This window comes from Pyrgilauda ruficollis, unplaced genomic scaffold (assembly GCF_017590135.1).
Source record: "Pyrgilauda ruficollis isolate IOZ18807 unplaced genomic scaffold, ASM1759013v1 scaffold305, whole genome shotgun sequence".
Classification (NCBI taxonomy): Eukaryota; Metazoa; Chordata; class Aves; order Passeriformes; family Passeridae; genus Pyrgilauda; species Pyrgilauda ruficollis.
The window spans coordinates 227-144,405 of NW_024524434.1; the positions used below are offsets into that span (position 1 = coordinate 227).

Below are 144,179 nucleotides of genomic sequence, written 5' to 3' on the forward strand. Positions count from 1 at the left end.
AAAAGCAGGAAAGACCTTGGCTCTGTGTAAGCACTGCTAAGCAATAACAAAAACATCTCTATTATCATCACTGTATTCAGCATAAATCTAAAACATAGTCCTATACCAGACACTGTGAAAAAAGTTAAGTCTATCCCAGCCAAAGCAGCACACAAGACATGTGCTTTCACACTCATGTTAAAATAAACTAGAGACAGGAAAGTGCTATGTTTGTAATGATATAAAGTGTATGCAGAGAAGTGAAATATATGTTCCAAATTATACTCTTCCAATGGAGTTAGCAACAGGACCACAGCAGGATGATGTTGGCCCTGCCTCTGCCCCTCTCTACTCCAGCTTTGAATCTGCTAAGAAACTTGCAAACTTCTTAGCCAGCATCAAAATGCCCATGGTCACCACCTATACATTCTCCCAAAACAGGCATTTTTCTTCTGTTTTTCCATTGTATTGTGCAATGTGGCCTGTATCTTGCTGCCCCAGGAACTGCCACGATCATCCTGGCATCTTGGGTCAGGGGACCCAGGGTGTCTTTATCAGACTCAGAGGACTAGCCTCTTTGCATGGGGAAGACCTTGCTTGGGGATTTCTTGGTGACCTCCTAAGACTGGGGCATAGTCCTCTTGCATGTTCTAACTTGCTACTATACCTGTATGTTTTTAAGGTTAGGGGAACTACCTCCTAGTAGGTAGTACTTTATTATTACTGCTAATATTGCACTAATTTAACAGTGTAAAATCTGTAGATAGCGGTCTTGCAACAGTGTCACAAAAAAAAAAAAAAAAAAAAAAAAAAAAAGATGGAATCTACACATTTCAGGAATATCAGAGGAAAGGCAACTCTGTTCCCTTTCTTCCCTCCCCTAGCTTGGTCAGTGCTGCATCCATTCCTTGGCTTTTCCAGGTTTCCCAGTCTAACAGCTATAGAGAAAGTCACTCATTTCTGTCCATTCAAGCCCAAATACATGCTATATAATTATGACAATTGGTTCCTCCCAGTCTAAATCTATGTAATCTTTCTTGTGGACACTTTATTTCACCTATGCTCTTTTATCCCATTATGAGGCCTTGTCTTCTTCACACTGTCTGTGTTTAAAGGGGGATCTTGCAGCGATTTCCGAGCTAATTGTGCAATTACTGACTCCTCCGATATGACTTGCCTGTTTCCCTGGGTTTGACAAGATGAACAATCGATTCTGAATAAATAGGTATTTCAGTCTTCTTATTCAAATCCTACAGGAATTACAACTAGATTAATTTTTCAAGTTGTGCATATACACACTTCATACATTATAAATTATATACATATATATCAGGTGATGAAGTCTACAGTAATTTTATATATTTAAGCCCTTAATATTTAAAGGAAAAATGTATTCCTACAGGCAACAAAATGTCTAGAATAGGATTGACTTAATACATGTTTTCTCTCCAGATATATGTTTTTTTATGTAGCAGAGTGATGAGCTGCAAGTTAGCACATCCTAGTTCAAAATGATGCATAATTTCCTTGACAGAGACCATTTTCTTGGCTCTAAACAAGGTCAGATTTCATGAAGAGTTACAAGGCTTTTCTCAGCCCACAGTCTTTTCATACAGTTTCCCAAAATTCCATTTAGAAGACAGCTCAAGGTGTAATGCTTCAAAGGATGCTACAACTCACATAAGGACTTTCCTTTTCTTTACAGCATAAGCTTTATTTCTATAAGGCAAAACTGGCTGATGTTGAGAGCTTATGTCTAAAGAAAAGCTGTAGAGATGTTGCTGTAGAGATGTAGACAGTTTTTCTAAAATCAATCAGCATTTCTTAATCAGTTAGCTTGCAGCACACAGTCTCTAGATAAGTGTGATCAAAGTCCATATAGCAGGCACAACCTAACTTGTTTTCCTGGGATCCACCACAGTAGTATGTATCACTGAATGACAGTTAAATTTAAGAAAAAAATATTCTAAAGCCTGGCTCTTGTTCCTGTTTTGTGGTCACCAAAAGATGCCATTTCCCCACCAGTTGCTTCTCTGCTTCAAACCTGGGTGAAAAGTTTCCCTTGATTCTTAGTTGGAAAGAACTAAATTGCTATTTTATGTGTACTTTACTTCCTCAGGCTATTCTGAGAGGTACTGTCCAACTATATTGCACTGTGTGACAGTATACAACAGTATGGAAACACTGAGGCATGATTTAAAAAAAAAAATCCACAGAGATTACATATTCCCAAATATTGTGAAAATTGTGATTTTTAGTAAGCAGTAAATCTAATACAAGTTTTTACACTTAGTTGAACAAAATTCTACAAAGAGAATGAAGTTATGCTGGTTAGTATTTCAGCATGCCAGGGTGTATCATAATTTGAGTCAATATTCAAATTTGAAGCTGTAACTTAGCTATTATAGTTTACAGAAAGATTAGCAGTTTTCTATTGATTTGTAAGATCATTATGTTGGCTAGCTTCCTTGATACATAAAAGAGATTTGCTCTCTTTATTGAGAAATAATTGGTCAGAATCAGTTTGTTTCAGACAGAGCAAAGATTCTAATTTTGCCCATGTCCTCTGAGGGTCCTCATTCAGCAGACATACTAAAGAATATGAGATTTAACAGTCACCAGACAGTTAATTAAAAATAGAATGTGAAGCGCCTAGTTTTAGCATAATAACATGCTATTTGGAGTAGTCCAGGAAGATTCCAAGTATTTATTGCCTAAAGGGATTCAACTATGCTATTTGCCGTGTCCCAAAACAACATCCTTAATGAGTATGCAAGAAACAACTCCCCACCCTTTCTACTGAAAATGTAATACTCAGTGAGAGAACTTGCTCTTCCAAGGAGTGCATATCAGTGTTACTGCTCAGTGATGAGGGCTCTCACTGGGCAGAGGAGCTCCTAGCATTGAGTTGAGCATAATTTCTCTTTGGAAGAAAAGCAATGTAATTGAATTATGCAGGGGTTTTTCTGCCAAGTACTCTATGTCAGCAGAATAATAAAACACAGTTAAAGCAAAGTAATATTAAAGCAAAAATAAAATTAACTTCTATTTTGTCATCTTAGTGTTTTTACCTGCCACTCATATGAAAAAGTATTGTTCTTTAAGCAACTCTTTATGGTTTTTTATTATGATTCTCTGTTCTCCTCACTTATTTGGCATTACGAAACTAGTTTCACAATTCATTTAAATCTTGGCAATGATTAACCTACAGTGCTTATGTTGCAAGTCAGCTCAATTGTGTATGCTAGCAGATGCCATTGGGGGGATGGAGAGGGCATTCATTTTGTCAGAGAACAACTTCAAGAGATACAAGTGTTTTAAATACTTCCATTATGTTTTCCCTCCCTCAATTTTCCCTCCCTCAGAGTAGTGGTTCTGCAACGATGAAGAGGAACAGGTGTATGTGAAAGTCATGTTTGTGAAAGCAAATTTTTTTTTCTACTTCAGCCTGTAGAGAGGTTTGCACTGCAGTCTGTTGTAGTCAGTAAAAGTGGTTTATTTTGTCACTTCTGTAACTAATAAAATTTGCTCCAGCTGGCACAGACTCTGCAAGTAAGAAAAATGGACTATGCATATTCTAAGGGTGCATCTCCACAGTTTTGGCATCTTCTCCACACAACAACCTCTCAGCTCAAGGAGCAAGTGAAATGGTATGTCAAGTGGACAGAGAGGGAAAGGATAGAAAAGTTAATTCTGCAAGTGAAGTTGAACAATGCAACAAGAATGAACAGAAATTAGAGCTCACAGAGTTCTAAGACAGCAGTGCTGTTATAGGCACCATAACACAGGCTTAGCCTTTTTCACCTCTTAGTGAGAAATTACTTTCATTCTGTTTTATTGTCAGGAAAGATATAACCTGTTTTTATTAATATTCTATTAGTGTTTCCTATATTGCATGGCAAACTACAGGAGCTAGGCTTCATGACCTCCCCATACCACACAATACTGACACAGTGCAGCAAAAGTAGAAAAGAGAGAGCAGAAGTAGAGGGTGGAGGCAACAGATATTTTACCAAGCTTTCTAGTTTCCTTCTATTTTTCTTCTTTGTTAAAAAGCAAATTCTGTTGCACCTAGTTGGTCTGGGCTAGTGGTTGCATTTTTACTAAATCAGAAAGAAGTAGTGTGTGAAGAACCTTTGGAGGTCATTTAGTGCAGCCTCTTACATTAAGGGCGAACTTCAAGGGTAGAGCAAGTTATTCAGGGCCTCATTCAGAAGAACATCAAGGAACACTCAGGCCTGTCTGCTCCCTTTGGGAAAGGAGCCAAACCACATTAACAAAAGCTAGAACAGTAGGAGATTCTCCAGCCACTGGTTCCACAGTGCCCAAGTGAGACAAGCAGGCCAGCCTCTGGATAACAAAGCTCATGATGAAGCAGAGCTGTAATGGAACTTAAGGCAAGTACAGCCATACCACAGATCACACAGAGACAGAAGGCCCAAGCCTAAATTTAAAGGGAGTTCCTAGATCCAGGGACAGAGAATGTGAAGGTAGAAGTGTCTTAGGTGAGGATGGTCAGCACAATTTTGGCCAATTAGTACATTTAGGGTCTTTGAGAACATATCACTAAGACAGAGAAGGATAGAAACAATACCTTTCTTTGCTAGGTTTCTTCTTAAATGAGGATACTAAATGACATAAGATCACTCTCCAAATAGAGGAAATTCAGCTCTGCTGGATGGAACAAATCAATCTGAAGTTGCAAAAAAATTTTGCCTACTGTGGCCCTTTCAAGGATCCTGCTGGACAATTAAGCAACATCATAGGGCATTCCTGGAGTTAAAATACATAATGTGGTTTCTTTGCATCTATTTTTTCTGTGACTTCTAGTCATTGACTGCTGGTACTGGTCCTTGAGACAATCTTTATCCCTTACTTTTTGGAGAGTTTGTCAGCTTGTCTGCCAGATATCTTGCACTTGGAAACTTCTGTTGACCACTGTAAGTTACTGTCTAGAAAGGCAGAATGCCTATTCCAGGTGCCAGTGTCAGAGAGGCCCGTGTACACACCTTTTTGCTTTGTTGTTTATCCATCTCATATTTACAACAAAATAGACTATTCAGGCTTTCATAAAGTAAATGGAAGCCACAAATTTAAGAAAGGAAGCTATCTGTCACAGTACAAATAGTCTACCCAACCTCATGGACTAAAAAGCACCACAAACTATCATCATGTAAACTTATTACAGGCCCAGCTCAGCCTGAGGATTTCTACAAAGCTCAGCCATGAGTTTTTCCCTTTAGCAAACCAATACAACTCTTGAGTTTCACTCTTTTTACAGAAGCCACAGGAGTTTACTGAAAGGGGAAATTGTCATGCAAAGGCTGCCCATGAGCCAACAGCATTACTCTGCTAGCAACTCAAGTACAACCAAGTATGTGCATTTAATGAAAAGTGGCTCATTAAAGGATTACAAAGAAAATCTCAATCTTGTTAGAAACCTGTGTGGTGATATCCACACATGCTCTGATGTATCATTCCTCAGTAAACATGTTATATTGTAAATATATGTGCCACCCAACCCTGCCTAGATTCCTCAGCCTTTGGTTAGCAAAGATTTATATATCTGCTGAATGCAGGAATAGTTGTTGAATCCAGTTGTGTTCCCAGCCTTTTATAAGTAAAAAATACTTGCCACTAATTTTGCAAATATTGTTCAATAACTATACATACACATGATTTTGTGATGGTATCATAACATTATTCATATTGTAGTGGATACAACATCCTAAATAACCCATTAAAGGATCCTCCAGTGTTCTCTTGTCAATGTATTTATTATTTATCAAGGAGTCAACCATGCTGCTTCATGTTATTATTTCAGTAGCATTCCACCTTCATACCACTTTGTGCTTGTCTATCAGCATGCTCTAATCCTGGAAGACTGAACAAATTTCTTTAATAATGGAGTAGTTACACAGTTTTTCTGGAGCTGCTGCTGGGTATTCCATGTTCACAAAGCAGTGTGAATATACCACTATGCTCTTGTTCAACCTGCCTAAAAAATAACAGTTCACTACTTGAATTGACTGGGTTGGCAATGACTAATTTCATGAGGTTTTCATAGAATTCTATTTCCATGTGCTCCGAATGCAAGACAGACACGCAATCTGATACTTTGCTTCAGGTGTGTCTTAATAATCATAGATATGAAAATGCACTGCAGCATCTCTGCATGCCCTAGGCATGAACACTTGGGCAATCGACACTCTCTAGCTCTCACAAAGTTAGGCCATTGCAATGTGTTAAGATGAACTGTGTTCTAGAAGACAGAAATAACAGACTGTAAGGAATCCAGAATTGGGAGGTTATGATGCCCCTCTTTTCTCATTGACAAGGCACAAGTAGGTAACAAACTAAGTCTTAAAACAATATCACTTGGCATGGTGCACAGGACTCTGAAAAACACTTGTTAGACAGGAAATAAAAACCACAATGCATCTTGCTTGCATTTTCATAGTAAAAAACATTAATTCCTGAAGAGTCAGGAAGATCTGGCAAAGGTCAAACTGGAAAGGTATCAGACTCAGTTTGGGTTACACTGTATCTTTTTTGGAGTTACTGCTTCCCAAGATGAATTTTCACCTCTTGTAGTCCTGAACCTCAGATGTATTTATGATTGCATTATAAAGCCTTTATCTCTTCAATTCATATTACAAACATTTTCTGCCATTACTTACTGCAATCATTTGTGAACCACAGACTTTACTAGGAAATCTAAATGGCTGATGAAAAATAGGTCTGAGGAAATCCTAATCCTAATCTTCCTTGCTCCCTGACTTTTATGTTTTTTCTGCTTCTGCTAACAGCTTGACATCTTTCAGAAACCAGTTTTGAAATACATGGGAAGTATGTGCAGTTAACTCCATAGAAATTTCCAACAAATTTTCTGTTGGTACCAAATCAAATGCCTTGGCTATTTCTTATGTGGACTGTAACACTTTAACTGTTCAGACACATTATCCTGTCCCCAAAATATACAGATCATGATCATCTTTCCTCAAAACAAAGTTATCATTAAGCCAGTTAGCTCAACTTTCCTCAGCCACTCTTTTTCTTCTTTTTAAGTATTGATGACTCAATATTGACAAGAACAGTCACTCCCTCTTTTGGAATTTTCCCTATTTCCCAAGATTTCCAAAGACTCTGAGGTTTCTAAAAATGTAACATTCCTGAGTCCAAGAAGTCAATGGCTAGTTTATTTTCAGTTTCACATGCCTAAACTGCATGAGTCCCGATGACGTGAAAATTTGTAATATTAGTAATTTTTTTCACTCATATAGACTGTTAAGCATTCTTCTTTCCTGCTTTGCTATTTCTGACTTTACATTTATCTGTGACAATAAATATATTTTTTCTTTCTAGTGATTTACTTCTAATATCTTGATAACATCAAAGACAGTACAGGTTTTTTAAGGTATTTGTGTCTTAGTGACGTCAGTAACTTCCTTAGACAGATGTCTTAATCTGTTCCTTAAACAGATTTTAAATCATAACCTTATTGTTAGCATTAATTTTTTCCTTTTATTATTCTTGTATAAACTAGTTTCCTATCCAGATCTTCATGTGTTCCAGTTTTTAGTTTCTTTTTGGGCCGTATTGTAGAATGTTCATCAAAATCCATTTTTGTTAACAAGAGGAATGACTTCTAAAGGTCCATCTGGATATTTCTGTTTGAATTGGGGCTGTCCTGCTGCATTCCTATCTTTCCAAACAGAAAGATGGTAATGGTGCAGAGCTCTGTGTTTTCAGTTAAAATGAACTTTAACATTAAAAGTGCCCCAAAACATCCTTACCTCTGCAGATAACATTAATATTGGAGTTCTGCTGTCATTAGCAATGAAATTATTCCAATTGCTTTTTTAAGCTTGGAAAAAGGCTGAGGGAGGATGAAGAAACTCATTTTTCATGCAGTCTTTATTCTTGTTACTGTAGTGACACCATGATTTGAATGGGAAGCCCATTATCACATATCAAAATGTTACAATGCATCTCTCCATGCCCTTTTCTTTCTGCCCAACTGTAAAAAATGACCAGATAATATTGGCTTTCACATTTGTGTATTAGCTTATGCATGTTGTTAGTGATTATAAATATTTAGAAATAGTATCAATTATAAATCTTTTTAGTTGCTTATTAATATAATCCATCTGTTAATATAATCCATCAGTTTAATTATGCACTGTGTTGCTCATAGAAATAGTAGTGTAACAAATATAATATCTATGTATCACTTATGGAAATAGTAGTGTGGTGAATATATTGTGTTATAGACCTTAGTAAAACATAAGATGTAAAAAAAAAAGGCTTTTTTATAACTAAAAACAATGTAAGGCTATCCACTTAGACCAATGTGTTAAGTGATAAGATAACCATGACACAAACCAGAGCACAGGAGGACAATTAGTGAATACCATGTTAAACTTAAGGAGAACATACTAAATCCTTATCAGAGGATGTGAAACAGCAGGATGGAGACACAAGAAGAAATAAAATATATTGGCCTGACACATAGGATGTCATGCAGATAAGCTGGAGTGTGAAGAAGTCAAACAAAGGAGTTCCCATCAGAAAGTTCATAAGAATGTTTGAATAACACATGAAATACATGAATATGCATGTATCTCAGCAATGTAACAGTATAAAGACAACATTGTCTGTATACACTGGTATGTTCTTTGGCTGTTGGCTAGGAGCACCCCAGTGCTGGAAATATTGTCCTTTTTTATCCTATTATTATTAAACTTAAAAATTCTAAGCAGTGAATTCTGGTTTTTACAATTTGGAGGTTTCACCGAGATATACCTCAAGTCTCCATGGCTTGGGGGTCCCTTAAAATTACAGTGGCCTGCCTGCTGCTATGAGAGACTGCAGGTCAACTCTCAGTTGGTAGAATAAAAAGAACAAAAAGAGAAAGGGGAGTAAAACTCTCTAAGAAATCACGGCAACTCCTAAACCAGTGCATGAAGAACCTAGATGGGTGAGTATGTCGCAAAAAGGAGATTGTGAAAAATCTGGAAGTCTGGGTACGCGTGCATGAGATGCGGACAGGGCAGTCCCCAATCTGCCACGTGAGTGCGGAATTTTTTAACTGCCTTTCTGTCTCCCTACGAGGGGCCCAGGCTGTAACGAGACAATGCGAATGTCGGCTGAGTGGGAACCCAGAATAAGGGAAACTTCAGCCACTTTGGGGGTTAAATGGGGATTAAGGGATTGAAAGGAGAGGGATTGCCTGTAATTTCGACTACAGAAAGCTTAATTCTGAGGTAGTGCTGCACGCGACCCATGTCTGACAGCCTATAGGAATCTAGGTTATAACGGGAGGTTAGGATAGTTAAAAGGTTAACATAGAGTCTTCAAAGGCGAGGGGCAGGGCCTAGGCCCCAGTATCCTTGAGACATGACTGATTTGGCTGATTTGGAGTGTTTAGCTGTTAAGTAGAGAAACATTGCCTGAGAGATTGAGAAATTGATTAGGTTTGCTTGACAACAAGGCTTTTGAGAACCTTGTAGCAGGACCTTTGAAGTTTGTTTATGTGTTGGGGTTTTTATAGATAAGTATTAAGTTAGGGAAATCTTAGAAGGGTTTAAGATGATTTTTAAGAAAAGGGCATTGTGTAACTAATAAGCATTGGTACAGGAATATCAGAACCTAACTCAACAAGTAGAATACTTTATTATGGTGTAAATATGTGTGAGATGTATGTCTATGTCCCTCATTTTGTGTGACTCACTGGAAAAAGGCAGAGCGCTTGTTGCATTGTTTTATAATAAAATTTTTGTGTCGTATGAGTGCAGTTTTTTGTTTCAGTTGTGGACCTGGGTGTGAGCCTTGGGTCTTGTGTGAGTGTAAAACCTGTCATAAGACGTGGTATTGTACTGCCTCTCGCAGGAGTGCCTGGTTTCTAGGAGTGCTGTAGGGCAGAATTGAGAAGCAGATTTCAGGCAATAAATGTCTTCATTTCTGTAGGACATGAAGAAGTGGGTAGCCCAAGGATAGGAGAAGCCTGGAGTGAAGCAGAAGTGAGTCATGACAGGCAGAGATCATTAAAATAGTGTGTGGAAGACAGTATTTAGTTCCCAGGATTTGGACTAAATCCGAGGAGAATTGGAAAAAAAACCTGTAAAGACTGTGTAGTGAGATTCACTTGGAAGCTAAGAAAGAAGAAAGGCCACCAGGGTGGTGCGGGAGGTACTGGGACAAATGAATAAGAATGGGATACAAAGCAAGCAAAAGAAAGCACCCATGAATATACCTCCCCATAGTCCCCTTGGTATAAATTTGGCACAGTGGGAGCAGAACCCTGACACAAAGAATAACAACAAGATCAAAATGATACATTATTATATTATTTAGTGGACTAAAGAAGAAATAAGATCAGACCACTTATTCTGGCCCCTACATAGGTCTTTTGAAAGGGAAATATGCCAAGCCTTAAATACTTATGTAAATGACAAGAAAGCTGTCAGTCAAGGAGAAAAGGATTATGCTGCTTACTTGAGGAAGGTACTCTCTGGGAGAAGTGAAGGTGTTTAAATTAGAAGAAGACAAAAAGAGGGACCCCTTAGACTGTCTTCCCCCCCCCGCAGCACCTAATGCACCCCCTCAGCTCCCTGATGGGCCTAGTCAGAATACCTGGGGAAGAGCTGCTCAGCAGAAGGAATTAAAAAGGGAAGACCAAGCAGCATCACTATACCCACTCTGGGAAGTTCCAATGGGAGGAGCACAAGGGGGGGTTGAGTTTATCACTGTCCCACTCAATTCCTCCAAAGTAAGAGCATTCAAAAAGGAATTGTGAGGTCTAGTTGAAGACCCTATTGGATTAGCAGAACAAGTAGACCAGTTTTTAGGACTTAATATTTATACTTGGGAAAAAATGCAATCTATACTAAAACTTTTGTTTACATTTGAAGAAAGAGATGATTCAAGCTGCTGGTATGTGAATATGGGAGAGGGAACATGTAAACGCGCCCCCTGGGGAGGATAAAATGCCACTACAGCACAGGATGTGGGACCATAATACAATATGTAATTTAGGATAATTCATGCTTATATAGAATATGATAGAAATATGCATGATATAAGTTATAATGTTTGTAAGAAATATCCATAAAAACTTACAAGTCCACACGCTGGAGCCGAGGGATTACTTCATACCACGAGACTGCCTCACGCCATTGCGAAACCGCAGATAGCAGCTGTGAAACCACAGTTAGCAGTGAGGAGAAGCCTAATTTGCAATTGAAAGTGCGTGGCTCTGGAGGAGATGAGCCCTTACTCAATAACAACCCGAACAATGAATACTCGACAAGTACCGGAGATCAACATAGCCAGAGCCATCAGGAACATGCACCCCAGTGCCAGCTTCCCATGCCCAACACCAGCATTCATTGTTCTCCAGGAACTGCATTGTCCAGCCCAATGCAGAGAAAGACAACATGAATATGTGTAACCATCAAAAGAACAAGAGAGACTCTGCCTTGGGCTAAATAAAGTGTATAAAAACTGCCTGGACCTGAAAGCTTTCGTGAACAGAGGGGGATCCGGTGCGGTAGAGACTGGATCAGTGTTCACCCAGTGCTGACCCCAGGCTCAGTGCTGTTGCTTTTCATTGTGGCTATCGGAGACCGTACCTCGGTCACGAAATGAAATCTATCTTTATTAATTATTAATTTGGCTTGATTAATCATTACCTATAACAATAACGACCCCAGGGGAAGGCAAACATGGAAGAATACAGAGCATTCATCAGGGGAATTAGGGAAACAGCTCCCCATAATCAGAACGCCCACACAGCGTTTGCAGAGCAACAAAAAAAAGGATGAAACTCCAACTGAACGTCTGGAGAGGTTAAAAAGGAATATGAGGCAGTACTCAAGAATGGATACTGATGCAGGACAAATACTGCTAAAAGTGACCTTTGACACATATGCCTGGCCGGATATAAGAAAGAAGCTAGAAGGATTAGAGATTGGCAAGACAGAGGGTTGAATGACCTGCTAAAAGAAGCCCAAAAGGTATATATATGAAGAGATGAAGAAAAAGAAAAGGCAAAGGCTAAGCTAATGACAGCTGCTATTGCTGAAGGAAACCACCAGACAAAGACTCACTCCTGTAGGATGGTGAGGCCCCAGTCAGACCACAGCAAGGGGGGCTGGGAGGAAATTAAGGGAAATAGAGCTCCCTTGGAGAGATGCCCTATGTTAGAAATATGGTTAGTAATTCGTGGAAATAAATGATGTATAAAATATATGTGTATAAAGTAAGCTACAGGTACACAAAAGGGTGGGGGGGGGGGGGGGGGGGGAAATCCCTTCCTCAGGATGGAAAAGACCGAAGCAGGATGGCGAAATCACGGCAGATGGACACCATGACATTTGCATTTGAAGGGAACCTTGGCTACATGGGAGATGGGCATTCACGAAGGCATGTGTCCAGTGACACCCAGGAGATGATGGCCCGGACGAAATACACATCTGAGATAACCAGGGTCATCAGCACCTGCAGACTGAATGCCCGATTCTGGGAATGGGGGAAGCACATTGTTCAATTCCCGGATGAAAGCTTTGTGCAGCTTGGGCCGAAGAAAAGTCCAAACATGAATATGAAGGCTTCGAAAAGGAAACAAAGGAACTCTGCCGCGGGCAAAAAAAAACGTATAAGAACCATGGCCTGGGAACAGTTGGGGTGGACGAGGGGGATTTGGTGCGATAGAGGCCAAATTCACGTCCACCCGTATCACCGACCGGGGGTGGTACACTGGCCGATTTATTGGTGGCTGTCGGGACTGTATTACGGTCGCGAAATAAATTTTATTTTAATTTTTTAAATTAAAATTGGCTATTTTTCATTTTTCATTTATAACACCCTAGAAGGGAAGAAGGGGAATTTAATTATCAGGGCCCAATCTGCCATTTTTGCAAGAAAATTGGACACTTAGGACGAAACTACCCACAGAGAGAAAAGGATCTGAAAATTTTCAAGGAGGTTCAAGAAACAGATGAATAGGGGAGTCAGGGGCTGTATCTCCTGGGGGCAAAATACCAACAGGAGCCCTTGATAACTTTAAAAGTAGGCCCCAAGACGAGGAATTTGAGTTTTTAGTGGATATAGGGGCAGAGAGGACATGTGTGTGTAAAATCCCAACAGGGTGTGAGAAAAGCGAAGGTACAGTTCAAGTAGTAGAGAGAAGGATTTAGAGCACCAGTCATAAATCATGTGGTATTTGAAGGAACCAACAAGATAGGAATGAGAGATGTTTTATTTGTACCAGCTACAGGATTTAATCTGCTGGGAAGGGACTTGCAACTACAGTTAGGCATAGGGGTCCTTCCGGGGGGGATAAAATGGTAGTTAAACTCCTCAGGTTAAAAGAGGAGGATGAAAAGCAAATTGAAGTAGTTTGGGTCAAACCTGGAAATAAGGGCAAGTTAAACATAACTCCTATAGTAATATAACCCCAACAAAGCATACAGCAATATCCACTCTCTCTCAAAAGAAGAAAAGGGTTGAAAACTGTAAATCATGAATTTAAAGATGAAACTCTGGAGCCGTACATGTCTCCCACAATACCCCCATATTACCAGTAAAAAAATCGAACAGGACATACAGGATCATCCAAGATCTGAGAGAAGTAAACAAAAGAAATATAGAATGATATCCAGTAGTACCAAATCCCTATACACTGTTAAGTAGAATTCCTCCATCACACCAGTGGTTCAGTGTGATAGATCTCAAAGATGCCTTTTGGGCTTGTTCCTTCACAGAGGAAAGCAGAAATGTATTTGCTTTCGCATGGGAAAATCCCAATACAGGGAGAAAGCAACAATTAGATGGACTAAATTGTCCCAAGGATTTACTGAATCCCCTAATTTATTTGGATGAGCCCTGGAAGAGGTACTGTAATCTTTCTTCATAATACTGGAGGTAGAACTTATATATTATGTTGATGACTTACTTCTCTCAGGGGAGAATGAGGAAAAGGTCTGAGAATCCACCATATCATTACTAAACTTTTTGGGGAGCCAGGGGCTTTGGGTATCAAAAGAAAAGCTGCAATTTATAGATAATGAAGTAAAATACTTAAGGCATATAATAAGCCAGGGAAGCTATCTTATTAAATCCTGAAAGGATCACAGGAATGACTTCACTTCCCCAACCAAAAAGTAAAAACGAAATCAGGAAACTGTTGGGGTTGTTAGGATATTGTAAAATGTAGATTGAAGGATACACTCAAGCTGTTAAATTCCTGTATGAAATACTGGTAAAGAAAGAGATTACATGGGAAAAGTTGAGCAGAGATTTGAAAGTTTAAAACAGAAGTTAATTAGTGTCCCTGCTTTAAGTCTTCCTGCACTAGATAAGCCTTTCTACCTATTTGTAGATGTGGAAAATAGGGTAGCCCATAGAGTTCTAGCCCAAGAATGCAGGGGGTCCAAGAGACCAATAGTATATCTGTCAAAATTGTTAGACCCTGTAGTAGAGGGTGGCTAACCTCTATCGAGGCAGTAGCCTCCACTGTCCTATTGGAAGAAGAAAGTGGACTTTTGTGCACACCCCCCATGCAGCTAGAAATATTCTGAACAGAAAGATGAAAAGTGGCTCACTGATTCTTGAGTGCTAAAATATGAAGCAATTTTTTTTATAGACAAAGATGACCTAGAACTAATTACAGATAAGCACCTCAATCCTGCCCAGTTTTTTAATGAGGAATCAGTAGAAGAACTAGTGCATGATTGCTTAGAAGTGACTAACTACCAGAACAAATTGAGAGAGGATTTGACAGAACACCCTCAGCATGGGGGGAAACAATTTTAAATTGACAGATCCTCGAGGGTGATTCAGGGGAAGTGAATGTTAGGATAGCTATAGTAGATGAAGGATTAGTGACCACAGAAAAGAGAAGGCTACCCCCCAGTTGGTCAGCTCAAGCATGTGAATTGTAAGCCTTGAAATGAGCCCTTGAGATATTGACATAAGGGAGGGGGACTGTATATACTGACTCCAAGTACATCTTCAGGGTGGTGCATACATTTGGGAAAATATCGGAAGAGGATTGTTAAATTCTAAAGGGAAAGAACCAATTCATGAAAGACTCATCTCAGATGTTTTAGAAGCCTTACAGTTGCCAGAGGAAATTGCTATTTTGCATATTTGGGGTATCAGAAAGGGACCACTTTAGAATTAAGAGATTTAGCAGATTTAGAACCTAAAAATGCAGCCGAGGCCAGGGGAAGACAAAGTGATGATGGTACTGACCCCTACTGGAGAAATTCAGGATGTACCAGTATTCAGTAAAACTGAAGAAGAGGCTCTGCTTAGAATAGGAGCAAAAAAGAACACTGAAGGGAAGTGGGTGTTATCTGATGGGAGGCAGCTTTTAAAGAAACCATTGGCCAGGAAAATATTAGAAAGCATGCATGATAAAACTCACTGGGGTACCCAAGCACTGAGTGATCAGTCCTTGAGAAACTGGCGCTACATGGGAATTTATAGAATAGCTAAACAAATAACTGAAAAATGTGTGATATGCCAGAAGGTAAACAGAAAAGTCATGAGGAAAACTTGCCAAGGAGGGCAAGAATTAGCCTTACGACCCTTTCAAAGCATTTGAGTAGATTTCACTAAACTCCCTCAGGTGAAACGGTGGGAATTTTTATTGGTAATAGTAGATCATTTAACCCATTGGGTAGAGGTGGTGCCAGTAGTTAAAGCTACTGCCAATGTGGTATGCAAAATTCTTCTGGAATTAATAATTCCCCAGTATGGAATGGTAAATCACATTGACTCAGACAAAGGGACACATTTTACCTCAACAATACTACAATAAAGTGGGAATACACTTTAGGTATAAAGTGGGAATTACATACCCCATGGCATCCACATAGTTCAGGGCAGGTTGAAAGGATGAATCAAACTCTCACAGAACTCTAACAAATCTTATGATTGAAGCCCAAATGTCATGGATCAAGTGCCTACCCCTGGCCTTGTTAGAGTTAGAACACAGAGTTAGAGTCAGAAGAGTTAGAACACAGTCTAGATCAGACTTAAAAGTTTCATCTTATGAAATGATGTTTGGTCTACGCTTTTTGACTTCCCCCAATAGCATGGCCACTTATGAGGAAGGGGAGGATTGTGTCAAGAAATATGTCCTGTCCACAGCACAAACTTTAGAGGAACTCTGGGAAAAGGGAAGAATCCTTCAAACTGCTACCCTAGATTTCAAAATTCATAGCGTTATTCCTGGGGACTGAGTAATGGTGAAATCATGGAAAGACCAACCTCTAACCTCCAACTGGGAAGGCCCTTTTCAGGTGCTGCTAACCACCGAATTAACTGTATGAACTGCAGAATGAGGATGACTCACGCTAGTAGGATAAAAGGACCAGTAAGGGAACTCTGTGACTAGAAAGTCACCACAGAAGGACTGAAAATTACTTTAAAACGGAATGCACAAGCTCAATGTGGCAAGTAAACCATGAGCAACCCTGCATCAGTCCAGACTGGGAGGGAGTTCCCCGTGAGCTTTATAGATTCTTTTGTATTCCCAAAGGCCAGAATCTTTCCAAACTCAGGGGCAGTGGTTTGCTACTTCCCCAGTCGGGGATATCAGGTATATACAAACAAACACCGGATCCATAGGCAAGGCTAGAGTTTTCGCTTTTGCCTGTGACATGCAGAAATAACAACTATTAGCCTTCTCTGCTGAGACGCCTCCCAGATTTTTTTCCTGATCACATACCCTGCTTAAAGCACGCTGGAATGGCACTCGAGTACAATGTCAGTGTGAAAACTGTGGCCAGCTCTGGCACTGTAGCTCACCCAGGCAGCAAGCATGTTACAAAATTTGTCAAGATAAAGGGAAAAGTTCCAACACTAATTGAGGGCAGGTACTAATTCTAACACTTTCTTGTGGAGTTGAGTGGATGATCCCTGATATTCACAAGCTATTAGAAGCTGAGTGGGAGGCTGTAGTAAATAAAAAACAGAGACCATATTTTGAATGCAGGCAACTACTCTGTACAATGGGAAGATAATATGACCCTCTTCCGAGAGTGAACTTAATAAGGGCTTACTATTTAAGGAGCTACAGAGAATCACAATATGAGAAAAGCAGTGACATAGGTAATTTTGGGATAAGGAAACCAGAATGCAAGACCAGATTAACCACTATACTTGCCACCACTCACGTCCACATACTGTGGGCAGCAACCTCATCAGGCATGGCAGGTGGGGGTACACATTATACTGGACTTCTGTTACTCCTTATTAGTCATGTCACATTTGGGAATCCAGATTATCCCTGCCGCAAATGCTACAGACCACTATATAATGGGAAACCCCAAGGTTCTTACTTTAGCTTTCATACCTTCATTAGCCACCACTGCTATAACTCCTCTCGGGTAGACACCTGCATACAAAATGACCGAACGTATAAAGTTACCAAAACTGTAGGGTCAAAAGAGGGTGTCCACAAGGAGACAAATGGATTTGTTTCCCCATGAGTCAAACCTGAGAATGGAAAAAGGAATGAGATTTGATACAAGATTTAATATAGGAACGAATAAGGATAAACAAACAAAGAAAACAGACACAGCAACCCACCACTCCGAAGCCAATTCCATGTGGAGGTTTATATGTAAAACTCAGACAAAAACTGGAAAATGAAATAGAAGTATCAAAGTTAGGGGAAAACTTCTTTGTAAATCTGGGAAAAGGATCAGCAGGGAGCTAAATGTGACCAGACGCTGGGTTTGTGGGGGAATATCTGAAGAATGGCCATGGAAGTGTAGTAGCCTAGGCCCAGCTGAATTTCGCAAATGGAACTGAACCAAAATAAAAGGGGAAAATCGGACAGAGGGGTGGATATTAAGTTCAGAAATAACTGGAGAGGAGTGCTTCTGACCTATTGGAAGAGAATTTTCAGACAATGTAGGACAGACCTCTTGTAAAAGATATAAAGTTTATAATGGAACTTTCACATGGTGGATCACTGGACCAATATCCCAATATTGGACCCAGGAGAGGAAAAAGAATTGCAAATATGAAAAGGGAATTAAACTTTTCTGGTGCAATGACTCTGAGAAAAATCCCTATTATGGGATCCCTGAAATATCTAAATTTTGGGAAAATATGAATAACCAAAGGAACAAATACTGGAAAGCACTGGATGGCTTATTTTGGATATGTGGGAAAAGGGCTTATTCAGAACTTCCTCTCCTATGGAAAGGAAGTTGGACTCTGGGAATTATACAACCAGGATTTTTTTCTGTTGCCAAGCCAAGATAGAGATGATCTGGGAATACTGGTCTACGATGCCTTAAAAAGAAAGAAGTGCGAACTAATTGGAGAAATTGCAGGATGCCAAAAGTGGGGTGGTGAAGAGTGGCCACCTGAACAGATAATACAGACATATGGTCCAGCTACCTTGTCACAAGATGGGAGTTGGAGACATCAGATCACAATTTATATGTTGAATCGCATCATAAGACTACAAGCAGTTGTAGAAATCATATCTAATGAAACAGCAGGGGCCATAGGTTTAGTAGTCAAACAGCAAAGGCAAACCAGAGCTGCAGTGCATCAAAATTTGTTAGCACTAGACTATTCTGTTAGCAGAAAAGGAAGGGGTTTAACACATCTGATTGCTGTCTACAAATTGATGATAATGGGGATGCAGTTTTGGATATAGCCACAAACATTCAGAAAATAGCCATTGTGTGTGATTCCCAAAAATGGGAATCTATAATGAATAAAGGATGGCTGGAAGATTTTTTTTGGAATGTTCTAGTGGAAGAGAGAAGGACTTGTAGTGCTATGCAGAATAACAGGTCTAATCTTTATTCCATGTTTGATCCCATGCTTTGTTCAATTAATCACTTATGTAGTCTAAAACATGCAAATAATGACAGTACCCACCCATCCAAAGTCGGGAACCACAGGACAAAAGCAGAAAATTATGTTATTGAGAAAAGAAAAAGATGATGAAAACAAGGCATTTAAGATCTATGAAAAGTATTAGTATGCCAAAAGTGCAGAAGTGCAAAAGTTCTAGCTCAAGACAAGCACAGTAACAAAAACAAAGAAGAGGGATTGTGAATTCTGTTTTTCAGGGAATTCTGTTTTTCAGTGAATTCTAATTCAGTAAATTCTGTTTTTCACACCAATCATCTCCACACCTGCCAGCTCACTGCCACCTTTGATGGCCAGAATAATTTTGCCTACCCCCTTCTCTGAAGGCCTTTATGCTGTGGGACAGACTGTAGTGTTACATATACATCTTCCATCCCAATGAAGTATAGGAGCCACAAAACTACCAGTCCTCTCCCAAAAGACACATATACAGACTCAATGAATAGCCTTTCTGATGTATTCTAGCACTTTGCTAGAAGAACAAGAAACAAGAAAAATGCCCTTGGCTTCTAAATCTGGTTTCTCTATTTTTGGAGTGGAGATGCTACAACCTCCTTTGAGATGGAAGTTGGAGGTAACCAAGAGCTATATCTCATCACTAGTGCTACATAATAAATATTTAATTTGATATACTGCTCATCCACTGACTCTTTGAATCTGCTTCACTGCTGGTCAGAGTTTAAATGCTGACTCTGGACCTTCACCCGTCTACTGCAAACCATGGCTGCTGCATAGGAGAGCAGATTTCTGGGAGCCTCTTTATGTCCTGCTAGTCCAAAGGCACACAGTGACCTTTCTCCACTTGTCCAAAAAGTGATCATAAATCCCCTGCTTAGGCCTTCTGGATACTATCATCCCTTCAGTGATCTGGAGGATTAAGGTCCTACAGCCTGCCTCTGGTTTCGTTTGGAAGGCAGTTTTTGTCTGGTGGGATCAGAGGAGCAGCAGCCTGGCGGTCTCAGCGCTACAAGGGTAACTGTAAGCCAAGGTTCGAGGAAGAGGGGATGCCCCAGACACCAAGCCCCTCCCCTCCCGAAGCCCGGAGTTACGGCCGCAGCGCCGTCAGTCAAACGGTGAGGGGGAAGTGGCGCGGTGCCGGCCACCGCCCCCCCGCTGCGTGAGGAAATGGCTCTCACGTGAGGGAGGCGGCAGCGCCCGGCTCACCCTGCCCGCTGCCCTAGGAGGAGGCGCGAGTGGGTCTGGGGCCGTCTGCAGCATGCCGACGAGCTTCACCGTGGTGCCGGTGGAGGCGCAGGGCGAGGAGCGGCAGCGGGATGGGCAGCGGCGAGAGGAGGAAGATGACGGTGACGAGAGGGACCGGGGCACTGGTGAGAGAGTTGTGAAGCGCCGGTGATCAACGCGTAAAGAGAGCGTCGGCTCTTTGCGTGCGGAGAAGCGGGTCTGTGGCGGGCCGACGGAGAGTCCCCGAATACTGCGGAGGGGCCGCATCGCCTCTCTGCAGCGACCGATGCCGGGCTACCTGTCCAGGTGTAGAAGTGCGCTTCGGGCAAGGGCGAAAGTCTGGCGCCCGGGGTGGCTGAGAGCCTGTTTCTCTTTGTTTCCATTAGTCAGCGCCGCTGGCCGAAAGGAGGAAGTACTCATGGACGGCTGTAGCCGGGGGAGCGGAGCAGCCCGCGCTCGGGCGCGGCGCCTGCCTGGGGCGGTGTGGGGCGGTCAGTCCGCCTCCCGTCTGCGACAGGAAGCGGGCGGAAGCAGCGCTGCCACGGCGGTTTAACAAACGGGGAAAATATGTAGAATCAATCATTTAGGTTGGAAGAGACCTTGAAGATCAGATCATCAAATCCAACCATTAGGCTGTCTTAAAAGCTAACTGCTGTTGGAGCACACTAGAGAGAGGGCTAAGAGGCAAGATTTGGACTGTGGAGAAGAGCACAATTTTACCTGCCTTGCTCCAGGTGTTTGTCCAGCCATGTGCTTTTGCATCAGATATAGCGTCTAGGGTTAAGTAGGTGTTTGCTACGAGATGCCGTCGTGTTCGGAGCCCTGCTTCTTGCTAGGCCTCGTTCCTGAAGCCTCCTGGGGGAGTAGAATCAAACCGGAGGTGGAGCTCGGGCATCGTGAGTGAGGGTCTGCTCAGGACAGCCCCTTCTGCAGGGACAGTAGTATTTCTCTGCCAGCGTTGCTGGGGAAATGAGTGATTCTTCACTTGCATGACAAGGCACTGCTGGGAAAGCAGTAATTCTTGTGGCTCTTAACACTTCCTCTTTCCCAAGCGTGTTGCAGCAGCAATACCAAGTATGGTGTGTGAATCACTGCTACCACTTTGAGAGCTAGTTCACATCTTGCACTTTATTCTGAATGCTCTGTTACAATTGATACTTCTGTAAAGGTTTGGGTGGGGGGATTAATTTTGTTAGATGATAACAGGTGAATAAATGGGGGATTGTAAAAGGCATCTTATTTTTGTGGTACAGGTGACATAAATAAGACTAATTCTGTGTGATGTGGGCTATGAATGTAAAGAGATAAAAACAGGTATTTGACAAACTTAATATATTTACATTATTTTAGGAAGCTAATGTAGTAAAACACCAAGCTGACACAGCTGGGTTATTTTCTTCCAAAGCTTTCTACTCTAAAATCTTACTTACCCATTAAAGATATATAATACATATAGTTGCCTTTCCCTTAGTATATTCAAACGATCATTAGATATTCTAATAACTGCCTCTTCTTTTTCTAAACTAAATGCAATTGAAAAACCAAAAGCTGTGACAGCTCAACAGTTTGTTTCTGTGATATCTGTTTGTACTAGATGGATGACTAGTAGTACAGCATTAATCTGGACAAATTTTCTTTTGGTAGAAGAGCTAGTCAGAGAGGCATGGTGTATGGTGTTTACTCAGATGGCATGTCAAAATACTGAATATACATACAGGCAAAGTTAGACAGGATTTGTTAGACTGCATGTATATATGAAGCATCTGAAAGGCTTGGAACATTTTTAAATCTTAGGAAGGTGAGAGGAAGAGTGGAGCTGCTACTTTCACAGTGGTTTATCATAACCCTAAAGGCCAGAGATTAAAAAAAAAAAAATTATATGATTAGGTAGTGTTTTGGGGACTAGTAGTTACAGTTGCAAGATCTATTTAAATACTGTTACAGATCAATACTGTATCAGTCAACTGGATAAATTTATGTATGACTCTTCCTGTGTGTTTGTAAAATTAGAAGTAGAGAAGAAAACACTGAAAAGGGAAGGCATTGATTTGTATATAATTTATAGGTGAAGAGCTCTGACTTCATGAAGAGATTAAATGCTACTCTCTGACAGAGTTTTGGGAAGTGAAAGATGTGTTGCTTTGGGTATTGTATGAAATTGTTAAGTTAATGCTATATAATCAAATAATTGTTCTTGAGTTATTCTTCTGAAAACTAAAGAATTCTGAAATGTTTGTACTGCTAAACGCTGCTATAGCTAAGCCCATCTAAAAGCCTGCTGCTCAGAGAAGGACTCCTTGCCCTTCTCACTGCTCCAGCCTTGAGAAAAAGGCTAAGAAGTAAATGATTTCTTTCCTTGTCTTCCTCTGTGTCTGGGTTTGCTTCCTTTTTCCTGCGCTTGACCATCAGGTGCTTCACTGGTCTGGTTCAGCATGCTAAACTGTGAGTAAACCAAACTGCTGCAGAGGTAAAAATGCTTCCTGTGGTTTTGGGTTGAGGTGAGTATTGCAAAAATTGAGAATGGCTAGGGTTGTGTCAAGGTGACAGGTAGGTAAAGCTGAGACCAGAGATGAGCATAAAAAAAATGAGAATAGGAACTTCCCATTTGACTTAGCCTATATAGTTTAGCATGTTATTTTGTTCCAGTTGTTTAGAAATCTAGCATGTTATCAGTTTTGATTGAATTGTCTGTCTTAAAAACCAAGTAGTTTTTCCTTGACTGCACGAGTAAATTTTTTTTTTTAAAAAAACCCAACCTACCAAATACATGAAAACCTGACAAACTTGTCCCATCAAACTCAGTGCTAATTTTTTGAGGGAATCAGCTGTATGCTGTTTAGTCATTAGATCAACAGTAAAGTAGTTTTGATTTTTATTAGCAAGGCACTTATCAATTAGTGCACAATTTTGTGCATTTATCCCCTTTAACACATTCTTACCTGATAATCATCTGTGTGGTAAAGGAGTAACCTGGGATGTTCTTTTTCTATGATCTGCGCTCCTTAATAATCTGAAATTCCATAGCTTCGTATTTTCTGACTATATTATACTTTGATGTATGTGAAATGAGTAGAAGACATTTGTGACACCCTATGGGGCTGGACTGTAGCACTAGTCACAGTAGTACTTCAGAAAAGGCAGAATGTTAAGTTAACGTGGTTAAGGGTGCAGCCTGCTGACTCAAAATATTCACGAAGCAGCAGAAAGATGTGCCTGTGTCTTTTAATGTGTTTTTAATATATTACAAAGAAAGGGTAGTCAGGAGATAGTAAATGGTTGAAGAGGAGAAGGAAATATGAATACATAGACAGTAAGGCATGAAGTTTTATAAGAAATTCTGGGCTTGATTTATTTTGGCTGTCTTGTTTGTTTTCTTTACACATAGTTGCAGTGACTGTCTAGATAGACCTGTAAAATTTTTGTAAAGTTGATCAGCTTTTTGTTCCTTAGCAGCTTTGTGTATCAGGTGTTTCAAGACATCACTAGTATTTTTAGCATTCCATTGTATTATTTATCTTGCCACAGCAGTTTCTTATTTAGAAACTAATGTGAGAACTAACTCCTGCAAATTCTTTTAAAATCAAAGACCCTCAAATACAAGGAATAGCAATAACAAACCTGGTCATCTACGAAGAAGCGATCATATAACTAATGAAGCATGGATACTGTGAATTTCTGTAAATGTTATTTATTGGAAAACGAGGGAATAGTCAACAGTTATGTGTGTGTGTGTATATGTGCAATGGAGGAAGATAGTTAATCTCACTGAGAAGTCTAGTGTATTTTCAGTCAACCCTTCAACCTTAACAGCCACACTTGACCATGCTTGCAGCATAGATGTTATGATCAGAGAAAAGTAGATTTTAGATGTTATTCAAAGATTTGATCCTGGGAACTAGTCTGTTCCTATCACTGGCATCCGTTTAACACTTTTTATTAGTTTAAGGCTGGTATAAAATGTGTAATGCATAAACTAGAAAACAGTGACATATTTAATTTGAAAGAGAATGAATAAATCATGCTGCCAGTCTAAAAATAAACCTTTAATATTTAAAAATATTTGTTTTTAATAAGAGCTTAAAAAATTACTAGAACTATATTTTAAAATGTTTATCTGCTACATCTTAAGTAAAATAAATGCCAACTCTTTCTACATAAAATCAATGTTTAAAAACTAACTGACTTGCTTAAGGTCTGCTAATACGTACTTTTGGTGTGTAAAAGAAGGTTTTTAATAGTTGATAGGTCTTTGGAATAGGTTAATACTACTTGTTGCTAATCTCTACTGATCTGTTTAGTGGATGTATTTTAAAGTGAATTTATTTGATAGAAATAGAAATTTTAAAGTACTTATTAGATGTGGAGATATGGGATGTTTCAGTGACTTGAACCTTCCCATATCACTAAGCAGGGTGTTTATTGCTGACAAAAATCCTTCAGCTTAATTCTCTTCAGAGAGTTCTGTGACTGTCATGTAGTTCATGTCATGTGCATGCCTCATGCTGCCTGAAGCCTTAATGACTTGTTGCAGAATTAATCCAGTGCTAGTAAGAAACAGCATTTGAAGTCTTACGCTAAGCTGGGAGGAAGGAACTGTCAGTTTCCTGTTTCAATTCTTGATACCTGAAGAATCATCAGAGGAGACTGATTTAATTTTCCTTAATTGTGAGTGACCAAGATTATGAAGAAAACGGGCCAAATCTAAGTGAGTCTCTTTACAAGACAATACCATGGTTCTAATATTCTTACTGCAATAGGAGCTTCCTGTACTTTCAGCCATATTTTAAAGAATTTATAAAGAGCTTTTGCAGTGTTTTCATTAGAAGTAAGTTGTGCTTGATGATAATAGTAGCCTAAGTAAAGAAAAATCTAAGATTTAACAATGTTGATAATATAGGTGATGGATGTAAGATTAGAATCATCCATTACGTAAAGAGGTTTATTTACAAGAGGTTTAAATACACTTTGTTCTGCATATCACTATAACATATGAATTGTGCTAATCATTAATAAAAATACTGCAAGAAATTTGTGATGTAGTAAATATATTCAGACATTAAATTACTAAAAAGAACCCAATAACATGAAACTTTGAGTTACGTTGCACTGAATTCTTAAACCAATGTGTCACAAAAATTGAGGCAAAGTGTGTTCAAACAAGTTTATGGATGCCTTTTTCATAATTTGCGTTATAGCAAGATAGTGGCTTTTAAAAGTTTGACTGTATTGCAGAACTCCAAGGTGGCTTTTAAAAACTTGACTATGTTTTAGAGCTCTAAGGAGTGCTCCAGTATGTGGATTTAGATTAGAAGTGTTAGGACATTTAATTTATAAGATTCTATGACTTCTCTTTAGTTGCCTGCCAATCAAAAACTTGAACATACAGGAAGGAAATATGCATGATAGAGAAGACAGAATTACAGGTTTTGCCACGGGCAGCTTTCTTGGATGCGATAGTCATATATATCAGTTTTATTGACTTTTAAACTTTATGTAGTTTTACCTTAAAAAGTTACAGTAACATTAAATGTTTGCTGTCTCTTGTGCAAACAGGATCTCATTTTCATATTCTCAGTTTGCACTGGCTTGTTCTTAATGTGACCAAATACTTTCTGAAGGAAAATATTACCATTGTTTTTATTTAAAACTGTTACGTTTCACCTGTGTATGGCTAACCAGAAGCTACCTCAAGGTACATGGACTGTGATTAAGAGTTGCCCTTTGCAAACTGTGAAGAATTAGGACTTTTCTGTTAAGGATTATTCCCCAACTGCAATTCTGCTTTAGATAACAACATATAAATTAGCAATGTCTAATGGGAATCAAAGCTTTTCTAGTTTAACACATGTGCTTGTTTGGAAAACAGTTATACATTGTCATAGCTGAGTTACTGTATTTGAGGTCATGTTGTTGAAAAGTTTATGTAATTCTCACTCCTTTGAACAACACCTGTATTCTTTTCCCATATAAAAGCTATCTACTTTTATTTTTTCAGATAGATGTTAAACTCTTACAGCATATCAGGAGAAAAAGGTGTTTGATTTTTTGGACAAAACATGTTTGAATACAAAGGTAAACAGGACCATTAGGAGCATTACTTGGATAGGAATCATCATGCCATATATAATGTGGGACAGTGAGGAAGCAGTGAATCTGGAAAGGATTTAGGGGTCAGACTGGAATAGAATATCATGAGCTTGGTTTAATGCTGTGGTAAAGAGGGCTAGCCTGATCCTTGGGGTAGAGGTGACAATTATACTTCTGTAAATAGCATTGACTGAGACTGGTGTTAGAACGTTGTATTTGATTTTCAAAGTTTGATTTTTTTTTTTTTTTTTTTGGTTTTGTGTAACTTAAAACCTGTACAGAATATTTCCACAAAAATAATTTAAAAGTTAGAAAAATGTTTTAGGAACTTTTTTGATTTTTCAAGAGATAGGTTGAGATGATTTGAATAAGTATTGTTACCTTCACAGAGAGAAAATACTGTGAGTGGTTAAATTTGGAAGCAGTTACTAGGATGTTATCCCTAGAAATTTGAAAGAAGCAAATTTAAATAGAAATATGGAACAATTTGAGATTTTTTCAGTATTAAAAACCCTTAAGCTTTACCTAAATTAATAGGGTTTTTTTCTTATTTCAGTTCTGAAAACATCAAAAGATGCACTGCTTAAATTTCAATATGATTTTCTTAAAGTTATAGAGCTTAGTGATCAAATTAAATTTCTGAGTCTGCAGAAAGATGGGAAATTAAATTAGATTAGATAGTCAAATATTTTTGTTCTAATCTATTGAACAGGCATCACAGTGCAAATTTAGGATCACTTAAATGATCGTTTCCTTGTCTACCTCTAGCCTTTCACTATAACAAGACAGCCTAAACATACATTTTTCATACTCTGCTACTTGTGATTCAGGAATGGGGAAGGAAGCAGAGGTGGAATTGTCATGAATGCTAAGTTGTTTCTGTTTGAGTAATTGCTCATTCCTACACTGATTGTCTCTGGTGACAGCATATGCATTTATGTTCAATAGTTCAATTCCTGTGAGGAGCAGCATGATATGGGGCTGCAGAGGGGTGAGTAATAAGTGTAAGAGGGGAATTGCAAAATTGTTACAGTTTGAAGGGACTTTTGGAGATCATGTAGTCCAACCCCTGAATAAGACGGCCACCTTATTGGCAAAGGTGGCGTCTGCATGTTTAAGATCTACTGTTGGGTTCTGGTTTAGACTGTATAAAAGGGGCCAGTTTGCATCAGCTTAGAAATTTTTACCTGTTAATATACGTTAAAAGTAATCTATCTGTTGGTGTTTGTGAGGATCACAACTCTGAAACTTCTGAAGAATATGAATTTGCATATCATGCTGCCTTTTGTGTCTGTGACTAGCGCTGAATTGTGACGTGCAAAAATTTTTATCTAAGTTTTGTTTGGTGTGTGGAAGTGTTAATAAAAAATGATCTGATGACATTGTCAGAAAATTTAAGGCCAGAACAGGTCTAGTGTAGTTTGTGATAATTTGTGTGGGTTACACTGCATTGGCATTTGGGGGACTGGTGTGTATGGGCATGCACATTGTGATGATCTGCATCAACACACTGAATATTACCTTGAGACATATCTCCTACATTCTCTTCTTGTAGCTGTATGTCTTGTTTAGAAAAGAAAATGTCATTGCAGCTAATTTCCATTCAGATATAATCACTCATCACAGTTCTTGAGTATCTGTAGAAATCAAGAGTAGGGTTTTTTGCATGTCCCATCAACACAGCAAACACCACATAGGCTTTTAGGAAAGGTACATTAGTGTGAGAGAGAAGTGCTCACTTAAAAAATTTTAAAAGGTTTATTAAACCTTAACAAAAGTACAACAGAAGGACTAAATAAGGAAGAAGTTGCAGCGCTGGGAACTGCCTTCATGGCTGCCTGCGTGGCCGGTACATCTTCAAGGTGGATGCTCAGTCTTTCATACCCCTGGCAGAGTGTTGCATCAGCCAATTCTGGCCCCTCCCAAAGTCTCTCAGTCACCTCTTCTTTGCCATTTATTGGTGGATACTGCTTTCTTGTAACTTGATTGGAGAGTCAAGTGTTGTTGTGCCATGCCCTCTTAGCAACAAGCTTTTCTATTCTCAACTGCCCCATGTAAGGGGTACATGTGCATGCCTTCTTTCTACCTGTCTTAGACCAGGCTGTCTGATGGCAACAATACAGAGTGGGGGGAAAAGGGAACTATGGGGAGAACAGAGGACATCTAAACTACGTTAACATAACTATACATTAATAAAGCTTCTCTTAATTTTCACACAATATTAATCTCTTAATTGCGAGAGCCAATCATGTCATTATCCATAACAATTAGTTATGGCTTTAGTTTGTCTACTGGTCCAGCAGTAAGCAGAGAATTGTGCTAGGTTATATGAACATTCTGTATCAGATTAAAAATTGTAATAATAGTTTTTAAAGTAGGTACAAGGGTAGAAACATAATTTTTAAAACTTAGGCTTTGATGACTTAGTTGAGTGACATATGGAGTATGATGTCAACAGGCAAATTTTTTCTGTGTCAGAAGACACATGAAACATACCATAAACAAACCCAAAGAAGGTTTTTTTTTTTTTTTTTTTTTTTTTTGTTAGTGAATTTTGCCTTTTTTGTGGTCCAAAATGAAATACTAGTCTAGATTTAAGATTTTTGCCTGTAAACCCTCACAAACAGTTACTTTCAGAAATCAAGCAACAGAAAGTATAGATTTTTGGAGAAAACTAGATTTCAGAAGAAAAGCAGCTTAATGATATGTCTGAAACTACATTAGAAGTTCTATTTTTTGTTTCACTCAGCTGACACTTGAGAAGTGTCTAAACAGACACAATTTCAAAGAGACCTAAGCAAAAGGTGATTTGCTTGTCAAGCATTGAAATGGGCTGCCCAAGGAAGTGGCTGAGTCACTGTCCCTGGTAGTGTTTAAAATATGTGTAGGTGTGGTGCTTAGGGACATTGTTTAGTGGTGAATTTGGCAGTGTTAAGTTCGTGATTGGTCTCAAGGCTACCTACACAATTCTGTGATTTGACTATCTTAAAGCTTCTTCATAGAGTTCAAGGGGGTAGGTTAAACCATAGGTGGCTTAAGACTTACTAGTGAAATGAAGTACTTATTCCTTTTGTGTTCCATGTTACCTTAGTCTAAGTAACTGAAATAGCTTTTTCTGTTGTCCACTTGATGCATGAGGGGCAAGATTTACAGCATTTGTGAAAAGTGTTAATCCTGTCTTAATTATTTCTGATTTTCTAATGAATCATTTATTTTCTATTGAATCTTCTTTTGAAGAAAGGATGAGGTAAAGACTGAGATAGTTTGTTTGGTTAATTTCACTACAGATGTTGTCTGTGTGTTGAGATTCTGAAACTAGTTCTTTCTGCTGAATGGTGTAATACATGTCAATTTGACTTATATGTTAATAAGCTTCAGTGTATATCTAGACATATTAAATAAGCATAATTCAAAAGGTGATGGTTTTAAATTTGAAATAAAGGTGATTTTGTTGACAGCAGTGATGAAAACTCAAAGGTTCATAGGTGATTTTATGAATATATTAACAAAAAGAGGACCAAGGAAAATCTATCCTTTATTGGATGTGAAGGGTAATATTGTAACAAAGGATGAGGAAATCTGAGCTGCCTTTTCTGCCTCAGTCTACAACAGAAAGACCAGTTATCCTCATGGTAACCAGCCCTTGGAGCTGGTAGTGAGAGATGGGGAGCAGAACTGATGCCCTATAATCTAGAAAAATGTAGTCAGTAATCCATTGAGCCACTTAGACAGTCACAAGTGTATGGGGCTGGATGGAACCCACTAGAGTGTACTGGGGGAGCTGGCAAACGAGCTTGCCAAGTCGTTCTCTATCATTATTGTTAGTCCTGATAAACTGGGAAGGTTCCAGACAACTGGAGGTTAGCCACTGTGGTACATGTATGAGGTTCAGGAAGGCAAAGTGCCAGGTCATGCACAACAGCCCCATGCAACTTTGCAGGCTGGAAGAAGAGTGGCTTGAAAGTGGCTCATCAAAATAGGACTTCAGAGTGCAGGTCAACAGCTGATTGAATATGAGCCAGTGGTGTGCCCAGGTGGACAAGAAGACCAATGGCATCCTGGCCTCTATTGAAAATAGCATGGCCAGCAGGACTAGGGAAGTGATTGTTGCTCTGTACTTGGCACTGTTAAGGCCACACCTTGAGTTTTGTGTCCAGTTTGGGCCCCTCTCTTTAAGAAAGATATTGAGATGTCGAGTGTGTCCAGAGAAGGGCAATAAAACTGGTGAAAGGTCTGGAGCACAAGTCTGATGACAAGTGGCTGAGGGAGATGGGGTCATTCAGCCTGAAGAAAAGGAAGCTCTGGAGGTACCTTATCACTCTATAATTACCTGGAAGGAGTTGTCGTAGGGTAGGAGTTGGCCTCTTCTCCCAGGCAATTGGCAATATGGCTAGAGGAAATGGACTCAAACTGCATCAGGGGAGGCTCAGGTTGGACATGACGAATAATTTTTTTACTGAAAAGGTGGTTAAACATTGGAATGGACTGCCCAGGGAGGTGGTAGAGCCACCATCCTTGGGGGTGTTCAAGAAATGACTGCATGTCGCACTTAGTGCTATATTAAGTTGGCATGGTAGTGTTCAGTCAAAGTTTGGACCTTATGTTAGGGCTCTTTTCCAACCTTAATGCTTTTATGATTCTATGGTCCTAATGATTTTATGATAATTGTAGAAGTAGTCAACAAACTGCAGATGACAGAGTACTTGTCAGTTTGCTTATTTGGTCACTTTTTCAGTGTTGATTCTCTTTCAAGTCAAGCTAAAATAATATTTGACATGATCAGCATTACCTATCAAATTGCAAACATACACAAATACAAAAAGAGAACTGTGTTAGAGAAACAGGAGTTTATTGCAGTCTGTCACTACCAGACTATTTTGAAGACTATCATCATAAAGCTTTAAAATAGGCAGAATATTGGTTGTAAGCACTGAAATAGGTTTCCTGTTATTCAGTTCCTAAGTTCTGCATTTTCCCATTTGAAGCCTATTAGGTGCGTTTAACAAGACATGTTTGTTAGAGATACTGTGCTGTTTTTTGTAATGGAGTAAAACCAAGTAACTCTGTTCAGAAATAGAAATATATAAAGGACAACTTCACAATTCTCCTACCTACAGTTTAAAATACTGTGTAGTGCTGATATACTGATTTTTATGCCCAGAAATGGTTAGCCAAAACTCTAGTCTTCAACTTCAGAATTATGAATACTGAGTAACATTTTTTTTTTTTGCTACCCTTTTGGTGTTTAGATTAGTCTAGTGATACCCACTGAAGGATTAACTCCAGTGACATTATCCTCTATATGAATGCAAAACAATAATTGAAATTTCCCAGCTCACTTTTTGAAAAGTAATCCTTTCTGAAGGGATTGGAAGTACCCTGAAAGGAGTACTAATATTTAGTTAATAATTACAGGTACTGGATGTGAGATAGTCAATAGAAGTGTGGTCTCAGCAAGACTGAAATCAAGCAACCTTATTTTTATTTTAACTTGGGAACGTACCTTTTAATGAATGGCTTATAAAAACTTCAGCAGAAATAATGGGGTGATTTCAGGAATGGAGCTAAAAGAAAAACAGTGTTCCAAAAATCTTGGAAAGAAAATGCAATGTCTTAAGCAAGAAATCCTAGTGCTCATATGCTTTAGCAAGATGGTAAGAGAAATCAGGATGTATTTGTTCTAGGGCAGAGTTGTTTTTTTGTTGTCTGTGAAAAAGCTAATTGAATCTTTCTCTTAAGTACAGTGGAGCCCATTAAAGTGGAGCCCATAAATGCCAATTTCTCAGATAATCTTGTGCAAAACCAGCATGTTTCATATACTGTGAAACATCTCAAGGTGTTAGTTCATGAGGGAGATGCTTTTGTGTTGACAGTGTCCTTCTGCTAACCTTGCATTAGCCTTTGTTGGAAGAGGGGCACCTAACCAGGCTGTAGGACTTGAAGTAATGGGAGACCAAATATAAACTGTAGAGAAACAGAAAAATGAAAGTTGGAGGATGTGGATAGAAGAAGATATATTAGATGTGTGAATTCATCATAATTTCTTCTCTGGACTGAGGAACTAATTTTAAGGACAGTTGCTGTCTTCTGTGTCTCTTATGATGGTATGTGGTTTTTATGTCATGATACCAATAACTGTAGTGATATTGTGGAGAGTGGTAGGAAATTAGTGGTGGGAAATCCGCAGTCACTCTTAGGTTTGAGGGACTGAGATATATTTCTGTCTGGTTTACAAGCAAGATAATATGTTGTGCTGAGACTAGTGTACACATTTGCCAGAGCTTCTGGGATTTCATGTAGGGAGCAGAGGGAGGAGACAAGGGCAAAAGAGTACAGCTTGTTCTCCAACTGTTCCTTAATTCTGCAGTGAAGAGACTGTAGGTGCTAATGCTGTAATCTGTGCATATAAGAACAAAAGAGCACACAGGCAAAGTGGTGCAGGCAAGGACTTGAGATTATTTGGAAATGCCAGTGTTGTGACAGTATCGGCATGTAACAGTTTTTGTAGTTTGTGGGCTGAAAAGCAGTGAAAATAATGCTGTATTTTTTGAGAGGTGTGCCAGAGCTACAGGTTAATGCAATTTATATTTCAGTAAGGAATAGATTAAGTATAACATGTCATGAAAGGGTCTCCAAAACCTTTACAAAGTAATTCCTTTTGAATTGTATTTAATAAATTCCTGCCTCAACTAGTGGAGATTGAGGGACTCAGTAAAGTAATAAAAAGGTTAGCTGGAGGGTTATTTTATTCTATACTCAAAACCTTTATATGTAGTGCAATTATCAGGTGTTTTCAGGGAAATTAGAAAGGGTAGGGGAGAAATCAGTATGTGTTAAAGAGTAATACTTAAGAGATGGAACACTATACCAAGATTAGACTGCTAAACTTAATCTTAAATGTTTAACATCCAAATGTCTTAGATGAAAACTGGGTTTGCAGCAACCTATGGTGTTATTTAGAACCAGCTCTTACCAGAGTCTTCTGACTATTCCTTTTATAGTATAATGTATCATCTTTTTTCCCCTCTTATATATAATTGTGTTACTTTTCCACTAGGGGATGGGATTGCCAGGGAAAGTAGTCCATTTATTAACTGGGCAGAATTGGGCAGAGGAAACATGTATGAAGGAAAGAATATGGCTCTCTTTGAGGTAAGTTAAATACTCCAAAAACATATTTTACCTTTAATGGAGATGAGCAATCACTTGTTTTCTTTCTGTCTTAAAATTTAGTGGGGGGGAAAATGAGTTTTAATAACTTTTTCATAGTTTGGTTCCTGCTAACATTCCATTTCAGTGGATTTGAATGGTATGTAAGCAAGAACAGTAAATATTGGTATGCATTAATGTGAAGATATGAAATAAGTCTTTGTGCATTTAAATTTTTTGGGCTAGGATCTAGACATTGTTAGACAAAGCTACTGGAAGTTAAATCTATTTTTTAAAGAAAGCAGTATTCAGTTTTAAAAGGATTAGCAAAATAATTTGTTCAACAGGGGTATTACAGACTTTTTGTTAAGCAGCAATGCTATAAAACAAATTTACAAGCCATGACTTAGTAATATTGTCCAACTACAATGCAGAGCACACCATAGCAATTTCTAGTGTAAATATCTACTTCATAATGGACGTTTCATACCTTTTTAATCGACTGAATTATTATAATCAAATTACTGAAGAAAGTGCATTAATTGAGTACTTTTAAGGGCCACTTTTGCAATTAAGTAATATTTCTAGTAAAAACCTTAGTTGCTCTGCTCTAACAGCATCAACTAGTCTTGCTCTGATGCTTGCTGTTAACAAAAACAAGGTGCTTCCAATATTGTTTACTTACCTTACTGTTGCATTCTTCTCACTATTTTCTTGTTGTTCTTTTACATTTCCCTCTTCTTCCTTCCAAGTATCTTTGCACAGATGGCATGGTCTTTCATCTCAACTGTGCATGACCCAAATAATGTATATTTACTATTTTTCACTGTTTTAGAGAAAATTTTGCTAAGGATCAAAGTAATGTTGATCATTAATTGTCTTTTTATCATGTTTGCAATATCTTAGTATTTTTGACAGGAATGATGCTTTTAAAGTTCTGTCATTGAATTTTTCTCCTTCAAGCTCTGTTCCATAAAGCCATTTCCAAAACTTTATGTGGTTCAAATTAGTTGCTGTATTCCTCAGTGATGATAATTTGGCCATAGCTGTTTTTTGTCCCAAATCTGTTATTTTGAAATATGGCTTACATTAAATCGACTGATATAAAACCATTATTTTTATGTATCTCAAGTTATAGATATTGCTGTTAACAGTATCATGTTGAAAGCCTTCTAGCGACTTTGTCACTGCTGGTGTTTTTGTGGCGAAATTTTTTGATACTATGTATGTTTCACAGTAAGTTTCCTATAATCTTGTTTTTCTCGTGTTTTCAGATGTGAGAGTTGTATAAACCATTAAAAAGAAGTTTTACTATTATAAGCATTATCATTACCTGATCTCCCAGGCAGAGATACTTACTTCTTGTCTGTGTTTGTTGCCCTGATCTCTTGTCTTCTTTCCAGTGTTCAATTTTTTGTATTTAATTGAATTCTCTTGGATCCATTTTTCTTGGAATTCTTGTGTTGTATATTCTTCTGGATTGTATGATTTGTTTTAGCATGCTTTTGTTTTGTAGCAGTAAAGAAAGATGGGCTGATGTCTGTGTCAGGTGCTATTACATATGTGCCATTATATGTCATATGCATACGTGTGGGTATTTTCAACAAGTTAACACTTTGGAAGTAATATGCCTGGTGTAAGATAAAATATGTAAGCCTGCAGCACTAGACTTCAGAGAGGTACTTAAGTACTTTAGTGCTTGAGAAATCATTTCAAGTCGCTTTCTAAACACAAGCAAGATGCTGGAAAAACACCCTAATGACTCAACCCTACCAGTACAATCCACTAAAGACTGTACTCTGATAAAAATAGATTTTTAAAATTACAGTGGAATTTCTCTAGGTTTTCCTTATATTTGAGCTGCATATTGTAAGGTAGTTTAAAAATATGAAAGAAATGGTGCAACATAGCATGTAGAGTTAAACTTCTAGAAATAGTAGAACTTTCTTGTTGTTTGAAAGCTGAATGGTATTCTGTCATGCTAATTTTTTTATTTGGCTGAATCAGGACTGACCTGCTGAGTATGTTTGAAGCAGTATCAAAAAATGATGACTTAAAAAGAAAATTTATTTAATAAATGCAGTATTCTTCAAAACCCAACAGGAAGAAATGGATAGTAACCCTATGGTGTCATCTCTTCTGAATAAACTAGCAAACTACACTAATCTAACTCAAGGAGTGGTGGAACATGAAGCAGATGAAGACAGCAAACGAAAGGAAGTCAAGGTATTTAGATTTCTAATAATTTATCAAGATAAAGCTAGCTATAAGAGGTGCATTTTTCAACCTGAAAAGAGAATATGTGGACACCTAAAGACAGGAGTGAGGTTTGTAATACCATGTTTAGAACTGAAGCATTTGCAGCAGGACTTGTGTTAATTTGATGTTCTTGTTAGCATGTTTTAGCAAAACTGTGCTATAAAACCCTAGGTAAAACATATTCAAAGCTAGGATCTGAAACATGGAGTATATCCAGTTTTTCTTCCTTTCTTTCCTTCTTCCTTATGAACTTCTGCAAGCATCAGTACTTGTTACCTACCTCTAGTGAGCATACAGTAGGACTTTTTGCAGGTTTATTAATATATTTTAACTGCCTAGGTTTTTACGTAGTTATATTAAGGCAAATTTGCAATGAAACAGGTCACTCTTTTAATTCGATAAGCATATTTGCACCTCTTAACATGGTAGTAGTTTTTTTGAGTGGCTGTCTTGGTTTTGTGTGTTGGAGTAAGTATTTTTAAAACTTAATGGATGCATTCCAAGAAAACGCTTTGTTGCAAACATCAAAAATATTATATGTAGGGGAGGGGAAGTCATATGCTCTGTTTGACACATTGCTCAACACACTTGCTAGAAGTGAACTGAATCCATCAAGGGTTGTCTGTCTACTGGATACCCAAAATGTGTAGAAGTGGAATGTATGCAATAGTTGGAGTCTGCAGTGGCATGTTGGATTGATCCCTCTGTTAGCAGAGGCTGATTTTGAAGGAGAAAGCTTGGATTAAAGCGTATGACCTGACAGAGTATAAGAACGTATAGGCAAAGGAGGAATGATGAGCTGCATGGTGACTGAAATGAAGAAAGTTAAGGCAGATGCTGGGAAGGGACAGTGCTTGGAGTCACCTGTCTTTGTGTAGGAGAAGGGGTCCTGCTACTGAATTTATATGCCAAGCTATGAAGAAAAGAGGAGAAGTACGTGAGAATGAGAAAAAGGAAAATGAGCACAGAGCAGAAAAGACAGAGATGAAAATACATTTGAAAATAAGCTTAGGACAGCAACTCATTTGACTGGAAGGAAGCTTTTGAGTGGAAGTTTGTACCAGGACAGTGGGCAAGGGTCAGGGATAAAGTCCAGCTGTTTGTTTAACTTTTTGCTTATCCTGCATTTGTTAATGAGTGTGTTTTCTTTCTGTTTTAGCTGTGCTTGATCTATGTTTGTTTCATCTCATCTGAAGGTAAACTTCAGACGTGAGAAAAGTAACACTGATCTTCTCACGCTTTCCTTACTGTGAACCCTGTTGTCTGTTCAGCTGCTGTGTCAAGGTTTTTGTCAATGCAGCACCGCCTTACTACCTCTGTAGCTGACTGTGAACAAATGAACATCATGTCCTCACTTGCACTTGATCTTGTTTGTGCTCCATGTGGTGGCCTGATAAAACAATTTTTATGTATGTTTTTTATGTATGTATGTTTATGTATATCTTAATTTCATTTTTGAAATTGTGATAGTTAAGTAGTAGCCTGTCAGAGTAGCATTTTTAATAGTGTGATGAGACAGTGGAGTTGATGCTGCATATGGATATCGCCCAAGATGCTAAAAATAAAAAATACAGTCTAAATGGCATTCTATGGTTTCTTATAAATACTTGGAAATGTAGTGTTTTCTAATAATTTTGATAACTTCTAAAGCATCAATGCTTGCTTATTTATTTAAATCAATTGCCATTTTTCACAGCCCAAGTTTATTACAGTGATTTAAGACTATCTTGTATAACTGGAAAGCTACTGTGTATAACTGTTGATTTTAACTAGAGTATTTCAAAGCCTGATTTCTCTCCGTAAGTGTAGAAGACTGAAACTTTAGTGATGAAGCCTGAATGCTTTTGTGTGTGTCTTGACCTGTGGTGATCACTAGCAAATAAAAAGTACACATATACTATGTTGTGACAGGTTTTACAATTTTTGAAAAAAAGAAATTGTAGTCAGCTCTGCATTACTTCACGCTCTGTCTTAATACCTGGTCTGTCTTTTTTTAAAACTGAAATTATTATTGAATGTAATTTTTTGTGCCAGCTTTGTGGCAATTTGTGATCAACTTTTTTCAGAATATAAATGATATTTTGATTATGGCAGTAATTTATCTTTAACCTCTAACTTTAGACTGTAACTGGTATTTCAGAAAAAGTTTGTAAAGTGTTATGATCAACAGATAAAGGGCCATCCTATCCTTACCAAGGTGTCATCCTAATTCCTGTGGAACAAGAGAGCTTGTTATCACAATAGTTTTCTCTCTTTTCAGGAATTTTTCTTTATAAATAGCATGTGAATATTTGCAAAGTTGAACACTCCTAATCTACCATTCAATTTCACTTGGCATTTGTTCATGGAGTATTGTATTTGTTTTGGTTTAGGGCAAGTTTGGGAGATAACTCCTAAAGGGGCTTCTCTACGAAAGCAGACTCAATTGCCTCTCTCCCCCAACTGGTTCGGGAGAAAATATTTCCTTGGAGAAAAAGTGGAAAGAAACCTTGTGATAAGTGTTTATGGATTTAGATTTATTAGTGCAAAGGAATTTATGTTCTCACTTTGTTTCCAGGGTCCACGAATGGGCACTTTTATTGGCGTATATCTTCCCTGTTTGCAAAACATTTTGGGAGTTATCCTTTTCCTGCGTTTAACATGGATTGTAGGAACAGCTGGAGTTCTTGAGTCTTTCATCATTGTGTTCATGTGTTGCGCTTGTGTAAGTTAACCTTATTTTATTTCTTTTTTAAACTGTTGTCCAAATCCTCTGTTGAAAGAGTACTGACACCTTCTAATGTATTAGTATCAGGGAAAAAAATAACCATGTTTAATCATGCTGGTAAAATTGTACTGATATTTAACCAATATGGTTGAATTGAGAAAAATGGGTTATATATATAAGCAGTGAGTGTCATGTGTCAGTCTAACCCATATGAACATTATTTTGAGTTGATCAAGGTAAGCTTTTGTTTGAAGTATTATATGAGTTTTATTAAATCAGCCTTTAGCAAATATTTCATTATTTCCTTTGAGATCTGAACTGTTCTGCTTTTTCCAACTTCAGAACAAGCTGAGTAATAAACTACAAATCAAATCCCACAGCATTACATCCATAAAGTAATTTTTTAGAATATGAGAGCACTACTAGATGTTGTCATAATAACTTTACAATTAGTTTTCACTACTTTTTAAATTGAAATATTGAACATACTATTTTAAGTATATGCAATGGTCCGTATTCTTCCAGTTAATTTTTAAAGACTGTGTCAAGTATAAGTTAACTAAATCTTCTGCTGAAAAGTTGAGTACTTGAGTTGCATGAATATCCCAAATTAAACATCTTGGGGAGGAAAAAAATCTAGTTCCATTTGATTACTGTTTTGCCTAATCTTTAAAAAAAACACCTCCAAAACTCTGGTATTTTAAATTTCCTCTATTTCATCTTTCCACAGACTATTCTAACTGCAATTTCAATGAGTGCTATAGCAACAAATGGTGTAGTTCCAGGTAATGAAGAATTTTATCTTACATGGCAAATTCTTAAATAATGGAAGCTTAAATCTGTGATAAGAAATTCTTATAATTCTCAAATATCAGAAGTAATGCCTTTGTATCAAATGCATTTTTTTCTTTTAATTGATTTTATAAATAATTTTTTAATGTGAGATACAGTATTTAAGACTGGGTCTTCTGGGAATTACAATCTGCAGCACATCTTTGTCATCAGTCATTTGATCCTGTTTTAATCAAAGATAAGATGTTATAAATGGAATTAATAGAGACTGGTCTTCACACAAAGCAAATTTCTTTACAAATAAGGGTACTACTTTTCTCTCTCCTGAATTTTTCTACATTCCAGCTAAACACTGGAGTTAGTTATGTTGTTTTCTGCAAGAATAGTAACTGGTGTCATGGCAAAAATATTTTTCTGTATAAACACTCTAGGTTCTGCCCATCTCCTTAAATCTTGAGGATAGATTGATAAATTGATTCGGCTTCATAAAGTAAGAGGATTTTTTTTTTTTTAGTGGCAAAATGAGTTAGCTCTTGAAGCTCTTAACCTTTTCAGTTTCTCGGGACAATAACTGATAGTTCTGGTGCTCAGATATTGATATGAACTCTGAACTTAAACTGAAGTTGTTGGGCTATAATAAAAGTAAAAGCTATAATTTGTGTAGGATGTAGAATAATTACATTATAATTTTATTTCATGGATACAGTACCATATATGAAATAAAAAATCAAGAGACAATTTTGTTTAAAATACTTGTGTTTTATAATAAAATTGAGTTATTCAAATCAGTGCACAGATAACTAAAATGTTCTGCTCTATTCCCCCTCCTATTTTTAAAGTTCATCTTAATGGTTTTGTTTAACATCTTTCACAGACTATGAAGGCTGCAGTTCTTACATGAGATAGGTCTTAATTTTCACTTTTTTAGTTGTTGGTGCCAGGTTCTTAGAGAAATGATGCTTGTCCTGGAATACATGGAGAAGGCAGAAAGCACAGATAAGAACCTAGGACTGAAGGAGACCTGAGCAGCAGGATCCTTTATTTTGCCTTTATATGCAAGAGCATTTATTATATTTAGTAAAAGGATTGGTGATGCATCATAATATCTTAGTTTTTCTTTCATTCATATTGAAAACACTGAAGACTGTGGAACAAGCTGCCCAGGTGAATGGTGGAATCACCATTCTTGGAAGTGTTCAAAAAACAAGGAGGTGTGGTGCTTAGGGACAGGGTGTAGTGGTGGACCTGATAGTGTTAGGTCAATGATAGGACTTAATGATCTTGGAGGTCTTTTCCAACTTTAATGACTCTATGAAAAACAGCTTTAGACTCTGCACATTGATATATGTTATTTAAAATTGCACATATCATTCTTCTCTGTCTCTTTCTTCCCACAAGCAGGACAAAAAGAATGAATTTAAGAGTAGATGGAGAGGGAACCAGAGAGACAAGTTTGCCTTGGGGGAGTTGGTTGACAGTCTAAAAGAAAGAGATGAGTTTGAATTTAGGGCCTTATTAAAAGGCAAATAGTGCAATGGAAATAGGATGGTGGTGGTGTAGTTTATGACTTAAAGAAAGATGATGCATACATATGAGAAATAAGAGTGAGAAGAATTGAAGAACTCAGGGTAAAAGTGAATTTCATATAAGTGGACAAGAAAAAGCAATCTCTACCCAACATCTTTAAACAGTACTAAAAAAAAAGTGATCTGAAGTGAAAGTGGCAATGGCTTAGTATACAGAAAATAGAAAGAATCAGTAGAAAATAATCTATTTGTCCATGCCTCATAAAACAATTATTTTGGAAATTTATTGTTTGATGGGGAACAGCTTAAGGTTAGAAGCTAAAAATTCATTCATATCTATTTATACATGTATATCCTTTTCTAATTTACTTCTGTTTAGCTTGTGGAATTTTCCCCCTTCTTTCTTTGGTCTTCGCTTTCTGTTCCACACATAATGCACATGGGGATATTAATCTTGAAATGTACATTCTAGCTATCTAGATGGTATAGACATTGATTACAGGCTTGTCATGAGCATGTCAGTGGAGACACATGCAGTGGTTATCTTGATTATGTTGACTGAATGATTCAAATTTTTGTTCTCTACTGCCATCCTTAATCTGAAGTCCTGGAGGTGTTTTGTGTTTCTTGTTTGTTTGTTTTGTTTGTTTTTTGTTTGTTTTTTTGTTTTGTTTTGTTAAATTCACAGCTGGAGGCTCTTACTACATGATTTCAAGATCTCTAGGGCCAGAGTTTGGTGGAGCAGTGGGACTTTGTTTCTACTTGGGCACAACCTTTGCAGGAGCAATGTACATTCTTGGTACGATTGAAATTTTATTGGTAAGTACTAGTCTCTATTAAGACTAAATGTATTTGGGCTTTTTCAGGATATTGCTGATGAATTTTCTTAATGGTCTAAAATGCATTCTAGTTTGGTGATCGTTAATGTTTTGATACTACATTTTCAGGATGTTGATATTTATTTTTACTCTACTTGTGACTATTTGAGGAAGTTAAATTCTTATCAGTAATACAAAAATAAATTAAATGCTATTTGATGTGTGTTTATTTTATACAATGTGGGAACCAAGCAGAAATCTTCTCTTTCCAAATAGTTGGAAAGCATTACCAGGGTAACTCACTGCTGCTCAATGAAAAGTTGTGGAGAACATGAAGGGCATCTCTGTGATGAGGCAATAATAATCTATCACACTTCCTCATTTCCGAACTACTGGCTTTGAATTTTCATATATTTGCAAAGATGCTGTGGAAGTCTGCCTGTGTGGCAGTGGCCTGGCTACTATGGCTTTGCTTCATCCAGGAGGGGCCAATAATTGGTCATCAAATCAGAAACTGAAGATATGCACTATGCACAGGAGATACTTAAGAATTCTTTCTTGTTACTTACCATGATCCATGTAATCAAATCCAGGCTTTTTTACATTTAAATTAGAGATAGTATTCACTAATGCTTGCTTGTGTGACCTCATCTGGCTTGTTGTCTGATCTATGGTAGTAACACAAGCATATGTTGAATTGTGGATCGAATTTGGTGCACTGTTCTCTCTATTAGAGGGTCATGTTGGGCTTGTGTTGCTAATACAAATGCACGGGATCCAGCTACAGAATCTGAAGTAAAATGCTGCCCAGGACATCTGTCAAAGACCTCAGAATAGACCCCTGACATAGCCACAAGGCATGAGTATTGCTTTTTTTTTCCTTCACTGGGGCATGGATTATTTGGAGAATCAGAAATCCTTCATCTGTCTGTGGTTTTCCCTGGCTAAGGCTTTGAACAGCAGGGCAATAAAATCCACAAGAAAATTTTCTGGAGTACCTCCACAGAGAGCCTGAAACTTCTGCAATGTCACAGTGTAGGATTTCCCAACAATATATACTTTATCTGTAATAATTTTTTAGTTTGCTTTCTTTTTCTTCCATGATAATGTGACAATTTCCATATCTTCTAGCATTCTAGTAAATAGTAATTTACTAAACTTTAATCTAAGAAAATTCTAGTAAATAATTGTCTATGTCTATTTTTGGATTTTGCTTATGAATGCATCACGGTAGCCTCCTGTTCAAAGTTTCTTCCTGCCTTTAGAAATTATATTATTGAAAAATAGTCTTTGAGCAGTTTTTTTTTAAGGATTGGAGTTGCCTCAAGCCCTGGTAGCTAAGCAGAGAGGGATGTTTTTAGGGTGCTAGAAGAAGGCATATAGATATTGTTGTGTAGTGTACTACACCAATGTCTCAGAACTACAGATCAGTTTGTCTTCTCGCACACATTTATCAACATAAGTGCTATTAACAGTTTCTAACTTCTTTTCAGGTACAACACACCAAAATTTAAGAAAGAGAGATCTGTAACAGAATCTTGTTTGAAATTGCAATAGTTTGAAATGTCTGGTTTAGCACATGACTAAGCTTCTTCACAATACTCTTAAATTGTGCTGTTGCAACTTTAGATTAAAATTTTATGAAGTATTATATAGGGTCTATAATACTGAAAGCATTTTTAGTTTATTATACTTTTGTTTGATTCTTCATATTTTGTTTCAATCAATGGAAGTCCCGTTTATGGTTTTGTTTTTTTCTTTTATTTTTGTCGTGTTCTACTTCCTTCCACCACCATTTTCCCATTTGGCAGACACATGAATTTGAGGAGTGGAAGCTCTTTAACAGGAGATAAGAAGCTGGAGCAGAAGCTGTATCCTATTCTTAAACCTTGTTATTCTTCACCCTCACCCTTTTCCTTCCTTTATCTCTACAATTTCTTGATGCCCAAATTATATGGCTAAACTAATTTTTGAAAGGAAAACGTATAGGAGGTTAGATTTTATAGTTCAAGTAAATGATTTAATAAAATGTTCACTATTACATGTATGATAGTTCACCATATCTCTTACAGACCTATATTTCTCCAAGTGCTGCTATATTTAAAGTGGCAGATGTTGGTGAAGAAACAGAGGCTATGCTGAACAACATGAGAGTCTATGGAACATGTATTGTCATTCTGATGGCCATAGTAGTTTTTGTGGGAGTAAAGTATGTCAACAAACTTGCACTGGTCTTCCTTGCCTGTGTGATTCTTTCCATCATTGCCATATATGCTGGAGTTATTAAGACTGCTTTTGACCCACCTGACTTTCCGTAAGTGCAATATTGAAGTAGTGTAGGTTATTTAAAAGAAAAAAAAGTGTGGGGAGGGAATAGCTACTGTAACCATTTCATGTTTTAAGCTAAGTTTCAAAATACAAACACTTTGGTTTCAGTGGTAGGTTTATGTAGTTTAAATACCAATGTGGTCATTTGTTATTCTGAGTTACATATCTGAATATTTCTCCCATTTTTTTATAAGATATGGTAACTCTAGAAAATGTTCTTTGGTGCTTAAAATTTGGCTGTTATTTCATCCACACCCAAGGAGCAAGAAGGTGCATTTTGCTGATAGTAAATGTAACTGCTTTATCTAAAGATTTAAACTAAAACCTATAGAATAAAGTAAAAAGGTCAAGAAACCATTGTAAATATTAGCCATAGTTATAAAAACCCCATAAATTTAAACTTTGTGTTATGAAGAAATTTTAGAAACTTCCATTTATCCCTACTTAAAAATGATACATTGAAGTGTTTAAATTCACTTGTGTTTGTGAAGGCTTTCCCATTAATAAAATGTTGCTTGCTATGCATGACAGATTGCTTCTCAAGGTTCTTTATGTGCTAAATTCCTAGCTCAATAGGAGTTACTTTACTCCAGTTATTAGCTGCGTTTTACTTTACCCAGTTATATGAGTTGCGTTTTTGCATATTTTTCTGTTGAAAGAGGAAACAAAATTATAGTGCTTAAGATATGATCAGAATAGTCTGATAACTTCGATCTTGTGTGGCACTTCATAGTGAGAGTTATCCTTTGCTGTATGATTGTTATAAATTCAATATTACTTTGAAGTGTTGGTAATTACATTACAAATTGACCATTAGAGTAGTACTTGTGGATTGTTCTGTAACATTATTTTACATGTAATATGTAAAATGTTGACATATTTCTGAATAAAACTTAAGTTTCTTACAGTAACTTCCAGTGGGGAAACAGTAATATCTTTTTGTCACCTGTATAGATAAAAGAGAGTTTATGTGGATATGTAGCATAGGTGAGACTCATTACCAAGTTCCTGGAGACTTTATATGTGGCTACTACTGTAATATTATTGTATTGTAGGGGAAAATATAAAAAGAGTTTATTTTCCACTAATTATAATGGTTTACAACTGCCTCAAAATGAGAAACTCAAGTATGATTTTATGTAATGGTAAGACTGATCTGATGGTGGTAGTTTAAAAAACTCAAATAAAACAGCTTCTACTTAGCTGGTTAGTTAGGTTGGTATACTAACCTCCATTAAGTTTGTCCATTGTGTAGGTGGTAAAATAGTTTACCTCAAGATCTCCCAGTTGAATCAAACTGAAAGAAGTTTCCATTGCTTGTATCATTTGACCCTGCTGCTATTGAGTCATCAAATCAGTAGCAATTAAAAAGAAAAATAAGCAAGGCAAGTGACAAGATGATCTCTTTAGGAACAGTTTTCTGTTAAATCTGCTCAAATTCCATGAGATGCAATACCTTGAAGCTGCACTGGTGTATCTGCCTAACCCTCATGTTATATTTGAAGTTCCTTCTTTTGTCTTTAAAGATCTATATAATTCCATTTTTAAGCAAGCCTGGAATCTTAAACACCTTTTGTATAGTTTAACAACGGAATATATCTAGATCCTTAATGTTCTCTGCTGGTAGGAATTTGCTTTTGACAGCTGTTCAGACTTTTCTAATTCTCTTTCATTCCCGAAAAAAAACTTTGCTTCCCAATACATGATTCTTTAATTTGTATTCCCATCACTGTTGTTAAATTTTGCTGTTTAACCTTCCTGCCTTATTTCCTACCTTTTGGACTGTAATGTTTTTAAGGATCATCTAAAGTTTTCAGTTGCTTGACAAGGAAGAGAATGGTTTACTTGCTTAATCTTACTTTTATATTTTTTTCATCAGACTCATCTTTTAATTAAGTTTATAAAGTATTACTTAATTTTACTTCTTTCTTGTAGGACTGAATGCATCATAATTGCTGTTATTCAGTAGTCAAGCTGCTTAAATTGATTGTACTTTCTGAAGAACAAATCAGAAGGCAAAATAGCTGCCAATACCATAAAGAAGAAATATTTCATCCATATTTTAAAGACTATTGATGATAGTTTTAGATGTAGAAACTATACACTGTTTTAGTAGATGTTGTATAGGCCTTAAGGTAGACAGTGTAAGTAACACGTTTCTGAAGAAGTCTAATGGACAAAAAATGGCTTAATTCACAGCCTTGTATTGAAGGAACACTGATTTTATTTTTCTTGTTTGTAGTATCTGTCTCCTTGGAAACCGTACATTGTCAAAACGCAGCTTTGATGTCTGTGCCAAATTTACTGAAAGCAATAATGAAACAAAGACTACACCTTTGTGGCGCCTGTTCTGTGATAGTTCTTTGCTTAATGCTACATGTGATGACTACTTTAGTCTCAATAATGTAACAGAAATTCAAGGAATTCCAGGAATAATGAGTGGAGTTCTAACTGGTAAGTTGGAAAGCACAGTGATTTAGAAGTTTTTGGATGTTATTAATTTGGCCAATGGCTGGTCAGTAATACAGTGGTCTAGTCTGTCACTGTTTCTTTACCCCTACTCTGTGTGAAAGATTGCTACCTTGAGCATGCTTCTTCCTATAAAAGAACCTGGTTTTAGAATCTTAGTATCAAGTGCTTTAATTTGGGAGTAATTGGAGTTTTATAGGTACTCTTTCAAAAGCCATTGTTCAATCAAAAAGGTGATAAAGTGCTCATGACAGCTTTTTTTTTTTTTGTTAAATGTGTATGCCAAACATTTCAATAAGCCATTCATTAATATATTTTCAAACTCTCCTGAGAGAGAACTTGTTTCCAGTTCACAGGTGGTGCAATGAGAATGAAGTTCTGTGGATTGTCCAGTGTACAAGTTAGTGGTTGAATTAGAGAAGAGCAGTCTTCAAAGTGTATAGATCTTATTCTCTTTACAGATCTGTATGGTTGTAGCAGCTTGGAATTCAGATTGCATCAAGTCACAGGATTCATCTTAAATGTGTGATAATTCGTGTTGTACATATGCAAATAATGTTTCTGGAAATGAAATGGATACTCTGGTACCTCTCCTTTGCATTCCCTTAAAATAGTTTGATTTATATAAATATGCTACATAGGGACCCTAGACAGTCATTGCTGCCACAGTACTCCAGTTTAAAATATCACATATAAAATGTACAAATACATTAAAAGATACTAAATGAAACATAGGCTTCTCTGAATCTAAATTTGTGGTTTTTTAAAAAAAAATTCTCAATGAAAAATTAAATTACTTGTTTGTTACAAGAAATGTAATTTAGAGTTTGTTCTCTCAGTTTTAAGATTTAACATATGCATATCTACAATTTTTCGTGAATAATTTTGCACTTCCTGCCCCAGCTCACAAGTTAGCTGCAAGTTACAATTTTTTGCTACCCTGTAAGATTTAAGAGGTTTCAGGCTGAGTACTATTTTTTTTTTCTTGTTCCATTCACTGTTTAATGTTTCATTCAACAAGCAATCCTGTATAAAAGTATATTTTGCTAATTTATTCTCACATAATGTTAAGATCTCTAAAGACCAAGAGTCTGCTGAAAGCTCATTGTGAGCGACATGCTTTCCAGTATTCACTGTTCTTTGCTTACCTGTAGTGAATTTCATCAATTCCTTTATGTTTACTCACGGAATCTGATATGTTTGGTTTTGTTTTTTTTAAAGTTCCTTGAAGTTGTTTTTCCTTCCACAACTTTGAATTAACTGAGAATTGCCAGCAGGCTCTCATCTTGGTGCTAGCTCCTATTTTTGGGCTGTTTGAGTGTACTGGATAGCACTGGTTACATCCTGATGGTCATTCTTGTAGAAGTTTCCTGGTGGCTCTTTGGCATTATAAAGCTGTATTTCCATTTACTTTTACCTGTTGTTTTCTTTCTTTGAACTGTTTTTTTTTTTAATCCATGTGAGGAGATTTCCTCTTATCCAATGTCTCGTTTAGATTCCTTGGGTGAGGAATATTTTAATAACATGGGCAATATAGATGGACTGATCCAAGTGGATTGCCTTCATTTATGTTTCACTTAAGGAATTTGAATACTTCTGACGATTTTCTTTTGCAGAAGCTGAGTTGAGGCTTCCCCAGTTTTTCAAAACTAAAGAAAAACTGTGAATAACTACTAAGTTTTGTCAGAAATAAAAAATAACTTCCCTGTTTATTGGCTCTATCAACTGCTACTGTTGCTTTTGACTGTTCCTGTAGAGATGCTACTAATGAGTTCTTAGTTTCTGTGTCTCCCTGAAACACTTTTAAATTAAAGAAATGGCTTTCCATTTTCCTTGGGTATCAATACTATTTCACGTCAACCTCACGTATTTCAGTGTTCTTGGAGATTTCAGGCTGCTTTTCCTGCTTTTGAAAATATGTGCTCTGCTTCTGTTCACTGATTAACATTTTTCTGAACAAGAGCTTCTCCATAACAATGCATTTCACTATCCTAGTTACATCTAATGCTAAAACTAGGTGTCTTACTTGCTGAGTATGAGCACACATTCTGATACCTAGCTTCAGCTCTCATGGCAAAGATTTCTCAAGGAGAGTTTTCTTCCACTTGATGAATCTTCTGCCTTGTGTGAAGACTTTGGAGCTGCAGGCTCTGCGCATTAAAGTTTCCTGAGCTGTGACTGGGAATATTCAGATGCCATGACTGGGTGTCTCAGGAAGTGTGCTAAATCCTCACACCATTTATTGGGCACTCATATAAAGTATTCATCTCTTATATACCTTCTATGAGTGTTGTCCTAAGAATAATAAATCATTCTGCAAGTTGCTGGCTAAATAGGCCTATAACCCTAACAGAAATTATACAGTTCTGCTACTTGCTTTATCAACATTGTTCTGATGGTGATAGCATGTTGGTCTGATACACTGTACCTGTTCTTGTGTATGTACCCTAAATGTTAGCTGCTAGAGGAGCCTTAGTAATCAAGGAATGGTCCTAGAAGGGCCAAATGTCTGGACTTTTCAGAAAAGTTATTCTTTTTTCTCACCCTAACTTTCAAGTCCACTTGGATTATCACTTTTGGGAAAATGAGCATAGGAAAGCTCTGTGTGACAAGTTATGAAATAGGAAAGTGATTTCTATTCAACAAAATATCTAAGCTGATTTTACCCATGTGCTGGCATGCACAGCTCCACAGTTAAGTTGTATGTATTGCAGTGCTTAGGTCATTGTCACTTCTGTGTCATACTGAATAAAGGACACAAGCTGTTGAGTGCTTATTAAGAATTTAAGTGCTTTTGATTGGCAATTCAAACTGATTTTTGGATTTTCTTCTTATGTTTCACAGGGGGTAGATAGATCCTAATTTGGAGATCTAGTCTTATGTTACATCACTCATCAAATCTCTGCTAAAATTCCTGAAATTTAAAGTTCTCTTGTTTCATTAACTTCTTATGGCTTCTGTCTTATCTCTAGATCAGTCTGTTACTCCTCTTCATTTGATTGTAGTAATACACATAGCATTCCTTAGCAAATAATAATTAATTTTAATCTTTGCTCTTCTTTCTCTTCTGCTTCTCATGCATACTTCCATACATGCTTACTGACTGTAAGATTTTAAAAAAAAAAATCTGGGTGTGAGTACCCTCTCTTTGGCCACTTATGGTTCACAGTCCATCTTCTGTTGTGCTCAAGGTTACTTTTTGCTATTATAAAGACTTAGAATACTGTACTTGAATTCCCTAGAGTTGTTCAGGATGCCTGAAAATTGGCTATTCAATGATCCTGGCAGTCCATGGGAATTTTTATTTCCTTACTGTAAAATCCTTTGCCTTCTTGACAGGCCAGAAGAGTATCTACTTTGTTTTCTCACATATGATAGGACAACTTGTCTCATTTTCAAATAAGCATCAGTGTGGTCTGTTCTCACAATCTTATCAAGGTACACATCCAGTGTTTTCCACAAATTTAAGCTATCAAAATTTACTCTTTGATCTATCACTCTTCAAACAAATCTATTTAGTTTGCTGGGGAATTTGAGCCCTATTCTGCTGGGGTTTTTTTGCTTATCAGTGATCTTCTGGAGTCTGGTTATCAAGCTTTTGTCACCATATGGAAATATTTTGCCATTAACAGCTGAATCCTAAACTGTTATGCAGGATTATTCTGTACAGGAGGTGTCAAAGAACTCAAATTACTGTTAAGTAGCATTTCTTTTTCATACTGCTCCTCAAAATACAAGAACAAGAAGTATTAGTATATACTAAGATTCCTTGAACCTGGAGATAAGTTTCCTTATTTTTTCACAATAGAACATCTGTGTGCCTGTGGAATGTAAGTGTACATTCTAAAAATATGTTAGAATTTAATTCTATATTTTGCTTTAGAGAAAGAGAAGATTTTGCAGGACACATCTCACACTCTACTGTATTTTTACTAGCATGGACTGGAGTGCCCATGATATTAATCATACTGGGAAATGTCATGATTTTTGTGTAAGAAAAAGGCATCTGATTCTTAGGATTATTGCATTCTCACTAGTTGATATCCTGAAACAGAGAGATGACACCGATTTTGTTTTTTCCCCCACCTTGCAGATAATCTCTGGAATGCCTATTCAGAAAAAGGATCAATAGTTGAGAAAAAAGATCAGGCATCAGTTGCTGGATCAGAAGAATCAAAAATGGGTGGAATTCCTTATGTTTTTACAGACATCACAACCTACTTCACAATGCTTGTAGGGATTTATTTCCCATCTGTGACAGGTAGGCACAACTATTTTTCTTGCATGAGGATGTGTACTTATATCTGGGAAAAAAAATTTCATGTGCAATTTTTTCATTTTCACCAATCTTATAGGTGACTTATGCTTTTGCAAATTTCTGTGTCTGAGGTTATGTACCTAAAACCTTCTGGTGCTAGGAAGACAGGTCATGGCTGATGACTTTTGGAGGTTATAGGACTTAAACAAGAAATCTGTTTAAGGGCCATTTCTATGTCTGCAAACAAAGCAAAACCCTCATGTGTTACTAAATGTTTATTCAAAATAAGGAGCCTTTATAACACTTCAATCTTCAAAGGCTTGAGAGAAAAGTTTAATATTAAAATGATTCTTCCAGTGTCCAAGCTGCCTGGTTAACTGCCTGAGATTTGTTTGCATGTCCAATATTTTGCCACATTAACTGTGTAGTCTTTTTTGTCAAGCCTAGACTAGTTGTATTTAATTTTCCTCAGCTCGTGCTTGAATAAAAAAAAAACAGACATGTTTTTCTTCTAAAGTCCCAGCTGAAGTAATTGTAATATCAAGTAACAGAATAGAACTCCAATAAGAAGTTGCAGCACTGTTTGCTAGTTTATTATGAAGTGGAATTATCCCTTTGTATTCACTGTTTGAACCCCACTGCTCCCATTTCTTTACTTCAGACTCTTACCAACATTTCATCACATCTGAACCCATATTATTGTTTTATTCCATGGAGTTTGACAATGTTTTTGCACTGGAACATCTTGACATTAGCTTCCATATTTTTGCTTCCAGTGGTCAGGTCAATTCTAGAAGAGATGGCAGAATTAGTTATTGTATAAGTTTCTTTCCCTCCTTTCACTGTATATGCTACAAAATAATTCTGTTCTCATTTTAGATTCACATGCATGCATACATGTGATTTTTCTAACCATTCTTTTTCTTGCCTGCTCCTTTCTTTTTTGCTTCTGAGGTTTTATTTGTTAGTTTATTGACTTGCTTACTTATATTTGCTTGTTATTATCATGGTCTGTTTAGTAGAAAGTTAGTGCATTAAGTCATACTGGCTAAAATTGCTAAGTCCCTATTAATTTATACATCCATCCCTAGTAGCAAAATTGCTACTCCTTGTATTTCTTCATTTCAAGAACGATTCTGAGGTAATGCTTGAAAAATATTTGTTTTAATCTGTCTTTTTACTGACCTTTATAGGATTTGCTTGCTCAAGTAGGTAGTAACACAGATTTCTGAATCAAATGAAGGTATAAATTGAGAATTTGTGCAGGATTATAATATGCTTCTGTAGCCTGTTTCATTCTCCAATCTTCGAGTTAAATTTGGCTTAAAATTAGATGTTCTTGTTTTCTTAGTTACTACCATGGAGTTATTATTTATTGTTTTTATGACATAAATTTTGTCTCCTTTTAAGGTATTATGGCAGGTTCAAATAGATCTGGAGATCTAAAGGATGCTCAGAAATCTATTCCTACGGGAACAATTTTGGCTATTTCAACTACATCTTTTATTTGTATCCTTTATACTGTGACTTTTTTCTTAGTCTACGTTTTCTTGATTCTGTAGGTATAACAGGTTTTTCACTGGAAAATCATTAGCGTTTCCTGAGTAGGAAATGAATGAAATCTAGACTGAAAAGAAATATTTTATATTTGTCTAAAATACCAGTATTATTTTTTATATATATAGATATATAATTAAAATATTAATTTTATATATATATAAAATTAATATTTTAATTATATATCTATATATATAAACTATGTCAAATTTTATTAACAAATATAGATATATTCTACTAGTGCTTCAAATTCCAATATGTAATTGATTGTTTTAATCAAGTGATCTGAAGGTTTTTAGCATTAGGCTTCATTTGGCAGATTGTTGTCATACTCAGTATAACTAGATCTTAAACCAAACAACCAGTAATAGTAGTTGTTGGTCCTTCAAAACCTAGAGTACACAAGTACTTGCTTATTTGTATGAGAAAATGCCCGTTATATTGCATGATATATGAGCTGGCTACTTCCAATACTTCACAAATCACTGTGAAATACAGTAATAAAGAACATAAACTAAAAAATCATAGCAGGGAAGAACTAAAAAAAACCAAACGAAAAAGCAGCCAGGAAACACACACACATGCTGCATTGTCATGGACATTTTCATTTCATACGTCGGTGAAAAAAGGTTGGGTTTCCTCTATGTGATTTTTTAGAGAGTAATCTTCCTTCAGTCTCGGTAACAGATCTCTCCTGTATAGTGTTATTTGGCGCCTGTATAGAAGGTGTAATATTAAGAGATAAGTAAGTAATATTCAGCTTCTAATATTACATGCAGTATATGTAATCATATGTTATATTAATAGGATTTATTAATGGCTCTTGTGTGAAATATCTATGTGGTATAAATTTATTTTGCTTAGTTTAAAACTGGAGGGAAAGTGTGTCTGTTAAACTGAGATTGCTGCAAAAACTGGTCAGGTTATTAGACTGTATGCCTTCAAGAAGCAGAATCAGAATCTAAGATAAATGTTTGAAGTTGAACCACCCTAATGAAATGTTCTTGATGAAGAAAATCCTAATTAGTATTTGCAGAGCTGATGGATGGGGATAAGGGGATATTTTTTTGAGAGAAGTAACAGGTTTTTGAGGAGCAAATTTAAAAATATGACAGTTACATGACAAGGGGAGTTTGTAAGACGACTGCCATGCACCATCAGACCCACTATTTTCACTAGACATATGGCTGGTTTTTGTTTTAAAATCTCAGTTGTATATCAGGAGTCATGTCTATTTTCAACCATGTAATTGCCTGACAAATTTAAGGCATAATATGAAGAATGAAGGGAATAAATGTGATGGACATGAGTATGAAGAGAATCTCCATATTTTGATCAATTTCTCCATTAGGAGAAGCTGGTTAACATGAAACTGTTGTCAGGTTTCACAGTTGTTTTCTTGCTGGTGTCTGGTTCTCTTTTCTACTGAGGCTCATGTTTGCTTATGGTGATAAAACAGTGTCATTGGGGTATTGTTTAAAAGGTGGTGAAGTTGATGCTGAGACAACTTATTTCATAAGACTAGAAGAAAAACCATAAGTTAAAAGCTGGATTCTAATCAAACTAATACAAGAAGCAGCAGGGGATCCATGAAAGGCTTTTGACACTCTCTCACAGCATTCTCATAGGCAAACTCAAGAACTGTGGACAGTGAGGTGGATTGAGAAGCGGCTGACTGGCAAATCCCTGAGGGTCATGATCAGTGGCAGAGTCTAGTTGGACACCTGTAACTAGTGGTGCCCCCTAGGGTTCTGTATTGGACCAGTGGTATGCCCTTTTGGCCAAGACCAGTGTAATCCTGTGGGAATAAATCATGCACACTCCATTTTCTTCATGCTGAAAAAGCCATTTCTTTGTTCACATAACTCCTTTTTATACAGTGTAACAGACCTCGTGTGTGACTCCAATTGGTTAGTCGTATTGCCGGCCAGGGATCTATGTACAAATCACAAATGGGATGGGACTGCTAAGGAACGTGTCTCAAGCTGTTTTATATTCCAGCATCAGTCTTGTTACATGGTTATGACAATGGGAAAATGCCAGCAGTTCACATCCCAGACTAAAAACTTAATGTTACAACTTACTTTAAAAGTTTTTTGACCAATCACACAAAGCAAAAGCATATTGACAGTAGTTCTATCCAACCACTATAAGCACACATACCTTCGGTTAAAACAATGCTTGCTTATTTCAAATGCAATACCTGTTTGTAAGTCTTAAAACACAATGCACAGAGCTCCATTACTAAGCTTAGAACTTCCTAATATCTTGCTAGGTATACTTTCCTACAGCTTAGGGAGTTACTCTATCCAACTGTTAATACACAGACCATTGTTCTATTTGTCCGTATGTTTCTACTTCTCAAATGATTTTTCTGTCGACAAATCTTATGCTTAGCTCTAATCACAGTTCTGCTGTCTCTGAGGCCTGTCTTTTGCAGCTTTCCCAAATCCCTCTGATTTTAAGGATTCCCACAAGTAGCCTTCTTGCCAATTACTTTATTGGTTAGTAACAAGTTGTTATCCTGTATTGACTGGTCACTGAAACCCCCAGTGTGTACATGCAGGAAACTCTGCTTTTGAGAGATAGTTTCCATTTTTCTATCTAACGGTGTAAAAACAGTTTATACAGGTGCTAGCTGTTTTTTGCAGAGGAATAGATTGTTATGTTAACAAACTACTCACACCAGGATTGCTTTCACATGGGAATTTGTAAAGTGCTACCTTGACAAGGCCAGCCACTGATTCCAGGAGAGCAGTCCTGATGTTATGAGGCATTCCTTTTATGATTTTTCTACCTTACTGCAACATAATCCTGGTTTGTGTTAGGAGGAACAGCACTGCCAGTAGGTCCAGGGAGATCATTCTGCCCCTCTACTCAGCCCTGGTGAGACTGCATTTGGTCTGCTGTGTCCATTTCTGGGCTCCTTAGTACATGAGGGACATGGAGCTTCTGGAGGTCCAGTGGAGGGGTATGAAGATGATAAAGGGATTGGAGCATCCTTCTTATGAGGAAAAGCTGAGGGAACTGGGCCTGTTCAGCCTTAAGAAGAGACAACTAAGAGAGGACCTCATCAATGTATTTAAGTAACTAAAGGAGGGGTCCTAAGAAGATGGACCTGGGCTCTTGTTAGTGGTGCCAACCAACAGTACAAGAAGCAATGGGCAGAAACTGATGCACAGGAAGTTCCACATGAATATGAGGAAGAACTTCTTTACTGTACAAGTGATTGTGCACTGGAACAGATTGCCCAGAGAGGTTTTGGAGTTTCCGCCACTGGAGATATTCAGGAAATGTCTGGACACAATCCTGTGCATGGTACTCTGTTTGACCAAGGAGGTTGGATCAGATGACCCACTGTGGTTCCTTCCAACATTACTCATTCTGTGATTTTTACTTTGAAGTGATATTGCTGCATCAGTGAAAATATCTGTTAATTTTTTCTTCATCATAAATATAAAAGCCAAATCAAACTGCCTAGGAAATAGTAAATGAATTCTGAAATAAGAAATTAAAGCAGAGCTAAACTTATATTTTTGAAATTTACAAGGCAAGGGGGGTGTGAGGGAATTTTGTAAGCTCTTAACTATCGTTAGAGCAGATTTCATTGTAGCAAGAACCTCGAGTCCATGAACTTTCATTTACATTGCTGCCAGTTCTTATTTGGCTGAAATTCAGCTGAACAGTAAAGTGTGTGGATTTTCAGTCTGGTCTAAAAACTGGGTTCTGAGGCTTTTTTCATTATGATGGTCATATCTGCAATGGGAAAAAGTAAGTTGTACATTCTTCTGTTTCTTGCATCTCTTGAAGTTACTCCTATCCTGTGTTATTTGAAAAATAGGCATTAGAATTTGAATTAAGAATAAATATACAGTTATAGAAATCTTGCTATAGAAGCACAATATGGGTTTTATCCTATAATTTTGAGAAGTGTGATCTACCTTTTTTTTTTTCATCTGCTGAAAATAGTACGTAGTTGTACATCCCAGCTTGGGCATAAGCAAGCATTTGAACACTGGCGTTTTATATTCACTTCATTGCTGTGTTTCTTGACCCTATTTTAAAAGAAGGTCTGAAAAGACAAAAAAACATTTAATTTTCCTTAGTTTTTCTCTTCTCTTATTTCTGTAGACTTTTCCTTTTATTTAGAAAAAACTGAACACATTAGGAAAAAATAATGGTGGTATCACAGTAGAGATAGCCTTAAAATTAATTTTGGCTTCTTACTAACAACAGTAAGATGAACTATAAGAACCTTACTTGCTTTTAAAACAAAACTGCCAGTTTGAAGGAGGGGGTAGGGTGAAATAACTTATTTGTAGTTTATTCAAGTCATGCCTAAATTAACATAAAGTTAGGTATCTTGAAAAAAAAGTGGAGGTGGTATTGGATGGGACACTGAGGAATGTAATGAAACATCTCTTCCTGACTTCTACCCACTTGTTTCCTCTAGTAAATTAAAAATTGCATCAGGTTGCACAACAGCCAGAAGATGTGCAAAACTCAAAATGGCTGTGTCTGGTAATTTTTCTATTTGCTTACTTTATGTCAGTGTCACATTTTTAAAAGGAAAGGCTAATACTTTTTGTGAATCTCCTGCTTATGCCCCAGGGTATACTTGTATATATAGTGGAACAGATTTCCGCAAATTAGTTCCTAGCTCTCACAGAGATCTGTAAGATACAAATGTACATACTCCTGCTATTGTTTTAATGCAGAAACATTTGCCAAGATATCTGATAATTGCTGCATATGTGCTTAGAGGCAGCACTTAATGTGATTATAATGTCTTCTTTAAAACAGCACAATAAAGAGAGATTGCTTGGTTGGGAAATCCTATAGTGCATACTGTAACACAGTGTTTATTGTCAAAAAGTTTTATTGTCCAGAAAGATTGAAATGTGGGTGTTGAAGCTATAGTAAAAGTTATTTTAATGCTTACCGATTCTTTTTTTGTTTTGTTTTAATTATTTTTGTTTCCCTTTTCTATCCTAAGATTTGGAGAAGCAGTTAATGGAAATCTGGTGGTTGGTACACTGGCCTGGCCTTCTCCATGGGTTATTGTGATTGGTTCATTCTTTTCAACATGTGGTGCTGGTCTCCAGAGTCTCACTGGTGCACCCCGGCTATTGCAGGCCATTGCAAGAGATGGCATTGTACCGTTTATTCAAGTGAGATTTTTATTTTCCACGTTCTTACAGTATTTTGAAAAAAAAAAAAAAAATTGACGCATTATTTCTGCTGTTCCTGTAGAATGTGAAGAAAAGATTTGGAGCTCAGTTCTATTTGTGTACAATAACAGATCAGGCTATTGCAGGACAAAGTTTGAGCTTCAATATTTTTGTGCAGTGCAATTTAATTATATTTGATTTTGCACATAAAAGTTAGTGGTTCCAAACTGAGAATATAGTATTCTATAAATGGAAATAAATGAACTAAGAAGCAACTCATAACTGAACTTCTAGACTCTAGGCTGTTTTTACTACTTGCATTTGTGAACAGAGTTATTTAATCTCACTATGGAACTGCATAAAACTTCTCATATTACAGAGATGAAATTCTAATTTTTATTCATTTTTGTAAGGTCAATTAAGTCAGTAAAAATGTAACAATAGAATTCTATCCCATGACTCCAAATATGAGATTTGTTCCAAGATCTCTGTGCATGTTTTAAGAAGAAATAAATCGGATTTTTCTCAAAGTAAGGGAGCTGGCAAACAGAAGAGAGAATTCTTGTTAGGCTCCTTCTGCAAAAAGTAGAAAACTACACTTGAGTTAAAAATAAGTAAATAAAACTCCGAAAGATTATACTGTCTGGAGAGTAAAGCTGCGATCTGCATGATGAAGTCTGGAGTTTGAAAGCTTACCTCAAGACTTGCAAGACTATCTGTAACAGGAAATAAATACACTAAGTATGCTAAGGTGGAGGGACTGAGTAGTGGTGGAGTTTGACTTGTCAATGGAAAGGGGCTATAATGCAGTAAGTTGTCAGTTCTGGGTAGTATAGAGAAAAAGAAACAAGAAAGATTTACTTTTGCCTGAAGCAAAAATTTGGTAGAGAGAAGGTGACATGATTACACGTCCTGAGAGTTAGACTTGAAAGGAATGAAGAATCAAAAGGAAAGATTTGTGGTTCGGGAAGTGAGAGAAAGAGAATTGAAGCAGTATATTTAGAGAGGGATTTAACACTTGAGGATGCACTTGCTGTTTCGGAGAGATATGGTCACTGCATGAACAATCAAGGAAATACAAGGACATTATTATAGAAGCAAGACTATGACATATTTAAGAAAAAACCCAAAAGACTTGAGACATGAGTAGAAAAAAAAAGGGGATTTTAATACAATAGTAGGAAAATTGATGGAGGACAGGAAGCTAAAAGAAGAGGTGTCGTAGGTTAAGAAAGAAGTGAGTTTTTTGGGAGGTTGTGGTCAAACCAATCAGTGCTTAGATTTGAATATTGGCACCTAGTTTAGCCACTGAAAATCTAGACCGCCCCTGAGAACACAGGGGGTTAAAAGAGCAGAGAACTTCCAGGAACTCTCTTAGTCCTGGTCAGTGAAAAAGGTCAGCCCTCCCCTGCCCAGCTGGGGCTGGGCGGGGGAGGGGAAGCCATGTGGCCGGGTGAGGTAGGCTGGAGCCTTGGGCAGAGGAGGGGGGTGAAAGCTTTGCAAGATAGAAGGGTAGAAGAGCCCTGAGCGGCACTGGGCCCCCGCTATTCCCCGTGAGAGAGATAAGAGAGAGAGAGCGCCAGTGCCTGTGCTACATTAAGATTTAATATCGTGCTGGCAGCACGGTTGGCCAGAAGTGGGCGATGCGGTGCTGAGAACTCGCCGCCATGGGAATTCTGGGCAGACAGAGGTGAAGATTTTAACCCCTTTCTAAAATAATAAAAACCTTACAAATACTGATCCTCCTGAATCTGAATGAGGAGAGAGAGAAATGAAGCCGGAGGAAATGGGCAAGTGTAATGAAATTTAGTGCAAGTAAAAATGTCTGCAGAGGTGAAAAGAATCCTAAGTGAGAAGAGATGATGGAGTGGCCTCGAGCTGGACTCTTCTTATACAGCCATGGACAGACCCATGTTTTTCCTGTGACACAGAGACTGCATTTAGGGGGAGGCAATGCCTTGAAGTCAAGAGAGTGTGGTGAAGCAGTGGCGTGAACAGAGATGGCTGAGGAGGGTGTGGAATGCCCTCTGTCTTCAGTGAAGAAACAAATCTCTGTTCATGAGGCATCTCGGCCCCAGGGGGTAAATTTGGGGAGGACTGGTGTCCCAAAACTAAAAGACTGCTACCTTTTTAGAACTGGGCAGGGCATCCTTAGAAGAACCCTAAAAGCAGTCCTGGTCCATGTTCAGTGGTGAGAGCACTGGACATGGAGGGAAGAAGTTACAAAGGCAGATGTTCTCTGGGCAGTGCCACAAGTGACATGGAAACACAAAAAGTTTCAATTGTGTTTCTAAGGGAAGCCTATGGTGTAAGGGGAGGACTCCTCTCTCCCTGATAAACTTAAGAGTTGACTATTTAAAGAGTAGTGATAGACTGAAAATTGATTATCTGAGAGGTAGTAACAGAGTAGAAATCTGAAATGTTATTTCATGCTGTAGAGGAAATGGAGACAAGAAGAAGAATGTATTTAAAAAGTTTTCATTTTTAGTTCTGTGTCTGTTCCTTTTAAAATATTATAGTTAATAAAGTTTTTTTCTTTATTCCTAAGTTAGACCCTGCTTTGCTCTGTTCCTAATCACATCTCACAACAACCACTAAAAAAAGTATATTTTCATAAAAGCACTGGCATTGTGCCAGCCTCAAACCATGACAAGAGGACAGCATGGAGAATGAATGAGGTCTTAATTTCTGTATTTGAATGGAGGAATATGGAGGAGAATAAATATCACTGGAACCTCAGGCATTTTGCCATCTATCACCAGTATGACTGTATAGAATTCTCCACAAAGGAAATTACCACATGCAAAATGTTTTTTGGTAGGGCTCTGTGCAGAATCATAGTCTAATTTCTCTTTAAGGGTCAATATTATGTTGGTAAGTACTGAATTGGCACCTATTTTCTATATTACAAAAAGTACTGGCCTAAACTATATTAGCCTTTTACTAGGCATAAATCTTTAATGCATAAGGTTTTTAATTTTCTTAAGAATATTTCAATAAGAGCTGCCATAGGACTTCACTGTTATGTAGTCATTGCTTATTTTAGTAAGCATATTTCATATTGAAAATGTGTGTATTGTAATTTTAATTTTGACTTTTCATAGGATAGATTGCATAATTTTCCTTTGTAACTAATAACTGCTTTTAGTTCGAGTTAGAAATAAGTTAGTTCATGATTTGCACCATAGCTTTATTACTGTATAATAAACAGTTTTCCCAAATCTTACTGTGAATTTGAATTGAACTAGATATTTGGTCATGGAAAAGCAAATGGAGAACCAACTTGGGCTCTGCTCCTCACTGTTGGTATTTGTGAAATAGGAATTTTGATAGCCTCATTGGACAGTGTAGCACCGATTCTTTCAATGTAAGTATGGGTGTGATGTTTTATGTTCTTAAATTAAATAGCATTTTCTTTTAAAATTAACTAGGTAATTATTTTTCTTTTTTAAATAATACATGTTAGACTTTGTTTTCTATCAAATTATATTCCTATTTTATCCTGGAGATAATATGAAACAACAAAGTCTTTTGGCTGAACTAAATTCTAGGCACAAAGAAGTTTTTCCATGACAGAAGTCTGGAATGCTAATAAAAATATGTCCAACTTTTAAAAAACTTGGATTTTAAAGTAATAATTACTGTTATTTTAGGTCAAGTGCACCTAAAGAGACAGACAAAATTCAGTCTTTTAGAATATGAATATAATTTTTTATTTTGTCCAGAACATGATACCATCTGAGCTACTATAGAAAAAGAAAAAAAATTAACTCTGTCCCAGCCAAAAATGATACACTATGATTGTCAGTTATTTGCCACGTTTGTCTCCAAAATACATGTTTGAGGCTCTATATTGTGATAATACTATATTTTGAAGCCTAATATTCTGTAAGCAATCTTAATGTGTGTCTTGTGTTGTCTTGGCCACTGTGAACATAGCATACAGAAAACTGTATGCTAGTATACAGGAAACTGGACACCTTCCTTCCCTTTTCTGGATTGTGTTTATATTTTAATGCACATCTGTCTAGTACATTTCTCATTAGAAAATGCTCTTCCTTTCTTAACAGGTTTTTCCTTATGTGCTATATGTTTGTAAATCTGGCTTGTGCAGTTCAGACGCTTTTGCGAACTCCCAACTGGAGACCTCGTTTCAAGTATTACCACTGGTAGGGAATATTTCTTCATTCAGAAGAGTTAAAACTAACTATAGAGCCCTAAATTGTTAATTTTATTGCAATAATAAAGCAAAATCTCCTTTCTGACTTAAATGAGTTAAGATTCATGTACTCAATAAGAGCATAATTTGTTTTTATGTTTTTAGAATAGCGCCATACTAATAACAGTGATCATGAAAACATGTGGCTAATACAGATGGTTTGGAAAAGAGTTGCAGGATGACATTTTTTTCTGCTTAGAAGCCAAGAGATCTTCTGTAGGAAAATGAGGATGAAAAACCATGAAATCTGCCTTGTATATACTTAAGAAGAACTGGTAAAAGTGTTCAGGAAGGTTAGGACAATTTTCATTTTGGTTATGCAAAAAAAACCCTAAAACTTCTCAGAAAAAAAGTCTCATTCAGTATACATCATTTGGTTCACTTATTATGTGATGACTGGTTTTAAAATATGCTTTGGACATTGCATTTGATAACTGAAGTAAACCCTTTAAAAAGTGAGTAGTAACACAGAAAGTGAAAGTGTGGTTTTTTGATTTAATCTTTTTTTGATGGGTTAAGAGTTTAAACATCTCAAACTACGATTGGGAAACTTCTTGATTTTTTTCTAACTGTATGTGAAAAGTACATAACTTAATTAAAAATTATTCTATTGAGAAATTTTACTGCTGAAATAGCCTTAAATACTAGAGCATTTAGTAGATAAGCCAGCGTGATTCTAGGATGTAAGAGTTACTTATGATTATTCGTTTTAAAGAGTTGAGTGAAAACGAAATGTTGCAGTTTTAGCTTTGAAAAAACTTGTTGAATCTGCTCTGTAGTTGCATACTAGTTTGACAACTAACCCTCCAAATATATACATTTGGCAACAATTCATTTTTATATTTTTCTCAGAGACATCAGTGAGCAGCTGACTCACTGTGTGTACTTCTAGCCAAAGCAGGTGTTGGAATGTTCAGCAAGAATTGGGATGACATTTTCTTTTCTGAGTGAAAGTAGAGTATTAGATTAATTCAGGCATGAAAGAGCAGCTGTTGTTCTTTTATACAAACTACAAGACTGATGTCAGAACTTGTAGAAAGCATTCCCTTAGTTTAAAATTGAACTCAGTGCACTATACCAAACTAAAGGTACCAAACCAAAGTTAATTATATTTACACCCCATCAATATAGTCAAAGTTAGCTCTAATTTGGAAATTGGGTGAAAACTAATTTGGGAGGTTGTATATGACTAAAAGTATACACAAAACTGTCCATTTTGAGATAATCTAAATTTGATAAATGTAGGCAAACAAGGCATATAGGCTTAAGTTTGGAAATGCTTTTGTAATTTTTTCAGTTTACATTCATTCTTTTTTGTAATATTTAGAAGATTGTTTTCTGAATTCTATTGACTTGTGTTATTGGCCAAGAGACAGACCACAACAGAAGTGAAGAATAGAATTGATGAGTCAAATTGAATTTAAACTAACCAACTATTTTTGCTGGAAGTAACAAAGTTGTTTTTTACCGCTTGAATTTTTTAGCTTAAATTCAAATCAACAGTAGTATGTGATAATGTGTTTTGAAACTGAGCTTACTTGGAGGTACTGAAGTTTCAATACTGTATATACTACAAATGTAGTAAATCTGTTGTTCTATCTAATTTAGATGCATTATTTATGTCACACAAAGGGTCTGAATGCAATTTTTTCATATAAGCTAAAATTGGAACAATGTATTTTTTATTTTATAATAGTTAAAAAATAGCCTTTGAAGGTGAAAGGCCTTTCTGGAAGTTAACTTAAATATAAGAAATTAACTTTGTAGAATATTTGCATGCCTATTTAAAAAATGGAAAAAATGATTTCTTTTAGGACTCTTTCATTCCTGGGGATGAGTTTATGTCTTGCCTTGATGTTCATTTGCTCTTGGTACTATGCTCTGATTGGCATGCTAATGGCAGGGTGTATATACAAATACATAGAATATAGAGGGTAAGACCATATATCTTATTTATTCTATATTTAATATCTTTACCATTCAGCAAAAAGCTCTTTTGTGTAAAATAGATACAATTGAAGTAATAAAGCTCAGAGTATTCTTTGAAACAAGGTAAGATCCAGTCTCTCTTAAGTGTTGTAAGTTTTCTGATTTGAATTTCTCTCGAAGATCTGTTACATAGTTTTCATCAGCAAGAACTGACAGAAATAAGAACAAGTAAGTCTGGGAAACTCTCGCTGGAGAAGAGATGATGGTGTAAACTTTTGGTACTTCAGGAACATTACCGTTCAATATCAAGCAGCAACTATTAAAAAATGTAAATTATTATTACCTTGTGCAGAAGTTCAAACTCATATTTTTGTGTATGTGGATTTGATTATTTTCTAGAATTAATCTTTAAATTGCACCATACTTTGCACTGTAGGCATTTGTTAAAAGAGATAGTCATGCCTGTAGGACATGGTGAGCAACTATGAGTCTTAAAGTGCATGCTGTGTTCATAAAAAAACTCCAAAAAAAAACCAAACAAAAAAAACCCCACCAAAAACAAACAAACCAGCAAAGACCCCAACTAAACAACATATAGAAACACTACAGGTAATTGTGCAGGTAATTATGATCACTAAAGGTGCATGCTGTCCCTTTCTAAGGATAGATACCCTATGCTGAAAGAAAATAGTAATATCTTGGAGCAGGAAATTGAAGCTAGGCCACTGTTTTGATGAGTGATTAAGAAAAGCTCTTAAGTGGATCAGTTGGTATAAACTGTTCCACCCTGTGGATCCTCCATCTTTTAATATCTCCATTTCCAGATTAGATGCTTTCCTGGATTATAACATCTCCATTTACTGGGCTAATGATAAGGAAATTAATTTCCTGATTTTAGTGAGGAAGTCAGATCAGATGGTAACAGTTCTGCATTCATGTGTATATATATATTTATATATACATAGGTTCATACATAAAATTATGCATAATTTCAAATTTATATATAAGTTCTACTAATGTTGGCACATGCGAGGACATTTGCTTTGTTGAAGGAGATGCTTTAATAGAGGTAGCTTAGTTCAGAGGAAATTAATGAGTGAAAATCAGAGGGAGGGAGGGTGGACCCCTTGCTATTATAGAATCTATTTTCCTGACCACTTTCAATCATCAATATTCTATATTGGAATTAAAAGGACTGGAAAATGTAGGGAGACTGAAAACGGTCAGGAAAATGGATGGAGCTTTAGGCTTTTTGGGAGAGAAGCTGGGAAGGAAAGAAAGTGGAGAAGCTTATAGTGGTGGTGTTGAGGGTGAGACAGGTTATACTAATCTATGTGAAGTCAAGTTTCACTTACTAATTTTGCTGCTTTACAATAATTCCTTTTAAGTATCCTTCTCTTATTTATTCTAGTGCTAAAAAGCAACTTAAGTAGCTCTCACGATTACAAAAATGCTTCTGAAGTATGAACAAAATAGACCATAGTAAATATTTATAAATGTGGAAAAAATTACCTTGAAGAGGTCTGGAACTGCTTCACCTTGGTTAGTCTTCAATCTTGATTTAAGTCTACAAGACAAGGTTTTTTCATGCATTCATGCAAAAAGAAAGTGATAATTTTTATATCCATTTATCCCCCACATGAGAAAAAGTACTTGATTTGTATAAATAAATGGGACCCTATTAATTGAACTCTTTTGTATCCTGAAGAGCGGAAAAAGAATGGGGCGATGGAATCCGAGGACTGTCTCTTAATGCAGCTCGCTATGCTTTGCTTCGTGTTGAAGATGGTCCTCCTCACACCAAGAATTGGAGGTAGAGTCCTATGTTTTCCAGAGTTACTTAATTCTTGAAATACAGAAATATATTGGAATACTGCTGGTAAAGCAGTGAAGTAAAGATAAAGTGAGATTCACCTTTAAAATAATGTTTTAACTTTGGCATGGCAATGATGTCATTGCAATACTACTATTTTACTGAAACTAAATGTGACTTGTGGTCATCAACTTTGTGGCAAACTAACTTGAACTTAAATCCATATAATGTTGACATGATTTTCAAAAGTGCAGAAGATTGTAATGTTTGATTATTTATAGATTTTTCAGATTCAAAGAAACAGTTACCCTTGAATCTCACTTTGTCTACAGAAGAAACACTGCAATTCCATAAGTGCGATTTTTTTTGTTTGTGTATATGTTCCCTCTGAAATACATTGTACAAATGTACAGAGGACCCTTTTTTTGTTTAAATTCTTTTTTGTGGTAGTCTTTTTATATAGCTTTATTCAATAGTAGCACTTTCTAAATTGCTTAGATGCCATTAAAACAAAATCTCGCATTTTACTGTAATGGAGTTAGATCTCCACTACTATTTTTGCAGTATGTTTTTTTCACTTGTTAAATTTAATTTTCCTCAAAGCCAACTTTAAAAGTTACTTAACATTTAAAAATGAAGGATGTTTTCATATTGTCACTTCTGATTAATGTAGTGTGATACTTTCATTCTAGTCACTGCTCAGTGATAAGTATCATGGGGTGCATGCACATGCAGTGTTCCATTGTCCTTCAGTATAATGGCATTACTTTACCATTTTTCCTGGGGCTGATGAACTTGGTATCTCAGAGATACCAATGTAATGTAGCATTGACAATCCTATTAAATATTTGACTGCTTCAGTTCCAAATGAGGTATCTTTCTATTGTGTCAGTATATTTGCTAGAACTGAATGATCTTGTTACATCTTAAACTATGCTAATTTTGAGGTAGGAAGTATGATCCAACTTGTCATCAGTCTTTTGAAATTGTAGCAATGACAGGAAAAGTATAAAATGTTGATTTGGGAAAAGTAAGTAGATTGAATATTGATTAAGGAAATAAGAGTGCATCCTCATCTAGTATGCAGTTGAAACTGAACTTTGGGTACTCTTGGTATGATTAAGGGGTTGACTGTCCTTTTTGTAAGGACCTACGCAGGTAGAGGAGTGGGTCATTTGAGAACATTGTGGATAACTGCAAGTTATCCTTCTATCCTTACCTGAATATGCCTGTGCCTGGTACAGGCATATTCAGAGCAGTGATACAAGACCAGGAAGCTGCTTTGGTAAAAAGAATCTGTGGTTCCCAGTAGCTAGTAATCCAGCAGTGTGTCTTGGCAATGGCATGCTGGACAGGAGGACAAATAGTACATTGAGAAGTAAATATATTGGGAGATATTTATTTTTGTTTAGCACTCATTAGAATACATTTTAAAATATTTCTTCCATGTTTATGTACCATGATGTAGGAATGACAAACTCGAGTAGATACGACCGCAGATGATGGTTGGAGCACAGGGGCATCTCTCCTGTAGGGAGGGGCTGAGTGGCTATGCTTATTCAGCTTGTGGGAGGCTGAAGAGGAGCCTACAAGTTGTTGTAACTAACTTATAAACATGTGAAACCTAAAAGAAGGTTACTAAGAAGATGGAGTCAGATTTCTTACAGCAGATTAGGATAGGAGAATAAGAGAACATGATAAAATAAATAAGTACTGAAGAGGTGACCCAGAGGTTTGTTTCTAGAGGTTTTCCGAATCTAACTGAATGCAGCAGTAAACAACGTTCAGTGTTTAGTCATTTCAAGCAGCAGGTTGCACCAGATGACACTGGAAGAGTGATTTTATAATTTTCTAGGGGAAACTGGTGTTTAAAGGAGCTTTTCAAAATGACATTATGATGATTTATGTATTCTGTACATGAACTTTTGTTTGTAATTGCAAATTATGGCTTATCTACTTAGGAGTTGGCTTTTTTTAAATTGAATTAAGCAATTAATCTGCATTTTATTAAATTTTCATTTTAATTTTCCAGTTCTTCCTAATGAATATGTGTGTGTGCACTAAACTTCTTTTCCCTTTGTTTGGCAGACCTCAACTTCTGGTCTTGTTAAACTTGGATAATGAGCAGACAGTCAAACACCCTAGGTTGCTTTCTTTTACCTCTCAGTTGAAGGCTGGTAAAGGACTGACTATTGTGGGTTCTGTGCTTCAGGAAATCTACTTAGATAAATGTACAAAAACTCAGAAAGCTGAAGAGGTATGTAAAAGAGAGAAAGAGAGCTTGCAAATACTTTTAGTTTACATTAGTATTTAAATGTTGAATCTGGATAGCTCATATATTTAATGAGAACAGACTGTTGTAAAGTGTTGAATAAAACATCTGTTTTTGCTTTCAGCACTATCAGTGATTATATAAAAAGAATGGATTGGTGTATGTAGCAAAATGTTCTATAAAATGTTCTAATAGGATGAGGCAACACTGATACTTTCTAGCTTTTTCTTTAATATTGAGAGTCCTGGGCTTACAATCAAATTACATAAAAAAAAAAAAAAAAATTAACACCCCCCCTGCCAAAAAAAAAACAAACCAAGAAACCAAACCCCCCCTACAAAAAACCCCCCAAACAACAACAACAAAAAAAACAGAACAAAAAAAAACCACAAAAAAACCACAAAGAAAAAAAAACCAAAACCCCACACCAAAACCCAGCAAGCTTTAACAAATTACCTTATAAAGAAAACAGCATATATTTGACAAAAAAATTAACATTTAACTAACAAATGCAAATATTTGGCATAATATCATCCTCATGATGTGATTTTCTAAATACTTCTAGAAATACATATGAGAATTAGCAGTACTCTTTGCCAGAAAACTGTGAACTGGATCCTTCTTGGGATCCTTTATTTTATTTTTCTATTTATACCATATCTCCAGAAAAAGTAGGATAGGTGGGAAAAAACAGTAAGTTGTCATATAATTTAAAATTATATCCAACTATACCTACAAACACAAGTAAATTTAGTTTCAATTCAATTTCTTTAATAATAATACTTGTATTTAGTTGCCTATGCAAACTCTCCTAGTCCTATCTTTATAGAGTAGGGAAACATTTGGAGAAAGTATAATGTTTCCTGTACTTTACTGAAATATCCAAAAGCTGGTTTTGATTGCCATTATATCTTCCATATTGGTTAATTTCTGCAGTGTTGCTCAAAAGAGTACCAATTGATATGTCTACTATTTTGATCCAAGTAGCCTTCGAAACTGTGTAAAAACCCCTGTGATTTTTTCAGACCTGGTATCTCTTAAATAGACGTGCACTTAAAATCTAGAAATGGACTAGCTAACATAGCTAACTGCCCATTTCCTCACAGTTTTCCTTTTTCTTCCTCTTGCAATTCAGGCTTATCCATAGTGGTTTCTAAAATAACAAAGTATAAAGATAGATGACCTATTTCGTATCACATGAAAATATTCTAAGAGACCGATTACCTTGAAAACAAGTTGAAAAGTCCAACCATGCTATATTGTGGAAGTAGTTGTTACTAAGCTGTTGCTATCAACATGTATGAGTAGAAAACAAGATGAAGAATACAAAATTAGGCCTATGAAATAAAGCAGGAAAAAACCTTTAAACAGAAATCGTTTACCCACAAGAATTTGAAATGTTATTTGTAGACAGCCTAACTTAGCTGTTTTTCTGAGAGATGGAAAATGAATGAGTTTAAGGGAGGCCTAATCCATGGGTTTTCTGGAAAGTCAGACCTTATGTTAAGATTTAGGCAACTTTTGAAATGGAAATGAAGATGAATTGTAAAAGTTACGGCATCTGGAGGCCTCATTAGTTCTGGAGAAATTAAACTAGAAAGTGTTTGCAGGAGACCTGTAGAAAATAATTTTTTTTTTTCTGTCTGTCATTAAAAATAACCCATCTATTTGAACTGATAAACTCTCACAGATATTATTTGTACAGACATACTTGTTATCTTTGCTAGCAAATTCTCTGAAGACTTGTCTCTGTTACATGGATTTTCTGATGAGAAGCAACAATGAGACAGTGCCTGGCACTCTGTAATTTAATCTGTTCCTGATGATTTCTGACAAATTTTGTTTTTTTGTAAAATACAAAACATTTATGTATTAGTTCTTCCTTCTGAAACATGTTGATCTCTCCCACAAGTCACTGATGATGATGGGGGGTTTTAAAGTTATTTAATCAAAAAATAATAATTGCCAAAGCTCATGTTCCCTGGTCAAGCTTGATACTGGTTTGAATGCTTCTTTTAAATTACCTGGTTATGTGTCTTCATGATTGTCAGTGTTTAAAAAGAGAAGAGTTATTCTGAAATTAAAGGGGTGTGGGATATTTAATCTGGTCAGTTTATCTTGTCATTAATTGGACAGTGCTTCCAATTTTCTCCTGCACATCTGTTTTTCCATGTTGGGAGCTGATAAATAATCAGCTTCTTAATGTCAAAGGTATTTAAGGAAATTTGATAGCCTCTTCTTTTTAAGTACGTGGCATCACTCTTCCAAACTCTTCCAATTCCAAAAGAAATGACTGATCATTCCAACCATATGTTGCTTTGTCAGTCACTGGTTTTGACTTTACCTGAAGCAGTGTTACTTCATGTAGCTTTATCTACTCGTGTCTTATTCATTGTATTTTGGAAGTAAAAGGCTGAATAATTAAAATAATGAAAAAACTGTGTGGTGTCTTTTGGGGTGGATGCAATTTGGGTTCTAGTTTTCATAGAATCATGTTCACTCTTTTGGAATTAGTGATTTCTTCATGTTGGTTATACATTGTTGTTAAAGCTTTGCTATTATTTAATGCTGTTACTCCTTCTGAATTTAATTGTCAGTGTTGATGGTTTGTATTTCCTTATGTGTAATTTTCCTATTGCAGAATGTTAAGGCCTTAATGGGTGTAGAAAAGACTAAAGGATTTTGCCAGATTGTGGTATCTCCTAACTTGAGAGATGGAATATCCTATTTGATTCAGTCAGCTGGTCTAGGAGGGATGAAGCACAACACAGTCCTGATGGCATGGCCACAGTCTTGGAAGCAGACAGAAAATCGTTTCTCATGGAAAAATTTTGTTGGTATGTGTTTATTGACTTTCTCATTTGCATTTCTAATTCAACTGTGTGACTAATGTATTTGCTGTGTGGAGGAAATGTGCTACTGAACATCTGGTGGACAATTGAATCTGTATCTGATTTAATCTGGAGTGGGTTTTCTCAGCCCTCTTCAACCACAGGTTTGCGTTTTCTTCTTCTAAGCAGGTTGGTCACTAAAATCAGTGTCATGGTTTAGGAATGTTGCTTGGCAATTTAGTGCTCCCTATGAGACTTTCCAAATCACATTGCTGCTTGCTGTCCCCCTTCTTCTTCTCCCACCCCCCTTGGGCTGGGTTGGAGAGAGAAATTGGAGGCACAAAAGGTAAAGATCACTGTCATGGTTTAATCACATATTGAGATAAGAAAAATTTACTGGAAACAACAATGATATAAGAAAATGAGCAGTAAGCAACAGTGTTAATAACAGAAAGTATACAAAAGAGAGTGATTCTCATGCAAAAATGTCCACTACAGAGCTTGACCCAACCATAGCCATGCCACTCCAACCACTCCCTCTGGCTCAGAACTGGTGCCACTTGGCCATTCCTTCTGGCTTTGAACCTACCCATGCTTATTCCACCAGAAGAAACCCTTTCTCCTTGGGAGAGACTGCCTTAGCCCTGCCCCTGGCAATGACGTAAGGTGGTATGGAATAACCTCTGGGTCCTAGCCATGCCTGGCTGTTGCAAAAATTAACCGTGTCCTGGCCAGAAGCAAAACATTATCCACCCTATATTTTATACCATTTATGTTGTGCCCAGATCCTACCCGTTCCTATATATATATATGTGTGTGTGTGTGTGTGTATATATATATATATATGTATGTATGTGTGTATGTATATCTATGTGTATATATATACATATAAAAAAACAAGTATCATTTCCACAGTCGATATCCACTGCTCCAAGATGTCTCTTGAGTCCATTTAGTCCATGACTGCAGGTTTTAAGTGTTTTCCAGAGCAGGAGGGCTGGTTGCAAGATGGATCAGGAGCTCAAAACTGATGCATCTGTCGTAGTCCATGCTCACTGTCCATGGTTAAGTCCACTTCTCCATCACAAGCCCATCGGTATGTTGCATCTCTTTTCCGATGACCTAAGATATCATTGGCCCACTGAGCCAGAAATAATTCAGCCTATGTTACCACCTGAGAGACTTCATTCTTGGCTGCCCAATGCACCTGTCCATTGTTGCAATGTTCTTCAATAGCCTGACTTTTGGGTATGTGTGCATCTACATGGCATGCTTTTACAGCCAACTTCTCCACCCAAGCAGCAATGTCTTGCCACAATTCAGCAGCCCAGTTGCTTTACCTCTGTGCTGCCAATAGGTCTTTTTCAGTAGTTGTAGCCATCCCCACAGAACACTGGCTACCATACATGAATCAGTGTACAGCTAGAGCATTGACCATTTTGTTCAGTGATACTTAAAGCCAGCTGGATGCCATTTAGCTCCGCAACGTGATTTGATCCACCTTGTCCCTCAATAGCTTCTGTGACTCACCGCATAGGAGTCCATACAGCAGCCTTCCATTTTCCATGTATCCCTACAATATGACAGGAACTATCAGTAAAGACAGCATAACACTTTTCTTTTTTAGGTAGCTGATTATACTTTTCATTTTGCAGGTAGCTGATTATATGGTGGGGCCTCCTCAGCATGTATCACCTTTTCCTCCTCTGATTTTAGTACAAAATTTTCACTTTTGGTCTGGTTTGTCATGACTTCCAAGATGCCTGTGTAATCAGGGTTTCCTGTTCAAGCTCACTGTGTGATCAGCATGACCCATTTACTTCACATAACATCGGTGGCATGATGTGTGGAAGGGATTTTCCTTTGAACATTCAGCCCAGCAGTGGCAGTCGTGATGCCAGGAGGAGCTGTGCTTTGGTGCTAATCACTTCTGAAGATGCTTGAAGCTCTTTATAATATGCAGTTATAATGCCAGTAGCACTTTTTCAGTAGGGGTGTAACAGGCATCAGATCCTTTGTATGCTAGATTCCTGAACCCTAGGAATCATTGTTGAGTCTCTGCAGGTACTGGGTTTTTTTTGCCAGAAACTCCAGGAAGAACTAATCTTCCCAGGTGCGGTACAGAATACATTTTTCACATCTTGTGCTGTCCTGATTTGCCAAGGGCTACTGCATGAACATTCTTTTGTTTCATTTGTTCAAAAGCCTTTTGTTGTTCAGGACTGCACTTAAAATCATTCTTCTTCTGAGTCATATAATAGAGAGAACTTATGATTTGCCTGTGTTCTGGAATATGCATCTTCCAAAAACCCACACTTCCTAGGAAAGCCTGTGCTTCCTTTCTGCTGGTTGGTGAGAATGTAGCTGCTGTTTTGTTGACCACATCCATGGCAATCAGATGATGTCCCTGTTGCCATTTTATTCCTAAAATTTGAATTCCCTGGGAAGGTCCCTTGACCTTACTTTGCTTTATGACAAAACTGGCCTCCAAGATGATTTGGGTTATCTTCTCGCCTTTCTCAAAAATGTCTGCCGCGTTGCCCCACAAGATGATGTAATCAATGTATTCCAAGTGTTCTGGAGCTTCACCCTTTTCCAGTGCAACCTTGCTTTCTTATAGGAGCAACTCTGTTCTATACTGGCAGAGCATGGAATATCTCCTTTCTAACTTGCTTGAGCTTTTCAAATCTGTCTGCAGTCTTGGACAGCCAAGGCATAGGTCATTAGGAAGGGAAAAAGATGATCTTCATATTGTTGTAGTCAGTTGCCTGAAGCATTGTTTGTTCTCCTTTCATTGGCATCAGTCCCAATGAGTTGGCATACAATGATGGCACACGCTGTACAAATTTCTCCCATGTGGATTGTGTACAATGGACTCATCTGGATCTACAGAGGACTGTTTGTTATTTGAATCCCTATAGATTACCTTCAGCACAGCTAATTCTCACATGTACTGGATACCTTTCTCCATGGTGTTCCACCTGTGTGGGTGCAGTACTAGGTCATCCTTGAGAAAATACCTTTCCTTCATGCTTGACAGGACTTGGCTCCAGAGGCTGTGAGTTTCTGTTTTCTTCCCCATCCCCTTGCCAATGCTGACATCCCAGGTCAGGGATCTCTTCGCTACCATCTAGTTTCCTATCACGGGCAGCAATATCCCAGCATCAGAGCAGCTAAGCCAGTAGGGGCTCACCCGACTGGTGGCTGAAATTTTTTTTGCATATCTCGCAGCTCACCTGGAGATAGGGATTGGGTGATTATCTCTGACCCTGTCTGTTCCTTCTGTTGTGAGGTCTCTCCTTCCTTTTCATCCTTCACTAAGTGAACTGATTTTGTCTTTGATTACTTTTTCCATATAGGGGTGACTGCTACTGGCACAGGTTGTTCCTCTGGTTCAGCTGCAGTTTGAGTGGACACAGTGCCTGTCAGTCTGCCTTCCTCCTCTTCCCTCTGAGACTGCTGTCTAGTATTATGGAATGTCCAGTAAATAGTGGCCAAGGCCCAGAATGTTGCAAAACTTCACACCTCCCTGGAATTGCCACAGCATTTTTCTGTCAAGTATTCTGTCACTTTACCATGGTCCTGCAGTTGTTCAGGAGTGAAGTTCCAAACCACTGGAGCAGAATAATCCTTCAAAAGGTGGCCCATTTTCTGCCACTTGCCATGTTACTCATGATTATACACCCTTGGGACAGATCTCTGAACAAACTCCTAAGAAAACCGTCACTCTAAATGTGGTGTAGACTGAGGAGACCTGGTAGACTTAGCACAAAGAATATGATTTCCTTAACATCCAAATGGAATTCAGAATTCTTTGAATGTAACAGGCTGAAGGGGGTGTAAAAGGCCAGGAAAAGGGGATGAAAATCTGGGGAAAATTATCCTCCCCCATTTCCCCCACAGAGCGTGTATGGTTAGTAAACATGCAACGGTAGTACTCAAGATAAGAGTAGGAGAACAACAGTCAATATATATCCCAAATGATTGTCGTTGTATTTGATGTTATCATGTCATAAACTCACATCCCTCAGTATATCATTGTCATGGTTTGACCCGGAAGTAAGGTTTTTGGGAAGTTATGGTCAAAGCAAAGAAATCCTGATCCCTCTTATATATCATATAATATAATATCATGAGGAGCACATACAGGAATATATGCAAGATTAGGAACCACTCCCATTTGAACAGACCAAGCAACATTGCGACCAGTGGCTCCATACCTAAACCAAAAAATGATTAGATCAAATTTTTTTCCGATCTGCTCTGTGCAGTCTGTTGTTATCTCAACCCATTGTACTTCACCTCAGACACCAAATAAAGATTGTTGTGGCTTAGGGGTCGTACTCCCTAATGTAGTGTTCCCACTGACACACTCCATGCTGCTGCTTGCTCAATTTTCCTTTTCCCCTGAGGCTGGTTTGAGAGGAGAATTGGAGGCACAAAAGGTAAAGATCACAGGTGAAGAACAATTTACTGGAAACAGCAACAATATTAATAGCAAAAAGTGTACAAAAGAGAGAATGATGCATATGCAAAAATGCTCACCTTGAAGCTGCACCTGATCGCAGCTGTGCCACCTCAACCTCTCCCTCAGTCTTGGAACTGGTGTCACCCAACCACTCCCTCCAGCTCAGAACCAGCATCATTCTTACTGGACCAGAAGGAACCCCTTCTCTTTGTAAGATACTCCCCGCACTTTCAGCAATGGCATTAAGTAGTGTAGAGTAGCCTCTGTGTCCTAGCCACACCCCTCTTTGCTATTGCAACAATTAGCCTTGTCCCAGCTGGAACCAAGACGTGGGATATTCCTCTTTTGCGAAGACACCTTGGATATTCCTCTTTTGCCTCAGCAGAATCTGGGAGGGTTTAATCTTTTGAATTTAAAACAAAAGCAAAATCTGTGTATGAAAGCTATGAGGTCTTGATTAAATATCTTGTTTTCCCTTACAGATACTGTACGAGAAACAACTTCAGCTCAACAAGCACTTTTGGTGGCTAAAAACATTGACTTATTTCCAACAAATCAAGAACGTTTTACTGAAGGAAATATAGATGTGTGGTGGATTGTTCATGATGGTGGTATGCTGATGTTGCTGCCTTTTCTCCTTCGACAGCACAAGGCAAGGACAACAGAAAATGGCTGGGATTTAATTTTCTAGCACTAAATGGTTCTAAACGTGTCTAATTAAACATTCCACCTTGTTCAAATTATGCATGGTAACAGCAATCACAGTATTACAAACTGTTATTTTGTATCTTTTTGGTAGGTTTGGAGAAAATGTAAAATGCGTATCTTCACCGTTGCTCAAATGGATGATAATAGCATTCAAATGAAGAAGGATCTTCAGATGTTCTTATACCACCTTAGACTAAATGCTCAAGTGGAAGTTGTTGAAATGGTTTGTTATCATATATTTTTAAGGTGCAACTGGGACTAAACTTGGGAAAACAGATTTAGCTTTTTTCAAATAAAGAGATATTAGCCCAAATATAGAAATTAAAAAATTGCAGTCCCACAAAAAACAAGAAGTTAAGCATCATTATCTTACCATATTACAATGCTGCTGTACGTGGTGGTGAGTTTAATGGGTTTGTCGAGTAGAGTTTGAGATGTTTTATGTGTTAATTCTTAATTTATTTATGACTACTAGTCCATAGAGCTGGTGCATTCAGAAGGAAAAGCTTGAATTTTTAGCAAGCAGTGAAATGGAAGGTTGAATGTGCTTAATCTAAGAAGCTAAGACATATGGTATGAGACAGGATGGACTTGTCTTTGTCTCCAACTGCTGTAAGAATACCTCTCTGGAATAAGGACTCCCTAGGCTCAAATGCAAGTTGTTCTTGGTATCTCCAGCCTCAGCCAGTACTGAAAGCAGGACCTACAGTTTCACAAGTCAAGGTAGTGACAGAATGAATTTTGTAACTTTTTTCCTTTTTTAAATATGGGTCATAAACTGTTTAGGAGAAAGGACAAAAGCTATACTCTGTCTTCGCCCACTTTTTTTGGAAACTAAGGATGTAATTTCCAGCACTAAAAGGTGACTAGCATAATGTCCAAATAAGACTCATGGGGAATAACAAAAACCCAACCAAAACTTTTAGTCATTCTGAAGTGAGATGAAGATGAGTAAACAGGTTGAAAACTTCTACTACCACTAGTTTCTAGAATCACCAGAACTTATTAAAAGGTTTATCATGCTAATTAATCATAAAACAATTTTAAGAATTGTTTTAATTACTTAGGGGAAAAAATTACTTGTGAAAAAATTTACTATTCTTTGCTTAGAGTACTAAATATGAAAGTCTCAAGTGGTGTGGCATGTACAGTTGAAAGAACACAGAGTGCCATGAAATGGCTCAGCCTTGGTTGAATTTTGACCAGAAGACAGTATAGAAAAGTTGTGCTTGTTTCAGCTGGGGCAGAGTTAATTTTCTTCATGACGGCTGGTATGGGGCTGTGTTTTGGATATGTGCTGAGCACAGGGCTGATAATATCAGGATGTTGTTATTGTGAAGCAGGGCTTACACAGAACCAAGATATTTTCTGTTTTTTGTACTGCCACGCCAGCAAGGAAGTTGGGGGAGTTTGGGAGGAGACAGGTGTCCCAAACTGACCTAAGAGCTATTCCAGACCATATGACATCATGCTCAGTATATAAGTTGGGGAGAAGAGGGAAGAATGGGGGAATGTTTGGAGTGATGCTGATTGTCTTCTCAAGTAACCGTTATGCATGATGAGGACCTGCCCATGGGAAGCAGTGAATTAATTCCTTGTTTTGCTTGCTTGTGTGCACAATTTTTGCTTTTCCTGTTAAATTGTCTTTATCTCAACCCATGTGTTCTCTAGCTTTTATCCTTCTGATTCTCTCCCAAATCCACTTGTGGGTGAGTTAAGAGTCTGCATGGGCCTTGGTTGCTGGCTGGGGTTAAACCACTACAGAAATACAATTTATTATTTTCTTCTGTGGGTAATATTTAATTCTGAGACTCTTCCAAAGGATAAGAGATATGTTACAAGTCAGTGACAATACAGGTGACTGCTATAGATTTTTACATTGTATTTTAATTTTCAGCCAATATGAGAATGTATGCCAGAATTTCTTGCTATGGCAAGAAATGGCTTTGTTTTTGAACATTTCTCACTGATGAAAGGATAATGTGTTATTTGTGCCTAACAGTTACAGTTTTTAAGGAAACAAGTGTCCGCACATGCTCCGGTGGCAGCAATGCGTACCCAGTTTAAATAAGTGCTTTCAACTCTCACTTCTGCAGCCTAGTTGGAACAGAATAGTGGAAAGTCTGTTCCAAGTACCTAAAATTTAAATAAAATCACAATAATATTGTTACAGTAGGATAGTTCACAGTATGAAATTGCTGTTTGAAGATTAGGTTTTAAGAATGAGGACAGAAGTGATTGATCAATTATTTGCTTAGTATTATTGTAATGCCATGACTACATCCACCAAATGAACACAGGTATGAGAGATACACTCTCTAAATGTTGTTCTTCTAAGTAGTACTTTTCTTCTGGTGTTACTAATGCCAATTTCTTTTGCAGTTTGAAAATGACATTTCTGCATTCACATATGAGAAGACACTTATGATGGAACAGCGATCTCAGATGCTAAAACAGATGCAGCTATCAAAGAATGAAAGAGAAAGGGAGGTAGGATCTTTGACTTGATAGGATGTGCCCTGAAAAATCTGAAAGTACGATCTTCTGGCTGTAGCTTCTAATCAGTTTCTAACTAGTCAAAAACTTTCATAACTGCACGGTGTTTCTCTACAACCAGTTTTACTTGCAAGGTTAAAGTTATGTGCGGAAAAAAAAAAATATTTAAACAGATTTTAATTGTTTTCCTGTTTTTGTTGAGTGCAAGTGTTGATTAGCAAAACATTTGAGCATCAGTGTGGAATACATTCAGAGCCTTTCCAAACTTGACATCAGTAGCTAAGATTCATGATTATGCAACTGGACTGATTATCTTTGATTGTGATTTGGTCTTCACAATCATAGAATCATTTACGTTAAGAAAGACCTTTACGTCAAGTCAGACCACTAACCTAACGCTGCCAAGTCCACCACTAAACCATGTCCCTAAGTGCCATATCTACATGATATTTAAATACCTCCAGGGACTCAACTTCAGCCACCTCCCTGAACAGCCCATTCAAATGCTTGATAACCCTGTCCATGAAGAAATTTTTCCTAATGTCCAATCTAAACATTCTCTGGTACTACTTAAGGCCATTTCCTCTTGTCACTTGTTAATGGGGAAAAGAGACCAATCCCCACCTCACTACAACTGTCTTTCAGGTAGTTGAATAGAGTGAGAAAGTCCTTCCTGAGCCTCCTTTTCTCCATGCTAGAGAACCCTACCTCCTTCAGCCACTCCTCATATGACTTACAAATACACCATATTACACAATATAATACAAATTTGTTCAAATCACACTGGCTGTGTTTTAGTTTCTGCATTATTTTGAATATTTTATGAATCAACTCTTTTTTTTTTTTTGGAACCAAAATTAGCCCAATAAACTAATCCTGGTTTTGCTGCTCCCCTATCCTTATTATTTTGCATATTGTACCAACAAGCTTCATTCAGCTGTATTTTTATGAATATTTGTAACTTACAAGTCCTTTCTTTTTGACTTGTGCTTCTACCCCTTCATCTATTCTGCTAACTCTTTCAGTATTATTGAGACTTTTTAGTGATGTAGTAAATAGTGAATGCGCTGGCTTTGCCATCACATAAATTATTTCCATCCCATAGCAAACAAGGGAATTCTACTGTGTTTAATTGCTCATTTGTATAACAGCTAGATTTTTTTTTCTTATGGCTTTTCTTTTGTGATGTTAATCATACAAGTCTGAGCAGTTTGGGGTTTTTATGTTTTTTTTTCCTTTTATTTGTCCTCTGTATTCATTTTCCATCTCACAGAATTTGTTAAGGTTCCTAAAGATGCCTGCTATTGTTCCAGTTTATTGCTGTAAAATGTTGTTCTTATCCATGTCATGGTAGTTTTCTTTCAAAGTGAGTCTGCCTAACATCCTTCCAGTAAAAACCCCAAACTTTCCTGTACAACTTATTCAGTCTTACTGTTTCTTTACTGAACAATAGTATTTTTCAATGGAGTTTGACTAATGTATCTGTTGTACACTTTGAAGGATTTAACTTCCACATGATTAGTAGAAGCTATTGCTCTGTATTCTACAGCACATAAATTAAGAGGATATGAAAGAATTTCTTCTCAGCTCTGAGCTGGTTGGAATCTGGACTGTACTTCAGAGTATTGTTTATTTGGAAGTTTTTATTTCTTTCTATTCCCTCCATATAATTTTCTTTCTTTATTACTCACTCTTACCTGAACTTTACCATCACCATTATAGCATCAGTTTCTTCATTCAAAACACCACTGAATTTATTTCAGGGTCTGAAGTAAAACCCTTGATAACTCCAGGAACCTCTAGTACATACTGCCTTGTCCAAAAATAAGTCATATTCATTTATTGTTTCTGATTAGGATATCTAAATCTACCTCGTTCTTTTGTATTTTCATAAGAAAATGTGGTTTATTGAAGTGACCACCAGAACCTGGGCTAACTCTTAGAACTTCGGTGCAATGCCAGGAGTGAGGAACTGCCTTGGTATGGGGATTTACCGGAGGCAGAACCTTTAGAGCCTCTTGCTCTGAAGTGCCAGACACAAGCCACAACAGGACCAGGCAGAGAAGAAAGGAGAAAGCTCTCCCTCTTGAGGTTCCACTAGGAAGAGTTTATTTCAGATGAAAAGAGCAGGACAAAAAGCCTCTAGCTCTATTGTGCAAGGGGCTTTCTTCAGATGCAAGTCAGGAGGTGGATAAAAATAGCAAACCAATAGGGAATCCTCAGGGGAGGAGTGAGGGGATTACATCCAGTGTCTGGGGCCATTTGGGGTAGGAGGGTGGAGAGGATGGGTCACTTGGGCCAATGGGGCTTCCAGGAGCAGGGGAATTCCAAAGGAGTGTTGCAGACAGGGATTGGCTCGAGGTTTAAGTGGCAGAGAAAGTTCAGGAATCAGGCAGGGAAAGAGCTGGAACAAGGGGCAGAAAAGGGTATGAGGGACAGCTTTGAGGGAGGGTAAAACCCAGGGGTAAACCCCCTTGGGGAGAACGTTGGGGTACAACAGAATGAACCACTTAACAAGGTATCTATAAAATAAATTCAAACCGCAACAGTTTATTTATGTCTTCACTTCCTCTGGAGCTACAAGATTGGTGTGTACACTCAAGAGTGCCTGGCCCATTCTTACACTGATCATCTTTTTTTAAATTAGCTGAGCCATTCTTTTCAATTTTTTACTGATGTCCAAAACATTTGTTTTATTAGTATCACTAGTTCAAATTAGCATTGTTTTTTGATTTGATATCTGTCTCCAGGCCTTCAAATATAACCTGGCATTCCAGTTTTGAATAGTGAGTGTAGTTTGGTTTCCTGTTACCACCAAGTTTAGTACTTCAACCTCACTTTTGTGCATGTATGCCTTCAAACGAGGCTCAGACCTTCCCAAAGTGGAGACTTTGGTTTTGTACAGTGTTTATTTGGTTTTATTTGGTTTATTTGTTTTAGTCATAAGCAAGCTTTTACCCCTGAGCAATCACCCTCATCCTCCCTTCTCCTGTCACTTCTTAAAAACAGAATTGATTTGATCTTGCCTCTGGGTTTTCTTGTAGAACTGGGGATCGAGCACTCACCAGATTTTTGTTTACTTTTTTTGACAACTTGGTCAATTTGGTTTTTTGTATTATAAATATAATATCTGCCTGCAAAGCATAACATAGGCAACTTAGGTATAACTGGTAAACATCTATTTATTTGACTTAGTCGATAGTGCTATAAAGGGGAAAGAAAATTTAGAGCCTCATTCCCTTTCTTGCTTCCATTTTTGGTGGTTGTTGGCTTCTTTCTCTCATTAATCCTCACTAAGGACTCTTGGGCAAGGCAGTGATAATGGGACCTGTGAGAAGATAATAATACTTTGCACCAACAAATTGTCTTGGGTTGTGCTCTTAGGTAAGATTGGCGGAAATTTGGGTACATGCAGGTGAGTGATGCACGGACAGATGACTCTTCAACTAATTAAAGTTGCAAAGAAGGGTGTTTATTGCAGCGTGCTGGACACATGTGGAATCGTTTCCAAATACATGTGCAAGGAGGTGCAGACTCCTGCTCTCTACTTTGATCTGCTGGTCATGGTCCAAGCCTCTCCTAACTTTTGATTATTCTTAAGGCAAGGTATTTCTATGGTCTCTTCTCCTTCACAATTGCTGCATCTATCCCTGTCACTCCTAATGTATTTGTTAATTCTCTTTCCTAATGTATTTGTTACTTTTTAACTAAGGTACTCTATTCTTGCCACCTATATTACTAATTTAGCTTCTTAACTAATTTTAAAATCTTAACTAAAATATGCAATCTTCTACTATCCCAAATATATTCCCAGCCAGCCCCTCAACTCATCTACAGTGTTTAATTATCCTAAATACATTTCCAGCTGACCCCTTGACTCATGAGGAGCACAATTATAGTTTGTGAATGATTAGGTTTTTAGGCTTTTACAGTTGAAAAGTAGCTTTCTCACATGCTTAAATTTTTTAAATGCTTTTAATTGTAATTGAGTGAAAAATTTCACCTGAATATATATGTATATGAAAGGATGTGACCCGCAAAAACAAGTGAATATTTGAGCTTTCCATAGATACTGAAGGATTCAATTTTCCCATAGATACTGAAGGCTTCTTGTTTTCACAAATGTCTGTAAAGGGACTTCATAACTAACTACTAAACATTTAAAAATGGTCCCCGCGTTATTCAGGAGGAGGCAATCAGAGAACTGTTGAGCTGCTTGGATATTCATAAATCCATGGGACCAGATGGGATCCATCCCAGGGTGATGAGGGAGCTGGCAGATGAGCTTGCAAAGCTGCTCTCCATCATTTACCAGTAGTCCTGGCTCACTGGCAAGGTTCCAGATGACTGGAAGCTGACCAATGTGATGGCCATTCATAAAAAGGGTGGGAAGGAGGATCCTGTTAATTATAGGCTGGTTAGCCTGACCTCAGTACCTGGTAAGGTTATAGAACACTGAGTTTATACTGAGTCTCATGACACAGAACTTATGGAATGGCCAGGGTATCAGACCCAGCCAGCATGGGTTTAGGAGGGGTAGGTCATGCTTGACCAACCTGATCTCCTTCTATGACCAAGTGACCCACCTGGTGGATGCAGGAAAAGCTGTTGATGTTGTGTACCTGAATTTCAGCAAGGCCTTTGACACTGTCTCCCACAGCATACTCCTGCAAAAGCTGGCAGCCCATGGGCTTGGACAGCAGCCCTCTTTGCTGGGTTAAGAACTGGCTGGATGGCCGGACCCAGAGAGTGGTGGTGAAAGGTGCTGCATCCAGCTGGTGGCCAGTTACCAGTGGTGTCCCTCAGGGGTCTGTGCTGGGACCAGTTCTGTTCAATATCTTGATTGGTGACATGGATGAGGGGATAGAGTTTCTCATTAGTAAATTTGTGGACGACACTAAGCTGGGAGCATGTGTTGATCTGTTGGAAGGTAGGAGGGCTCTGCAGAGAGACTTGAATGGTTGAATGGATGGGCAAAGCCCAATAGGATGAAGTTTATTAAATCCAAGTGCTGAGTCCTGCATTTTGGCCCCTGTAAATAACTCCCTGCAATGTTACAGGCTGGGGATGGTGTGGCTGGACAGTGCTCAGGTGGAAAAGGACCTGGGGTACTGGTCAACAGCCAGCTGAACGTGAGCCAGCAGTGTGCTCTGGCAGCCAAGAAGGCCAATGGCATCCTGGCCTGTATCAGGAATAGTGTGGCCGGCAGGACCAGGGAGGTAATTTTTCCCCTGTATTTGGCACTGGTGAGGCTGCATCTTGAGTACTGCGTCCAGTTCTGGGCCCCTCAGTTTAGGAAGGTCATTGAGATGCTTGAGTGCATCCAGAGAAGGGCAGCTAGGTAGGGGAGGGGCTTGGAACATGAGCCCTGTGAGGAGCAGCTGAGGGAGCTGGGGTTGTTTAGCCTGGAGAAAAGGAGATTCAGGAGTGAGTGACCTTATCACTCTCAACTTCCTGAAAGGTGGTTGTATTCAAGTGGGTAACTTTCTCCAGGCAGCAACTGACAGGATGAGAGGACACAGTCTCAAGCTGCATCAAGGGAAATAGAGATTGGATATTAGGAAAAAGCTTTTCACTGAAAGAGTGATAAAATTCTGGAATGGTCTGCCCGAGAAGGTGGTGGAGTCACCATCCCTGGATGTGTTTAAAAAAAGGCTGGATATGGCACTTGATACCATGGTTTAGTTGAGATGTTAGGGCATGGTCAGTTATCTTGAAGGCCTCTTCCAACCTAGTCATTCTGTGAATTCTGTGAAAAAGGGCTTTATGAGCTTTTTTCCTGCAGACTTTTTTTTTTTTTTGTCATTGATAACATTTTTGTCTCAGATTCAGAGCATCACAAATGAGTCTCGAGGCTCAATTAGAAGAAAAAGCTACTCCAGTCCATTGTCCATTGTCCAAGATGCTCAGGCACTGCTGACTAATGATTATCAAGAGGAAGAGGTAGCTGGACATAGTGCTGACTATGACTAGACATATTTTCCATTGCAACACTTCAAGTACCACTGTTGCAAACTGAACTACACATTAATTACAATTTTTTCTAAAGTAATTATTTTACCCTGTATTTCATGTCTTTAGATTATGCCTCTGTGACATGAACTATATTCTCTTTCTCACGCTTATTTTCTGTAAAAGAGACACATTTCTGAGACTGCTTGTTTTCTTAAGAGCCAGAAACAGGGTGTTACATTAATAAACATATTTCATGCCTTCACAAAGCATTTACTTCCTTTATAGTTCCTCTATTGAAGTATTGAAGATTCTTGGAGACTGTATTGATATGCTAGATCTTTTAAGGAGCACAAGCCATTTTTATTTGCAGGCTATTATTAACCCATATATGTCATTACTGAATTCTGTGGGGTGACATTGAAAGGAAATGGACTGATGTAATCAATGAGTTTAGTGTGCACTTGAAGTGTTGCTCATATGTAAAATGTGTAGCCTAGTTTGTAGAAGTGCTGCATACCTTTTATTTCCCTTTAATCATAGAGTGAGAGAACAACCTGTTTTGTTTCATTAATTGAATTTAGTATCAAAATAGCACTAACAAAAATGTTCTTTTGGTGTGATTGCATTTTTATAAATATGTATTATAGGTCCAGAATTTCTCTTGGTCTCACTGTCTTTCTAAAAATGGCAAATTTTCTTCCATTGAAGCATAGTTGTACTGAACTCATCCTACAGTTGTTCCTTTGAAATTTTAGTACATTGGATACTGCTGCATGGTATTTACAATATTGGCATGTATTTGTTTGCTTTTTTGATTCTTTTGATAGAACTGTATTCACAGTAACTTCTGATTTGTGGTCGTGACTCATCATTTAATCATCTGTGAATGCAGGAAGACCGTCATACTAAGAGATATTTATGCAAACCTCACAACTGAATTCCAGAATTTGGGAATCCTGAAGAATAGGGGCTAGGAAATAATTTAGGGAATATACCGAAGCTCAAAGGCATTTAAAACCACCTGCAATTACAGTTTTTGAGCCACTAGAGGAATTGCTTTTCTGAGAACAAAAGTAGAATTCTCATCTGCTTGGATTCTGTTCATGGTTTTTATTGACCTGCATGAAGTTCTTAATTACTGGGTATGTGGAGGGACCATGACTATGTCTGACATGTGAATAATTGAAGTTCCCAAATGGAACAGGAGCTTCAACTCATGATTTAACAAGTCTCTGAATAGATTTCAGAACTGTTAAATATCTTAAACAAAAAGCAAACAAACAATCACAGGATAAAAGAAATGCCACCTCCAAAATAGAAAATTTCAAAGCACAAAAGGAATCCTGCCCCCAATTACCAATTAACTTATAATTTTTAGGGTGTAAGGTACTGTATTTGTGTTGTATTTGATGGAAATAGAGAAGCCTATGGACAAAGTATTATGAAAGAAAATAAGTAAATAATGTGTTAAATATTTAGTCTTCTTTTCCTCCAAAGAAGCAAGGAGAATGGAAAATAGAAAACACAATATTCTTCCCACATGCATATGCGCTTTTTTGTTCTTGAAGTTGATTAGAGTTTCTACTGTTAAAAGGGAAGAGAAGACCCCGTCATGGCAACATTGGTTAGATTTGTTATGTGATATGCTCTTGTAGGCATAAATAATCTAAATCTATAACTAGACTTCAAATCAGCCAGTCCCATACTAGTATCAGAGATTCATGTTGTAGTTCAGATAAAGGCATGTGAAATGGACAAGTTTACAACAGCATCTGAGAAAATAATGTAACTTGTGAACAATGAGAATACTGGCTTTAAAATTTTTCATTGGCAAGACACCCTGTTAATAAAGTACTCTCTGGTGGAATTCAACCTCACTTTAGTTCATTACAAAAGTAACATTCCACGCAAGATATAGTCTTGCAAATGTAAACAAATATGAACATTTTTACAAGCAATTTCACTTCATGCTGAAGTCATAATAGTAGTCTCATATTTGTTCACAAAGTAAAGGTGCATTTTTCTTCAGCTTCTTTGGTTCTACCACTGTGAAACTCCTTTTCAAAATTGTAATAGCATGTAATTTACAAATGCTGGTTTTGGCTGAATTTTGGGGTGATTATTTGTTTTGTGGCCAGGCTCAGCTGATCCATGATAAAAACACTGCCTCACGCTCTGCTCCAGCAGTTGAAGCAAGCGTGGCTGCTGCTGTGCCAGAGAAAGTGCAAATGACCTGGACTAAAGAAAAGTTTGTAGCGGAAAAGCATAAAAACAAGGATTCCAATGTGTCTGGATTTAAAGATATTTTCAACATGAAGCCGTGAGTATGCATGTGGTATTTGGAGGTTTTTATTTCATTGTGTGTATTTTAATTGGGGGTGGGGGGATGGTGTTCTAGTTTGTTGTTTTATCTGGGTTTTGCTTTTTAAGAGATTCTGCTTTATTTAAAATTGGATAAAAAAATGAGCTTTTCATGCACTTACCTTAAATGGCATCCTTATAAAAACAGCATAGACTTGGGTGGAATGACTTAAAGAGTCATTCACATTCATTGTGAGTGAAGTTTAAATATGACAGACTTTAAGCTGTTAACTCAACTTCTAGATTGTACCAGAAAGCATATGTGTTAAAAAGCTTAATGATAACTTTTTATTTCTTGCTGTGGGTAAAAAATTAGTGTATATGTCCCCCTATTTTTATTGTGTTTGGTATTGGAGGGAGTTCCAAAGAAGCAGATAGTCTTTCAAGACATTTAGCTTATGTTTTTGATTTTAGGTGCAAGATTTTGGGTGTGGGGGGTGTTTTCTTGGGAAGAGAGGGGCGTGGGGTGTTCTTGTTTGTTTGTTTGTTTTAATGGACATTCAGCCCTCATCCTGTAAATTAAAGAAATATAAAACTTGTGTAAATATATATGTATTTCTATATTAATAATTTCCTGTTTAAATATTCCTTAATGTCTTTTTCTTAAATAGGTAAGAGCTACTCCCTGTGTCAAACCAATGTAGTAGACACAAAAACAATGACAGAGGGAAATCAGCTTGTTGTTTCCTCATGTTGTGATTTTAAGCATGCACATGCATATTTTCTTAGTTCTGCAAGAAGACTGCACTTAGAAGCATAGTTTAAATTATTTTCTGCATATGACCAAACCAAAACTGTGGATGTCAAGGGAAATTATTGTGCTCATGCTCTAAAGCATTGTCCTAGGCCGCATTATACTCTTAATTATTAGGGGTTTTTTAAATTTTTATCTTTGAAACTTTTCTTTTTACTACTTTAGAATTGTGCAAAACACTGATTTCAGATTTTATTATTTTAAGACTGCTATGTATAGTTGGGTAGAAATTACAGTTCAAACTTGGTGTGCCTGTACAGTATATTAATATTATTGACTTTAAAATGTACCTGATGGCATAATATTTTTTTTCTATGCATTTGCTTTCCTTCCACATAGAGAATGGGAAAATCTGTAAGTGTAAATTTCACTTCACCTAAACAACATAGGCTGGGTTCTCTGGTTCTTGTGATCTTGTACATTATATGCATGCTTCTAAATTGTAATTTGCAATGCATGTATTTTTTTGTTCCTTGTTTAATATACTGTGATTTAGCATGCCACTGAAAAAATATCATTGTGACTTTTTAATGTTCTCTTAAATATGGTCAACTTTCTATTCAAGGTAAGTCACAAAACATGTGTTATAGTTTCTGTAAGAATATAAAACTTGACAGTACTTCTCTGCACCAGCATAATATTTAGTGTTCTAATTAACTACATTAAAAAATGTGGGGTTTTTTTTGGGTTTTTTTTTTTTTTTGTTTTTTTTTTTTTTTTTTTTTTTTTTTTTTTCCTGGAAGAACAGTCTCCCATTGTGCTATAACTACTTAGACAATAGGGAATATTTGTTCACAAAGGGAACTTTCATGATTCATCAAAAGTCAGTTCTTGCCTGCCTTCTACCAGCCCATGCATATGTAGAAATAACATAAGTTCAGACATACATTGGGTATGACAGCACACAAAAATGGAATACTACATCTCTTGAGTGGAACTCACTCGCCTGCTCTGCTTTTTTTCAGAGTTCAGCATTTTCTTAATTTTATCTGCTCAACAAATTGAGCTTCTTATAAAATGCTGGAAGTTTAGTTTGTCTATTGTGTATGATTTCAGTTCTACCAGTGCTTGAAGGATAAGTGATGTTAGCCTTAGTTCACATTTTACACACCATAAGCCTTCATTTCAGTGCTGATTTTTTACCCACTCTGTCACAAAGTTACACCCTGCCTTTTATTTTTAGTTTAACAATGTTTCAGTTTCAATAGTTATGCATCTCAGTTATACAATCTTGCCTCTCTTCATAGTTCTTTTTAGTCTTCTCAAAATGCAGTTCTGCTTCCAAAAAATGGAACTTCAAGCTTTCCTTCGTTCCATATATAGATTTTGTACAGTTTGTTCTTAGGATAGCTAGCCACTGTGATAGAAAATCCTCCAGGAGGGACGGATAAACTCAGTTTTAGAAATATCATTCTCTTATAGCGGGGAAGATGGGAGGTGGCAGAGCATGAAGAATCAATTTAATTGACAGGGCTGGTTTCCCTGGCCAATAAATTTCAGGCCAAATTACTTTTAACTATTTATTTGGGAAAAAAACAAATGCAAAAACAACCCCTACTTTTAGGCAGCAGATATTTCAGATGAATGGGCTAAGGTAGAGTTTGAATATTTTTTGTCACACTGTAGCATATGATTCATTTCCAGCCTTGGCTAACTCTACACACAGCTGTTTCTCAGGAACTGTAAGGAAACTGTTCTTTTGTTCTGAAAAACCACTGAACCATACAAAAGAGATACTAAAATAAGGACATTTTAAAAACCCTAGCAGTTTTTTCTTCTTGTGCACAGATCTACAACAATTGTATTTGTAGGTGAAACAGGGAAAATACTAGGTAATGTTGATAATGTAAAGGAATAAGCTCAATTTCAGTTCACTGCTTACTGCCATACTGTTACAACATAAGAAGTTAGCATTTTTTTCAAAATTCTGTGGTGTTTCTGAATTTTCTTCACCAGCTGGTAGAATTTTGTAATGTTTCCAAAGGAACATGAGTAAAATCTTCTACTGTACAACACAAATTTTGTGATCTTTCCGTTGCATTCCTGTAATTTCATTGTTTGGAAATTCTTGTGTAAATCCAGTTATTTTTTTATGTAAGTCAATAAACAAGATTCTTAGTGGTTCTTGTCTGACCTGTAATAACTATTGAAACCAAGTTTGTGATTAATTTTGATAAAAGATATTTGACAACTGGAAGATTTGTGCATTTTGACAATTTACTTAGAACTGCTTGAATTTCAGAGTTAAATGTTCTTGTCAAAGGTGTTGCATTTTATTTATTTTGAATATGTACATATACTAGTATCCATGAAAATAGCTTGTTTTACATACTTATAATTTCAAATAAATATTGTATGATTCAATTATGTAAGTGTTATAACAATGCTTAAAAATGTTTCTTTGCATGCTAGGAATCAGTCAAATGTGAGAAGAATGCACACTGCTGTGAAGCTCAATGGAGTAGTGCTTAATAAATCACAGCATGCTCAGCTAGTTCTCTTGAATATGCCTGGACCTCCTAAAAACAGAAAAGGGGATGAAAACTGTATCCTCTACTGTATTGATTCCATATTTCTTGAAACTGAGAATTCACTTTTGTGATTCTGTCATTACCTGTTGGGATAACCATTACTAAGTATGGTAAGCATAAGTCTGCCTATAAGAAAATTACATAAAGACAGTTAAAAAATAAAAGATAAAAAATCTTGGTTGGAGGGGTGGTTTATTGATATAAAGGATTTCCTTGACTTTGAAATAATTTCAAAATTTCCTAGTCTTATCTTTTTTTGTAGGTGAGTAGGGCAAAACTAGGAATTTCCCCCAAGTTAGGCTTTACTTCCACTTGAATAACCGGGTAACAGGAGAGTAAAGGGTGACACAGAAAAACTCTTTGATGAAATTGTTGAACTTTATTTTTGAATTATATGTCAGAGTTTTTGAGAGATTACTATATATTTTGTTTCTCTTCTGAGTAAATTCCTTGACCAAATGATATTTCAGACATGGAATTTCTGGAAGTTCTGACAGAAGGTCTAGATAGAGTTCTCCTAGTCCGAGGCAGTGGACGTGAAGTGATCACCATTTATTCTTAATCTGTTTGCATGTGTTTTTCAAACACAACACACCCCCACCATAAGAAAGCAGTTTTTTGCCATAATTTGAGCAACTTCATTGTCTTCTAGTGCATTGAAAATTAGTTCAAGCTGAATCTTCTGATCATGTGTTCTTTTTTTCCTAGTAAGATGTTCTATTTAAATAATATTTTAAGCAGATTTATGTGGAAAATTAATAATTGGTGAATTAATAAATGGTGGATGGCTTAGGATATTTATATGTAGCATATTCTGACACTTCTTAAGCTGTGGTAAAACAAAAAAAAATTGGTAATGCAGTCATATTTTTAAAGATATAGAAATGTCAGCAACTTTTGATTATTTTAATCTTTGCTCTGCATCTAAATAAAAGGCAAGGGGTTTAGAAAAGGTTGTCTTTTTTCCTTACCAAAATGCTGCTATGTTGCTTCTTTTGGAATTAGTCGTGGTTCAGGAACCTTCCTTCAGAGATGTATACAGCCAGTGAAATTTGTTCATGAAGTACATTAAGTGTTTCCCAGAAGTTTATTTGCCATACCTGTTAAAAATAACATTTCCGTATTTAAAATACTTAGGTAGCTGAAACCTCCAGATGATAGTAAATAGTGAGTTCTTTTCTGTGAGGTACTGGCAGTTACTGTTATATTTTGCATGATTGTAGCAATAATGAAACATGAGTGCATCCAACTTATAGGAAGGCTATGGTGCAGGAACTCCCCCTGATTCCAAATATAATTCAATAGTTGATAAACCACAACAAGGTGGTTAATGAAATGCAGTCTCTTGTTTTCAGATATTTGTATTTTGAAAATATTGTATGCATGTGCTGCTGTTTGAAATAAAATCTGCTTTTCTGAACTGAACAAGCTCCTAAATGTTTTTAATTTGAAATTATTGAGTTTAGTTTAGGTGCTCAATAGAAACCTTTTGCTCCTGTTACAATTCTGTTCCTTTTTCGGCAGTCTTTAGTTTTGTAAGTGTTAAGACCTAAAGTGTATCAAAAGATTGTTCTGCTCTAAAAAGAACAGGTCTGTTTAAACATATAAACCACTATTTTATTTTTTCTTGTTCTTATTCTTATATACAATCAAGATGTCTGTTGCTCAGACTAGAACAAGAGTGATGCAGTGCCCAAGTACCTGGCTAGGCTCAAGGCCGGTGTTTTTATCGTAACACTCAGGTGAAGTAAGACAAAGCCATAAACAGCAAAAGCTGAAAGTAGCCATTACCTGACCTGTCCCTGTAGTTTGATGCACAGGAACAGAGGGAATAAAAAGGTAATCAGGTGGCCCAGTGAACTCCAGATGAGTCAAAAGCACTGCTGGGATACTTCAAAAGGGAATTGGAAAGGCATGCTGCACACCGCTCACTCTGACTGCAGCGTATGCCTTTGGTTAGGAATAGGTTTATGCATAGGCACTCAGAGGTACCTTGGGGGCACACCAGACACTCCACAGGCTCTTAGGTAAAATGAAAGGCACATGGAGGTCCTGTGGACAAATCAGGAGGCATGTGAAGGTTTTAGATTTGCACAGTATATCAATTGAATTAAAAAACATTCTCAAGCCAGTGAGGAGAAAAAACCATCAGCAGATGGTCCTACTGCACTCCAGATGGCTCTAAGCTTTTCATGGGACATATTAAAAGGCACTCCTTGGGCTACAGTGCGGGGCCATCAGCAGGCATTTATAGAACTGATATGTGTGGTTTTGGGTTGGAGACAGACACACGATACAACACCACTGGGTCATCAGCAAACCACAATGAGTTTAATATGTCTGCCCCTTTTATAGGGGCTTTGGATTCCCCAGGCTCAGATAGTTGATTGGATGACCTCTCTCTGCCCAGCTGGTGTATCAGCTTCTAAGTTAGATCAGGGTTGGCTGAGGTCTTTGTTTGGGTTTGAATCCAACCTATCTGTGCCTTATCCAGGGACTTGTTTTCTTCTAGGTTGGTTGAGTTTAGGGGGCAGCTTCAGATCAGCTGCAATGCAACGACAGACAACTGCAGAGAGCTCGTAGTAAAAGGAATTATAAAAATTTAGTTTAGAGATAGGCTTTCAGAGGCATCTGGGACCTACCAAAAGTTCTAGGAGTTCCCTTAGATGCAAGGCAAGACTGACAGGTTTCTGTGTGCATACCAGAAGGCATTTGATAAGTTTGTGGAAGTGGTAGAGAACAAACCTTCAAACTGGAAAGTACAAAACATGAACTTAAACAGGAAGTTTTGAAGATCCAACTTCAGAAGAAGATAGGCTTCTGAGACCCTGATATGGGCTTGTGTGTTACAGGGACCACCCGTGCTGTGATGGAGGAGGACGTACAAACACATACATGCCAGCTTCATTTTTCTGAGATTTGCTTGTAGGCGCACAGTATTAAGAATTACGGGCTATGGGTTATCAAAAACTATGATTTAGAGAGGTAGATAGGTGGGATAGTCACATGCAAGACTAGTCAGGGCAAAATGCCATTGAGGCCCTTTTTCTGGTAATAGTTTGTTATATTTCCTAATGATCTCATAAGAGCGAGCTACAGGACAATTTTGCACCTATTCTCACCAGAAAATCTGTCTCCTGCAACCTCTAAATATGTCAAGAAGTGAGGTAAGAATCCTTTAACTTATGGCAGTAAACATAGGTCATGGATAGTATCAGCGATGATGAGAGAGACAGGGAGACTATGAGATGATCAAAAGAATCCAAATTTATTGTGGACTACATTGCTTATATACTATTTTAGGAAGACTAGTAATGTTTTAGTACAATGGGTTAATCGTCACATAAACAAGTACATTTTACAACATCTCTTGCTTGCAGAAGTCTTGATGTCATTTTCTTTTCTGATAAGTGAGTCTGATTTAATCTTATTGCCACCTTCAAAGCTGTTTTTTCTTGCCAAGGCATCTTGATTATCAAATCTCTTATGCTAACCAGGTCCAAAGTCCATCATCTGTCTTATGTGTCCAATATCTCCATCTTCTGTTTCAACCAAAACCACTCCTTTAATGGCCTTATTAATTTATCTCTGCATACATTGAAATAAGCAAGGTATCATGATTAACACAAAAATCATCACATGCCCATCTTAAAAAGAATCTTTTAGCTAAAAACCTTAGCCATAAAGGCTCAGGCTTGATCTTCAAAAATATTCCTGTTGACAGCTGCAGGGTGAGCATTACTGGATTTAGAAAGTCTGCCAGAAGTATAATTGCACCAAAAGGTTTGATTCTTACATACAAGGTGATAGGGAGAAATATCCCAAGCTTTAGAATTATTTCTTCCTGTGTATTTAAAATTAACACAAAAATCCAATTTCACAGAACCCAGGGGCTCTAATTATTTGGGTTCTGAGGGTGTTTCAGGAGGGTAAGGGGTCAAATTTGATTTGATTTGATTTGATTTCCAAATTTTTAGTGTAAATATTAGTGTAAAGTTCTGGAGGAGCTATATTCCCCCCTAATTCTTTTGGTTTTTAATAACATGTGTTTCTCGTTATGAACATTGTTATAGGTAAAAATCAATACAGCCAATTTAATAAAAATAAAAATAAGATTTATTTGCGACTGTTGTCGCAACAGCCAACAATCAAGGACAGCACTGACCCCGGGATTGGAGCTGGCTGAACAGATTTGGCCTCTACCACACCGAATCCTCCACAGTTCACAACTGTGGTCTGGTACAGTCTATTTTTATACTGTTTTTCTGGCCTGAGACAGGGTCTCCTCTTGTTCTTTTCATAGTAAATCATATTCATGCTGCCTCCTTTCTTTGAGCTGAACCAAATAATACAGTTCCTGTCCACCGATGAACGCAGGTTGGGCATATTCATGTGGACTCCTTTCTTTGAGCTGAACTGAAGAATTCAGTTCCTGTCGACCAATGAACACAGGTCGGGCATATGTATGTTGTTCCTTCCTTTGGGTAGTCTTGTACAATACAATTCCGGGCAGACAGCAATAGCCGCATTTGGAGGCAATTCTCTCGATGGTCCTCACTATCTTGATCGTGCGGCCGGGAAATTAGCATAAAAAGGAGTCTGCATCCTCCAAAAATCCTCCAGGGCAATGCCCCATGGCCTCTCCCTTTATCTGAATAAAGTAAAAGGACTCCTCTGTTTCCTTTTTGGACATAAACCTCTGATGTTTGTAGATGAATTTTCCTGTCCGAGGTGGTGGGCAGCAAGCAGAGCTGCAGGCACGCCTCACCCAGTTTCAGTGATTAGTTCCTCTTGGTGGCGGCCAGCACCGGGCGATTGATTGGGTTCCTGAGACTGTCCAGGAGACCAATGAGTGGCAGACCAGGGGGGTCTGTGAAGAGTCAACAGGGAAGGACCACTGAAAATCTCAGTAATAAAATGGGATCTTCGGGGAGTAAATCTGGGAGGGCACCCATGGAGGGTAGCACAGGTGAAACAAGGCACCCATGGAGGGTTGCAAGGAGGGCTGCAAGGGTAAAGCTGGGAAGGGGCCCCGGCAAAAGGGGTGACGATCTCTCAGGGAGAATGCTGAGGTCTTGGAATAGGTTATACATTCATCCAGAGGTAAGTATGGAGATCATGGTAAAATATTGTTATTTTGTGTGGCCAGAGGGCCTTATATGGCTACCTTATAGAACATACAGAATTTGTGTCGAATTTTGTGGAGGTATTTAGAGAATTGGAAAGGGTGTATTGAAAGGGAATGTAGATTGATATGGGTTAGACAAACAACAGGAGAAACCTATGTGTTAAGAAAAAAGGGGAGGAATAGGAAAACGGTGAGGATTGGGATGCAGGTCCCCTGTATCCTCACCTCCCGGGGCAAGGGGATCAGGGAATGCTGTTCCTATGGCCCCACCTGAGAATGATGATGGGTAGGAGGAGGGGAAGAGCATATTGTATCTCTCCCTAGAACTAGAAGAGGAACTCAGTTTAGGACATCAAAAGCCCCCCAGACCCAAGAGACAGGGGTACACCAGCAGCCACTCTGCCAAGTTCCTTTGGGGATCAAGGGGGAGGGTTTGGGTTTGTAATTGTACTACTTACTACCCAGGGTGAGGGTTGAAAAAAAAAATTACCCCCATATTTGGATGATCCCATGAGGGTGGGGGAAAAGATAGAGGAATATTTGGGAAATGCAGATTATACATGGAAGGACTGGGATTTTCTTTTGGGGATTTTGTTTGGGCAAGCTTTACAGAAAATATTAAGAGAGTTTACTCAGGAATTAGGTTGTTTCAGTATGTAGATGATTTGCTTTTATCAGGGGAACAGGAAAAGGTGGTTGAGGTACATCCCAAAACAGAATAGGCCTGGGGATAATTAGAGAATTGGCCTTGAAATGGACAAAACTGAAATTATTCCAGATGCCTATGAAATTATAAGGTTTATTTTTGGAATATAATGCTGGTTTCTATAATACAAGACTTGGGGCTCATGTGCAACCTGTGGGGTTGTTCAAAGGACAGTGACAATGAGGAGAAGCCTCCTTCGGATGCGATCACCAAAGAGCCAGAAGACCCCTTAGAAACAAGCAGAGCATGCGCTGTGCAGCATAGTGACGTAGATTTCAAGAATCAAAAATAGGATATTTACAGGAAAATATTGATGGATATGTATTAGCATACATACAAGTTGTGTTTGGATCCTTTTGCCTTTGGTACATGAGGCAGGGTGAGAAACCCTCCCCATACCCCAGTTGATCCGTTTTACTTATGCTTTACCCAAACCACTGCCAAATTTCCTTTTGTAACTACTTGATTATATTTAATTGTATTATTTTATATAAAATTGCTGGTTGATTAAAATTGTTGCTATATTTTAATCTTGCCATTTATTAAATTAGACATATAAGACCTCATTGATAATACAGCCTAGGGGAGGGGTAGAGATAAGTGATGTATATTTAAAACAATATATGGCCAGGATACTGTCTCTTGTGAAATTCCTTCAGCAGGAAGCTCAGCTGGCACAGACTCTGCCTTTGGACTTTGCTGTTCACAACATCCACCGAGGGGCTTGGGTCCCAGTTAAGGAGTGGAAAGAAACACCCCTAGTGGCAAAATGGCATGGACCTTTCCAAGCGTTACTGACCACATAAACAAGCTAAGACAGCTGAACAGAGATAGACCCATCACACTTAGGTCAAGGTCTCTAAGGCAATGGAGATTTGGACATCTCATCTGGAGGAGAATGATGGGAAACCACGACTGACGCTCCACAGGAGTGGACTGGAGCAGTAGCCAATCCATCAGCCTCGGGGGTTATTATTCCTTCCATAATTACCAAAAAGATTTTGAAGACTGTAAAGCAGTGGGGAAGGATAAGTTTTTTGACCCCTTATTTTTAAGCTGCCCCTGAGATAATTCCACAAGTACGACACATGCAGTCTGTGACGATAAGTGGAAGTAGAAACACCCGAATGCAACTCAAACCCTTTTTAATAGGTTTTGGCCCAAATCTAACAAAACAGGCCTGGGATATAACTGTAGGTGGAAACCTCAGGCGGGAGCTTGGAAATACTAATACTGTGATTCTTATGGCGGGGCAACTATTATTTATTGTTGGAGGACCACTAGGCCCAGGAACTAAGCTGTATTTTGACCCACTCATTGATCATGAAAATTGGAAAGGTCCCTTTGCCGATGGGACCTGGGTTTTAAAAGGGCATTTCTGGATTTGTAGCCAATATGCTTACTGCAGGTTACCCCCAAACTAGTCAGGGGTATGTTATGTAAGTACATTAGACCATTGTCCTTTCTGCTACCACAAGGTCAGGGAAATCAGTTAGGAATCAAGGTATATGATTATATAATTAGAGAAAAGCGGTCAATTGATCAGCCCTGGTTGGAGGGAGCACTCAAAAGAGGGGTGAAGATGAATGGCCACCTGAATGACTTATACAACACATGGAATCCTAACAAATTAACATCAGGTGCCAGAGGACCTATTTATAATTTAAATCGGATAATTAGGTTACAAGCTGTCTTTGAAATAAAGGGAAGAGGAGAGAGGGAGAGCCTAGGGAGAAAAGGGCCAAGAGCACTTGGTCTCCCTTGCACAGTTTAACAGAGAGATTCAAAGTGGGCGTGGAATAAGACTTGGGCCAATGGGATTACAAACACATGATACTTCAGGGGAGGATCACAGGCTTGGAATAAACTGTACATTTTGGAGGGGTGAGACACAGCATACTATTTAACTAAAATGCAACACCACAGCTGTGAATATTTTTCTTTGAAAGCTGTACCTGGACTCTCTTCTGTTTAGATTTAGTCTCTGTGAGATTGAAAGAATGTGATCGTACACGTATCTTAGACTCTGGCAGTGCTTTGCAGCTGTGTACTTTATTTTTCAGCTGAGTGCACCTTCATAATCCTATTGTCATACAGTCCTCCTGTGTTGTAGTATGCTTTTATGCTTTGTAATACTTTGTAGTAGTTTTGGTTTTGTGTCCCCTTATTTTCCCAAATGGTGTACCTCTTTTTGTACCCCCTTCCTCTACCTGTGTAATCATTCTCCTGTGTTGAGATCATTCCCCAAATCCCCACCCTGGCTCTCTGTCAGTCACTCAGCATCCCATCCCCTCTATCTAGAACTTTTGGTCAAAGTCATCGAGTGATTAGTCCGAGGCCAGGGGTCAGCCCCCCAAGTGTTATTTTATACTCTATCCCAAATGTCCATCCCTAAGGTTTCATCTCTGAAGGGTCTTTATTGGTCAACAAATGTATCTACCTTCGGTTTCCTCCCCCCGTTTAAATGTAACCTCGAGATTCCTTTTGTTTTACTCTGAGCAAGACCCCCACTGAGGTGTGGGGCTCCCTCGGGAGCTCCGAATAAACCTTGGATGGGCCCCTGCTGAGAGTCGGCCTTTTATCCCCTACCGATGTCTCCAGTGTCTCTTCTGATGCAAAGGCGACTAGCCTAGCTGCCCTCAGTACCCTCGGGGAACCAGAGTGTCCCCCCACTGTCGGCCACTTCGAGGCTGCCCCCTGGGGCTTGCCGGGGTTCATTGGGAGGCATCCCCAGAGAGACGGAGACACTCCTGCAAAACTGAAAATGTTCAGCAATTGCTGTAGAAAAAAAGCACCATGTGTAGTCTCATGCAAGGACTGTAAATGGTCATGATTTGTAGCTTTGTGGGAGATCCTGGTTGATGTAATTTTTTGTTTGCACAATTTAATATGTTAAATATGAGTGGATGGTAAATTTTGAACAGTTTCATTTTTACAAAAGGAATTTGACAAATCAATTTTTAGGATTAAGATAACATTTTCTGAAGACAATGAGTCCACAGTAAATGAGTCAATGAGTCTTCAGACAATGAGCCTCAGCTCGAAAACTGAAACACTTCAGTTTTGTATACACTATTAGAACTTCTGTAAAACTTTCAAAATCATAATGGTCTCTCAGTTTAAGCTTGTCTGAGACATTAGGTGATGTCCTGTGAAAAGGTAAATATTGCTAATGGTTTTTAGACTGTGCATTTTGCATGCTTTAAAGTCACATATAAGTAACTTTTATTGTTTACTTTTTATTTCTAAAAGAGTTGTTATAAGCACATACCTAAATCTCATCTTCCTGTATTGCAATAAACTATTATGTTGCTGAAAAATATTTTAGCTGATAGAAACTCAGGCGGTCAGCTTTGTTTTCTTACTTGTATAGGTGATGACTATGCAGTAGCTCAGAACAAGTTAACAGCAACTGAATGCTCTAGCTACATAGAAGACATAAAGCACCTGGCCTCTTCCTTTCAGTTAATGAAAGAGGCCAGATTCTCACAGGTAACTGTCTAGCACAGAGAAAAGAGAATTTGGACCCCTGTCACAGTAGGAGAATTACTGTGCATTTCTGCAGTGAGTGAGAATTTCTTTAATGGGATCCTTTATGTTCTACAATACTTGAAAAAAATTACAAAACACAATTTTAAAGATAGTAAAACTCAAGGATTCTCAGTCTCATAAATTATTTCACAGTTGTGTAACCTTCAAACCAGTACTGAGAATTAGTGCAATCTATGTGAAGATATTTAAAAGCTTTATTTTTGGTGATGCAGGTTTTCCATCTGCTGATTGTAATGCATTTATACACCAATAGCAACAGACAGCACACAATACATATAGCTATTAAGATCCTGACATCAGTTTCCAGATGGCACTTGGCACTGTCAAAGCAGCCTGAGTTGGCAGTGGTGGCAGCTTGGGTCTGGGAGGCAACCTGCCCAATGCAGATTTTCAGCAGGCATCAGGCCACTCAGGGCCTCAGGACCCTGAACAAAAAGTGTCATGGATTGACACTGGCACAGTGCCAGTGCCTCCATGAGGTTGGCCCGTACCATGGGGAAGAAAACTCACCAGCCCAAGTTCCACATGTCAGCTTGCAGGAGGCACTTGGCAATGTCAAAGCAGCTTGAGTTGCCAGTGGTGGCATGTCGCGTCCGGGTGGCATCTGGCGCAATGCGGAATTTCAGCAGGCAGCTCGCCACTGTGGGCCACAGGCCCCTGAACACCAAGGCTGGCCCTTTTCCCTGGTAAGCAAAACTCACCAGCCCTGGTTCCTCATGTCATGTTGCAGGAGGCACTTGGCACTGTCAATGCTGCCCGAGTTGGCAGTGGTGGCATCTTGGGTCTAGGAGGCATCCTGCACAATGCGGACTTTCCACAGGCAGACGACCTATCCCAGCCAAAAGCCCCTGAACCCAAAGGCTGGCAGTTTTCCGTAGGAAACAAAAGTCAGCCACTGAGGTCCATGATGTCACTTTGCAGGAGGCACTTGGCACTGTCAAAGCAGCCCTAGTTTGCAGTTTTGGCATCTTGAGTCTGGGAAGTACCTGGTGCTGTGCAGAACCTCAGCAGGCAGCCGGCTACTGCCGGCCACAAGCAACTGCATTATCATGCTAAGATTTTTCTAGGAAACAAAACTCACCAGCCCAGGTTCCTGATGTCAGTTTGCAGGAGGCACTTGGCAAAGTCAAAGAAGCCCGTGTTGGCAGTGGTGGCAGCTTGTGTCTGGGTGGCATGCGGCGCAATGCGGAATTTCAGCAGGCAGCTCGCCACTGTGGGCCACAGGCCCCTGAACACCAAGGCTGGTCCTTTTCCCTGGGAAGCAAAACTCACCAGCCCAGGCTCCTGATGTCACATTGCAGGAGGCACTTGGCCCTGTCAAAGCAGCTTGAGTTGCCAGTGGTGGCATCTCACGTCTGGGTGGCTTTCGGCACAATGCGGAATTTCAGCAGGCAGCTCGCCACTGTGGGCCACAGGCCCCTGAACACCAAGGCTGGCTTTTTTCCCTGGGAAGCAAAACTCACCAGCCCAGGTTCCTCATGTCACATTGCAGGAGGCACTTGGCACTGTCAAAGCAGCCCTAGCTGGCAGTGGTGGCATCTTGAGTCTGGGAGGCATGTGGCGCTGTGCGGAACCAGAGCAGGCAGCTGGCTACTGCCGGCCATAAGCAACTGCACAATCCTGTTGAGGTTTTCCTAGGAAACAAGACTTACCTGCCCAGGTTCCTGATGTCAGTTTGCAGGAGGCACTTGTCAAAACAGCCTGAGTTTGTATTGTTGGCAATGGGGGTCTGGAAGGAATGCTATGCCATTCGGAACCTCAGCAGGGAGTCAGCCACGTATTGCCACTGGCCCTTTAACAAAAATTGCCAGGGTTTTCCCTGGAAAACAAAACTCACCAGCCCAGGTTCCATGTCACGTTGCAGGAGGCACTTGCAATGTCAAAGCAGATTGAATTGGCCGTGGTGGCATCTCGCTTCTGGGTGGCATTCAGGGCAATGTGGAATTTCAGCAGGCAGCCATCCGCTCCGGGCCACAGGTCCCCGGACACCAAGGCTGGCCCTTTTCCCTGGGAATCAAAACTTACCAGCCCAGGTTACTCATGTCACGTTGCAGGAGACACTTGGCACTATCAATGCTGACCGAGTTGGCAGTGGAGGTAGCCGGGTCCGGAAGGCTTCCTGCGCAATGCGGAATTTCAGCAGGCTGCAGAATTATGCCAGCAAAAATCCCCTGAACCCAAAGGCTGGCCGTTTTCTGTAGGAAAAAAAAGTCACCAGCTGAGGTCCATGATGTCACTTTGCAGGAGGCACTTGGCACTGTCAAAGCAGCCCTAGTCGGTAGTATTGGCAACTTGGGTCTTCAAGGAACCTTGCGCCACTCGGAACCTCAGCAGACAGTCGGCCACATAGTGCCACTGGCCCCTTAACAAAAAGGCTGGGGTTTTCCCTAGGAAACAAAACTCACCAGCCCTGGTTCCTGCTGTCAGCTTGCAGGAGGCACTTGGCAATGTCAAAGCAGCCCGTGTTGGCAGTGGTGGCAGCTTGAGTCTGGGAGGCATCCTGCTCAATGCGGAATTTCAGCAGGCGGTCGGCAACTCCTGGCCACCGGCCCCTGAACACAAAGGACGGCCCTTTCCCTGGGAAACCATACTCACCAGCTAAGGTTCCTCATGTCACTTGGCAGGCAGTAGTTGCACAGTCAAACCATCCTGAGATGGCAGTGGAGGCAGCTTAGGCCTGGGAGGTTCTCTGAGTGATGCGAAACCTCAACAGGCAGGCTGCCACTCAGGGCCACTGGCTCTTGAACATCACTGCTGGGGTTTTCCCTAGGAAATAAAATTCACCAGCCCAGGTTTTTGGCATCAGTGTGCAGGTGGCACCTGAGGGTTTCAAAGAAGGCTGAGTTTTTGATGGTGGCGTCTTTTATCTTGCAGGCATCCTGCGCAATGCGAAGGATGCTTTGCACCCGCAAGCTGCCACCACCACAAATTCAGGCTGCTTTGAGAGTCCCAAACGCCTACCGCAAACTTACATCAGAAACCTGGGCTGGTGAGTTTGGTTTCCGAGGGAGGAGGCTGTCATTAATTGGTCAGGTACTTGTGGCCCAGAGTGTCCTGCTGCCTGGTGGGGTTCCGCAGGGCGCAGAATGCTTCCCACAATCAATCTGACACCACCAAAAACACTGGCTGCTTTGAGAGTCCCAAACTCCTCCTGCAATCTTACATCAGGAACCTGGGATGGTGAGTTTTGTTTGCTGAGAAAAAGGCTGGCATTTTGTGTACAGGGACCTGTGGGCCTACATGGCCTTCTGCCTGCTGTGGTTCTGCACAATGCAGGATGCCTCCCTATCACAAGCTGAGACCTCCACAAACTCTGGCTGCTTTGAGAGTCCCAAGTGACTCTTACAAATTTGTGTCAAGGACCCTGGGCTGGTGACCATTGTTTCCTAGGGGAAAGCCCAGCATTGTTCTTCAGAGGACTGTGGCCACGAGTGTCCTGCTGAGTGCTGAGGTTTGGCATGATGCAGGATGCCTCCCTGACCCAGTCTGCCACAAAGCCAAACTCAGGCTGCTTTCAGAGTCACAAGTGCCTCCCACAAAATGAGAACTGGAACATGGGCTGATGAGTTTTGTTTCCGAGGGAAAATTGCAGCATTTTTCTTCAGAGGCCTGTGGCCCTGAGAAGCCAGCTGCCTGCTGAGGTCCTGTGCGGCGCAGGATGCTTCCCACATCCAAGCTGCCACTACCACAAATTCAGGCCGCTTTGAGAATCCCAAGTGCCTCCCTTAAAATGCCATCAGGAAACTGAGTTGGTGAATTATGTTTCTGGCGTAAAGGCCAGCATTTTTTGTACAGTATGGGGCTACATGGCCGGCTGCATGCTGTGGTTCTTCACCGTGCAGGATGATTCCCTGACCTAATCTGTCACCACGACAAACTGATGGTGCTTTGAGGGTCCCATGTGCCTCCTGCAAACTTACATTAGGACCCTGGGCTGGTGACTTTTGTTTCCTGGGAAAAAGGCCAGTATTTTTCGAACAGGTTCCTGTGGGCCTGCATGGCTGGCTGCCTGCTGAGCTTGCGTATGGTGCAGGATGTCTCCTCGACCCGAGGTGCCTCCACCACAAACTCAGGCTGCTTTGAGAGTGTCAAGCGCCTTCAGCAAACTGACACCAGGAACCTGGGCTGGTGAGTTTTGTTTCCTAGGGAAAAGGCCGGCATTTAGCGTACAGGTTCTTGTGCACCTACGTGGCCGACTGCCTGCTGAGGTTACGCATGGCGCATTATGCCTCCCTGAACCAAGATGCCATCAAAGAAAACTCAGGTTACTTTGAGAGTCCCAAGTGCGTCCCGCAAACTGACACCAGGATGCTGGGCTGGTGAGTTTTGTTTCCTAGGGAAAACTGCAGCATTTTTCTTCAGAGGTCTGTGGCTCTGAGTGGCTGGCTGACTGCTGCGGTCCTGCATGGTGCAGGATGCTTGCCACACCCAAGCTGCCACCACCACAAATTCAGGCTGCTTTGAGAGTCCCAAGCGCATCCTGCAAACTGACATCAGGAACCTGGGATGGTGAGTTTTATTTCCTTGGGAAAACCCTGGCATTTATTGTTCAGGGTCCTGTGGCCCTGAGTGGCTGGCTACCTGCTGAGGTTCTGCACGGCACAGGATGTCACCCAGATCCAAGCTGCCACCACGACAAACACAGGCTGCTTTGAGAATCCCAAGCACCTCATGTAAAATGAGATCTGCAACCTGGTCTGATAAGTTTTGTATCCTAGGCAAAATAACGGCATGTAATGTTTGGGGTCCTGTGGGCCTGCGTGGCCAGCTGTCTGCTGAGGTTACGCATGGCGCAGGATGTCTCCCTGACCCAAGTTGCCACAACCACAAATTCAGGCTGCTTTGAGAATCCCAAGCGCCTTCAGCAAACTGACACCAGGAACCTGGGCTGGTGAGTTTTGTTTCTTAGGGAAAAGGCCGGCATTTAGTGTGTAGGCTCTTGTGTGCCTACATGGCTGACTGCTTGCTGAGGTTTGGCATGATGCAGGATGCCTCCCTGAACCAAGACACCACCAAAGAAAACTCAGGCTGCTTTGAGAGTCCCAAACGCCTCCCGCAAACTGACACCAGGACGCTGGGCTGGTGAGTTTTGTTTCCTAAGGGAAAACTGCAGCATTTTTCTTCAGAGGTCTGTGGCCCTGAATGGCTGGCTGCCTGCTGAGGTCCTGCATGGCGCAGGATGCTTCCCACACCCAAGCTGCCACCACCACAAATTCAGGCTGCTTTGAGAGTCCCAAGCGCATCCTGCAAACTGAAACCAGGAACCTGGGCTGGTGAGTGTGGTTTCCGAAAGAAAAGGCTAGCACTGTTGATCAGAGGCCTGTGGCTCTGTGTGGCTGGCTGCCTGCTGAAGTTCTGCACAACTCAGGATGATTCCCACACCCAAGCTGCCACCACCACAGTCTCAGGCTGCTTTGAGAGTCCCAAACGCATCCTGCAAACTGACACCAGGACCCTGGGGGAAGCCACGGCAATTTTTTTCTGGGGTCATTGGCCCTGAATGCCTGGCTGCCTGCTGAGGTTCCATGCGGCAGAGTATGACTCGCAGACCCAAGCTGTCCCACAAGCAAACTCAGGCTCTTTGACATTGCTAACTGCCTCCTTCAAACTGACACCAGGAACCTGGGCTGGTTAATTTTGTTTCCCAGAGAGAAGTGGGGGTATTTGTGTTCAGGGCTTTTTGGCTCGGAGTGGCCCGCTGCCCACTTAAATTCCTCATTGCACAGGATGACTCCCAGACCTAAGCTGTCACCACTGCCAAGTCAGGCTGCTATTACAGTGTCAAGTGCCTCCTGCAAACTGACATCAGGGACTGGGGCTGGTGCGTTTTGTTTCCCAGGGAAAAGAACAGATTTTTGTGTTCAGGGGCCTGTGGCCTGGAGTGGTACCTGCCTGCTGAAATTCCACATTGCACAGGATGCCTCCCAGACCCAAGCTGCTACCACTGCCAATTTGGGCTTCTTTGACAGTTCCTTGTGCCTCCTAGAAACTGCCATCAGGAACCTGGGCTGGTGAGTTTGGTTTCCCAGGGAAAGAATCTGGCCTTTGTGTTTAATGTCCTGTGGCCCGGTGTTGCCATCTCTAAAATTAGAAAAATAGTGAGAAGGCAAGATCTAATGTTGGAAGCTAAGTTGTCCATTCCATCCCCCATTCCTTATCCTATGTGAATGTGAGGGTCTCTGGTACCTCACCTGGTGATTTGCCACATATTTCCCTTGCATGTCTCAGTCTCTGGTCTTTTCACCTGCAAAAAGCTTCTGCAAATACAGACAGCTAAAACATTCCAGTTCGTCTGTATTTTCTGATAACCCAGCTGCCTCCAGGAATGAATGCAGTCTGTATTTCTGAGATGTATTTTAGATAATGCAAGAATCTCTCAAGTGTGTCAGGCTGCTAGAAATCATGAAAAGAAGCAGAGAGATAGTCCCAGATGGTGAAGAAAGCTGTGGTGCTCACCCCAGTGTCAATGGTACACTACCATTTTCATTACTCTGTACACATTTTTTGGGAAATTACTTTAGGTCAGTTCCCAGTCTGTGAAGGTACAGTAATGTGCACCTTCCCCAGCAAGTTTCTCTTACAGCTGACAAGTCAAGCTACTGTAAACCAATGCTGAAACAAGGTCTGTGTGTGTTGGCATGGGGGTGTGAAAGTCTGTAGTCAAGTATTGTCTTACTGGTAAATTAGCTTTTTAAATTTTACCTCGACTTTACAGAGCTTTCTCTAAGATACTGGCAGAGAAAGAAATTAGGGAGAATAGTAAATAGTTATAATCACTTGGGGGGAAAAAAATGAAAAACCTAATTACTTGAAAGCTAGAGTCAATTGTATTAGTGACACCTTGGTAATGTCCTGCATAAGGGCTTCACTGTCCTTAATTTTTCATCTACAAGGAATAGCAATAATGATCTCATTACCTCAGGAGACCTATTCCAGATTTAGGGTTTCTCTAACCAGAGCAAAGTATGTTGGAAGCACAGTAGCCTGGATTCCTCACATCCTTGTCCCATTTAACAAACAGAGAAGTGGAAGCAAGGGCAACTGAGTCATCCCAAACCAGGCCAGACAAGTGTGACAACCACCCTTCTCAGAACTGGGTTTTGGGCTGAGCTAATCCACAGAGGAGTGAGAGGTTTGTTGTTGTTGGTTTTGGCTTTTTGGTTTTGTGTGTGTGTGTGTCTCTGTGTGTGTGTGGGTAGCGGAGGGTGGAGAGTAGTTGGAGTGAGATATCTGGGAAAACTTGTAGCAAAGAAATCTCATTGTGGGAGCTGATAGCCTTTTGATGTTGTGAGGAGGTGGTGTCCAGCTGCTGCCTGGTGAGCCCATCCTGGCACTGGTTAGCAATTGCTGCCAAAGCATGTAGCAGCTTGGCTGACTACCGTCCAGAGAGGAGGTGAAGAAAAGGACTTGTGAGCAGCATAGCAGAAATGTTGTAGCTGTTGATGGGAATTTGAAAACAAGGGGTAGACATGGGAAGAAAAGCAGAAAGAAAACAACAGTTGAGCAGGTGTAATGGAGATAAGAAGCTTGAAACAACAGTTCTTCTATGTGTAGATTAATCAGATTAGATGTAGCCTAAAGATATCTATTCATAGAGTTCCTTCAATGAAATATGTAACCTGTGTAGTCCTTGCTCAGAAATCCAGTTAAACAAATTCACTTGTTCATCTTTCCAAGGACATTTATGAGCATGTCAGGATCACAAATGAGCAAAGGGGTGAAGGCCACAGTCAGATTAAGTGAAAGCTTGAAAGAACATAACTTTAAGGCTATCCTAAACCTTGATATAGCATCCAGTGATTAAGACCATAAGAAAGGGGTTACAGGGCCAGCCCACCTGTGACAGGTCAACGAGAAACCGGGAGATGTTTGTCTTTAACAAGAGAAACTAGGAAATGTGGTGGTTTTTGGGGGGAGAGAGCCTGATTAGCTTTTTGCAGGCTGCTGTCCTTATGTTGTTCCCAGCAGATACAACGGTTGGATAAGGAAAATTTGAGTGTATGTTTCTACCTATTTCATTTAGTATCTCTTAATGTTACAGAATCACAGGAAGACAGGTTGAGTAGGAAATCTTGAGTCAGTTGGTAAAGTGAGCTTCAGCAGCAGCAGCAGTGCCTACAGTAAACTCTGGGGGCTGAGCACTAAAATGGGCTGAGTAGGGGGCTCCCAGAGTCAGGGAAACATGAACAAAAGCTAAGGTAGCCACAGGAACCCACAGTGCTCAAGAGCAAGGCTTGAACCTTGGGTGGGGGTTGCCAGGAGCAACTGTGACAGATCTGAACATCCTGAGAGCATGAGTGAGAAGGGTGTGTGGTGTGGTAGTTTGTAAGGAATGGTTACTCTCCTAAAGAAGGTCAACATTGTTGTAGAACCAGAGAGCAATGTATAAGAGCCACAATTAATATTGAAGGGAATAAGTAGTCTGAGTTCCAAATGTTAGGGTTATGACATGCTGTAGAGCTTGTTCCCCAGTGGCTGTTGGAGTTGCTGCACAAGTGATGTTGGAGACTTACCCCTAAACAGTAGATATAGCTCTGCAGCTCTCTGGTAGTAAAGAGTGTTTGGTGCTTGTCTGGGAAGAGGGGACCAAGGGTCTTCTACTCTGCAGAAAGTGTGTCTGTGTTGAGGAGCTATATCACCAGATCAAGGATTTACATGAGGAAGTTAGTAGGTTGCATATTTTTCATGAGGATGAGAGACAGATTGTATATTTTCAGAGACCCTTCAGGCTCAGGAGCCTCCATCCTTCTTAACATTGGAGATGTAGGTGGGTTCTGCACTATCATCTCACAAAAAGTCAATAAGAGGGAAGGCTGGCTAGAATGCTGCCATTCTCCGATCTCACTGCGTGCAAGGAGAAATGCTCCTATTTCTCCTGAAGATTTGCCATTAACAAATAGGTTTAGTACCCTCCAAGCTGAGAAGGATCTGGATAAGGCTTCTTTCTTCTCAATGGTGCCAAGCAATAGGTCAGAAATTGACACACAGAAGGTTGTTCCTGAATGTAGTGAAGAACTTCTTTACTGTGCAGATGACCATACACTAGAACAGACTGCCAAGAGAGGATGTGGAGTCTCCCTCTCTGGAGATACTCAAGAACTGTCTGGGTGCAATTCTGTGCAATGTGCTCTGGGATCACTCTGCTTGACCAGGGAGATTGGACCAGCTGACTGCACAGATGGTCCCTTCCAACCTTACCCATTCTCTAATTTTTAGCTAATCCAACATCCCACTTAAGAGAGGGACTAGCATTCCTTCTCCTAATATGTCTATACCTTTTTGTATTGTCTTACCATAAACTTCCACTGCTTCATGTGGGAAGTGAGTCCCGAAATTTGCTAGTTGGTATGTGAACTCTTTTTTGAATCTGTTTTAAAATGATGTCTTACTTCTAATGAATATCCTCTAACTCTAGAACAGCAGGATTTCATGGAAAAAGTGATATGCATTCATTTTCTCCATCACTTTTCAGATTCTGCAACCTGAGGAGTCTAGCATCTCCAAAGTTAAGAGTCTCTATTGTCACTGGAAATGTTATGCAAAACATACATTTTCTTCTTATCAAAATACAAAAAAAAAAAAAAAAAAAAAAAACCAAAAAACAAACAAACAAAAAAAAAAAAAAACAACAAACCCAAAAAAAACCAAAAAAAAAAAAAACCAAAAAAACAAAACCAAACAAAAACCATGGAAGAAGGAGGAGACATATAGTTGACAAAAATATGGATTTAGAATGAAGGCAAGAGGTAGAGAGACAAGAACAGTGAGAAACAGAGAGGACTGAGGAGGAAATAAAAGAGGAACTCAAACACACAGGTGTCTGCAAAAGTGAAAAACAGGAAGCCTGGGTCCCTTTGCTTGGGACCACACTTCTGTGCCAGAGTGGCTATTGAGAGCAGGAATCCTGTCTGTCTTGGGAATTTACAAAGGAGACAGAGAAGGCCACATATGACACTTACCCACCTGATGCATCTCCTGGACAGTAGGCACCTGTCTATAGTGGAGAAAAGCCAGGCATGGACATCAGCAAAACATCTGGTTGGAAAGAGTTTGCAGATTCCTTTTAGGACTGGCAGATAGATAAAGGATTCTCCCCATGTGCTGTATGACTGAACAGACACTTTTCTGTTACTATTTTCCCCTTAGTTTATAGTTCTACTCCTTCTTTACTTCTCCTACGGGAACTCCACTATGTTGTATTGGTAGAGCTTTTGGGGGTATTTTGTTGGTTGGGTTGGTTTTTTTCTAATTATAGACTCTCAGATTCAGTAATTTTCTTTGTTGTAATGTAGTCAACTTGTCAGGTAAAGCTTTACATTCAACAAAAGATCAGGGAATCTTGGTGGGACTATTTAAGCAAGAGGATGTCTTGGTCTTCTGCTAGGCAAAAGTAAGCTAGTACTGTGCGACAGCAACAAACTTAATACAACAGCTCAGAATGAATTAGACATGTCACTGATAATCCCTAGATAAACAAGATGGAAGGAAATGTGTAAAAATAATAAAATACCTATTGAAACACATGTAAAGATAAACACTCATCCATAGTTAGCACTGCTAGGTGATGGAATGTTGTCAGTGAAACATGAACTGTCGTGCAATGCAATAAACAAATGTGTTGAGGATTTATGTCAGATTTGATGGGGATTTTCACACTTGGAAAGAAATAAATAAGGAAAGCAAATCTGGAATAAAAATATAATTAAAAATTATTTCTTTTTAAATCTTAACCTTAATTTGGTTTTTTAGTAACTTATACTTTCCTTCTCTGGATCCACAGGGGGAAAGTGACAATTCACCTGGGTGTTAATGAACTGTGTGAAACAGTCAATGAAGACCTTTGGAGGGAAAAATTAATTACTCCCTTTATGTGGAAAGAAGATAAAGTCTGAGAGGAAGACAGGTAGGAACCTAAAATGTCTAAGACAGCTGGAGAGTCTCAGAGGCTCTGTAAAACACACGGATTCTCAGGCTCTCTAATTCTATGCTGCTGATAGTTTGTCAGCTAATAATAGTAAGTGAAATACTGGGTAATGATGTTTTCATAATGTTTCCTAGTATAATGCTTTCCAGAAGGGAAAGAAGAGTCTATAAGCAGTTTTGTAAGGATGCGCTGGAGTAGTCCACCATACCCTCTGGGAGAGCTGTGGGAGAGATATGCCACAGACCAGGGCAGCTGAAGACAGATGGTGGCTGGAACCAGAACCCTGGCTTAGCCTGACTTCTGAATGGTATGTTTGGCACCAACAACAGCTCAAAATCCCAGAATGGGAGACGCTGGAAAAGATCACCAGAGCAGTCATCAGGTCCAACCTCCCTGCTCAAGGGCAGAGTGATCCTAGAGCACATTGACAGGATTTCATCCAGACAGTTCTTGAGTATCTCCAGAGAGGGAGACTCCACATCCTCTCTTGGCAATCTATTTCAGTGAATGGCCATCTGCACAGTAACAAAATTCTTCCTCATATTCAGGTAGAATTTCTTGTGCATCAGCTTTTGACTGTTGCCTCTGGTCTTATTGTTTGGCACCACTGAGAAGAGGCTGGCTCCCTCCTCCTGACACCCTGCCTTCCAATACTTACATACATTGATGGAGTCCCTTCTTACTCACCTTCTCAAGGTGGAAGAGTCCCAACCCTTTGTTGCCCTCCACTGAACCTGCTCCAGGAATTCCGTGTCACTCTTGTCCTGAGGAGCCCAGAATTGGACACTGCACTAGAGATGTGATCTCATGAGGGCAGAGTAGATGGTCAGGATCACCTCCCTCCTCCTGCTGGCAATATTTTTCCTAATGCACCCGAGGATACCATTGGCCTTCTTGGCCATTGGTATGGGCTCACTGCTAGCTCATGGGCAGCTTGCTGTTCAATAGGACCCACAGGTCCTTCTCCACAGAGATGCTTTCCAGTGGTTTCGCCTCCATCCTGTACTGGTGCAGGACTCTGCATTTGTCTTTGTTGAACTTCAGATAGGACTTCTCTTCTCTTGTCTCCAACCTGTTAAGATCCTTCTGAATGTCAGCACAACACTCTTGGGTATTGACCACTCCTCCCAGCTTTGAGTCATGAGTAGACTTCTTGAGAAGGTATCTGCCCCTTTCCCCAAGTCACTGATGAACAAGTTAAGCAATACTGGACCCAATATTGACCTCTGGGAGACACCACTAGTGACAAGCCTCCAGCTAGACCCTCCTCTGTTGATTTTGTCCCTCTGTCATGTGCCATTCAGCCAGTTCTCAATCCACCTTGCTATCCACCTGTCCAGTCCACACTTCCTGAATTTGCATATGAGGACATTGTGAGAGGCAGTGTCAGAAGCCGTGCTGAAGTTGAGGTAGGCAATACACACTGCTCTCCCTTCATCCATACAGGTAGTTGTCTCATTGTAGAAGGCCATCAGGCTGGTCAAGCATGATTTGTCCTTACTGAATCCATGCTGACTACTCCTGATCCCCTTCTTGTCATCCATGTGGATAGAAATGGCCTTCAGAATGAGGCACTCCATCACCTTTCTAGCGATTGAGTTAGGCTGACTGGCTGGTATTTCCCTGGGTCCTCCTTGCCCCTTTTGAAGACTGAGGTGACATTTACTCTCTTCCAGACCTTGTTTTATGGGATTCGTCCCAGGAAATCCCCAAAGAGTTTAAGGTTAATGTATGAACATGTCTTGAAGTCCATGTTCATAATTTTGCTTGCTGCCCTGTTTCTTCCTTGCCTGTACTCAACGCCACAGTCTCATGGTCACTACAGCCAAGGCTGCCCCCAGCCTTTACATCTGATAGAATCAATTAGGTTGGAAAAGACCTCTGAGATTGAGTCCAGCCTATGACCAAACACCACTATGTCAACTAGATCGTCTTTCCTTAAATACCTCCACCACCTCCCTAGGTAATTTATACCAATATTCTATCACCCTTTCTGTGAAAAAAATTCTTCCTAATGTTCAACCTAAACCTTCCCTTGCACAGCTTAAAACTATGTTCTCTTGTCCTATTGCTAGTTGCCTGGGAGAAGAGGCTGAGCCCCACATGTCTACAACTTACAACAGTATAGTTTGTTAGTATAAGGTCTAGCAGCACGCCATTCCTTCTGTGGTTCTTCATTACTTCTGTCAGGAAGTTGTCATCAGTGGTAACTAATGGAACAGGAATGTCCTAGACTGTTTGTGCTTCTCTGTGTTTCTTCTCCAGCAGATGTCAAGTTAGTTAAAGTTCACCCAAAAAATAATTAAATGGGGGAAAAAAAAAAAAAAAGGTGTTGGGAGGGAGGAGGTAGAAAATGTACAGCCGGTGTTCTGGTGGTTTTTTAATTGCCTTATGGTTTTGAGCCTTGTTCAAGATTTTCCCAATAAGCAGAAAATGTAAGAACTTACATTCTTACGCTTACACTTACATAGTAGTGTCACTCTGTATCTTATTAGGAATATAAGTGGCATACAGTTTTATATGTTCTCGGGCATGAGGTCCATCCATCAAAGACGAGCCTCTCTCTCCTTGTTATAGCTTACAAAATGACTGTTTGAGGTCCTCTAAAACTGTTTCTTCCCAGCACTCATTAACAGAGCATCAGTTTTTAGGGAAAGAAAACGTTTTTCTGCAATCTGCTATGAAATGTTCTAGATGTCTTGTTTTTGTGCATCTGCCTGTTCAAATCTTCCTGTACTGTTCAAAAGAAGGTTATGCATCTATTGGTGTTCTAAGGTATAAACTTGTTATCTGATTAATTTTATATGGGCTCTTAATAATACCATTCCAAAAGAAACATTTAAAGGATGAATATTAATTACTTTCAATGTTATTTCACATTTGATATGCTGCAGGTAATGCTTGTTTTAAGTAAATGGAATCAGGTCTGCAACAAGTGATTAAATTAAGCAAGCAAATCGGGAATGAAATACACACGGCTATTTTCAAGGAGAGATACTATCAACACTAATCATGCAGCTGGAATTCAATAACTAACAAAGCTATTCCCTGTTCCTAATTTTACAAGATGGAAGAAGTCCTGATGTTCTCAGTCATGACATTGTTATTTATATCTTGCTGAGGTATAAAGAAGAGATACCCATAACCAGGCCAACCATGACATAAATGCAGCCAGCTAAATTTTCATATCTGGGCCCTTATGAATCCTGTAGAGATCCAAGAAGAATGATGTAGCATAGCCTTCACACTGCCGGTTAAGCCCAAAAGAGTCAGTGATTGTCTAAGTGAATAATTTTCAGAACTAATTAGCAAAAATAATCCTCCATTCCCCTTCTGGCTAAAATTAAGTTCTTTTGCATAAAGTAAGGGATGGCTAGTACCTTTCCAGTGCTGATCCACCATGTAAGACTACTGTAAATTTTGTGTGTAATTAATAAAAAATATTTAGAAAGGAGAGAAATGGATTTCCAAATTTTTACAAATGTCTGAGTATTTATTTCTGGTCTTAGAGGGTCCTCATTAGCATTTATCTTAATCAATGCATATGCTCCCTGCAGAAGTACAGACAAGCTCAGTTTTACAATCAAAATAATTTTGATGGCTTTTTCTACTATTGCTGGCAGAAGTCAACCTAGCTAAGTTAGAGCAAAAAGCTACTTTCCAGTCTCTTTTGTGCATTGCTATGTGCAGGTCATAGCAACTACTCATTTGTTATCCCACAAGAGACAATAAATGACTCAAGTCAGATGTGCAGAGTCAAATTCACCGCAGACAACTTACCTCATGGGGTTGATTTCCCTGATCTCCCCATGCTGATTAAGGAAAGGAGTTGCCTGTACCAAATGGAGCAATGCCTGTTGTGTCTGAGGAGGGGGAACAAGTATTGCTGTTCAGAAAATGGTGGTCAGCCCTGCCTGCTTAGCATTTCACAAAGCCTGGCTCTCAGATATGTTGTAGATTGTCAGGGGAAAAAAAAAAAAAAAAAAGAGAAAAAAAAAAGAAAAAAAACAACAACAAAAGGTGTGTGAAATGGAGAGAGACCTTCTTTTTTGGCTCCTAGGGGCCCCAGGAAATGGAGTTCCATCTCCATTCTATGCATACCGTCTCCAGCAAATCCCGAACCAAGTCAGTATATATTTTACAGACAGGATTGTGGAGTGTCACAGGGTCTGGATGAATGCAAGCTGTCTAAATGGATGGAGCTGTTTCACTTTACATAAATAACTGAATATTAAATGGAATGCACACTGGCATATGTCCACCCTTCTCCCCTGCACCTTTCTAACACCATCATCTCCTCTTCCTGCTGCTCTAATGGGGAAGCCGTAAAATCGCTATTCCAGAGGAGGACAGCAGAGGGAGCAGGGAAGAGAGTAAGCTCTTCTCCCTCCTGACTTTACAGAAACGCACCTGAGCATTTATTTGGGGTTTTTAAGTGTATCCAAATGTTTAACGGAAAGGTTGGATTTACATTCACTGGAGCACCTTCAGCAGGGACCCACATTGCTGCTTTCACAATATCTTTGGTCCTCCTTCCACATATGTAAGAGCATTTGTGATATTGGTTGTAGGAAGTGGGCACCCTGCTATTACTCTTCTGCAAGATCCTCATTGAGGTTTGCTTGTGGATGGAAATTCCCAGTGTTTGGTTTTAACAAGCATCATACTTTTGATGAATAAGACTTTATGTAGTAAAAAGAGGGTTTAGTTCAACTTGTTACCAGATGATAAATGGCCTACACCTGGTGAGCTAACACAATGCTTGTTCTCCAAAACTACTGGCCCATGGAAACTGTACAATACTGATTGAAGAAGAACTGGAAGTTCACCAGCATCAGTGTCCTGCCAACTCAGCCAGGTGATCTAGAACATTGGGGTCTACCAGGGAGATCCCCAGAGTAGAAGAATGCATGCCTAAAGGGGACGGAAATATGTTTCCTGATTTTGGAAAAATTATTATCATATGTATATTTAGTCCAGGTCAATCAATGAATATGTATGCAAAATACAATATATAAACAGAAACTTTCCTGTACCCAGTATGGGTAGGCTTTTGGGAGGCTTTTTTTCCCCTGTCTATCTGGCCAAATAAAGAATGTTTGCTTCTTAATGCTACAATGGTGTTAAGGAGTTATTTATTTTATCAAATTTTTGGTAACACAATTGCTTTCAAAAGCAACTTGTTGAAAGATCTGTCTGCCTTTTCTTTCATGTTTTATATTAATTATTTGCTGGTCTTGGCAAAGAAAAATATGTAGTTTGTGATGTCATTGGACCATTAAAAAAAAGAGGAAGCTCTCACCTCTGTCTTCAAAATTTCCTGATATCAGCAGATACAGTGTTCAGGTTTTAGGCTGCCTTAGAGAATTAACTTTGTGACATCTTGGCCCTATTAAACCAGTAGAACTTTTGTCTTAAACTGCGGTAGATTTAGTATGTTGTGCACTCTATAATACTTGAAATGGAAACTATAGGAGCACAACTTTCTGTCTACACAAATACCACACGACGCAGAGCTTGTATGTCTCGAATGAAATGTGTTGTACTTATGCTGGGCTCAACAGCTTGCTCATGTGGGCTCAGTTTATTGAAACTATAGAAAAGAATGATAAAATGCTAAAGACTAACAGCTTTTTGCTATTACAATTGCAAGCTTGAAATGCAGGCAGTGAAATTAGGAGCATTTGAGACTTGCTTTCAAATTCTACCCAATGGAAGGGTTCTTCTCTCCCTTAGAAATACTTTGCATTACCACTTTGTACCATCTCCTGTAATGGGAGAGATGTTCTCAGACAGAAGACACCATCCTGCTCTGAATAGCAGGCAGCAGGTGCAGCTGGTGAAGTTAAATGCTTCATGGTATTACGGTAGCTAACAAATCTAAAAGGTGACCAGGCTTGGATATGTAATGCTGCTGAGATAGCTGATAGGCTGCTTTCCTTTTGACTAAACCTATATTGTAACATTGCCAAAGCAACCTTGGGATCTGGTGCCTAGAATAGGAAATTATTTCCATGTCCTCGGGGAATTCTTTAGTGCTACAAATGACTGGCTGACTTTCTCAGTCAGGACAATAAAAGGGCAATCTTCAGCTGAGTTACAAAACATATTTCTGATTTGACCACCTTGTTTCATTCACCTCATTCTGATTTTCTGACTTCATAGAAAAAATATGAAATATTTGTGTTTAAGTAAAATACATTTCAGTGAAAATTAGGGAGTTTTAAATTTAAAATTCACTGCAAGAGAGAGGTCTGAACAATGGTGGAGGTGGGCAACTCATAAAAAGCAAGGTTGGGCTGTGAGTGATTTGAGGAGCTTGGAGGTTTGGGGTTTTTAGTTTTTTTTTTTTTTTAATTTAGAAATATTATTCTTACAAAAAAAATCTTAGGGGCCTCTGCTTAATTTTTTCAGGAATAATTTAAGCATTTTTGAACTTGCTTTTAAAGGTGGGCCACTGAGACACATAAGCACAGGTGACTTACACTTTGCAAGCAAATGAACGTATTTGTCTCTCCCAGGCATTGATGAAGAAAGCTCACAGGTCTTTTAGGTGGTTCCTTTAGAGCATTTCACATCCTTGGCATTTTGTAGAACCACATATTATACCTAAAGGACCCATGGGTGTAGCATAGTTTGCAGGACTGGCAATTAGCAGTTTGCCTGTTTGGGCTTTCTGTACAATATACTGTTTATGAAAGAAAGTATGCCATGCACACTGGCACTTTTGAATTGCAGTCACTGAGTAGGGGAAAAAGAAGAGAAGATAATGACAACAGTGAGCCACCACAGTTTTTATAGACAAAGGCATTTTTGTTGCAAATGAATACTAAGAGAGGGGCAGTTCACAGTCCCACCACAGACTAGAGTATTTCTTCCAGAGCTTTTCCAATGTCAGGCATGTTTTTCTCTCAGCTGAAATAACAGTTCCATACAAAGACATGGGCTAAAATATGAGAGAATGGCCGCTGCTGGCAAACAACTGGCAGCCACAGAAGACTCCCTGCCTGGTCCCATCAACACCATGCTTGTATAACCAGTTGTGCTATATATATGCAAAAAAAAAAAAGCAGTCATCACTGAATCTCAGTGCTGACAGTGTCCACCAGTTTCTATGCTTATGGTATTGCTCCAGATGTGTGCCCTGCCTCTTTGCTCCACTTTTATTCTCAACTTTCCCCTGGGACCCTGACGGCATCAGTCTTACTCCCTGCCCTTGTGATTTTCTTTGCAGCTCTAGACACAGCAGCTGCAGCTCACCTTTTGGCTCTCTGTGCCAAAGCTTTCACATCCTCTCTTTCTTCTTTGAGAGCATCAGCATCTGTGGCTCTTGGTCATCTGGCAGGAATGATGCCTCAGCCTTGAGGCACTGCTGGTCTCCCACGCATCTTGTTGCCTCTCCTTGTCCCCTACAACTTGTGGAAGAGGAAGGAAACAGGAATAGAATCTGCTGGTGGGGCAGGGGGTGGTGGTGCTGTTCCCTAGCCTCCAGGAGGACACCCAAGTGCGGCCATGCCACAGCGACAGCTTCCACTTATTCATAGATAATACAGGCAAGAGCATCATCTGCAGCCCCAGTACAGAAAGATCCTCCAGTGAGCCCCAACAACAAACTGCACCTTCCTCACACACCAATCAGTAAGTACTTCAACAACGTGTTATCCTCCCAGCTGGTTGGCTTCTTGATTGCCTTTTTTTTTTTTTTTTTTTTTTTTTTGAGGGAGTGTGTGGATTTGTTTGTTTGTTTGTTTTGAGTTTTCTTAGCAGCCACCACTAGCAAGTTACCTTATCACCTCTGGGGATGGGCAGGAAAGAACAGGGCCCCCACTGCATAGGGAATGGGCTGGGGATGGTCATGTGTGGGGAAAGTTGAGTTATGACCTAACCGACTCTGGGATTTATGGATAGGGAAATGGGGAGTGTTTTAGAGCAAACTAAAGCACTAACTGCTGGGACAGTTCACAATCAAATTTGTAAGGCAGCAAAGTGGGAGCTAGTATAAGGACTTCTTATCTCACTATTAAGCCTGGCATGTGCAGGGGGTTAATTTGTACCTCAAGGAAAAAATTAGGGAAGACTGTATGGTCTTAAAAGACGGACTTGTAACCGGAACTTGTGCAAATGTATCTTGCATTTTTTCAATCAAACAAATGTTTTTATTTTACAATTTTATTTTACAAGCTAGTAGTGGGCATTAGTCTACCACCCAGCCACAATTTTTGAAATAGCACCCAGAAGCACACTGTCTGTGAGAAGAAACTGCTCCAAGACAATTCTGTGCTACTTCTGCACCCATGCTATTATTAGTAGCAAAAGTTTTGGATAGAGGGAGACACTCAGATCAGGCTTTCAAATATCAAAGTATTTGCTAAGAAGATTTAAATATGCTTTAAAAAAAGTGAATAATCTGACAGTATGCCTGTGGAGAGCAGCCTAGTGCCTAAGTAAGTGAAGAAGAAAGTTTGTGCATTAACATGAAGCTGTCTCCTGTATCCTGGAAGGCATCACTCCCATAGAATAATGTTAAACATATAGTAAAACTTGTAATTAAAGGTTCGGAGTATAGAGCAGCAATCCTGAGAATTTCTACTTGTAGGACATCTATCTTCTACTCTGACTTGTAATCTTGCTTTATTCAGATGATTTGCCAGGAAGCAGTTGTAATGGGGCTGAGAAAGGATGGGGTATGGGTGAAGGTGCATATTTTTTGATAAAAGTACCAAGGCTGCCTGCTGAGTACAGGTGGAAGAAGTCAAATGCAGCCAGATGTTGTACCATTCCCCTTGAGTCCTGACCTCTTTCACACGATTCCTGCATAGGGAAGATGTGTGCAAGATGGCTTCATCCAATATCTTATTCCTTCTTTCTGCATTTGAAAATGATTTCAAGTAAATAATGGGCCTACTCACACTATAGAGCCCTCCACAGGGCATGCTACAGAAGGAATGACAGGTCTTGCTCTATGCCTCCCAACATAGGTTTAAGGATGCAGGGATAAAGGAGCAGGTAAGGATGGTCCCTCCTTGCTTATGTGCTCATTGCAACCAGATAGAAACAGGCAAACCAATTTAAAATAATTTAATAATCAACTCCCCTAGGAAACTGTAAGTTCATGCTTGGTGGGAGAAGAGGAACCAGTCTTAAAGAGTAAACCCCCATGCCAGAGCAGCTGTTTGGGCAGGGCAGCAAAATGCTGCTTTTTGACCAGTCTGGAGTGTAACTAATGAACTCTAGCCTCGGCCTCGTGTCTGCATTTGGCAGCAGCCTATGAGATACTCCCTATTTCCTTCCATTTCCAGCTATTGAGTACACCAGCAGCAGGAAGGCCAGGCTCTACCTATGAGAATGAGGACAAACAAGTGTGCACATGTACCACCCTAGGACCTTAGTTGCCTCTGTTTCTGCCTCTGCTTCCCTCTATTCTTCTTAGGAATTGCTCTGGCTTCAGAAGAGAAATAGATAGGGCCAAACAGGCTTCTGTGGCAACGTTACTACCAACTATCAAAATGAAGTTATTAAATTCAGATTGACTGCTGTCACTCAACAAGGATGCTCTCAAAAGTGCTTTTATTTATCTAGCATCCTTGTCAACATGCCCGTGGTTTGTTTAATAATTGTGCATGCCCTGGAGATTAGCACATTTTTCTTCAAGATGTCATTTGTAGAAACAAAACACTCTCCTGAACAAGAGAAAAAAAAATCACATACAATACCACATACACCACATGGTCTACTGAAATCTTCAGAGGCACAGGTTGTAGATACCTTATAAAGGGCCAGTTTAGAAATTCTAAGTATTCAATATACAAAGAAATCATGAGCCTTAATGTACAATGATGAGGAATATTGACATTGATGCCCACATAACCCCTGTAAACTTTTATAAGAATTGCATATCAGAACTCAATTTCTCCATCTTATAGGTAAGAATGATCACCTATGGGTGACTCATTTGAGAACTGCATTGTCCCTTCAGATTACATACAACTATCCATAGTACCCAATATCCATGTAGTTGCATAGCCCCTACAACGCTTCAAATCATAAGAGAAATGGAGATTTCCCCCCCCCCAAGCTATTTCCACACCTAATTCAAGATCAAATGAAGAATAAGTCCAGCTCTTTAATTTTGTTCTCAAAGCTTCAGTTTTCTGTCTTGCAAAGTAAGTTTTTTCTCATGAGATTTCATTTTAAGTTAGTTTAAATGTCACATTATCAGATGACCTTGAAATATTTACATAATCTTATAAATATGTGAGAGTAGCTGTACTGAGTATTCCCTAAACTCTAAGCTGATTACTTGTGACACACATCTACATTAAACCAACAGCGTATTAAAATAATTAACTAAAACAGGTTTCTTTATCTGTCTCTAGCAAAATATTTTTACCTAATTGAAGCCTGGAACTGGTTGCATTACTTAATTTTGTTATGGAAACCAAAAATTTAAGCAAAGAAAGTAATCATATACTTGCAAGTATTTGTGTTTTAGAACTATGTTAGTGTGTGATAAGATAGCTTTATTTGGGCACTTTAATCAAGTGGGTACAATAACTGAGAATTTTGAAAAAAAATTTAGTATGTGCTTTAACCTATCTAAAAATTCAAAGCTGATATCCAGAAAGAGAAAAGTTCAAATATTTTTCATCTGAATCATCATGTCTTACAAGGGTATATGCCCAAAGGAGTAATGCTTTTATATGACAGTGATTCAGCATGAGATTTCATTCACATGAGGCTGAAGCAGCTTTTAGTAATACTTGCACTTTCCAGGCTGCCTTGTAATTCATTGCCCTCTTCTGTCTGTGAGTAGAACCAATCTAATCTCATGCCTAAAGTTTTAACAAGGAGCAACGCAAAACTATGTAGGCAAAGCTAGAACTTGCCTCAACTTTAAGGAAAGCATTTCAGTTGTCCTTATCAGCTCTCACTTTTCCAAGAAATAAGAGGCTTGAGGTGACTCATTTAGGCACATATCTCCAAAGAAGGTGGTATAACCTAGCTGCACTGTACCAAAGTCTCTGGCTAAATGACAATTGCATCCTAAATCATATAGGAAAATCTATAGCATCTCAGGAAGTATCTTCTATTGTGAACTAGGCCTCCAATGTAACCATTACAGATGCACAAAGGATGAATGTGGATCATTATGTCAAGAGACATAACAGAGTGCAAGAAAAAACCACTTTACTTCTTCACATGAATAGCATTTGAGCATTTGCTACCAGGTGACTAATGGCAGCAGAGAGTGCAAACTGCGCTAATGTGAAGGCTGCTAGGAAAAATGTTGCACTTAATGCATGAAAGTCTGAGAACATGCTTCAATTTGTAAAGCCATATTAATGGCTTCATGCAGCTCCCATAGCAGGCTACCTTCACATGTAAAACGTTACTGGGGAATCTGTTTCCTTAGTGGCAGGAACTGATTTTAGTTGTTTGGAAAAGCACCATAACAATGGTCACATACAGCAACTTTCCTTTGAAGGAGAGCTCTGTGTGTAATCCGTGATGAGAGGACATAACATTGCTCACAGATTCACATGTCATACACAATGTACATACACCCAAGATACCAAAATTCATTATATATTTTGGTAATTTTTATCTTTTTATCCTTTTGTCACACACTGTCACAAAATGCAGTACTTTAGTAAGCAAGGCAATGCTGGCTTCAGGGCAGACTTACAAAAGAAAAGAAATGGAAGGGGAGTGTCAGAAGTTAGCCTGTAAACAAGAATTTTGAAGCACTGAAGATGACAAGGGCTCAGAGTGTGTGACAGTGAAAATATGAACACAGACCTAACAGATGTATTTTAGAATAATATTTTCCAAACTACCATAATAAGAAAAAATAATGAAGCAATCCTATATTAAGTCTCTTTACAAAGCTTAATTTTTATTGGGTGAAATAATTCAATGAAACAACTTATTGGAATCTAAACAAATTTAACTATATTTTATAAGCTATTTCCATTAAATATAATTTATTATCAATTTTACATTTAAATTTTGCTATTTATCCCCAGCCTTTTTTGCCTCAAGACATGTTAAAAAGAAAAAGGTCCATAGTGTCTGAAATAATATCCCTGATTTCACTGAAAACCTTGTAAACAGAGTATTCTCCTGAAAAGAACATTTTACCTACAGTCATAATATTTAGCCAGAATGCCCTAATCAAATCAAATAAAATCAAATGACATCAAAAGACTAAAACTCCCTCAAATCACAAAATGTAGTGCAAGCCTTCATATGGACAGATAATAAGTTTTGTATTAAATAAAATTATGTCTGCTTTATTTTAAACCACACCTATAGCTTACATATACAGTGAATAAACAGAGCAACCATATTAAGGTGCTTCAAAGATTTCTTTCTCTAGAGTCTTCCTAAGTGAAGGATTTTTCTTGTAGTGAAGGCAAATGAGCCTTCAGGCAGTATAACACTTTAGTACAGATGTGAGGCTGGACTGGGATATTTCTGTAGTGAACATTTGGAGGTGAAATCCCTCATCAAGGCCTGATTCTGTAAGATCTTAATAATTTGTAGAATATTACAAATTTTTGTAAATTTTAAATAGTGAAACATAAGGGAATTAATCCCATATGTGCAATATCAGTCAATGTCAACTTTTGATGTTGACATGAGTTGAGTCAAATTTGATGCTGCCAGCCAGTTGTGGCAGGACATCTATTGCACCTTCCTCTCTACCACTGACAGCTGGACTATAAAGAGATAACCTAGGGGCTGAAAGGCCCAGCAAGAGGTCATCCCTGGCACCAAAAGTGCTCAGACCTCAGCTAAGAATCATATTCTTAGTCTAGAGAGCAGATGTGGGAAGAGATAAAGGAAATATTCTTGACTGAGAGACACTGTTTTACAAACTGTAAAAGACATACAAGTTATCACAGATGTAGAAGCCTTCTACACACACACACCCTGAAAGTGTGGGAGATTTCTCCCTGGACTATGGGTGCAAATCCATGGTTACTTCCCTGAGGATTGAGGGAAAGGATCTTGATGTGTGCCCCATCACCAACAGGATGGTAAGATACATTGAATTCTAAGTTATATTATTTCATTGCTAGCTGTAACATTAATAGGTACCTTTAACATAGCTCTGTATATGTCTACTAGTAGTGTTTTTTCTTTTTGTCTTTATTCCTGTGTAGTATTACTTTGTTTTAAGTCTTATGTCTGTTAGTTTTCTGTCTATTAAATAAATAATTCATTCTATAATAGACCGAACCAGCCTATATTAAAGGACTTGTGAAGAGTGAGCTTTGGGGTGCTGGCTACCTCGATAAAGCTACTGCCTGCTGCCAGAGGCCTGGGCAAAAGGCAAAGGCTTATCTAAACCACCACATACAATCATAACAGCAGTGTTACTCCATTTATTTGTAAGTCACTGTCATTTACATGTGTTCCATCCACTAAAGAACTACATCAGCACAACCTTTCCTACCTTCTTTTGCAAATATTTTGTTCAAGAGTTAATTGTTCTTTACATAGATGCAAGGTTAGTCATGGAAATGAGATTAACTCCCCTATTGTTCTGTTTCTTGTCAGCAAAAAACTATTGTAATTTACAGAGAAATAATAAGGTAATTTCTTTTCCTCCAGCAAGACAAAACCAAACTACCACAGTTTAGTCTCCTATTTTCCCATCCTCCTTTTCACTGTTATTCTGCAGCTGGCTCTTTTCTTACTTTTTTCTTATTTGCCTTTCCTTCTCTACCTCCCCTTCCTCTTTTTTTTTTTTTCCTCAATTACTCCTTTCAACTTCTATTCATAACATCTCCAGTTTTTTCTTTTCCTCATTGCCTTTCTCCTCCTTGCAAGGAAGTCATAGTCTGCTCTTATTCCCTGAAAACGGAGAAGGGAGGTTGTGAATAAAAAACTACCACAGCTGTTGCTGGATAAAAGCAGATACCAAGATCACTTGGACTGCATCTTCAGGTTGATGGTTGTTTCTTTTTAACATTGCCTTTGTCATTCTGATGAGTTTCTGCTAACGATAGAAATGATCAGCCATGAAAAATGGTCTAGTTTTCTTTTTTCTGTGGTGGCATCTGTGGCAGCCCCAGGATCAACTCTCAGCTTGCAAGGTGCTGGGGAAGCTCAGGTAGGAGGATGGGTGAGGATGGGCTTCTACACCCACTGCAGCTATAAGTAAAGGGAGACAAAATAGCCCAAACAGCAATCCAGTAAGATTTACAGAGCATGGACACTTAAATAGCTGTGTGAAATGGGTTCCCATGGTCTTACCAAAGTGATGAGTAAGTTTACTTCGTGATGGCTTTGGGATCTGTGAGCAGTGGCCATCTTTCTGACGCAGCACTTTACACCTGATTTTTCTGGGGTATGTAAGGTCTCTTAGTGGAGCTGGATTTAAAAGACCAAGTCAAAAGAATTCATGATTAAAGTTGGTTCATATAATAAACACCAAATATGATCCTTGAGAAAAAATGGAGAAGAAAACCAAAACAAAACATCCTATTCCTTAGCATTTAGTTTGTATATGAGATAGCACTTTCTGTATGCTCAAAAAAAAAAAAAAAAAGTATGTTTTTCTGTAGAGTCAATCTATACTAGTGTGGGTTGCTTACAGCAAGGTAGGTGGAAAAACAGGTTACTCTGTGTGTAACCAAGGCAGTGAATCACAGCATGTGTGAGTAAAAAATCAGGTCAGCAGACTGCTGGAAGACAAGAACCCCTCATCAGTTGTTAGGTAAAACCAATATGTATGTTTTATGTCATGCACTGAATTTCTTTTAAAACTTTTTTTTCTTAATGTGGTGTAGTATCTTCATAGGAGGAGAAAAGACTGTTTCAATGATGTCAACAGAGTGTGTTCAGCCACTTGATATCCCAGATGACAGACTGGACAAGCAAGATTCACAGTGTAACGATTTTGGTAAGTGTTATTTGATGATGTCATTGCTGTAATGAGGGGTATTGTCTTCACATCATAAAGTCCAGCAATACAACTAACCCCCCATGAAAACATAGATTACACCTTCTGCTGACACTTCTAGTGCCAGATGGAAAGACAAGGAGCACTTTTCCTGCATATAAATATCAGATGAAGCTTTAGAGTGAAGTTAATTAAAGAGGGGAAAGGAAAAAGAGTCATTGATCTTTTCCCTGGGAGAGCAGTTTCTTCATTTATACCACAGTAAATTGAAAGCTAGGATATAGCTGAGCTTTCCCTGAATATATCTTCCATATGCAATTTGAGTAAAAGATTTCAAGCATTCCATTTGCCATCACTGAGACAGCTTTCTAAAAATGTTTTCTGTGCTGGGAAGTTTTTTTCTTTTCACAAATGGAACGGGACTGTTGGGAGACGTTCCTTGAGCTTTTATTGCAGCATCAGCCTCATTATATGGTTGAGACAATAGAAAGATGGCAAAAGCTTTGCCAGCAACAGCCAAAGACATCTTTGTTACAGAGCATTTAAAATACTTTCCAGCCAATAGTGTATTGCTAAAGCTTACAATTGTTTTAGCAGATTACTCAAAGTACATGTGCACCTGTTTTACGCAATGCTTGCTTGCTTCGTTTCTATTGACAATACACAATACACCATTACTAAGCTTAAAGCCATCTACTATCTTGGTAAGCATAATTTTCTGCAGTCTTAAGCTCTATCTTACCCCAGCCCAAAACTCAAGCTATTGTTTCATGTCCTTGCTTGCTATACTATTGTAACTTTTTCTACCTTCAGACTTTGCAGCTGTAGCTAGTTCTAAGTTTCTCTGCTCTTTCTGTTTCTAAGGACTGCTTTTCCAGCTTTCTGAAAATCATCTTTCCTTCACTATTTCCCACAGTTTTCTCCATCATCAGTTTCCTTTCTTGAAGGTACTTCATACAGCTTTTACAATGAGCATACTAGGGTTGTCTTTGCTCTGTCACACTCCTGAATACCCGATTTCATTCATGCTTGATAGATAAGCTTTTTGCATATTCATGGTCTTTGCCTCTGCTTCTAGTGCTATGATTTCACTCTTATCTTACAAAATTGTCCTGAAGATTTAGCAACCCAGAGAGAAAAATCTGTTTGCTTGTTGTTACCTTTGTGACAACAATAACGAAAGACAAATGCAATTTCACTTCCTTGTAAAAAAAAAATGTGTCACACCACGGGTTTTGTAAATTTTGTTGATTAGTACTGCAAAGAAGGTATCCTAGTTTTGTCTCTGCTACATGGCATTTCTAGCCACAGACATTGTTTTTACAACTGCTGGTATACCATAGTTGGTCCATAAAATTGCTTATTTAAATACATACAGAATGAGTTTCATTATACTATTGGAAAACAGAGGCAGTGGGAGGGTAAATGAGCTCATTAGGACTATGAAGATAGCCTGTGAAAGCCAGGAAAAAAACCCCACATCTCCAGGGACTTAACCCAGAGGCCATCCTTCCCACATCTACCTGCAGGCTCACAGACATAACAGCTGCCTTAAATAGTGTGAAAGAGCCTGGAACGAAGTTGTACTTGCATGCAAGTCTGCAGTCAGGGGCTGGGTAATGATGTGGGGAGCCCAGCTGAAGGCAAACAAGCTGCTTTTAAGAATTCAAAACACAGCTTTTTGTGATGATACTAATGAGAGGTTCACAAATGAGTGGTTAAAATGCTTAAAGAATCATTATCAAGGTTACTGGCAAAAAGCAGGGTTTAATATGAATCCATGAGAATGCAGCTGCAAAAGATTTAAGTGGCAAGGTTCTTTCTATTACTTACGTAGACAAAGCATGCATAAGTAAATTGGATTAGAAGCAACTTGGAATGATTTACATAAAGACTGGGGATGCAAGAGGGTAAGGGTGCAGAGAATATGGATGTAAGAAAAGGGTACAAAAGCACTTAGTCATTGACTAATTTAATATTTTAAAAAATTCAATAGGATTTGCTACAATTATAACAGTGAGTTAATTATATACTCAAAATAACAACATTCATACCATAATCTATTCACTTGCATGAACACACAAAAAAAAGATGTGTACATCTATATTAACTAGTGTAAAGGTACCTACCAAAAATTCCTATCAGGCTCAGTGCAGTACTCATATCAAATCCCTTAATGTTTCTCAACTGGCATAGGCTGCACCTCAAGGAGTATGTATTTGTGGGGGTGGTATCTGCCTAGACCTTGTTATCAGCAACAGTCTTTTAAGTATTGCAAACTTGAGGGTTTGCAAGCTCCAAGAGGCATCCCACTCAGAGGCCCACTCTGTTCCAGGAGAGCTCAAACAGCTCTCCTTGCTGCTACACTGCTATTTGTAGCATCACAAGATAATTTTTCCCAAAAATTCCAGTAAAAATAGTGCTATTACACTCAGGCTATGATTCATTTTTTTTAAAAGGTCTCATAACAATGGTACCATTTCAGTTGGGTAAGTTACTTACCAAGGCTAATAAGAATGACTGCTTATCTTTTGTTCCTTACCTTGGTCAGACATTGCTCATGTTCCTGGTATGGTCAGAATAGTTCCTACCTTTACCACAGAAGAGCACCCAGTATGGTCATAGATGCTTCACCACCCAACTGGCACCAAGGAGCATTTCACCACTCAGCTGTTTCAACTAAGGCTTATCAGAAGCTGCTGAGATTGTAGAACAGGCCTAAAGAGGAGTTGAGGGAGAAGGATGTACTACCGCAACAAGCTATCTTCTGTATTTTCAGCTTGCACAAGCACCCAGAAATACAGACTCTTGCGGAAAAAGTCATGTTGACCCTCTGAGCAATATGAGTAAAGGATTGTTTTAAGGGAAAACCAAAAATCCAGTGTCATGTTATGTCAATAAAAAGCAAATACCAATTGCTCATTAGTTCTGGAAATAAAGTTAACTCTTGAAGGGAGCAATATACGGACTGGCTCATTTTACAAATAGCTCAGACTGACCCTATATATGTAAAACTTTCCTTCACAAAACTGGCCTTGTAACTCTTGAAGATACAATCCATACAGTTACCACTGGATGAAATAGGGATGGCTATGGAACCTCTGCACACAATGATGCAGCCTCTCCTCTGACATGTAAACACACAAGCTGCCCACAACTCTTTCTCTGTTTTATGTCTACTGCCAACAACACAGAAGGACTACCTAAGTCACTTGACTCCCATGTAGTGTGGCACAGAGCCCTCTTTTGTTTGCTTTCTAAATATTTAAGAGATCTTTATTCCTGGACACTTGGATTAAAGCACTATTATCAAAGTGATTCTTTTCACCATCTGTTTTTTTACCTCCCCTAAGTTTTAATTTCTATTTTATTTTTCCCTGCAGAAGATCTTTCAGAGCAGCTGATTAAGAGCTGTGACCTCAAAAATAAACCAAGGAAAGGTAAAACTCTCACAGCCTCCCAGAAGACTGAACAGGAGCCAAAGAAGCCAAAGAGAAAAGATACACCGGCTTTGCACACTCCACCACCTCTAACAGGTGAACAGTAAATTTCTCAACTTTGAAATCCCAGTTCATGTCTGGGGACTGCAGCAGGATGAATATCCATGAAACATTCAAACATTTATGTCCCCTCAGATGCAGACAGGAACACAGCTTCCTGCATGTGCACCTGGGAAGGCAGGTGAACAGGAAGTTTGACTTTCTCAAAGATATTCCATGTTAGTTTGTTCTCACTTTTGGGAATATCAAGGTGGATAGGTTTATGATCTGAAAAACATGCTTCCGTGGATCTCACAGTCTTGCTCATAAATAATGTTACATTTATGTGTGAAATTATGTGTATTTATTGGCAGCTGCTGAACCATACTAGATGTCCCAAATCTAGTTTGGATATGGTCCAAAATCAAAAAGGATCAAGTCCGGCCCCTGCACTTTCTCATGAAACTTACATCCAGTGGACAGCAGGAGGCTGGGGCTGACACTGGGAGTAGATCAGTCAAACACACAAGCCACCGGCAGGATGGTCCTCCTGGAAATCACAGGGATCATGTGTTGATGGGGACTCTGGCAAAGGGTAGGTGTTTCAGGAGGCCAGAAAACATCACAGCAATGAAGAGGCTTCTTTTGGAATGCTCCCTACTGTGGCACAAATACAGATGTTTGAGACCCAAATGCCACCAACCTGGAGAAGGGAAGAATAAGCAGGAGACTTACTGAAACCCAATGATCCAAGAACAGCAATGGGAATAAGTGTTTGTCACTCTCAGCTAACAAGCACTCAGTGTTATAATTTCCAGCAAGAGAGCTGTGCTCTAATATTATTGAGTTCTTCTTCCCATGCTGCACATACATGGAGGAGTTAGCCAGTAACTACTTGTATGCTTCTCTGTATATCAGCAGCAATTCACCAAGTCAAAAACAAGCAACTGGGATTTTCCAGTATTTGTAATCCAGATATTTGATTCTGCTCAGTTTTCACATGTACCTTCCATCAGCAATTCTCTCTTAGGAAGAGCAGCTCAGAGGCTGGAGAGCTGTGTTTTCTTTCTGCAATTGTCATATCATAAAGAAAACATTCTTTCACTAGTTAAAACAGCCACTTCCGTGTGGTCATACTGCTCCCAACCAACCTCTTGAGCATGTGTGTGATTAAGTTATGTGGTAAGATGTCTAAAGTTCTGGAATAGGAGATTACACTCATCTGTCCCACGATTTTTAGTGCCTTATGTACAATCAGAAGCCAGCTGGCCTGATAGCATCATTTTCTAGAGCCTATGGGAAATAATTAATTTGAAAGAAATGTAGGGTGGGTACATCATGCAGCAGATCATGCAGATGTGCCACTGTACTTCAGAGTAGTCTTTGGGAAAGCTACAAAAGCATTGAAGTTTCTTCAATGTAAAAAGGCTAAAGTAGCATTTTCTTTATTGCTTGCTTACAGGCATAGACTCATCTGAAAATCTGCTGAAAAGGTATGGTATCACAGAGAAGTCACAGAGAGAGAGAGTGACTCCAGTCTCTCAAATCACTGAACTGAAGCAGAAAAAGCCCAGAAGAAAAGATACACCTGCAATACACATCCCACCTTTGATAATAGGTAAGAAACTTAGGTAAAGGCTCTCCTAACAGGCAGCAAAAAGTGGCTAGTGTCAGAGATATACTTAGAAGGCTGAAAGGAGGTTGCTCTCTGCTTTAGTATACTTAGCAGTTCTTGAACTGGACCTATTTCATCTAAGTATATAATAATAGTGGGGGGCCCATGGAAAGCCTAATACCTATCCCATGTTCAAGCTCTGGGGATAGAAAGAAGAGGTAAAAAGAAAAGGCATTTGGTCACTTGAGTATCTCTTGCAAACTGCAATCCTACTTTTCTGAAAAGCCAACTACTCCCCTGTTTTTCAAACCTAAGCACATAGAAATGTTTAGGTCACTAGCACTAAAATGCCTCCAACAACCTGGAGCAAAGCTGTACTGATTAATCCCCTCTTCGTTCTGCAGTCTCTGACATGCACTGAGGAAGCCAAGTGGTGATGAACTTCTCATTAGCAGCACCTTAAAGATAATTCTGTGCTTCTGGAATGACATGCAGTAGACACCACATTACATGCCAATGAAGGGAAGGGAAGGGAAGGGAAGGGAAGGGAAGGGAAGGGAAGGGAAGGGATAATTCCAATAGACCTAACCTGCTTTTTCGGTAAACTTAGGAGTAAGAGTTCAGGAATGTATGATAAATAAAACTGCACCACGCTTTATGAACATATTCCCTCTCATTTAAATTAAGAAGTGATGAAGGAAAAGTATATTTATGTAATTCTGATTACCTAGTTATAGCATACAAACCAGGCTTTTTAGAGCAGATACAAGAGACAGCTTAAATGTGAGACCCAAACAGAGGTCCCCAGCTCTTAAGAGGGATCCATATTAGTAGTGTTTCTGATGTTTACCACAATCAATAGCAAGATCATTACTAATAAATCACTTTGCTAACTGATGAACTCCAGAGGTTCCCAGCAGAGTTCAGGATTCAAAGCTCAGAGGGATGCAGCCCAGAGATGCATGTTATAAACTTTCCATAGACCATCAGCAATTTCAAGGACAAATCAGCATTTTAATGCAAAACAATGGAAAGGTAATACAAACGGGAAGTCAAAATAGTGATTTGTATAACACTAGGAAAATATTTTTTTCTTTGATATGATGCCTCTGATCACTTGTGAAGAAAATGTGCTTTACTGAATGCAGTTTGGAAGTTCTGGGTTTCAAGGAGTGAGAACCATGTTTGATTTGGGAAACATTTGTAAGTTAGTCTTTCTCTGCTGTTTTAAAAAGCCACTTAGCCTCCCTACCTCTGTTTTCCTAGCTGTGTGTTTTATGAAATGCAACTCATCCTGCAGATCTATTTTAAGGATTGTTAGATTGTTCTGTTAATATCTGCCAAGGGATCTGGCTAAAGAAAACAGAGGGTAAATATACAATGTAACCATAATTTCCCAACAAAACTTGCAAGTACTTGCAATTTTTAGGTACACTCTAGAACCACAAGGGCTCACAGAAACATGAGTGTTTCTGTTAGAAAGCTAAAAACTAGACAGAAAAGCTTGTCTTAAATAATGCATTTGTCAGGTGCCACCTAGATTTAAGCCATACCTCTTGGGCTACGACAACTCCTGCAGCTGAGTTGGGAGAGGGAAGAGGTGAATGGTTAATTCGATTCTTCTCACCCCGAGGTTTTCAATAGGGGTGTGGTATTTTTCTAAAGGAGCTGCCTTAACTGATTTTCTAGGCTATGAGAGAGAATGAGGATTTGAAACTAATTTTACAAGTTATCTCTCATTTGATTAGGAAACCTCAGACACATTTCAGGAACTACATTCCCATATTTGCACATGTGTTTACATTCTAGCTCAAACCCACAGACCTGAAGATCATTAATTTAGTTAATGGACTATATAATTCTAAATGGGGATGGCAACAGAATGTTCCAGAGCTGACTACAGGCTAGGATCAGATTAAAGCCATTTACTGTCAAGTGATATGGAAAAAATGACCATTAGAAATCTGACTATATTTTGTCTTCTGGTCTAATTCCTTCAGAAAGACAAGGTGTTGGCTGACTGAAGGAGAACTTGCTACTGAAGGAGAAATCTGCTCATGACTCATTTGTATGGACATGGCATAACATTAACTGTGCCACTTCAGTAGAAGTTTGAAGGCTGAATGCATTTAGAAGCCTGACCCTTGTAGAAGAGATTTCAGATAACTAACTTAGTAGGCCCCTTCTTTAACTGCATTTCCCAATAGGATTGGGTGCTCCCAAGGTGTAAAACTGATTCTGCTTCTCATCTGGACCACATGCCACCCAGTAGATACATTAATTTTCTTCATTTTACATGGTACATTTGACTTGCTTTTATTTGTGACAGAAAATCTCTCAGACCACACAAAACAGAGAGGGGCTGTCCTAGGAGTGCTGGTCAAAACAAAGAGGAATAACACATCTGCCATTTTAGCTGCATTTACAACAAAGTATTTGTGTGGACAGCTGTTCAAGAGAATATTCTATTAATAAAACCTTTTAGTAGAATTAAGTGGAATTTCTTGCATTGGTATCTAGAAGTGGTTTGCAGGGGATCTGAAGGAGAAATATTAGAAATGGTGGCAATGCTCATTAGGATCAGTAACACATACAAGATCATACAATTACTAAACACTACAACACTGAACTGTCATCCCAGAGTCTGCGACAGCTGATAAACCTTAAAACAACAGAAAACTGGAGAAATCATGTCCGGATTCATGTTTCTCCAAACTCCCTCTGAAAATAGGCTCAGCTGTCATAGATGGTCAAATTGCCAAGTCAAAAAGACTTGAATACTTTTTGATGCACAATGGAAAGGTAATACAAACGGGAAGTCAAAATAGTGATTTGTATAACACTAGGAAAATATTTTTTTCTTTGATATGATGCCTCTGATCACTTGTGAAGAAAATGTGCTTTACTGAATGCAGTTTGGAAGTTCTGGGTTTCAAGGAGTGAGAACCATGTTTGATTTGGGAAACATTTGTAAGTTAGTCTTTCTCTGCTGTTTTAAAAAGCCACTTAGCCTCCCTACCTCTGTTTTCCTAGCTGTGTGTTTTATGAAATGCAACTCATCCTGCAGATCTATTTTAAGGATTGTTAGATTGTTCTGTTAATATCTGCCAAGGGATCTGGCTAAAGAAAACAGAGGGTAAATATACAATGTAACCATAATTTCCCAACAAAACTTGCAAGTACTTGCAATTTTTAGGTACACTCTAGAACCACAAGGGCTCACAGAAACATGAGTGTTTCTGTTAGAAAGCTAAAAACTAGACAGAAAAGCTTGTCTTAAATAATGCATTTGTCAGGTGCCACCTAGATTTAAGCCATACCTCTTGGGCTACGACAACTCCTGCAGCTGAGTTGGGAGAGGGAAGAGGTGAATGGTTAATTCGATTCTTCTCACCCCGAGGTTTTCAATAGGGGTGTGGTATTTTTCTAAAGGAGCTGCCTTAACTGATTTTCTAGGCTATGAGAGAGAATGAGGATTTGAAACTAATTTTACAAGTTATCTCTCATTTGATTAGGAAACCTCAGACACATTTCAGGAACTACATTCCCATATTTGCACATGTGTTTACATTCTAGCTCAAACCCACAGACCTGAAGATCATTAATTTAGTTAATGGACTATATAATTCTAAATGGGGATGGCAACAGAATGTTCCAGAGCTGACTACAGGCTAGGATCAGATTAAAGCCATTTACTGTCAAGTGATATGGAAAAAATGACCATTAGAAATCTGACTATATTTTGTCTTCTGGTCTAATTCCTTCAGAAAGACAAGGTGTTGGCTGACTGAAGGAGAACTTGCTACTGAAGGAGAAATCTGCTCATGACTCATTTGTATGGACATGGCATAACATTAACTGTGCCACTTCAGTAGAAGTTTGAAGGCTGAATGCATTTAGAAGCCTGACCCTTGTAGAAGAGATTTCAGATAACTAACTTAGTAGGCCCCTTCTTTAACTGCATTTCCCAATAGGATTGGGTGCTCCCAAGGTGTAAAACTGATTCTGCTTCTCATCTGGACCACATGCCACCCAGTAGATACATTAATTTTCTTCATTTTACATGGTACATTTGACTTGCTTTTATTTGTGACAGAAAATCTCTCAGACCACACAAAACAGAGAGGGGCTGTCCTAGGAGTGCTGGTCAAAACAAAGAGGAATAACACATCTGCCATTTTAGCTGCATTTACAACAAAGTATTTGTGTGGACAGCTGTTCAAGAGAATATTCTATTAATAAAACCTTTTAGTAGAATTAAGTGGAATTTCTTGCATTGGTATCTAGAAGTGGTTTGCAGGGGATCTGAAGGAGAAATATTAGAAATGGTGGCAATGCTCATTAGGATCAGTAACACATACAAGATCATACAATTACTAAACACTACAACACTGAACTGTCATCCCAGAGTCTGCGACAGCTGATAAACCTTAAAACAACAGAAAACTGGAGAAATCATGTCCGGATTCATGTTTCTCCAAACTCCCTCTGAAAATAGGCTCAGCTGTCATAGATGGTCAAATTGCCAAGTCAAAAAGACTTGAATACTTTTTGATGCAGAAGACATCTGAGTTGATCACCAATCACTCCATCCAAACAGAGTTAGAGCTTGGCCAGAGCCCGAAGTCTAATTGCTGGGTATCACTTAACACATTTTTAAAACAAGACTCTAAAAAACAACAGTTATAAACAAGAAACCTTAGGGTTACAAACCAATCAAACCAGCAAATAACTGAATCCTTACGAAGTTTCTGTCAAGACAGAGATTCTTCAAACACAACAAACGTCTTGAATTCTCTGCTGGAGTACTTCTGTAATAATAATAAAAAGGAACCACAAGACTGGCAATCTGGATAAAAAACCCCCAGAAACATATGAGTAGTTAGGAAATAAAGAAGAACGGGATCCTGAAGAGACACGTGTCTTGCAGATAATCACACAAAGAGATAGCAAAACACAATAAAAGCCAGCTGCAAACACCACAAAAACACCCCAACAACAATTCTCATCACAAAAATCTGAAGACTCATACAACAAAATCAACTAATCAACAAGAAGTGCTTGAGGGATTAAGACAACCTTCCCAAAGCATTCATCCAACATTAACAACAATCACCATCTATCAGCATTATTTATAAAAATTAAAAATAACAAAGGTTATAAACTCAATACTAACAATGCTTTAAACTTTTAATCATTGGGGAATCAACTGATGACACCACAACAGGATCTGATTGACATTTCCCAAATGTTCTGTCTTCCAAGACACCTTGGCTAATTAAATCATTACTAATACTTTCATCTTTACATGATGGTTTCCCTCCCTGGGAGGCATTTTTCATAAGATTTCTGTCTATATCATATTTAGAATAACATTGACTCGCATAGGGTTCCCCTTTTTCCTGCATCTTGTGCAAAGACTTGGTGCTTTCTCACTTTTCTGATGAAGATTCTGTGGAACTGGCCTGTGGAAGAGTTGGGTGAAGTGCCCCATATAACATCTGCTGCATTTTCTGTGGAGTTGCCCTGTTAAAAAACTGGATAAAGCGCTGTGAGAGTTCTCAGTTTTCCATCTTGCCCTTGAAGGAGTTTCCTGACGTGCTTTTTTTTTTCCCAAACGCCAGCTTGGAGTGCTGCGATGTGCTGGTTGCTGTGGTTCCCTGGCAACTGTGACAGGGTGGTGCCTTGAGGAATGTCTGACCACGTCCCGTCTCCGCCTGCTCTGGGGCAGCCTCATCCTGCGTCATCTCGGGGATGGGGAAAGGACCGTTCTCGCCCTAGCCGCACCCCGCTTTCACCGGCTTTGAAGCAGCCGCGCCCTTGGGAACGCCCCCCTCCTCCCCGGGACCACCCGCGCTGCCCGGGTCCCATTCGGGATCCACCTTGCCCGGACCCGCGCAGCCCCGATCTCAACTGGGGACCGCTCCCCTGGCTCCGCGCCAACATCCGCACCCGGCGGGACCATCTCCCACACCGCCGGTGCCCCTACCGCGCTGGCGAAAGGGGAAAAAGCCTTTCTCGCTCTGGCTTCCGGGTTTTGCGTCATCAACGCGCGTCCGTTGTGTCCCGCCGCCGCGGTCTGCGCTCCGCTCCGCTCGGTCCGCTCCGCTCGGCCCTGCCCGCACAGCTGCCCAGCATTCCCCGGACGGCTGGGCGCTGCCCGCCGCCACCTCGCCGCCCCCACGGCCCCTCGCGGCGCTGCCGCTTTTGCTGCTGCCCTGAGCCACCGCTTGCAGCCGTCCCAGGCTGTCCGGTGCCGCCGTCACCATCGCGGCACACCCAGGCGCCCCTGCGGCCGCTGCGCGCCACCCGGGCTTGCTGACTGCCTGTTACTGCCTCGGCATGGTCGAAATGCAGCTCCCCCTCGGGCCCCGCGACTTCCTCCACCCCCCGCCCCGATGGGTCCGCCGTCGCGTCCATGGCTTCTGTCGCCCTCGTGCCCCCGCCGCTGCCTTCGCTGCCGCCCCTGGCTGCTGTATGCTGCCCAGCGCCGCTGCGAGAGGCTGCCCCCCGTATCCTTCTGGCCCTGTGATCTCGGCACCCTCTCCCGTCAGTCCCTCCGCCGCCGCCCCCGCCGTGAGTGTACTTAGTATGGGACTACAAGCCTGTTCATGGGCGAGATCCCACTTTTCCTCCTCCCCGAGGGAACTGGCTAGTTTCGACTTTCCTGGGACTGGTTGAGGGATGTCTGCATCAGAGGACCCTGGAGATTCTGGGTGTTCTGGGGATTCTGAGGACTCAAGGGACCCCTGGGACCCTGGACGTGATGGTAAATAGTCCTGTTAATTTTCAGTGGGAGGCATTCCTGCTTCCCCTGGATCCGTGGTAGAGAGAATTGCCTCCTGCTGATCACAGGGCAATTTCCCTCCCTCGGCTCCCGTAGGGAGTCTGGGCTGCCTGCTGTTGGCAAGGCGGTGAGTCATTACTACTGCCTGCTGATGGCAGGTAGCCCCCGCGGCATTCTGCGAAATCGTTTCCAGCATTGTTCCCGCTGGAGCCAAAAGTCTTAAGGCCTTAGTATCTTTCCCTGTTGCTAAATGATAAAGGTGTCCGTTAATCTCCCTGAGATGTTCCTGGGAATAAGCTTCCCCAGTGTTCTCAGTGTTCTAAATTTTGACCTTTCTAACCAAAAGCTGAAGCACTGCGAGGTCGGTCCAGAGGTTGTCCTGGTCCCTGGCCAGCAGATCACAGATGAGGATTCCTAGGTGCCTTGGTCTTCCTCTCATCCAGGCCGTGCTCAAGGTGATTTATTTCAGCAAGGGTCAGGTTGTTCTTCCCTGGATTTTTCTCTCTGGTGGTGTGACTCTTCCTGGGTTGGAATTCAGCGTCTGGTGGCTTGGCTGCTTGCCAACAGCCCACCTCTGAGCTTCGCCCACCCAGGGACACCAGATCTCGGGTTCCCTCCCTGGTCGAGATGATCCCGAGGTGTGTCAAAAGTCTTTTTCTCCAACCCAGCTGTCCAAGAGGAAATCAGAAGTCTTCGGCTGTCGTTCTCAAGGTTGTTTATTATTTCTTATCTAAAACATTTTCTGTCTGGCCTGCCAAGGTCTGTTCTGCAGGTTGGTCTGAGGCACACTCCGCCCGCCCCCCGGCTGGTGTTGCTTTTATGCTACAAACTACATACTTGATATTTACAGTTATTTTCCAATACCTATCACCTATGTTAGACAGTTAGACAGACTTTCTAGTCTAAACCAATCCCAAAGTGCTAGCACCACCAAGAAGATGGAGGCTAGAAAGAAGGAAGAAGGACAGGACAACACCTAAATCCCTCCATTTGTCCCCCTAGGCCCCCATAGTAAAATTCTTCAAAATTTCACCTTTCACCCTGTGACAATTACTATTATACTATTTAAACTTTTGTGACTTGTAATTCTTCATATAAGGTTGGTAATTTGTTCCATGGGTTAAGATCGAATTCCCAGGTGTCTTTGGCTTCCTGCCAGGGTCTCCAAGCCCCTGCCAGGGCTTTGAGCCATCCAGGGCATCCAGAAGGTTCTGACACATTAGTGCATAGCTCTAAACTGCATGTAATTAACTGTCTTCACATTTTAGTTAGACAAAAGAATCCCTCTGGGCCTGTGATCCAAGGACACACCACAGCCTCAGGCCCCAAAAAGTATAAACAAAAGTGAATTGGGAAGGAGCAAGCTGAGGGTATATGGCTTCATTACCTGAAGCTTTAATTGGAGAATTAACCCCTGATATGCAAACAGACAAAACTTCTATATGCCTGAAAAACCTGTGACCACGAGGCTTTTACACTGCCCAAGGCCTGTTGAAGGCCTTTAAAAAATACCCACTTTATTCTGTTAACTCTGTCTAGCCCTCTGTTCTAGGTAGCCACTCCAAGGCATCAATACCATGTAGCACTGAGTGCTGCTTACTTCAGTAAGGCTAATAAGAAGGAAACAGGACAGAAAGGTTTGTCTATATTTACTTAGCTCACATAATTCTGCGAGGTCTTCTCAGGTCTCCAAGTCTATAATTCAGGTTCTGTTTTGCACAGCAGTTCCAGAAAAGCTTAGTTTCTTTGTGTGTGCTACCAGATGGAATATATCTGAAAGTAAATAAGTAGCAAATATTGGGCCAGCCTTCAACCAAAGGCTTTTCATAGCAAATCATGGAGCCATCACTGCTGAACTTCGACTGGCAGAATGATGTACGTTGGCTGTATCTTGAAAATTAAATATGCATCCTTAGAATAGGAAGGGAATGAAATTCAGGCATTTAAATACATAGGTTATTTTGCCTGATACAGGCACCAGTCTGCCACAGGCAGTTAATCACTTGAAAACAGATCCAGAATACAGGATCTAAAAAGCTCTGTACAGAGAGGCAACATTTTAGCAGGCTGCTTTGATTCCATGCCAAGTGTTCAGAGGTGGCTTCAACAGTAGGCAACAAAGTGTCATAGAGGTATAACTGAAAACAACTGAAATTGCATTAGTTTTTGTCATTCTCTAAATAGCAAATGCACATAGATTGAATTTCATCTTAATGTACATTTTAAGCACATATTAGTTATGTTTTCCCTGTCCCTCAAACGGCCCAGGATGTAAAAATCAACAAAAAATAACCCCCACTCCCCTTTGCAGCACACACAACCCACACCTCAAAGGCGTCAGGAAAAAAACCCTTGACTATCTTTGCCTAGGTTGCCTATAGGGATAGAAGTCTGTGTGAGGAATATTTACATCCATCTCCATAAAATGGCATAATTCTTTGCAATTAACAACAAGAGTTACTTAATTGCTCCTTGAACAAATGAAGTCCTTTGTGTTTCAAATTAACTGAAAGGCATATTAATTTATGCCTTTCAGTTTATCTCATAGTGCTTTTGCAACCAGCTAGTTCACAAGAACTGCATATAAATGAAGCAGGAGCTAACTTGAAGGGCAGCATAGGTAAATATTTTGTACCTAATGCATTGTTCTCACATCACTCTTACTTATTTTTTAATGAGGAAAGCAGTTACAATATTTGTTATACCTTGGTATAATATAAAAGCCTCCAGATCCTCAAAGGACAGACTTACTGGTTTAACAGAGAAAATGAGAAAGAGAGACACAGAGAAAGGAAAAGTGACAGATTTGTGGGAGGTATGATCTACAATCCAAGTCTATTTTCACATTATTCATCATTCAGTAGCTTTTGCAATTTATTGATGCCATATCTTTTCAGTGGAGATGGCACTTGTCATGTGGGTATTTAAACATGTCTCTTGTTTCACCTGCACTTGCCAAATCTAAGTAATATGCTATATACATAGAGAAAACATACTTGTCCATAAAAGCTGTTTCTGTTACAAAGATTAATTACAGTATTTGCTTCATCATGCAAGCTCTTTCCCTTATTTAGCTACCCAAACCCTTCTAACAAACAGGCTCCCACATGAAATTTCAGTCTCTTTTTACAGGTAGCAAAAATATACTGGATTTAAGAACACTTAATAATTTTAGCTAAAAATGCAGTGATTCAACTCTAGTTCAATAAGTATTAAGAGACTGAAATGCCAACAAGAAATGAGTAATTCACATGATGTTGGAAAATGACATTAAAATCAAGAAATCAAAAAGAGAGAACTGAAAAATTCTCTTTTGCCTGATATTTTCTAGAAAGTAGTATATTAAATCAACTCACTTTTCCACCTTTTTTTTGTTTGTTGTTTGTTTTTTGTTTGTTGTTTGTTTGTTTTTTGCGTTCTTCTCTTTTTAAGGCACTAAGCTGTTTACAGAAGAAGAACAAACAGTGATTATGGAAGATGAAGAAAAAGATGGAGACATAATCCACGGTTAGATTACAGTGGTATTTCAATAATACAGTGTAAATAATAATGGGTCATTCAAAGTGGCAGCACATTAAAAAATATCTTTCACATTTGTAAATAATTTTCTCAGTTGTACGCTTGAATTTAAACTACCATCAAGTGCTTATCTGCATCTAGTAATTCCTAGCAAGCATCATTGGACATGAATGGCAGAAATTTCAGTTACACAGGGTTTGAAGGATTCTGTCAGTTTACTACAAGTGGCTTCCTAGCATTTTTGTCAATGAGGAATCCAATTCAGATCAGATCTGGTTTTGTGGAGTGTGGTGCTCATACAGTACCTGGCACTGGAAGTGGTAATGCAGAGTAGTAAAACACCAGCTAGTGATTCAAATTGCTTTTTTTGCCTGACACTTGACCTCATTTGTCCAGTTTTCCTTTCCTGGAATAACACTGACCACAGTGAAAATTCCCATGTGCAGAGCTGATGGGATAGATGAAGAAGGTGAGAGGACCAGGATTCAATTCTAGAGTCTCTGAAATGCAAAGCAAAAATTTCCTCTGCCTGGATCTGCTCATGACTTTTGTCTGTAAGGAGGAAAAGATAAATTTACTTTAGAATTAAAATTACACCTAAGGGCTCTCAGCCTTGACAGATGCATCAAATAGGATGGAGGGCAGAGATCTCAGAGGACAAACACTAGGGAAGTGCAATGCCTGCAGGTAATTGTCTCCACTGGCTTGGTGAAAGATAAAATTGTTGGATAGTTGATCCTTTTGCTCAAAATAATTTCTTTTCACATCTGCTTTTTAAATTGAATTCTAGGTAATCAGTTAGGAGAGGCTGTAAAGATTCAAAATCACAGCAGGAAAGTAAAACTTGAATAAAAGGAATAATGTTACTCAATGGCATATGCTTACTGCAAGGTAGAAGAGCATAGTGACTTTTTAAATAGTTTACCTCAATGATTCAAACAAGAATTGTTTTCACAGCCAGCTACAGCATTTGTAGAGAGATGGGTATTGGTAGAATATTTTACCCAAAAAAAGACAGAACTGGACTCTGTGTGCTGACCTTAATACTCTGGGATAGATGGAGTAGCACTGCCAGATGAACCCTTAGGGAATTAAGCAGAGAGGTTGAAGATTATCTAGCCTGATGGACAGAATTTAGTTATCTTTTTAAGTCACTTATACAGACAGCTGAGGACCATACTAGTTTGGACTCCATTTGCCACTCTGACTGACCCAACATCTTTCATGAAAATACAGTCCATTCACAAATATATGTGAATGTATACTCTCAAGATGTAATCAGTGAGCTTACAATAAATAATTGCATATTAAATTGCACAAGAGGTCCACTGTATGATTAATGGGATACCTCTTACTTAAAAAGTGTACATGTTTTTATCCTATTAATCTATCAGTGAGATAACATCATACTTAAAATATAAATAATCTATAGTTCAAGTAACAACATTAATATAAGATCCACAGTAAAGTGTGGAAACAGATGGGCATGCCAGCCCTCTCCCTTGGAGAGATATCCCTTGAATGGGCTATGGTATGAGCTTCTCAAAGTCTCATGGATTGAGGAATCCTCTGTGGTCATGGTGAGTTCCCAGCATGCTTTGGAACCCCATGTAGATTTGTTGGGACTGATTGGTTTTTCCCCCTTTGTACCACCCCTGCTTTTCCCCATAAAACCCCCAGTTTCTGCCTTGTTCAGGAGGGAGCTGCCATCACTAGCATCCTTTGCAAGTTGCTGGAATAAAGGCTACCTCTGTGGAACAACCACACAGTGCTCCTGTGTCTTTGTCCCTGTGTTGGCCAGGGTATACCTCACAAGGCAGAGCTGAAATCACTAAGAGCTGAAATCACTGCTAAGAGCTGAGGTGAGCTGCCTGCCCCTTGCTGAGGTTACCCGACAGTGAAGGACTGCCTAAGACTCCTAGAAAGCTCTCTCTTGCGGGACCTCCCTCTGGGAAGGCTGCAGCGTCCAGGTCAAGCCATCAGACCCCCAACTGCCTCTACAGCAAAGTACGTCACAACAAGTACATAACAAGAATATGACTCAGGTCTACCTTTGCCAGTGAAGTTGGTGAATATTTTCAGTGCATGTGTAGTGAGTTGACCTTGGCTAGATGCCAGATACCCACCAGGCTGCTCTATCACTCCCCTTTACAGCAGGACAATGGAGAGAAAATAAGATGGAAAACAACTAGTAAGTTGAGATAAGGCAGTTTAAAAAGCAAGGAAAAAAAAAAGAAAAGCAAAAGTTTACACATACATAAGCAAAAGAGAAAACAATTAATATCTACTTCCCATCAGCAAGCAATATTCAGCCATTTCCCAGGAAGCAGGGTTTCAGGACACACTTCTGGAATGGTTGTTCCAGAAGGCAAAAGTGGTAACATAACAAATGTCCCCATTCCTCCTCTCTCCCATAGCTTTCATATCTGAGCTGATATCGTATGGTATGGAATATCCCTTTGGTTTATTTGAGTCAGCTATTTTGGCATAGTTGTGTCCCCTATCAGGATCATGCTCACTCCCAGTCCCTTGACAGGAGCCATGGGAGAGAATGTTAGAGACAGTGCCAACACTGTGCCAGTGCTGCTCAGCAGTAGCAATACCACTGGTGTGTTACCAGTACCTATCCAGCTACCGATGCAAAGCACAGCACTGTGAGGGCTGCTGAGGGAAAACGAACTCTATTTCTGTCAGCCCCAATACCATTTCCACCCCTTATTCCATACCATTTGCATCCTACTCAGATCACACGTAATTTATATATCTTCCAGCTCTTCCATTATATTTCTCATTACTGGAATCCCTTTTTACCCACACTTACAACTTAACTACATCCTTAAACTATCTCTATATCCAATATACACTTTCATTAACTACTACCCCTGTCCTTTCACAGATTGATATTACTTTCCCTTTTCATGGGCTTCCTCCATCTCTCCAGATCCATCACTTGGGCTCCATTCAATCAGGATGGGTAGTCAAGACAGGAGAAGAAGCATACTTGATCACTGCACATCAAGACTGACCTGGCTTGAGTCATCATTGCATCCTCCTTGCCCTTCACAAAATTAATTCTTCATCAGTTCAAGTCATTCCTGCTACTTTATTTCCTGCAACACATAAATTTATGCCACAGATTATTTTTCCCACAAGGTTAAATTTCCTTGAGTCACATAGCAGGTCTCCCAACTCTTCCACACTACCTACCAAATACACCCTGGTCCTTGGGCAAAAACAATCCCACAAATGGGTTTGCCTTTCTTCATGAAAGGAGAAATCCACACCAGCTTCCCTGGCCATGAAGCCCCAGTCATGAAGAAAGAAACAGAGTTAGCTATCTGGCCTCCATCTGGGGCTTCCCTTCTGTCTGACTGAGGCAGGATAGAACCAATCTCTTTGGCTGCCCCTAAAAGCTGGGCTGCTTGTTCGTAGGTATGTGAAAGTATGCAGAGTTTCTGCTGCATTTCAGACCAAGAAGATTCAATTTCTACAGCTGATATATGCATTTGCAGGTAATACTATGATATGAAGCTGCTGGAATATGATGCAGGGGCTCTTTGAACCACCTTCCTCCACATGGCCATTGTGCAAGGGACATCCTGTGGATCTTTAAGGACTTTATCCTTTTTTAGATTTCTATAGATGACTTCCAGCACTGCTAATTCTCTGATACTGGATAACTTCAGCTGTGGTGGTCCACTTTCCTGAGGAATTTATTCCCAAGAACTGGATCTCCTGTGCAGTTCCCTTCACTTTGTTTTATGGCAAGACCAGCTTTCAGAAGGATTTGGATTTTTTATTCTTTCCTTTTTCAGAAACTTCTGCTGTATTGCCCCACACAAATATATCATCAAGACATTGCAGGTGTTCTGGAGCTCTGCTCTGTTCGATATCAAATAGTGGGGCTTCCATAAATGATCTTAAAAGATCTTCCTTAAATTAATATCTTGCCCTCACGCTTGAGAGGAGCTGTCTACAGAGGCTGCAAATTGCTCGTTCTTTTCCAATTCTTCTTTCAACTTCC

General features: G+C 39.1%; 2 protein-coding genes across 8 annotated transcripts; both read left to right on the top strand.

The window, feature by feature from the left end:
• Positions 1-20,018: 20,018 nt before the first annotated feature.
• LOC121356973 (solute carrier family 12 member 7) lies at positions 20,019-90,956 on the top strand. Of its 5 annotated transcripts, none has more exons than XM_041473879.1 (24): positions 20,019-20,219; positions 33,218-33,312; positions 35,413-35,535; positions 38,126-38,272; positions 39,006-39,060; positions 41,282-41,412; positions 43,484-43,725; positions 45,982-46,193; positions 50,302-50,469; positions 51,877-51,975; positions 52,711-52,768; positions 57,020-57,194; positions 60,443-60,561; positions 61,265-61,363; positions 63,228-63,347; positions 65,051-65,155; positions 67,244-67,412; positions 70,069-70,264; positions 75,209-75,378; positions 75,526-75,657; positions 77,817-77,924; positions 86,024-86,205; positions 89,413-89,546; positions 90,002-90,956. In XM_041473879.1, the coding sequence occupies exons 1-24, from the start codon at positions 20,108-20,110 to the stop codon at positions 90,091-90,093; spliced, it is 3,243 nt and encodes a 1,080-aa protein (XP_041329813.1). In that variant the 5' UTR covers positions 20,019-20,107; the 3' UTR covers positions 90,094-90,956. The 5 variants fall into 5 exon arrangements, with proteins under 5 accessions (XP_041329813.1, XP_041329815.1, XP_041329817.1 ...); XM_041473882.1 differs by having other exon boundaries at positions 20,085-20,807; XM_041473881.1 differs by lacking the exon at positions 35,413-35,535.
• Positions 90,957-124,662: 33,706 nt separating this feature from the next.
• On the top strand, positions 124,663-141,472 carry PPP1R17 (protein phosphatase 1 regulatory subunit 17). 3 transcript variants are annotated; one of them, XM_041473885.1, is made up of 4 exons: positions 124,663-124,755; positions 128,139-128,291; positions 129,697-129,852; positions 140,069-141,472. In XM_041473885.1, the coding sequence occupies exons 1-4, from the start codon at positions 124,674-124,676 to the stop codon at positions 140,146-140,148; spliced, it is 471 nt and encodes a 156-aa protein (XP_041329819.1). In that variant the 5' UTR covers positions 124,663-124,673; the 3' UTR covers positions 140,149-141,472. The 3 variants fall into 3 exon arrangements, 1 of the variants encoding a protein (XP_041329819.1); XR_005955660.1 differs by lacking the exons at positions 124,663-124,755; positions 128,139-128,291; positions 129,697-129,852 and adding an exon at positions 133,968-137,347; XR_005955659.1 differs by lacking the exons at positions 124,663-124,755; positions 128,139-128,291; positions 129,697-129,852 and adding an exon at positions 133,968-136,618.
• The last annotated feature ends 2,707 nt before the right edge of the window (positions 141,473-144,179 follow it).

Bases quoted from the DNA above. Each gene is read 5' to 3' on its own strand.
- LOC121356973 (XM_041473879.1), top strand. From the start codon at position 20,108: ATGCCGACGAGCTTCACCGTGGTGCCGGTGGAGGCGCAGGGCGAGGAG. The intron at 51,976-52,710 runs GTATCCTTTATA...TCTCGGTAACAG, and splicing joins TTCAACTACATCTTTTATTT to ATCTCTCCTGTATAGTGTTA. The intron at 67,413-70,068 runs GTATGTAAAAGA...TTCCTATTGCAG, and splicing joins AAACTCAGAAAGCTGAAGAG to AATGTTAAGGCCTTAATGGG.
- PPP1R17 (XM_041473885.1), top strand. From the start codon at position 124,674: ATGATGTCAACAGAGTGTGTTCAGCCACTTGATATCCCAGATGACAGA. The intron at 128,292-129,696 runs GTGAACAGTAAA...GCTTGCTTACAG, and splicing joins CACTCCACCACCTCTAACAG to GCATAGACTCATCTGAAAAT. The intron at 129,853-140,068 runs GTAAGAAACTTA...TCTCTTTTTAAG, and splicing joins CATCCCACCTTTGATAATAG to GCACTAAGCTGTTTACAGAA.